Source organism: Chanodichthys erythropterus, chromosome 5 (genome assembly GCF_024489055.1).
Source record: "Chanodichthys erythropterus isolate Z2021 chromosome 5, ASM2448905v1, whole genome shotgun sequence".
Taxonomy (NCBI): domain Eukaryota; kingdom Metazoa; phylum Chordata; class Actinopteri; order Cypriniformes; family Xenocyprididae; genus Chanodichthys; species Chanodichthys erythropterus.
Window position 1 is genome coordinate 17,988,770 of NC_090225.1, and position 129,522 is coordinate 18,118,291.

The following is a 129,522-nucleotide window of genomic DNA, read 5'->3' on the forward strand; positions in this document are numbered from 1 at the left end:
AACATTTTAAGCAAAAAATTGAATTGGTTTATCGGCAGGGCAAACAGTTAAAGGACACTCACTACGGACTTAACGACCAGTTTCCACAAGAAATCATCCATAGATAGACGTAAACAGCTAATTTACAGCTAGCAAAAGAGCAATACTTACAGTGGACAAATTGTACATTGATGGACAGTTATTCAAAGACAAGGACATCACACATTCTCAGCCACTTATAATTCAAAACAAAGAGGAGCATCTTGATAAGCAAAAAGACCCAGAAGGACAATATCATAAACATAACAATTAACACTAACCCAGTAACAATTGCCAACATTACGGCCCAAATTCAGATAACCCTGCCTTTTTCCACACTTTTTTTCCCTTCTATTTCAAACCTTTGTAACGGCCTGGTAATTATAGGAGGCGATTTTAACACCGTAATTGACTCATCACTTGACAGATCCGCAAATAATAAAAGGCACTGGCAATCCACCGACACAATAAAAGGCTTCAGTCCATGAGAGATTTTAGCCTTGGCGATGGTTGGAATTCAATCATACCTACTATCTCTGAGCACAAAATCCACTCCATCAGCATCAGTGACCATGCTCCAGTAACATTCATATGGAATCCAGCTAATTTAAATAAACACATCAGTAGATGGCGCTTTAACAAATCACTCCTTAAAGACCCAGAGTTTGACAGTTATCTTAAAAGAGAGTGAACATCCTTCCTAGAAATAAACGACTCACCAAAGTTATCAGCTTCATTACTTTGGGAAACAGGCAAATCTGTATTATGTCCAAAACCTACCATCATAGCAACAAATCCAGTAAACATTTGGCTAATCAGATTAAAAGAAACAGAGAAAAAGTAACAATTGCAACTATTAAGGACTCAGCAGGGAAGCCTACCAACTCTCCACAAAAAATAGAAACTTCTATGCTAAACTCTATTCATCTGATAATAACACAATAAAATACGTTTTTATTGTGTTAATAAAAGTTAATACCAATATTAACTAATTTTTCAATAATATTCAACTCCCAAAACATAACACTGAACAAATCAGTGCACTGGATAAAGGAATCATAGAAGAAGAACTCCATTTTGCCTTAAGTCGAACGCCTAGCAATAAAGCACCAGGACCCGATGGCTTCCCTGCTGAGTTCTATAAACATTTCTGGTCCATTTTATCTCCATTATTCATCAGAGCAGTAACGGAAATAAAAGAAAATTCAAGATTACCAATGCACATGAATACAGCCATTTCACTTATCCCTAAGCAAAAAAAAATGTGGGTGGGTCCTCCCTCCAATTTATATATCAGGGGCGTTTCCTCCGAGTAGGCAAGGGAGGCAGTGCCTCCTCAAAAAAATAGGATGAGAAAATAATCCATATTACATATAAAACAACACAAATATTACAAATTATGACATTAAAAAGAGCGCAAGTCACGCGTATTTCTTAAGGAACACTGCCCAACAGCGACACCCGCAGGTGAAGTTACACAGAGGAGTCATGCGTACAGTCTATGGAGTCATGCCTCCCTTTTCCTCTCATAGGAATCCATAGAAAATCATCAGAACCCCGGCGTGCGGTGGGTTTTGTTGGGGGGTAATTGAGAATGAATGGGGGAAAGTCACGTGAGAGGAGGCAATGTCTCCATCGCGCTATGATTGGATGTAATTGGTTATGATTGGATATGATTTGTTTGTGCAATAAATCCCGCCTCTCGTTGCGCGTAGGTTTGACTGAACAAATGATGGATGTAGAAATGCTTAAAACACTTGATGCTTGATGAGATTGACTTGGTTTTGATAAATAGAACATTACATTGTTAATGTAAAATTACAAAATAGAATTGTCTTTGGTTTCTTTTTTGATGTACTGTAAAGTAGCTAATTTTAACAAGGAAGATGTGTCAATTTTAAGAGTAATGCACATGAATTTACAATGATTCATAAAAAATGTGCCTCCTCATTTCAGAACACCACTGCACGCCACTGAGATATATATATATATATAGGCCTATATATATAGATGGGTTTCATGTGACGTCACTGTATTCTATCGCCGCCATATTTGGGACCGGTCACAGCTGCGCGCCCTGTTAAAGTCTATGGTGACAACAGCTACAACTACCAGAGGAAGGCCAACGAAACGCTCTCAGAAGGTTCACAACAAGTTTATAATATATCTGGGATATGTGGTGCTGTTAGCCGTTTCAACAGTCGTCAGAACTACACATTTATTTGATTCCAAAGTAGTTAGATCGGCAGAATTATTGGCTTCAGTCAGAAGGGACCGCAACACTGGCAGTCAAACAGCAATCCATAACTGCTGGGACTGTCATTTACATAACATTATAACGAGAAAACTATTGTAATAAAATGTTGTGAATTCTCTGTGTTGTTGTTTCAGCGTGTTGTTGTGGTAAGAGCGCGTCGACTGAGTTTGATTACATTACTTGTTCAAACTTCATTTGCGCATTCACGTCATTTTGTAGATAAAACTTTTTTATTAAGTATAAATATCTGATTATTCTCATAAAGTATGCGTTTCGTTGAGGTAAATAACCCACAGAGCTGATGATCATAGCTTCAGCGCGAGCGCTCAAAAAGTAAGACAAAACATTAATATGATTGGGACAGGGGCGGAGTTTCAGAATCAATTTTTTTTGTTGACAAGAATTGCGTTTATTTAAACGCAGAACCGTCTCTTTAAGACCACAAAAAAACGGGAGACTTTTCAGACGCGCACTCCAACTTCGCCTCAGCGCCAGGCTCAAGTCAAACGCGCGCGGAAATTATACAGGTGCCGAATGAGCTTCAGCAGAACAGCAGTGAACGGCGAACATTATATATAGCTTACGTAAATGTTTCTCAACTGGTGGGTTGCAAGGCGCGCAGTTTTCAATCACGCGCAAATACGGCGCGCTGTGGGGGAAAACGCCCCCCTTAAGGAAAATGTGACATTACAGTGAAACAAAACATAAATGTGACTAGAATTGCCATCCTGGTTTTGAGTGAGTATGGCAGGAGTTATTCACCAAATATTAAAATTGCTCAGCCTTCATAATTAATTCGTATTTTGACTGAAAATATTTTTGTACAAAGGGGGCGTTTTGCCCCAGCGGTGGGGTAAAACGCCCCCCAAAGTGGGGTAAAATGCCCCCTTTTCTTTACCAACCAGTTTGCTTCATAGATCAACAGCAAAATGAACAGACTAGTTTTTAATCTCTAAAAGTAAAAGGCAAGTAATGTATCAACATGTATAGGCCTATATATTTAATATTTTTAATATTTATTTGAGGAATATCCAACATATCCAAATTTTTAACATTTGATAATTGATGTATTTGTTCACCACTATCACCAAGACAAACAGAAAACCCTAAATAAATATTAAACTTATAAATTTGTATATTTATGTAGTAAAATATATCCAATAAATGCATTAAAAGCCACCCAATTTCATTGGGTCACCCAACCACCTTCCATCAGTGAGCCAACTGTGCTATCAAGCTAGCCTAATGCTCACTTGAGGTAATTTTTATTTTATTTTATTTAATTTTGTTTAAATATTTTGATTTTACCACCTAGTTATACTGCATTAAAGGAACACTCCACTTTTTTTGAAAATAGGCTAATTTTCCAACTCCCCTAGAGTTAAACAGTTGAGTTTTACCCGTTTTCGAATCCATTCAGCCGATCTCCGGTTCTGGCGGTACTACTTTTAGCATAGCTTAGCATAGTTCATTGAATCTGATTAGACCGTTAGCATCGCGCTTAAAAATGACCAAAGAGTTTTGATATTTTTCCTATTTAAAACTTGACTCTTCTGTAGTTAAATCGTGTACTAAGACCGACAGAAAATAAAAAGTTGTGATTTTCTAGGCTGATATGGGTAGGAACTATACTCTCATTCAGGCGTAATAATCAAGGAACTTTGCTGCCGTTCCATGGCTTCAGCAGTGCAATGATATTACGCAGCGCCTGTGAGCCCCTGCTTGCACAGGGAACGTGCCTCGCAACCATGGAGACGTATGTGAGAGACGCTGCGTAATATCATTGCGCCTGCTGCAGCCATGGAACGGCAGCAAAGTTCCTTGATTTTCCTATTTTCAAAAAAAAAGTGGAGTGTTCCTTTAAGTGTAAAACAAAGGATTTGATAGACAGAAATATGTTATTATAGTAATTATGATAGAGAGAAACTATGCCCTCTGGGGGGCGTTTTACCCCTCAGCGTAGGGGGCGTTTTACCCCACAAGCTACGACTTTTTAAAAAAATGTTTAATTTTTAAAATATAATTATATTCCTTATAAATAACATATCCTCTCAAACTACAGACTTCACTATTCATCTATCACACATCACTGTGATATCCTGCAGAACAATATTCTCTTAAACACTTGTTTACTAATATCTGAAAATTATAGCGCTTGCCATGTAATCCTCTTCTCTTCAAATACTTCGCTGGTGTCAGCTTCTCCAAGAAGATTTGTTTATCCCCGTTGTCAAACGTAGTGCATAGCAACAGTGAAAATGAATATTGACTACCTCTAGTGCTTATTTTGAGAAAAACAGGTGGGGGGCGTTTTACCCCAGGGGGGGCGTTTTCCCCCACTCTACCCCTATTAGCCTACTCACAATAAATAAAGCGTAAAAGAAACTACGAGCATGCAAAGTCGTAGTTCTGTCGTCAGTTAAGTTATGAAATTACAAAAAAAAAAGCGATTAAAGCTGCATCAAAACTGTACATGCATGTATGTAGGCCTATTTGAGATTTATGCGTCATGTCTCTGGACTAAAATGTTCTGCTATATCAGATGACAATATAGGCCTAAGGCACAAACTGATATGTAATTTTTTTTAATGCATAAATAAATGTAAGAACTGTGCATTTGTATTAGAAGATGCTAATTTTGCAATAATTTATAAAGTACAAACAAAAGTTATAACATTTAAATGCTTAAAATAATTAATTTTACATTCTGGCATTTATGTGCTGTTGACTTCTGCATCAGCAAATGGGAATTCAAAAGAGAACACTTTTTTTTTCTTTGTATGAGATTAATTTTGGTATGATAGAACTGTTGCAATTATTTATTTTGACTATATAGAAAGTTTAAAATTTAGTGTTTTCTTTTTTGGTTAATTTTTGAAACAGAATAATCTTTGAACTACAGTATGTAGTTATCTGCATGTCTCATCCATAGATATGCAACAATGGAGAACAAGTTATTGGGGGTTTTGAGAACTAGAACAAGCTGACTGGACAAGTTGAAATTTAGCTATAGTGTGAGCCACTTTACTAATATGCCTGCAAGTGAGGAACGCAAAATAAATAAATAAAATAAAAAGGTCACATTCACTCATCTCAATTAATTAAGTACAAATGAACTGTATTAGTTGTGTTGTAGGCACAGTTCAGTACTTTATTGTCAGACTCGTTTTTATGTTGAAATAATGAAGATTTCTGTGCCACCCCAGACTGGTTGCTGGCCCCTGCCTGGCCACACCTGTGAAAAAAATCCTGGCTCCGCCACTGTATGCACGCGAAAAACCACGTACCATAAGCATGCCAAAACTCATTTTGGCGTATATATTCTACGAGATTGCAAACTCGTACTATTGATACGCATTCTCATGTGATCGTGTTGGCGCGATTTACATTCATAATTGGCCTTACAATCATAAGAAAAAGTGTGTGCGCGGCTTTAGGATTCTTAATTCTACGATCATATTAATTTTAACATTTTTTTTTTCAGTGACAGACAGACCTAATGCATATCGTAACATTTTTGCATCGCGAAATATCGTACTGCGATATATCGTTACACCCCTAATCCAGATATGCTGTCTAGACATCTGGCAAGAATTTGTATAAATGCAATTGATAAAATAAAATATATAGGCCATTCTGCATTCTGAAGATGTAAGTGATATAAACGCATAATTATTTTTTATTAATAATAGTCGTAAGCCTGTTTCATCTTTAATAAAGCAGGTTTAACTTCTCAAATTATCTTAATTGTTACAGAGTCTACGGAAACTGTCTATAATAACAACCCACTTACAATATCAGTAAGTATGCCTAGTGTATTTATCCTTAACATCTTGTACACTACCACTCATATGTTTGGACACACTCACTCTTGTTTCTCGTGATTTTAAACACCTTTAGATCCTAAGGCTGTAAATGCATAAAATAATTGAATTAGTTGTATAAAAGGAGTAAGAAAATGCCTCTGTATAAATTTTGTTACAAAACAAAAAAAAATCTTTTTTGGTCTTTTTGTAAGTCCCAAAATGAATTCCTAAATAAAAGAGATAGTCTGTCTAATATATTTCTTTACCTTTTAAATCCAGGCCATTCAAAAGAAATAAGTCATAATATTTACATTATTAAAATGTATACAAGATGCTTTCAATAACTCTTTATCTTTAATGTCTTTCACAGTGTAGAGCACTCCAAAAACCTGCAGGACCAGCTGAGACACTTGATGAAATAATGAAGCTCTTCTGACGTCACACTGTGGATATAGCTTACTCTAGTTTTTCATTGATTTTTTTTAACAGTAGATCACATCATTATTTGTGACTGCAGCTGCAGATGCAGAAAAATGAAAATGCAAAGGTCATCCTCCTCCTCTTCTCTATGGGCTGCTTCTGGATGCTCGTGCAAATCATGAATAAGACCTTTAAGTGAAGGCTTTTCTATGAGTCCAGTATTGATATTTGTCTTTTTGAAATGATAGTGCAATGTCAAAACAAAATGAACTGTTTTTGTCTCATCTTTTTAAGCATAAATTTGTGTAAGAACATTTGCTTTTAGTCTTTTAGATCTTGCATTCATTGTACACCAGCAGTACAAATTGTATTTTCTTTATTTATGTCTTGGTTTATGGTGTTATTATGTTGTTTGTGCTAAACTTGAATTTGTATAAAATGGCACAAATAATTGTTTCTGCACATTTTGCTAATTATTTTGTGTGTGTTTGTAAGCTTGGAGCAACTTTGTTAAATGTATGTATAAAACTATGGCAAATGGATAAAATGTGTCCTTTGTTGAAAGTCCAACACAGGGGAAATGATAAGATTTATCCCAGATATCAGCAGCTCCTCTGCAAGGGCAAGCAGATGGATGTCCTAGACCTAGAGCGAGGCCTTGAGCATAACTATCTACTTCAACAAAGTTTTGACTTTTGCAATTCTTGTGTCAAGAATTCTGCATATATTTTTTACATTTCACTCAAAATGTAACAGGGTCAAAGACTATATTTCAAAATTGTAACCAGGGTTAGGGAGTAACGTAACGACGTTACGTAGGCCTATTTAAAATACAAAATTTGAGTAACTGTATTTCGTTACAGTTACATTTTAAATAGATGGTAATCAAATTACAGTTACATTCAAAAAGTTTTTAGATAACCAAAGGGATTACTTTGAATTTTTGTCATTTATTTCATTTCATTGGCTATTAACGTAAGCTGTTTGAGGATTTTTAGCCAACCAGTTGATGATTCTCCGATGCTGCGTCCCAATTCGCCTACTTATACTACGTCCTAAAAGTATGTACTGTTTTTGTAAAGAAAAAGTACATACTTTTAAGTGTGTAGCAGAAAAGTATGCAAGCTTTGGGACATACTTCCTCGTCATAATTGCGTCATTAACGGACGTTCTGTCGCTTAGTTACGCAACCTGTAACTGTTTAAACTGTCCTGTCAATCATCTTGTCACAGATAAAATCCTCAACATTCAATTAAATTTAATTTCCTACCGTTTCGGAGAGAAATGTAGTCGCACGTTTATCTGCCAGTCATGGGTCTTTCATGCAGAGAACTCTCCTCATCTTAGCATAATAATGCAATTAAAATGACCAAACGCATCGTTATAAAAGTTCACAATGCTGTTGCAGATTAAATATAATGTGGATAACATTTCATAAATATCTTTTCGTCAGGTTATACTGATTATTAAACATTCAAGCCCCTTTATCTTAACCGCTCTGCTTAACCCATAGACAGTAAAAGAAACCGTCGGTCTCGCATATCCGTCATGTTTGTAGTTTTTTGACACTTTTTATTCGTATTTGTAGTTCTAATCGAATCCTCGTCCACAGCGCAATGTGTTATGGGCAATATTAGCCGTTAAAAGTGTGCACGGATCTGCACTTCGAATTCTAACCGGAAAAAGTAGACCATCCGGGTATCTTTGGAATACACATTTCAACATACTACGATTTGGGACATACTAATTCTTTTTTCGAATACTATTTAGGACGGATAGTATGCGAATTGGGACGCAGCACGACTGTCTGTTTAAAAAAATGCGCGCGCAGCCTGTTCAGATATCAGCAACCTGCAGAGTGCAGACATGAGATCGCACGCAAAAATGGACGGGGAAACAGATGGAGCAATAATATATGATACTTTTAGTGACATTTGTGAATTGTCTTTCTAAATGTTTCGTTAGCATGTTGTCAATGTACTGTTAAATGTGGTTAAAGTTACCATCGTGTATTACTGTATTCACGGAGACAAGAGCCGTCGCTATTTTCATTTTTAAACACTTGCAGTCTGTATAATTCATAAACACAACTTCATTCTTTATAAATCTCTCCAACAGTGTGTAATGTTAGCTTTAGCCACGGAGCATAGCCTCAAACTCATAGAGAATCGAATGTAAACATCAAAATAAATTCTTTACTCACATGATTTGATGTATGCACACAGCATGCATGAAGAACATCTTGTAAAGATCCATTTGAGGGTTATATTAGCTGTGTGAACTTTGTAAATGCGCTGTAATATAGTCGAGAGCTTCTGAGGCAGGGGGCACGCGATTTAAAGGGGCGGCGACTGAAAAAATCAGTGTATAGTTAATGATGCCCCAAAATAGGCAGTTAAAAAAATTTGAGCTGAAACTTCACAGACACATTCAGGAGACACCTTAGACTTATATTACATCTTGTGAAAAAACATTCTGTAAATGAAATAAATTTGCTTAGTATTGTTGTGCATCATCACCTTGAACATTTCATTGCTGACACTAAGCTATCACTAGCTAGCTAGTTACTTTGCTAGTTTGCTACATATTACTAGCAAACGTAACTTCACTGATAACCTGGATTATGTCAAAAGACCAGTATTTTGGATAACGTATGCATGCTGCTAGTTATGAAAAGTACAGTTGTAATCTACTGTACATTCCTTATAACTTGCTGGATCATACACACACAGTAACCATTATGCTGATAGTGGAGGTGTTGACGTGGTGTTCACCCTTCTGTACAGTTCCCCTCTAGGAATATACTAAAATATGTTTGTTTTTTTAATTGGCCATGGCCAGATGCACTCAGGCAATATTTGCAGAGGCCGGCACCTGCTGGAGAAAACTTGGGTAACGTTAAAGTTGGTTTTATATTCGCACATTCAGACTTCTGATAAATTCAGACTTTCCAATAAACGTGCAATAAAATAATGTTTGCGAATTTTAAGCAGCTACATGATATTGACAACCAACGATTGTCAACTTACAACATTTTTAACAGTCGATCAAAATAGGCAAGTATTGTTTTAATGGCATATTTACTTGTGAATGTCCACTGAATGTCCAATGTATTGTGATTAACAAGGCTATTGAATACGGATGTCCGAATGTGCGAATATAAAACCAACGGAGACAAGGAATACTCAGCCTGAAGCAAGTAAGACCCTTGAATACCGTTTATTCAACCACAATTTAAAACTTCAGTGACTTGTTTCCAAGTAAACATTGACATTCCTCATTAATTAATCTCAAACATTACTGGTCTATTATACTCTATATGCTGGTCTAGTATATCTTCCTTCTTCCTTAAGTTTATTACTTAATTTGGTAAATATCCTCGAACATTCTTTGTAGCATTCATGTATGGGGGGCCGCAAAACTCAATCTCGCCTAGGGCAACCAAAGGGCTAGAGCCGGCCCTGAGCCTACGTATAATATTTATAAGAATTTATTAGGTCTTTTTCCCAACCCTGATTGTAACGTATTGTATTGTAACAATTGCATGTATAATATGTTGACAGTTATATAACTTTTTAATAAATAATTCAGAGAAAAAATGTAGTTATGCAATATCAACAGCTTAATTAATAAATACAAATTAATTTTAAGTGTTTGCTAAACGGTCTTGCAATTTGCACATCTGCCCATTCATACTCCGAATCGTGGAAGACCTTGAACTGGAAAGAATGTTTTGTACCTCCCATAGTTCAACTTATCAGTAACCAAGGTCTATAGTTATGTAGCCTTGCAACCTGCCAAGAGCTTGTGTAAAAGCACGTCTGGATTTAATCGTTACTAAGATGTGTTTTTCAAAAGGATAGTCTTATAACCTAATATATACAAAATAGTCTTTACATTGATTTATGTGGAACGTCAATAGAAATCGCTCAAAGCAACATTGAGTGCTTTCTCACACAATGATAATCCCTCATTTAAGAACATGCCATTTTATTTTTATTTTGTCTATGCAAAAACACCAGTTTTCATTCAAAATATGACATTCATGTACTGTATAATAAAGCTAACTGAGAATTTACAATTTATTGTTGTAGTGGTGTTGTGCCCTTCAAATCTGCAACATCCTCTTGCACATTTTACATTGCCCAGTTTGACTCATTTATATTCAAGTGATGCTGATTTTGAAAAAGTCAGGAAGGAGTTTGCAGAAATAGCATTTGATTGCCAGCAATTACTTCTGCATTATTTAATACTGTGGATTTGATAAATGCCACTTTCTACAATACAAAATTGGACTTAAACATCTTTTTTTAATTGACCTTTTCAATATATGGCCAGAGGAAGAGGTGCTTAGCCTTAAAAAATGATGATCACTAACATAGATCAAACTAAACTTTAAATGAACTTGTCTTGAAGATGTCTTTTTTTCTGTTAATTGCGTAACTGTTTTCAATTTTTATACATATTACACTTGTTTTGTGTGGTTTTTGTTATTTTCTAGAAATAATTACATAAAAACATTAGCCAATAACTTTAAATAAACATTAAAATCACATAGACATAATGAATAACTATTTTAGTTAAAAAACATTTAGTTTAAAAACTAAAACAAAAATAGATCAAATATATAATTGTTGGTTTATAAATCATTCAATTATGAATGAATAATTTGTATTTTCCTTACAATAACTCCGGTAAAATTAAATAGGCCTTATTGTTTATATTTTATGGGTTTCAGAACACAAAATTAAATGTGCCAAATAAACTGTGACTTAGCTTGACTTTAGTTGACTGAATCTGAAGAGCTTTCTTTTTAGATATATTTTTCACAGTAGCCTAACTTGAACCTTCCTTATCCTCTCATCATTCGCGTTCACATTTTAAATTGTCCCTCTGCTGGTGCCGTAGTAAACAGTGATGGCTTCCTCTGAGACACAGTCGCGTTTCGGCCAATCTGTTAAAGGTTTATTGTCTGATAAAGTGACTTCTTGCAGTGGAGATGTGATCGCTCTGACCCGGCAAGTGTTGAAAGGATCCCGGAGCCAAGAAGTAAATATACGAAACGTTTTCTAACGCGATGTTGTTTGTGTAACTGTTTCCTTCTTATAGCAATAAACACCAGAGAGGAGCCTCAAAACTTATTACGCTGCCTAGACTGCATTTTTGAATAGCATAGGCCCAAATATTGGGTGTCATATGATGTCCAGATATGCTGTCTAGACATCTGGCAAGACTCCGTATAAATGCAATTGATAAAATAAAATATATGCATTGGTCTACTTTACAGCTCCTCAGTCAGGCAGCGAGAAATATGGTAATTCAAGAAGATGCCATTCTGCATTCTGAAGATGTAAGTGATAAAACGCATAATTATTTTTTATTAACAATAGTCGTAAGCCTGTTTCATCTTTAATAAAGCAGGTTTAACTTCTCCAATTATCTTTATTCTTACAGAGTCTACGGAAAATGTCTATTATAACGACCCACTTACAATATCAGTAAGTATGAGTAGCCTACTGTATTTATCCTTAACATCTTGTACACTACCAGTCATATTTGGACACACTCACTCTTGTTTCTCGTGATTTTAAACACCTTTAGATCCTAAGGCTGTAAATGCATAAAATAATTGAATTAGTTGTAATAAAAGGAGTAAGCAAATGCCTCTGTATAAATTTTGTTACAAAACAAAAAATAGGATTTGATTTTTAAAAAAAATCTTTTTGGTCTTTTTGTAAGTCCCAAAATGAATTCCTAAATAAAAGGGATAGTCTGTCTAATATATTTCTTTACCTTTTAAATCCAGGCAAGAGGCCATTCAAAAGAAGTAAGTCATAATATTTACATTATTAAAATGTATACAAAATGTTTTCAATAACTCTTTATCTTTAATGTCTTTCACAGTGTAGAGCACTCCAAAAACCTGCAGGACCAGCTGAGACACTTGATGAAATAATGGAGCTCTTCTGACGTCACACTGTGGATATAGCTTACTCTAGTTTTTCATTTATTTTTTTTTTAACAGTAGATCACATCATTATTTGTGACTGCAGCTGCATATGCAGAAAAATTTAAATGCAAAGGTCATCCTCCTCCTCTTCTCTATGGGCTGCTTCTGGATGCTCGTGCAAATCATGCATAAGTGAAGGCTTTTCTATGAGTTCAGAATTGATTTTGGTCTTTTTGAAATGATGGTGCAATGTCAAAACAATATGAACTGTTTTTGTCTCATCTTTTTAAGCATAAATTTGTGTAAGAACATTTGCTTTTAGACTTTTAGATCTTGCATTCATTGTACACCACCTGTACAAATTGTATTTTCTTTTATTTATGTCTTGGTTTATGTTGCTATGTTGTTTGTGCTAAACTTGAATATATTTGTATAAAATGGCACAAATAATTGTTTCTGCACATTTTGCTAATTATTTTTTGTATGTGTAAGCTTGGAGCAACTTTATTAAATGTATGTGGAAAACTATGGCAAATGGATAAAATGTGTCCTTTGTTGACATTCATGTACTGTATAATAAAGCTATCTAGAAGAATTTACAGAGCTAAGCATTGTTGTAGTGGTGTTGTGCCCTTCAAATCTGCAACATCCTCTTGCACATTTTACATTGCCCAGTTTGACTAATTTATATTCAAATGATACTGATTTTGAAAAAGCATCACGTCGATTAGTCGTCAGTAAGTGTTTTTGTTAGGGTTTTGGCTCCCTCTATAGGTAAAGCAGCAGCCAAACACATTACCATAGAGCAAATAAATAGGAAGATTACAGGTTTGCAGGCTTTAGTGACTATATTGATGCAATGACCCTATTATAAATGAAGGCAATAGGTTATGATGTCGTTTTTTAATATTGTATTGTCTATATAAAGCCAAAAAAAAAAAAAAAAGTTTGACTGGATCATTATTATTGAAGTGATTATTATTTTCCTAGCATGTTATATCTTTGGTAACAGTAACAGGAGTGTGTAGTTTTTAATTTCTTAACCAATCATGTAGGAAGACACATCATGGCCACATTCCAGAATGACAATGTCAAGATTCATCAGGCTCAAATTGTGAAAGAACGGTTTGGGAGAGAGCATGAAGAATCATTTTCAAACATGAATTGGCACCTCTGAGACACTAAAGATCTTTGGGATGTGCTGGAGGAGACTTTACAGAGTGCTTGACTCTTGCATTGTCAATACAAGATCTTGACCAAAAACTGATGCACCTCTTGATGGAAAATCATAACATTTTGGTGCACCAATTTTTGGTTAAGAGCTCAAACGTAATGAGTAGGCCTATACATATAGCAGTTTTACATTACTGTTTTAGTTCAGTTTACTGGTTCAGTTTTGTCATATTTGAAAGGGCTTCCATATACATCTTGAGATTGCAAAGATTTTTGTGCTATTTTCATTTTGTGAATAAACTTATTAAAATACTTAAAATGTTTAAATGTTTAAAATAAGGGATTTAATTTGTTTTTCACTTATTAAAATACTTAAAATGTTTAAATGTTTAAAATAAGGGATTTAATTTGTTTTTCACATATATATTATATGAATATCATGTAGTTCTAAATATAGCTATTATGTAAAATATATTGTTTGGTCATAAGTCTTTAAAAATGTGACAGAATAAAGGCAATTAAAAAATTATTATCAAAAACAGACTTTCCTGACGTCTTGTGGGATGGGCTGTAAGACATGAAGAAGGCGTTGCGAGTTTGTTTATCTGTCAGAGACGCACACGCGCTTACAAGCTAACAGAAAGCATTTTTTTTTATTCCGTTCCGTTATTTTATTGTACATTTCCTCATGTGGGCTATGATTTACCCTACTGAAACAGTCATACTGTTTTTGTTTGTTGCTGTTGTTGTCTTTTTTCAGAATTAACCTCGAAATTTCAATGGGATAGTGCAATGTAGTGGCCAGTAGTTTCAATGGTAAGATACCGTTGGCCGCCGGCGACCACTCCCACCTTTTAGGTACTGCTCATTTTACCCGCTGATTGGCCTTTGGAAACACCCACTGCCGGGTTTAAGGCCGATAGTAACGCCTCTCCGCCGACATCTCGCGCGATATCATTGGATGCGCACGAGCTCAATTTGCATACGCTACCGGATTGGCCAAAACGAACGTCCGTCATTAGGTATCTGTACTCACAGCAGTTCACATAGAGCGTGCTGGTGTGTCATCGTGGTGCAGAGAGGCAGCGATACGCGGTGAGTAATGCCGGCCTTGTTGCTTGATGTCAGGACGGCTATAGAGAGGATGAAGGCGGACGCGGATTCCCTTTGACCGTGGCATCCTACATTCATTGACTAAAGTCTGCCCATTGTCAACATGGCAGAGCAATGGACCGCAGTGCCCACTTCTAATATGGCGGCGCTGAACCGGGCTAGATCATTGACTGTTATATTCTTAATTGTCAGCAGTTGTCTGATCAGTAGCGTTGATGGCAAAGACGCGCCAGAAGAGACTGTCATCATTGGCCTCCGGCTCGAGGACACCGACGAGGTGTCGTTTATGGACGGAGGCATTTTGCGCGTCAGCGAGAGATCTCGTGTCAGGTTAAGGGTCTATGGGCAAAACATAAACAACGAGACGTGGTCCAAACTCGCCTTCACGGAACACAGCAGCAGCAGCGCACCTGCGGAGAGCCAGAGCCCCGGAGACGCACCTGCCTCGCATCCCTGCGGCATCCGATCCTCCGATATCATCATCCTTCCTAACGTTGAGGTAAACAGAAAGACGTCTGGCATTATTGAATTAGAGGTGAAGCCTCTGCGAAAAACAGAGAAGAGTAAATTGTATTACCTGTGCATCGCCACCACAACACCTGGCGCGCAGGACTCATGGTCCGAGAACACCTGGATCTATCACGACGGGCATGACACGAAAGTGCTCGTGGTGGAGGAGAAAAAGTTCCTGCTGCCTTTCTGGCTGCAGGTTATTTTTATTGCCATGTTGTTGTGTTTGTCCGGCATGTTCAGCGGGCTGAATCTAGGACTGATGGCGCTGGATCCCATGGAGCTCCGAATTGTCCAAAACTGCGGGACTGAGAAGGAGAAGAATTACGCGAAGAAAATCGAGCCAGTCCGAAGCCAAGGAAACTACCTTCTGTGCTCTTTGCTCTTAGGAAATGTTCTGGTCAATACCACTTTGACCATTCTGCTCGATGACATCGCAGGATCGGGGCTGATCGCTGTGGTGGTGTCCACTATAGGTATCGTTATATTCGGAGAAATAGTGCCACAAGCCATCTGCTCCAGGCATGGGCTCGCCGTGGGCGCAAACACAATATTCCTGACTAAATTTTTCATGATCCTCACTTTCCCTGCTTCCTATCCCGTCAGTAAACTCCTGGACCACGTGCTGGGGCAGGAGATAGGCACTGTGTACAACAGGGAAAAGCTGCTGGAGATGCTCAGGGTGACAGATCCGTATAACGACCTGGTGAAAGAGGAGCTCAACATCATCCAGGGTGCTTTGGAGCTCAGGACTAAAACTGTGGAGGATGTCATGACGCCTTTGCGAGACTGCTTCATGATTGCGGGTGATGCCATCCTGGACTTCAACACCATGTCTGAGATCATGGAGAGTGGCTACACGCGCATACCTGTATATGAGGGCGAGAGGTGTCATATCGTGGACCTGCTGTTTGTCAAGGACCTGGCCTTTGTGGATCCAGATGACTGCACGCCTTTGAAAACCATCACCAAGTTCTACAGCCACCCTCTGCATTTTGTCTTCAACGATACAAAGCTGGATGCCATGCTCGAGGAGTTTAAAAAAGGTAAAGTTGTTTAAAAAATAAATAAATAATGCAGCTATATAATAACACAATTATGCTATAGGAGTTAAAAAAGTAAAGTTGTATACAATTGCATTGTTTTTTTGTTTGTTTGTTTTTTTTTAAAAAGCTACACCCTTAATTTAACTGTTAAAGAATTCAGCTATATAATAAATTATGTTCAAGGAGTTTATGAAAGGTAAGGCTGTGTATATAATTGCATTGTTTTATTTTTAAGCTACATCTTTAAATACATGTTGAATTAAACTATATTATAATAAAAGCATATATTCTTTTTTTATGAGTAAATTTACATTTGAAAAGCATTTTCAAACTTTCAGTTACCACTGAAGTTAGATTACACGTTAGAGTCTCTAGGAAATAGAAGTCACAACAGTGCGAGATGGTTGACAAAACCATTGAAAAAAGAATCCTACCATTAATATTTATTGCTTTCTTACCACTGATCAGTGTATATGTTTCCACCAATGAAAATCTGGCATTGTATAGAATGCCTTAAGTTTGTAGACAAAATATGAAATGGGTTATATTTCACTCATTTCCTATAGGCATTCTATACAATGCCAAAGGGCCAGCTGGCTTGTCATTCCGTATAATACCTAGGTAATAGTATAGAATGCCTAGGAAAGGTATGCAACATAATCAGAAAAAACAGACATTTCATACTTTGCCTACAAACTTCATGCATTCTATACAATACCTGCTTTTCACACATTGCCGGTAACATATATATATTTTACATATCGTCACATAAAGTCTCTAAGATATTTGGCCAGCTGTGCTAGGGTGACTGATATGAACCTCTTTTCACTTAAAAAAAATACATTTATATTGATTAAAACATTTCAAAATCATGTTCATAGTATTCCTAACTAACTAATTTGGTCACACTTTAGTTTAGGGTCCAATTCTTTCTGTTAACTGACTATAAACTATGACTTTTTCCTCAATAAACTCTATAAATAGTTAGTAAGATAGTTAAGTTTAGGTATTGGGTAGGATAAAGGGATGTAGAATAATAAAGGGATGTAGACTAATAAACAGGCAGTATCCTAGTAATATGCATGTTAATAAGCAACCCTAAACTAAAGTGTTACCCTAATTTCTAACTCCCTAACCAAATCTTTGTTAAGCATTTTATAATGTGGTAATGCTAGTTAATTTCTTAATGACCGTTATTATGAAGCCTGGCTTTGAGGGTCCCTGGGTTTGTAAAGGTTTTAACCATTGCTCTAAAGAGAGCTATTGGAAGTGTTAGATTTCATTGCTCTATTTGAAGATGGGACCTGTTGATGAGATGATCTGTGGGATTTAATGAAGATGGTTCAAGAGGAGTTAATTAAACTTCCAAAGCTGTCTCTGACTCCGATATAACATTGATCTTTGGAGTTCATGAAAAGACTGTAGTCTGATCAGGCCTAAGCTTTCATTTTACAACACAGTCATCTCATAAAGCTGTTTTACGATTGCTGTTCAGGGAATCATTCCTTCAGCATGCACTGAGTAATCACTCTAGCTTGTGATTGTGACTCATTACCCCAAGCAATCAGAACATGACGTCTAAAGCAGCTAATTATTTTATGACAGAAAAAGTCTTAATAGGTTTGATCAGTTGTCTCAATGTAAGTTCAAATTTCAATGCAAGTGCCGTTCGCTGGTGTAATATTTAAACATGCTGTCACCCAGTTGTGGACACAGACCATAGTAGGACCGTGGCCTGACATTCCACAAATTGTGGCTGAACAGGAAATGGACTTAAACAGATTTGGGCAACAATTGAGGTATGTGTAGTACAGTGTCGAGCTTGAGTCCATCAACAAAGCCTGTCTTAGAAGCCCCCACATCTCCTATGTAAAGGACTCCGTATCACCCACGTTTGCCTTTCTCTCCATTTCTTTGTTGTGACTCGACATAGCTTTCAAACCATGTTTACTCAACACAAAAGTAATGATATGCTGTTATGGCGAAAGCATGTTGTCACCTGATGTGTCAAAGGGCAAGTGACCATGAAGCTGCTGGATTCTGATGCTCTATATCCATATGTATTATTTATATCCGTATTCTAGGTTCCTCTTGGATCTTACGCATCTGTACTGTAGCTGTTTGTTAATTATTTTAATTTCCAGGCTATTTATATCTGGCTGTTGTAGCATTTTGTACACTGATGCGCTCTATTGCTTGATTTCAGGTTGTTGTTTGTTATGTAAACAGCTTTGATTGTGGCTTTTTTTGCTCTAAGTCTTATAAAATGACTCTTCTCAGGAATGAGAGGTATTTGCGTTCAAAATGTTGTGGTGTTGGAATGTGTAATCCTGTAAGCAGGGTCAGGAATTCACAGGGTTAATTGATGTTTATGTTGACAATACAACACACATTTGACAGATTAAAACATAAATCGTGTTGTAAACAAGATGAAGCCACTAGTTTCCAGTAAAGGCTCTTTTAAGATTTATGCATTGTTGTTACAGTTATAACTGAGCAGTAAACTGATGCAGGAAAAGTTCCATGGAAGGAAAAATGACTGGACCACCAACTAGTCTATATATTTAAACATGTATTATATATTATATTATGAATATTATTTGATAAAATATCTTACTGGCTTTTGAATGGTAGTTTATATTATTCAACATGTAAGATATTTTTATTATTATTAAAAGAAATTAAGAATTTTCAGCAAGGACACATTAAGATCAAATAAATGTTGTTCTTTTGAACTTTCTATTCATCAAAGAATCCTGAAAAAATGTTTCATGGTTTCCACAAAAATATTAAGCAACACAGCTGTTTTCAACATTGAATATTTGAAAGGTTCATAATAATCAGCATATATTAGAATGATTTCTGGAGGATCATGTTACACTGAAGACTAGTGTAAGAAAAATTAATTATTAAAAAAATAATAGATTAAGCAAAATGAAATTTCATTTTTAATTTATATTCATTTTTTTCATCTTTTGCCATTTTTCAAATGCATTCTTCTACAAATCTCCTATTCTGTAGGACACATTTTATTAATGTTATTTTAGGTTGTAATGATTGCTTAAATCTACCCTCAGTATTGTTCCCTGACCAATTTCAGTCTGATTCTCAGGTAATTATCTCAGTTAAATGAGCATTTTTGGCTTCAGAAGTCTCTCTGGTATAGATTAAGATATATATATATCTATATATCTATATAACAGTTTAAATAAAGTGTTTATTTAAGAGTTCAGTCTTGTCAGATAGCTTAAATATCTTGACATTAGACTTCTAAGGAGGTCTGAGGAGATTCTTCATTATTGAGTAAGCAAATGTTGATCAGATTTTATGTTTGAAATAACCTTGCACGTACTGTTATACAAATTATGTTGCTGTGAGTCATAGGCCTGCCATTAAGGAGAAGCACTGGGGGTGAATTTACTGCGCTGAAATGTCCATTTCCGGGGTGAAATATTATTAAGACTGACGTAAGTCTTTTCCTTGGGAACCTACATTCACAGTCATTGTACTGTTTAAAAAAGGACTATATAAAAAGTAACATTGCCTTGATAAGTGCCTGTGATATTTGTAAGATGTTCCAGTGAAGCATCACAGACGTGCCACCCACAGTCCCACCAACTATTTATAGGGAAATTCCATTATGGAAAATATCTAAAGAGAAACCTCATTCCATAAATAAGGTGGGAATGTACAACATTTGTCTGTATGTGTTGTCAAGAAACCTTGTGTTCATTTGGAGCCATCAAGTTGTTTACTTGATCCAAAATGTTTAAACACTCCATCAATTCATCTTAGAGGTTTTTCTTTATTTATTTTTGGGAAAGAATGTTTTATGTTCGACAGCCATGTCTCAAGCTTAGAAAGGAAGTGTCTTATTATTCTCACATGTAAGAGGTCATTTTCTTATGCCTTGGGACTGGGAACTATGGTAGAATTGTATCAACATCTCAGAAGGATCATGTGACACTGAAGACTGGAGTAATGACTGCTGAAAATTCAGCTTTGCCATCACAGGAATCAATTAAAATTATATTCAAATAGAAAACAGATATATATTTCACAATATTACTGTTTTTACTGTATTTTTGATCAAATAAATGCAGCCTTGGTGAGCATAAGAGATGTTTATGTTCAAAAACATCATAAAATCTTATCAACGCCAAACTTTTGTCAGCATAATTCAGAACACAAGTGCACCAGTCAGAGCTTATTAAAAACTAGAAAGGTGAAAGAACATTATGCCATTTGAGTGAATACACTCTCAAAATGGTCAAAAATTAAATAGTTAGACCTATTATTTGCTGTTAAAGCCTGTGACACTGTGTGGGCATTTCTTGGAAACTCTAAACAATGGCTCTTCTTCTCTAGATTCTTTGGATATAGGACCTACTTGTGTTCTCAGTTGGCTGTAACTGTACTGAAATGATGAAAGATCATTTATTGTGTCTTATTTGCTTCATGTGTTGAGGAGTGACTGTCTCCTAAAACTCTCTTAAGATCAGATAGATCAGGGGTGAGAGATGTGGGCGTCCTCTGAAAACCAACTCAGTTTAAACAAAGAGGGGCTGTTAAACAGTTTTTTATTTACAAAATAATCTTATTTTGTTTCATGCTGGTTTGAAATGGAAATAAGCCTGCATTTCCTCAGGCAAGTGTTGGTGCTTACTGATTCCAACAGGCCTGAACAAGATCGGACCGAGATCGGTCAGTCATTAACTCGGGTCTTTCTGCAAGCCAGTACTTTTTAAAGAAACCTTTTTCTTTCCTTTTTTTTTTCTTTTGCTGGTATACACTGGTATTTATAGAAAAGTTTTATACAGACACCCTACATAATGGATTGCTACACTGTCACGCCGGTGAGAGCATCGCCCAAGTGGAATGGAAACTTCATTTCAGATCTAATATTAGCTCTGGCTCCGGAAAATTCCTTTTAAATGATCACTAGCTGAGAAACAGGAAAAGAATTTTCTTTAACATTTCGGTTGACAGTGCTGGGCAGGAATTTTTTAAGCAGCTTATCGAGGAGGTCCTGGGAAAACAGATGTGGAACCATGAGAGATTTGCTAAGAAAACGCGACAGATCCTTGTCTGACTCCAAGAACCTCTTGTTTGAATAGTCACAATTGTCAAATAATAGCTCTCTCATAGGTTTTGGTAAACATGTGTGGCATTTTTTAATCATAAACCAACAGAACTGAGATTCTATGGGTTTTAGTGCATTTATGGTTGTAGAGGGTTCAGGGGGACCACCATGTTTGATATGGTCTGAAGAGAGATACCTCATAACCTCATAGTGTAACTGTATTTTGTTTTTGCTCTGGCAGGTAAATCCCATCTGGCCATTGTCCAAAGAGTGAATAATGAAGGAGAGGGTGACCCATTCTATGAAGTTCTGGGCATCGTCACGCTAGAGGACGTCATTGAGGAAATTATCAAATCTGAGATTCTTGATGAGACAGACTTATACAGTGAGTAACGTTTTTTTACAAACCAAGCAGACACTTTTTTTTTTTCAATAACGCTCATTAAATTAAAAATTTAAAATGCTTTGAGCATGCTTTTTTAAAATTAATAAAGTATAAAATGGGCATAAAGTAAAAAATGTCAGGGTCAAATATCAAAAAAGTCTCTTAAAATATAAGATAATTTGACTTTTTTTTTTAATCACAAAGGAAGTTGTGACTCCCTAAAACCTAATATTTGTTAATAATTTATGATTATTGTAAAAAAAAATACTTTCAAGGTAAATGACTTTTTACTTGATGGTTGCACCACATGACATTGAACCTTTACTTGAAAATGGAATAAAATGTATTCAAAACCAGATGAATCAACATCAATATAAACACTGTTTCTGTTTTAAACTAGATATTTTAAAAGATTGTTCCTTTCTTTAATGTCATTGACTCCTATACATATTATCATTACATCCGCTTCCTGGGAATTAAAACCCATAACCTTGGTGTTACTGGTGCTGTGCTGTACCTTTCTCATTTATTTACATATTACAATGCAGGTAAACCATCTAACCATGTCCTTCTGTTATTCCCAATGACAGCTGACAACAAGACGAAAAAGAAGATAGCTCACAGGGATAAGAAACAGGATTTCTCTGCTTTCAAACCCACAGATAACGAGTTGAGGGTGAAAATATCTCCGCAGCTTCTTTTGGCCACACTGCGTTTCCTGGCAACTGGTACTGATGTCCAGCATGTAACTACATGTGTCTCTGCATTCATAATCATAAAAATAATAATAAAAAAAATCCTGCAAACTCATAAAGCATTGTTAAACCTTGTTTTTTTTTCTCCCCCAGAGGTGGAGTCCTTTAGTGCAGCTCAAATGTCAGAGAAAATCCTCCTGCGCTTGCTGAAACATCCTAACGTCATCCAGGAGCTCAAATATGATGACAAGAACAAGAAAATGTCAGAGCACTACCTCTTTCACCGCAACAAGCCTGTGGACTACTTCATCCTCATCTTGCAGGTCAGAACATTCTCAGCTGTATCTCAATGTTATGAGTTCCGATTGAGCGAAAGGTCACAACCTTTGCAGACCTTGAACTATGAACAATGTCATGGCCTTTACAGGATTGAAATCTTGAATCTTGAACCTATAGTGAGCTGCCTACCAAAGGCTTGCAAAGGGTTGATGGTCTTCTAAAGGTCCTGATATACTCACAGCAATGTTCTTTTTCGTTCTTCGAGTTCGAAATATGTGACCAGCGGTATACTGTTAGTGAACATCCTGACACTGCCCACACTGCTGAGAGCGGCGTTTAGATGAATATTAAATATGTGCTGTGTGCTTTGCTTTCTAAAACAAAAACAACAAAAATCACAGCGGTGAGAAAATAGTAGTTAAGAATGCATCTGATAGCAACGTGAATGTGTTCGCATGAGCTCTGCAATTCGGCACTCCAGTAAAGTCACGTTACGTCTATTTATATAGCAATTTATACAATAGATTGTTTAAAAGCAAGCAGCTTTACAATACTAAACATGAAAAAAACAGTGTCATTGTCTCTTTCACTTAGAATTACAACTTAATTTTCTACTATAAGGTCATGTGTCCACCAAAGCATTTTTAGCCAGATGAAAACACTAGTCACTCTGCTGAAAACGCATAGAGACAGCGTTTTATTTTTTTTTCAGTTGAGACTCTTTGCTTACTATGATATGGAATACATGCGGAAGTGTTACTAGTATCTCATTTCACAGACAGTTTGTTTCTGTACTGTTTCTATATAAAAATGTTGATATAGTGTAAAGTATTTGCTCTGGCTCTTGTTTTAAATTGCTTTGCTTTGTTATAATGCTTCTTGTTGTCATCTGTTGACATTGTACAAGCAGAATGTGGCGGTTGGTCGGTGTTATATTTGTCCCGCCCCTCCTCCACTGTGATTGGATAGCTGGGTAAAAAGTGACACTGATGAGTACTGCATTTTACGCAAAGTTGAACATTCTTCAACAGCTACTGGTAAAAAACAGCCTGAAATAGATGCTCAACGCCTCTTTACGGCACTCCCATTGAAAACAATTGGAAAAATATGCTAGCCTCAGAAAAAGCACTTTGGGGCTCTCTGGTGTATCCATGTTTTTGCTCATTGTAGTCTGACCTTGACAGACTGAACAGAAGAAATAAACCAGAGAAGATTTCGACATCGAAGAAGATGCTAATACCCCTACCTGTTACATAATCACAAAAAAGACTATAGAATAACACAAGACATGTCACTCGTATTGTTTTGAATGGGAGAAAGTGTAACGCGCAATAAGTCCCACCTTCTAAATAAGAACCAATCGCCAACCGGTAAAGTCATCGCGTCACTGCAGCGGCCGTTAGAAGCACTGGTTTCTATAGAAACAGTCAGACTCGCGCCTCCGAAATGAAGCACAAGAGACGCGCATTTAGGTTTGCGCATGCGCATTAGCTTGATCCAGCCTGAAAAATACATTTTTGCCATGATTCAAGAGTTTGGAAAAAAATATTTATGAGACAGTTGTTGTCAGATTTCATTGGTTATTTCAAATATGAAATTTAATCGTAAGGTTGGCGAACAGTTTTGGAGAATTTGATGTTTCCCCATTCAAAGAGATAGGAGCTGCATGATGCCCAGGATGCCCGAGAGGCGTTTCAAAGATGGCCACCGAGTGAAATGACTTGTCTTAAAGGGACTTTGATAATTACTACAGATTAATGATAGTTCGAAGGTGTTTACCAGCAAGACTGAACTTCTCTGGAAAGTTTGAAAATGAACTAAAATGAACTATTTATATTCAACCACTATTCAAAAACATGTATTTCTGTTGCCACAGGGAAAGGTGGAGGTTGAGGCTGGAAAGGAGGGGATGAAGTTTGAAGCTGGTGCCTTCTCGTATTATGGAGTGCTGGCTCTAACCTCCTCACCAGGTCTGAACAATGGATAGTCTCAGTTATTGCACATACCTCTCTAGATGTCATGAAAGAAACAGAAGTTTTTACACACTTTTGTATGGCTGATATCTTTATTTCATATAACTCTTTCTACCAAATCATGCATGAAGTTCTTTTCTGTCGGATTTATTATTGGATTTCTTTGGGCATGAGGAATACATGCTCCTGGCTCTCTTTAATCAATCAAATTATGCAAATGCACACTATGCAAATGATTACTCACTTGATTCTTGATGGAATTCTGTGTAAATCATGTTTTCCTCCCCATGATTTCCTTCTGTCTTTCCCTCGCTCTCTTTTCATTCTCCTGCTCTCCAGTTCCTCTCTCCTTGTCTCGAACCTTCGTGGTGAGCAGGGCAGAATCGCTGGCAGGATCTCCAGGTACCACATTAGTTTCTTCTCCGTTTTACTCCTTCCTCTGAATCATCTTTTTCCCATCAGAATATTTGTATGGTGCATCATGAGTTTTCACTGTTCAAGGTCCTCATTATCTTTTACAGAGAAAGTGAATGTTAATGGTCTGATAATGATAATGTAGGCCAATGAGCAAATGGCTCATAAAAACACATTTTTTATGTGTATTTATACAAGCATTCACCTTCTGATGGTGTCTGTTCTGTTGTTTGCTCCTTAGTTTTCAGATTTCTGTTGTTTCCTTTATTTTATTTGTCCAAAAGATCATTTGAGACAAATTTCTTTGCAAAATTGCAAATATCAAAACTGTTTTACAAATAGCTTTCATCAACTTTATCCATATAACCTAACATTTAAAGGTTTAGGGTCAGTAAGATTTTTAAACTTGTATTTAGCAAAAATGCATTAAATTAATCAAAAGTGACAGTAAAGACATTTTGAATGTTACAAAAGATTTCTGTTTTTTAAAAAAATGCTGTTCTTTTGAATTTTCTATTAATCAAAGAATCCTGAAAAAAAGGTATCACGGTTTCCACAGAAATTTTAAGCAGCTCAACTGTTTTCAACATTGATAATAATAATAATAATAATACATTTTTCTTGAGCACCAAATCAGCCTATTAGAAGTATTTCTGAAGGATCATGTGACACTGAAGACTGGAGTAATGGCTGCTCAAAATTCAGCTTTACCATCAGGAATAATTTACATTTTAAAATATATTAAAATAAAAAACAGTTATTTTAAATTGTAATAATATTTCACAATATTACTATTTTACTGCATTTTTAATTAAATAAATGCAGCCTTTGTGAGCAAAGTCTTTCCAACCCCAAACTTTTGTTCATGCATCTATTTATGTAATTTCTTCACTCATTTTCATATTTAATATATTTTTTTTTAATTTGAAAAAATCCACACTGTTAGACATCTGACCCTGGGATTATATACATTCCATTGTAATGACTGTTGTACTGCTTCCCCACAGACACCCTTTGAACTTTTTCTTTAAGAAGTGGAGAACCTAATCTTATTTTGATTAAAAACTCTTCATTACGTGTGAGTTAAGCAGATGTTCTAATCTTAATTATGTCACTTTCTGACAAAGTTTAAAAATGTGCAAACATGCAATGTATTATATCCATTGTTTTATCAGCAGAACAAAAGTTAGTGACAAAAGACTGCTAGAAGCCATGGACTTATGTTTGTTGTGCCTTATTTAAGTGGATTTATTAGGCTATTTAAGCAAATCCTCACTGGGTTTCTAGCAGAGGACGATCAAATGGCTGCTACATTGCAAATATGGATTGTAAATAAATAAAGCTCAGCTTTTGTGTGTAAACATACAAAAACATTCCACAGCACGGTTCATGAGAAGATACAGGGCATCCAAAATGAATGGAACATCAGACAAGCATCTTTTGTTTGGTTTGTTTACATCACAGCAGCTGACCACTGACCTGCATGTCACCCTTTATTTGCTATACAGAAAATAAGTCACCTCCACGACCGTTCGGACTCAACCACTCAGACTCCCTGAACAGGAGTGACCGGATGGAGGCGGTCACTCCCACACTGGGCAGCAGCAACAACCAGCTCAACTCCTTCCTGCAGGTCTATGTGCCGGACTATTCTGTGAGAGCTGCCTCTGACCTGCTTTACATCAAGGTTTGAATGCTGCTATGGCTCTTCTGAACTCAAACTAGTTAATCTGGAATGCATAGAATTGCTTAAAATTCCTCAAGCCTTCTAGAACCTCAACTGAAGTTTGGGACACTTTGTGCCTTGTAAATTGTCTGACCACAGTTGTGTATTATTATGCCTAAAACTGATAGTCGAATTATATTTTTAAATTTAGCGGAAGCTTGTATCCAAAGTACGGAGAGGATTATGGCCAAGCAATAATAAAAAAATATCACCATCTCGAAATTAAAGTCATTATAATGCAAGATTAAACTCGTTAAATTTCGAGAAACAAAGTCGAAATACGTTGAGAATAAAATCATTAAATTTTGATAATAAAGCCGTGTTTCGAGGAAAAAAATCATAAAATTTTGAGGAAAAAAAAGCCGAAATAAAATGTCGACAATGAACTCACTAATTTTGGAGAATAAAGTCGTTGTGTTTAGTGAAAAAACTTGTTAAATTTCAAGAAAAAAGTCTAAATAAAATGTCAAAAATAAACTCGCATTTGATCAGTCATATTTATTGCATACTGATTGTAGAGGACATGACAGAGTTGGATCACTTGGTCAAGCTAGGCCTATATTTTAGGCTTTCTTTCAATAACAAAGAAATACTGCTTTAGCTAATTATAACTGAATAATAAGTAGCATACAAACTTTTAAAAGAATTTTCAAGCGGCTGGGTGTTTTTAGAAGAAAAAAACAGTACAATTTGCATGATGTAGGCCTACTCAAGAAAAGTGGACATTCTAAAACGCTTAACGTGAAAAACACTTATTATTAAAAGATCATATTCTATACACACCTTATAATAACCATATTATGTGCAGATAAGCATAATAATTTCACCCTAGGCTGGGCGAGCGTGTATAGACATTTATTTTTCTGTGTAGGCTATTTAATAAAGTCTGCTTATGTAGAGAAAGTTTGTGTTATGTAGGTGTCTGGGGTGTATTTTCTTTTGTGTAATACAAAAGAAACATTTTGTATTTCACCAGTGTGTACTTTCTGGTGATTGTATTTCGACATTTTTTCTAGAAATTTGAGTTTAATATTGCATTATATTGACCTTAATCTCTAGATGATTTTATTTTTTATTATTATCCTCTTCTATACCAAAGCCAGGGCCGTCATGTAGCTTGAACGTCAGTCCAGTGGTACTTTTGTGGTTAATGAAGAGGATCAAACTTTTTGAATCCTAGGACCCCCAAATATGATCCCACTTCCTGAAATATAAAGACGACTATATTTGTTTATTTTTAAAGACTCATTTATACTGTGTCAAAAATATCAAGTGTGATGTTACAAATTTCCAAAATTAAACAATTTTCATTTATTTTGTCATTACACTAGAGTAGGGTTCCCCAAATTGGAGATCTCAAACCCCATCAAAAAACAACAAAAATATTAAATATTGCATTTGTTTACCTGCATGCCAAGAACCCATGAACATGCAAATTTGTTGTTAAATTCTTAAAATATTGATGTAAAAACTCACCGCGTGTATTTCAAGTAAGGTTTGGTAACCCATGTACTAGAGCAAAGCAAATTATTCATATACTTTATGGAAATGATTTACTTGGTATTAAGTTGACAGTTTACTATTTTTTTCTAAGAGGTATTAGTGTCTATAATGTTAGATTAATGTTACATCTAACAATGGTACAATCTGAAAGGGTTAGTTCACCCAAAAGTGAAAATTCTGTCATTTATTACTCATCCTCATGTCGTTTCACACCCGTAAGACCTTCGTTAATCTTCAGAACACAAATTAAGATATTTTAGTTGAAATCTAATGGCTCAGTGAGGTCTCCATAGGGAGCAATGACACTTCCTCTCTCAAGATCCATAAAGGTACTAGAAACGTATTTAAATCAGTTCATGTGAGTACAGTGGTTCAATATTAATATTATAAAGCGACAAGAATATTTTTGGTGCGCCAAAAAAAACGTATTTAGTGATGGCCGATTTCAAAACACTGCTTCAGGAAGATTCGGAGCACAAATGAATCAGTGTATCGAATCTGCTGTTCGGAGCGCCAAAGTCACGTGATTTCAGCCGTTGGCAGTTTGACACGTGATCTGAATCATGATTAAATAAATATGTTTTTAGTACCTTTATGGATCTTGAGAGAGGAAGTGCCATTGCTCCCTATGGAGGCCTCACTGAGCCATCGGATTTCAACTAAAATATCTTAATTTGTGTTCCGAAGATTAACGAAGGTCTTACGGGTGTGAAACGACATGAGGGTGAGTAATAAATGACATTATTTTCATTTTTGGGTGAACTAACCCTTGAAGACATACATATTTTACAATAAATATCCATCCAAAGCAGTTTTATAGTTTGAGCAAGCTAAACGCAATGAGGAAAAAGTCACCACTGAAAGATTTCTGAACATATTTCACAAAGAATGAGAGAACATGAGAGAATAAGCATGTTTAGTTTTTATTTTTCACTGTTAAAACCTAGAACTGTCAATAGAATCAAATAATTTCATTAAAATAAAACAATTAAAAATAAAAAGATGAATCTGATGATTGCCATCTTTAAAAAGCTGAATGAAACAATAAAATTAAATTTGGCAGATTTGTTAAATACATACCCGTTTTATTTTTTTTTAATAAACATATTAACTTACTCAGATCTAAAAAAAAAAAAAAAAAAAAAAAAAAAAAAAAATAAGAAATAAATACATTTTACAAAAAAAAAAAAAAAAACTGGACCAACTTCTGACTTCCATGGTTTAGTGCATTTGAAATTCATTTGGCTCTAAAAATATGAATCTGAAGATCTCCATTTGAATTTCCATGACGCTTCTATTCAAAGCAAACTATGAAAAAACAAACAAACAACCAAATGTTAATAATTACAGATATTAGCAGTGCTGCATCACAAAATGTCCAGAATAGACCAGAATAATTATAGCTCATTAATTCATATTCCCCCTCTGTCAGGTGACCCGCCAGCAATATCAGAACGCCCTGATGGCGTCTCGCATGGACAAGACGCCTCAGTCCACAGACAGCGAGTTCACCAAGATCGAGTTGACCTTCACCGAGCATCAGGATGGACCACTGGACGAGTCGGCCACTCTTTTGACCACCAACGCACATAAACCCAACCACACTGCCCACAACGACGGGGCTATTTAACCACCCTCAGCGGAGAGAGATGGCGTGAGAGCGCTCGGCTCCATTAGCCTTTCCCGAGAGGCCTTCTCCTACACTGGGCAGCTTCAATTTGACATAACGAGTCCTCTCATCACGGTCGATTTCAAAGGGGAACATACGCAAAGACTACAATGTGAAGGGCCGCATATCCCACACAATGCATGCACTAATGACCTTAACACCTTTTGTAGGCAGCGGATCAGTCAGGGACCACAAAATCATTCTCGCTTGAGGACAAACACACTTGAAATACACACTTCACTTAGAAGGAGCAAGGTGACGACCCACACCACACCTCGACCAGACACGATACTAGAAGGACAAAGAAATAATGGTGCCTTTAGACAGCGCTCGGTTACTGTCAACAAAGGAGATCTAGAGGCCCCCGAGGGCCAGGGCAACACGGAGCTCTCCCAAATCTTCCATTCGACCGAGGAAGCCTGAGCAGATGCAGCCACAGATGAGATATCAGCGACCAGGAGGCTTGGAAACACTCAACGGAGATCAATAACACTAAGCCTTTCGAGAAAAAAACAAAACAGGATGCATCTCGGTCTGTCAGCAGAACTGAGACGTCTCATGACCAAAGACATTTGGCAAGGACAGCAAATAACAGGCAGAATAACTGTGGGTCCTTCAAGAGAATTTGTTACAAAATGGCAGCCTCGGATACGACACGCATTAGCAGGCAAAACAGCATTTGCCTGGACTGTGCCAAATGACACCAACGATTTCAGTGATTTCTTCTGCCCAGGTTAATCCACGTCATGTGCATATGTGCTACGTACAGCATTTGCAGTACAAAGAAATCAGATGTGTTTACATATGAGGGCCTTTTTCATCTATATATACAGTATATATATATATATATATATATATATATATATAGAGCGAGAGAGAGATTTTTTTACGTCAATCCTGATTGCGCTGAGGTACAGCGTCACCTATTTTAAGGTGAATAGAGTATACGTCTCATGACTGGTTCCATTTTTATGTACGTCGGACCACTCTTTATTAACGATACGTTTTTGATTTTCAGTGCTTTTGTTGTAATCATGTAACTCTTCATTTTTAAAAGAAACATTTTGTACGTCACAACTACCTTTCTTCAGATAGTTTCAAGCTGCATTTAGGACCTCAAAAAACACGTAAAGGACTATTTCAGGAACTTACACTGTAACTTATATCTCATCTTCAGATTCCATATTTGATCTTTTATCTTACTTTTATTATTTTTAGAAAAAAAAAAGCTATTCATGTAGGACTCTGCCATGGGATTGTAAAAGAGGTACTTGTAATGATTTATCGATTTTAAAACAGATGAAAAAGGAAAATAATTCAGCATTAATGTATTTATTTTGGTTTTATTATGACAAGATTACACTAACGCTATTGACACAAAGGGGAACGATTCTCTGGCTGATGTTTTTATCCGCTGATTTTTTTTTTTTTTATCAGAACCTCCCGAGATGCTTCTGTCAGAAGTGTAAAGCCGCTGGATATCAGGACATTTACGTCTTAAGTGTTTTATGTAGCAACCTCTCAGTGCAATAGTGCAACAGCTATGCAGGGACAATCATGACCAATTAATGAGCTTACTGGTAGGACAAAATAACTGAAAGTAAACTAGCAGAATTTAATAAGAGGCTGAGAGGCAGAATAAGTTTGTTAGATTAACACCGTAACTACAGTTAAGGGGCTTGAGATGTGAAATAGTGATTGTTGAACACTAGCAAAGGCTTCATTCCTGTTCTTCTGTTACATTGACTGCTTATTCCAGTTTGTTCACAACGTGTTAATGAGGAACGCCCTTTCATTTCACTTAAAGCATTTGGTGATGTCCTACAGGTCAGATCGGTGTTTTCACATTTGATCGCCTGCCTTAGAAAAGAGGAAATGTCTTCAAAAAAATGTGGTGCTCTAACATGCGGTTTGAGTCTGTCATACACTGCTGCTATTTTCAATCTTGAATGTGTATAGAGATACTGTACAGTCATAAATCAGAGAGTACTATTGTATGCTTACATAATATAAACCAGACAATGCTATATCAGATTTAAATATACATATTATATATATATATAATGCAGATGGAAATTGCTATAATAAAACTGTTTGACAACTTTATGACTGCCTGCATTTGTATTTGGTTATTTATTTTAATGTTTTTAAGATTGGTCAGATGGTGGCAGATGTAACTCTGATTAATGTGTATAACATAATGCAATTTAATAATAGCAAATAAAACAGCCACAAAATTGCTGCAATTTTTTTTTTTACGTAATACGTACTCTGAATAATGTTGTCCAAAATATTTTAAAATCGAAAATTGGTATTTATTTGGCATGAATGTTAATCAGCCAAACAAAAGTCGGCCCTTATATTATAATGCGCGTCAAGTTGACCCTTTTTGATTTCCGAGGTGTCTTGTTTAACCTGTTTTTCTTGAAATGTTGTGCTTTTTCTAATTTAGCGTCATGAAAACAAAAATCGACATTTATGTGCGTACAAAATTTACATTACTATTATGGGGTCTCATTTTTTAAATGTTGGTTGAAGAATCTTACAATCATTTCTTAAAATGTGCGTACGTGTGATTCAGAGAACGAACGTAAGCTACGCACAATAAACCTGCGTACGCCTCTCTTTCCAGAAATGATCTAAACTACGCAGATGAATGGTTTCAGATCTCCGCCTTGTAAACGCAGCATAAGTAATATCATTAACATATAAAAGAGCACTAGTCAACTTCGAAATCGTTTGAGAATGGCGAGCGGCAAGAATTAGATTAAAAAAAAAAATTATATATATATATATATATATATATATATATATATATATATATATATATATATATATATATATATAATATAGATTTCAAAATACCTGCAGTACACCGACTCTCTGACATAATCCTTGCGGAAATTAACCATGGTTAAAATTGGTATTGACTACCATTTGTACAACCACAACAAAACCAAATGGTTTTTGTAGCAAAACCATTAGTTCGTGGTTACCATGGAATAACCACAAGAACCATGTTTTTCAGGAAAAATGCGTATATCTGCTTAGACCCTTAAGTTTTTATAAATCTAAACTTTGGCGTGGATTTTAGTGTGCGCACACATAAACGAGGCCCATGATGTTTGTGGGTCAGTTTGAAATTAATTATTGATGGTTAAAGGCAGTTCCACAAGTTTTAAATAAAAAAAAATTGATTTATTTTGATATATCAGTTTCTCAAATACCCTGACTCGAGGCCGAGGGTATTTATAAAAATGCATTTGGCACATACTTTTTTGAAGAAACCTACACCGCATTGCTGGAGGACATTTTTATTACCATAAAATTGTTTTTTTTTTACGACCATAAAACACCCAGTAGTACCCAGCTTTTGAACATAATATAGGGGTTAGTGAGGACAAATTTTGTATTTCGTTTTTTGAAGGTACAGACATTGCTGAATGACCACCAGGGGGTGCTGCACGACAGGAACTTTATTTTCTTCATATACAACAAGCCACAGCACCGAGAACCAATTGTGTGTAGCAAACAATGCAAAACATAAAATTAAAATATTAATGACATCTGAGTTGAAAGCCATCTGATTTATTACTACATTTAAACAACAGTAAGATCTAATTCTCCCAAACCGTCTGTCATAACAGTTCGCTTTACAGTAAAGAATGACAAACTAAAACAAACAAAAAAGAAATCCTGTAAAAACATGACACAATAGTAAAAGAAAACTATTTTTAAAATAGGGATTCACCAGCCTTGGGCACAAGCAAAATCAAACAAATCAAGAAATTTGAAACAACAAAAGGTACAGATGAATCAAAAATACCATCCCCACGATACAGCAGATTTAACCTGAATAAAAATAAACATAGAGGGGTGTTTGATTAGGTCAAAGCAAACTCAAATATATCACTATTACACAATACAGTCACCAAACCAATAGCATCTGTGAATTTAAATGAAGGACACTTCGTTGGTAAGGAAATAAAATATACACTGGCAAGATGGCCCAAAATGCAGCACAAATTCAACAATACTGTTCAAAATAAACCAATACAGTTGTAAATACAGGAGTGCACATGGTATGGTATCCCAAACCAACACGGACCCATCATAAATTCCCTTTTTGATTTAAAACAATAACAAAAGACATGATATGATAGTGAAAAACAAAGTTTCCGGATCTGGACTGTTACTGTATGGGTTAGAAATGTTCATAATGTGAGAGCGTGATTCATGAATGATTTTCCTTTTGGTCCAATGTCACCCATGAGGCTTTGTGCCATGCATTCAGACCAGCTCGCAATCTAAATTCATTGCCAATTGCCAAAAGCTAACCGTTACACTAATATCAAACAAAATGATTTGTTTAATATATCTAGTTGAATTAACTGTAGATCAGTGGATATAAAAATAGCAACGAATCTAAGCTCTAGATTCAAGGTTAAATGTTAACACAGTGATCATGGCGAGTGCATTAGTCATTTCAGTGTTGTCTTCCAAACGGTTATTACACTTCAGTTCCTAGTAACCTGAAACCCTGTATCTCACTCTGCATAAAATGGCAACAGTTGCATGTGTTCCATTTTTCACACAATAATATGACAGCAATTTGCATACTACCACTTTTGAAACGAAGATGGCGATGTTACAGGCAGTCAGAGAGGTACTGAGCAAGCTGCATCGTTGGTGTGACATTTCCCAGCATGCTATATGGCTCATATCCAAATTTTGAAGGCAGTCTACAATACATCATGGAGCCAAAAATGAGTATTCATGCTATTTTCTCAAGCTTAAGTCAGTGATGTACCTTGTAACTGTTATATGTTCCCTCAATATCATGCAAAAATATAATTGTAACGGATTCTGTAATTCAGTTTAAACAGGGATCCGTTCTCCCCGTTATCATTTTCATTTTTTTCAATGCATTTTAAAGTGAGGCCCTCTGTAATCCTCATTCAAAAATAAGAAGCTAGAACTATCAAAACCCAGTTTTAGCTTCAGACTCTCATCAGACCTTAAACTCTTAATGTAATACACGTCGCAAGAAATAATCATCCTCTCTTATATCTATACAAAATATATGGCTGAGTGTGAATGCAATGATCATACTCATTTAAACCGTAGACGCATCTCCAAGCAATGCCACAGGCTTATTCTTCCTCCTCCTCCTCTTCTTCCTCCTCCTCCTCATCATCATCCTCATCGTGACAGTGTGTGATCTCCTGCGGCGTCTGAGGGAAGAGGTGTGGAGGATTGATCTCGCTTATGGAACGGGTCAGCTGGTGTCTCTTGCACTCGCGGTCTCTGAAGTCGATGGAGTGGCGGTTGCGCGTGGCCATGGGCGACTCCGTGTCGTTAATGTCCACATGAGCGTGCTCCACGGTGGACTCGTGAGGCATCTGAATGTAAACCGCAGACAAAAAAAAAAAAAAAAAAAAGTTTACCAAAGGTTTCCTGATTTTTATGAGCAATGTATCAACTGTAGACATTGTGTTTGTTGAGCTTACCAGGACGTGGGCGGCTCTGAACAGGTAGCTGAAGGGGTAGTACAGGAGATTGATGAAGGACGCAGCGTACAGGTCAGCGTAACGCATCACTTGAGATGCAAACAGAGTCTGACGAGAGCCACTGCGGAACAGACTTCCCATCATCCCATAGCACATGTCCATGTCATGGGTCACTTTCTGAGAAATTCAGGAATACAGAAACGGTATAATAAGGTATAATAAAACGGTATAATAAAAAAGTTTAATTTAAGTGATGGGAATTATTCTTCTCTGAAACTTACAAAATAAAAAAAGTTTTGTATCAGTAAGACTTTTTATTTTTTATGAAAGATTAAGGATGTATTTATTCAAGGATGTATTAAATTGATAATTTTTTAATCAGATAAAAAAAAAAAAAAAACATTTTATTACACTTTCTGCTTAATTTTAAAATATGATTAGTGTTGTTGGAACTTCAATAAAAACCTAAATCTGGCATCCAAAAAAAAATATTCCATGAAAATAAATGTTTTTGTGAAAAATATTATTTTATTCTTTGATGTGCTCCATTTGTTTGCTGCTCATATAAAGCTCTATAAAGCATTTTAAGCTTAATGTGTCTCTTTTTAAAAATAGATGCTTTGGGTGAACTTTCATGTAATTTGTCATCATATTTTAAACGTGGAAAGACCTTAAAGTTTTTTTTTTTTTCATGGAAATGGATTTTTCACAACAGTAACATGACGTCACTGATAGGATTTACAGCATCCTGCTTCCATTTGTATGAAGAAATATACCTTAATCCTCCTCTGAAGAGAGCTGATATCAGGTCTCTCATTGCTGCTGCTGTCCAAATGCCTGTAAACAAAAGAAAGAAAGGATGGAGAAAAATGCCAGGGGAAACAGAAATGCAGGGTGAGAACGGTGTCAAAGGAGTTAAATGTAATAGAAGCCATGAACTGTCAGTCTTTAAATAGCAAGGAATGCGCACCCCTTTATCTGCATGTCAAATGGCTGCAGACAGCATGGAGGGAGCGTCGTGTCCTTCTCTGGGTACACGAGTGCATGAATGCCCACACGCACGAGCACTGGATGGTGGCAGTTAGAACATCTGAGCAAGAGTTCATGGATGATACTTACTTGTAGAGCTCTGCCAGGAAAATGTCCAGACTCTGTAGTTCCTCAAACAGTGCTGCAAAAAGAAAAAAGAACTCAGTGAACTATGTACATCTGCTCCATGGACGTCAAGTTCTGTGTCTGCAGGCTATATATACTAAATACCAATATATACACTTTGAATTTGTTTTTGTATTTTCCGTTATCAAATTAAGATTATTTTAAGCAGGCAGCAAAAGACAAAAACCTGAGCACCCACCCAGTTAATATTATTTTATTTTATTTTATTTTACAGAACAACCATAAAATTACGATACTGACATTTATGGTTGTCTTAATTTCTTTGCTTTTAAAACGTTAAACCACTGAGCTTTTATTTAGGTGGAAAACCGCAAGGTGACCTTAACGCTTCTCTTTGCTGACAACAACAGATTTACGAGCAATTGTTATTACAAATTTGGGAAGATGGTTGCCGCATGTTGTGTTCCCAAATACACAACTCAAATACACAGCACTTGCAGAGAAGCATTTACTGTGAACTGAAACTGAACACAGTGCTGTGCGTTGGCTTTACTCGGAAACATGCAGCGCATCAGACTAAAAAATTACATCACAACTGTAGCGATTTGATGATCGCACGTCAAAGTCATTTCACATTCTCACGCGTTGCCATCACAATGCATTCTCAACACGCTTAAAAAGGTTACCGGGCAATTTTACTCGTATTTGGTGAATCGAAACATGCTTGGAGTGTTCCGTAGATGCCGCCACTGTTAGAAGCAGACCATGCATGAAATAAATGTATTGGAAAAAGTACATTTTTCAGTTTATTTAGTAATAAATTAGTAATTTAGTAATTATTTAGTAAATTAAGGCCATTTCGAGATTTCAATCACATTACAGTAACCAACCCTTCTGGAAATATGTAAATTTTTTTATATGTATAAAAATGTATAAATACGGAAAAATCACATACCGGTTTAAGTTTATTTTTAGTTAAAATTTTAGTCATTTTTTTTTAGTCATTTTTATTTGTCTTTGTTGTTGTTGTTTTTTTTAAAAATATATCTATATAGTTTTTATAATTTTTTTCCCCCAGTTTTAGTTATTTTTGTCAAGTTAAACAAAATTAAAATGTTGCTTTTGCAAATAGCTACAATTTTTATAACATTTTATTTCAAATTTTTTTTTTTTTTTTCCCCAATTAGTAACAATTTTTAAAATGATTTTAGTTTTAGTTAACTATAATAACCATGGCGCAGACTCACTGCTCTTGTCGGTCCACACGTGCAGCTCCTGAGCCAGCTCAGGAATGACCAGGAACGTTCTCCAGCCCTGGCGCTTCTTAGACTTCAGGATGTCTCCGAAGATGTGGTCACCGATGTACAGGATTTCCTTTCCTTTTGCTCCCAATAAATCACAAACTATATCTGAGGAACCTGAGGAGTAAAAAAAACCAAAGCCAAATTCAGTCAGGTAGTTCAGACAAGAAATATTAAATAAATATGAAAAATGACATGAATTTTTATCTTACCACCAGAATACACTATGCCATGTTGCAAGGGACCAGTGTATGTCCCGATCTTCAGTCTCCCAGTGGTCTACAGAACAGAAACATGGCTGAATCAATCACACGAAGCAGTCTATCACAGGAAGCTACTCAAAGTGAGTCTAGCGGAGCTTACCGTGTCCACCTGTCTGAGCACTGTACCCTCCCCAAAAAACACTGGCTTTCTGGCATCCACCAGAATAAGGTCAAAGTAGGACTGCCAGGGCTGATGGGGTGTACCTGCCTGTAATAAAAAAAAAAATAATAGATTCAATCTGTCACTGTCTTTGTGTATGCAATAAAAATGCAATAAAATTAGTTCTTATGGTACCTGATACTCCCTGTCTTTCTGTTCTTATTCCCTTTCCCAATACTTGTTAATAGCATATTTTTAATGAAAAACCTGATGTTGTTACAGACACATCATAACCGGCGAATTCATCCTCCGGGGGTTCCTCCACACAATAAAGCTTGCTACACAAATTATATGTGAAATGTGTACTGTTCTTTATCACTGGACATTTTTAATGGGGACCTGAGACTAATAAAAACAACAAAGTACCAATGATATGCTAGTGTACCTATATGAGAAATAAAAACAACACTTACTTTTGGACCATGTGGAAAATCAAACAAGTATGTCATGATTTTCTGAAAGATAAAAGGAGAGGAAATTACAGCTTACATATGATTTCTAATGAAAATCCAACAGACTTTGTCAGATTCTTAATTATAAATGTCAGATGTTTGTTTAGGGACTCTGGGTCTGTGGCGTCACATCTAGAATAACTCACATCTGTGTACTTGTAGTCACTGTTGGTAACAAGGAACACTTTGGAAACTTCATTCATTCGGCTTAGAAGCAAAGGCAATTTGGCCTAGAAGACACAAAATATATGAAAACAAAAATTATTACATCTGTAAACTATAAACTATAATTAATTTTGAATAAACATACAAACTGACATAAGGTAACAAAAATTGCTGGTCTGCAAGAGGACTTACATCTTTTACCACATATTTCTCCAGGTTTTCAACCGTTTTCTCCTTTAGGGAGCCCTAAAATATCACACAGAAGTGGTTATACAAAGTATGAAATTTATATTGAGTCCAGAAGGGGGTTTCTTTCAAATAAATGAATACTTTGAATAGCCTTTACCTTGAAATGGACCCAATCCACAGCATCTCTGACATCCTGAAACATGCTCTTGAAGGACATGAAAAGATCTCCATCTTTAAAGCCCATCTCACAACTGTGGAGGCAAAAATTATAAGTAGGACATATAAAATGGCAATTCAAATAATCTACTGCATGCTTATGCCAGAGTAGCAACAAAAGCATTAAAATGAGGGAACAAAAACAAACCTTGTATATCTGGAGCAACTAGTGAAGAAGTCAACCAGGCAGGCAAAGAGGTATGTCTCTAATAACATAGAAAAACAAATGATGTTAGCTTAGACATAGATTATAGATTCGATATATTCTTTTTGATATTAGTTGATACAAGATTTTGACCTGGGAGGTTGAAAAGTGTGTTGAGGATGTAGAATCGCTCGGTATCTCCACGTTGAATAAACTTGTTTGGGTATAGCTCCCGTATCTCTGGACTTAAACAAAAAATTATAAATACACAAATTATTACACACACACACAAAATAAAAAAAATACACAAAATACACACAAGAAAAGTCTACATGAAATCTCAAGTGACAAATTAACTTTCTTAATGTTATTAATGTGTGCTTTCTCCACATTTCTTGTCTTATTGAGAACGATGCACTAGTGCATGTTCTTACAAATAAAAAAATTCATCCTAAGAATGAAGCTTTTACTGATCTGTAGATGAATAGACACAAACAAAGAAAGTCCCACGCTTCACTAACCAGGGTATCAGTAGCTCTTTAATTCTGAGTGCTGACTCACCCACGCAGGAAGTTAAAACCATGAGCACACACAAGGATGTTTCCATATGCATCTACTTTCAGCAGGTTTCCATATGTTGTATCAAACACCAAGCCTCTGAAAGATGTAGAGAATGTGTGTGAATCAAAACATGCAGTGAAAATACAGATATTGTAGCATGTTGGAAAAGAAACTTTCAAATCACCTTGTGGGAAATGCAGGGTCATAGACAAAGTTTAGCAGCTCTTGTGGGTAACCAATGGAAACCAGTCGCTCCACAGTCAGATCAAAGCCAAGAGATTCATACTCCGGAGACTTATACACTATTAACAGAGGAGAGAACAGAGACAAGGTTATCTGATAAAGCCCAATATAACACATGAATGAGGTGAAAACGGTGATGACTAATGTTATCATATACACTACTGTTCAAAAGTGTGTGGTCGGTAAGACTTTTAATGTTTTTGAAACAAGTCTCTTGTGCTAACATAGGCTGCATTAATTGATCAAAAATACAGAACAAACAGTGATATTGTGAAAAAGTATTACAATTTATTATATAATATTTTATTTTTTAACAATTTATAATATTTTAATGACAGTTATGTGATTTATTATGTGATGACAAAGCTGAATTTTCAACATCATTACTCCAGCCTTCAGTGTCACACAACCCTTCAAAAATCATTCTAATATTCTGATTTGGTGCATAAGAAACATTTATTATTATTATCAATGTTGAAAACAGTTGTGCAGCTTAATATTTTTGTGGAAACAGTGATATATTTTTCAGGATTATTTCAGGAATAGAACATTCAATAGAACAGCATTTATTTTATAATATAATAATTAAATTTTTTTGTATTATAAATGTCTTTACTATCACTTTAATGCATCCTTGCTGAACAAAATTATTATTTTTTTTCCAAAAATTAAATCACACTGACCACAAATGTTTGAACGGTAGTTTATATATCAAAAATAACAGACAAATGGTTTAAGTGTTGCCAAATGCTCCATTTTCTTCCTTTGCTAGTAAAAGTATGAGACACTGCTAGAAGCCATTTATAATTTCCATGTCAAAATGAACTTAAAGGTGCAATATATAATATTTTTGCAGTAAAATATCCAAAAACCACTAGACCAGTGTTATATATTTTGTTCACTTGAGTACTTACAATATCCCAAAGGTTTCCAACTATTTGTAAATCGTGAGAAAATTGCAATTTTAACTAAGGCTCCGGGACGTGTGAGGAGTCGCCTGTCAATTGCGTCATACCCGTGTTACCCTCGGTCTGCCTCGGTTTCCGGTTTTATTTTGTAGAAACCATGGAAACACCAAAGATGCTTTAATATATTACATGTTTTAATAGACAAGGGAACATCTGTTTTGATGTATTTATAGACAGAAAACAAATTGTTGTTATATAGCTCAACACATTTAGTCTTATTGTTTAAATCTAATTTTCTTGATTTTTTGCGAGTACCGTGCTTTACCATGCCGCAGAGAAAAACACTATTTTGTCAAATAGCTAACATAACATAATAAAAATAAAGCTGTATCTGATTAACAGTAATACATAATTTTCACCATCATACAATACGTTTTAAAATTAATTGCATGCCATTTATCAACACAAGCCGGCGCCGGCGACTGTGTCATAATAAAAGTTCTGCTGCTCGTGAGGTGTGTATTGCGCAATCGCTCCAGCAGCCTCGTTCAGCTCCCACAACACTCGGTCCTGCTCTGCTTCATACTACAGTAACGTTAATAATCGCATCCATGAACATGATTTCTTCCCGACTCCAATCCCTATCAGGGGCGTCGGACTGGGGGGGTAAAGGGTACCGAGTACCCAGGGCCCGAGGCAGGAGGGGGCCCTTAGAAGTCAGTTTTCTATACATACATATACATGCACTAACATTTGTATAGCATTTATTTACAAATAAAAAAGTTGCTGTGCAAAACTAAACTTGTAGTTAGGCACTGGTTTGGTATAAAAAAAGTCATTTTCATGCTGTGCAGGGCCCCACCACCCCTCTCGAATCAATGTAAATGGTACGACCCGCAGGTCAGGTGCTTCTGCGGACCTGCGGTGATTCGTGAATCAGTTAATGAGACAGGAGCTGGAGTTAGCCGTGATATGAACTAGGAAGACAGGGGAAGAGTCATGTCTTTCCTTAAGAAAGGAAAATCAGGGGCTCAAAAACGAAAAGAAAAGAAGATTAAAGAGAGAAAGGCAAATGAGGGCAAGCAGTTGCTCACTCAGGTTTTTGAAAAGAAAGGTGAGCTACAAATGCATCATCGAGCATTGACATTGTTTTAACATAAATATCTACTCCAGGTAGAATAGCATACATTTATGTTCGTACTCTATTTGAATAATATACCAATACTATAAAGTATCACACCCTGCATAGCGAGCAAACAATATTTCTGAGTAAATAACGGAGTGAGAAGCAGACGGAGGCGGAGCCTGCGCAGCTTGTCTCCTTTTCTGCTGCAGTTCTCCCCAGAGTCAGAACTTTACATGAAAACACTGTATATTTCCCTCCATTATCAAAATCTAACACCCGCGAAAACACAGATCGTTAGCGCCTATTTTACCGCATTGTTATGCAAATTAGCTCGCGCACGCTCTTACATTAAGTACAGGATTGTTCTCAGTTTAATGCACATCTTAATGATTGAAAATGACTTATTTTAAAACGTAATTCAAAGACTGAATGTCTAGTTTGGCGGTTAGTGTACCCTGTGATTCTATAGTCTGCATTTATTTTAAACAGACAAATAATCAGCAATTAACTTGTACTTAGCCTACACTTTAAAAAGGGTATTGTGACAATAAAGGATATTTTAGCAAGTTAGTAGTACTTTTGACAATGAAACAAAAATATATTAATCAGAGTTTGGCTTATTTTGTTTACATTTTAAGTGTTTTTATGATAAAAATGCAATACCCCACCCATTGGTATCACTATGGTATTTGGTACAGGGGCCCAGCAAGATGGTTTGTACCCAGGGCCCAAAATTTGGTGCTACGCCCCTGATCCCTATTCCTTTGCACCGTCCGTTGAGGTGGAGACAACATGTCCCAAGATTCCGCTCTAAAACTTGGCATCAAGCTATGCCTTTGTTTTGAATAGGCTTCTAGCGACCTCTAGTGGACAAAATTATTACATATTGTACCTTTAATTAGGCCTTTGTGAAAAATATTACAAAAAAACTGATCATTGGTATTTATGTCAATCTCATTATTTCTTAAAAAAAATCTAATTTTTTTTTAAAATAAACTTTTGGTTGGGAAACCTTGTTTTAGTTCATAGTGCCTCTCATTTCCTATATTAAACCAAGCCGCTTTTCACAGCATACAATGCTGTAAAATCTCATCTTCAATTAAGATTAATCTATACATGGATTTGCAAAGACTGTCATGTAAATTACTTCAAGTTGACAAGAGGGAGCCCACTTAAGGATCCTAATAATCCAGAGCCTAATGGCTTCATTTTCTGTAGAAACAAATTTATTTTAATTGAACTTTTTTCAGGACCAGTATAGGCACCAGACAACTACAAAACATTTATATTAATAGCCTATTGGGCCGTCGTGGCCTAACAAGGGCAGTCATGGCCTAATGGATAGAGAGTCGGACTTGTAACACAAAGGTCATGGGTTCGAGTCTCAGGTCCGGCAGGGATTGTTGGTGAGGGGAGTGAATATCCAGCGCTCTCCCCACCCTCAATACCACGGTGAGACCCTTGAGCAAGGCACCGTACCCCCAACCGCTCTCCCCACCCTCAATACCACGGTGAGACCCTTGAGCAAGGCACCGTACCCCCAACTGCTCCCCGGGCGCCGCAGCAATGGCTGCCCACTGCTCCGGGTGTGTGTTCACGGTGTGTGTGTTCACTGCTGTGTGTGTGCACTTGGATGGGTTAAATGCAGAGCACAAATTCTGAGTATGGGTCACCATAATTGGCCACATGTCACTTCACTTTTTTCACTTTCACTATGTGCAATTTTTCAAGAAACCCCTTTGGCAAGAAACCCAACATTAGCCAGATTAAAGGATTAGTTCACTTTCAAATGAAAATTACCCCAAGCTTTGCTCACCCTCAAGCCATCCTAGGTGCATATGACTTTCTTCTTTCTGATGAACACAATTGGAGTTATATTAATAAATATCCTGATATCCACAACTGGCGCAACGTCAGTTACACTTTTCTCCTAAGTTGAATACAGAAGGTGGTCTGGCGGAAGCTAGACATTTTACTTCATAACTTGTTAAATATGGATATTTTTCTTACACAAACACATCGCTTCGCTTCAGAAGGCCTTTATTAACCCCCCCGGAGCTGTGTGAAGTACATTTATGATGGATGGATGTGGATGGAGGCACTTTCTTGAGCTTCAAACTTGTTGGTCCTGTTCATTATAAAGCTTGGATGCATCAGGATATTTATTAATATATCTCCAATTGTGTTCATCAGAAAGAAGAAAGTCATATATACCTAGGATGGCTTTAGGGTGAGTAAAGATTGGGATAATTTTCATTTGAAAGTGAACTAATCCTTTAACATTTCCCCAAAGAGATGACGGACATCTTCTTGAAAGAGAGGAAGGAAATGTCAACAAACAAGTCTGGTCAGACTTTACAAACATCTCAAGCTGTCTGTCCTCTCATACTGCCTTCAATGTTCAACTAAATAACAGAGAACACTTTTAACTTAAGATTTAGACTTGGATACTAACCAACATAGAGTCAAAACAGTTGTGCAATAAAACCTAATTGGTGGCTCTCAAATAGATACTTGGATCAAAGTCTGGCTACAAGCACTTCTTTTCACTTTTTGTCTGCTGAAACATTTGCCGCTCTAAACAAATTCACTGCATTGCAATTAGAAGGAAGTTACAAAGCAAACACGTGTTGATCTTTAAGACTAAGCAGCTCACATTTGATGTTAATATTAGACTGTGCACTGGGAAAAAAAACTTTTCCTGTGAACATTATCACTTGTTTTTCATTCTAAACCCATAAAGAGGAAGTTGACCAATCAAAAGGACAACATCTCATATCATGGATGTCAGTGCACCCACCCATCCAGAGCTTTAAGAGCAAAAAAAATCATGCATGTGTCCTCAGACATGAGCTAACTGAAGACAGGTGCTATTTACAGAGCCATGACACCACCAAATATATGAGATCAAGGATTATCTTACAGTACCAGCCTATGGTACTGCCATAGTTGCAATGCTTTACAATTCTTTTGAGCTGACTTCATAAATTACACTGCAAAACAAGGCATAATGCAGAGAGACTAGTACTTCTTACCTGCTAGAGTGTAGTCCATATCAAAGCCAAAGCATTTTATCTTCTCCATTGCCAAACTTCTATTGACAAAAACTCTGTGGAGGTAGAAATAGAATCAAATTTAAGACTAATGCCATGCATGTTCAATATACTCTTAGTTGCAAACAGTGTTAAATTCAACAGACTGTATTATTCCATTGGCTTGAGCACAACCTGTGAGCTGTTCAGCTCTAAGGGAGTTTAGGTTAGTGTAGATAATGAGTTACACTGACATAGTGTGACCTGTAAAAGCAATAAATCATTTATGCATTTCTTTAAATTATATACATTCCTAGTTCAGCCAACAGCAGCAAAATATGAGGTGGAGCAAATGATAAGGTAATATTCCTTGATTTCCAGTTAAATCAAGTATTACAGGTGGAAATTAGCAGATGACTAGTCACTGTTTTAACAAGACACACCAAAAACAAATGACAAATAAAATAAAATAAGGGGGAAATAAAACACCCTCATAGTCTGCTTTTTAATCTTAAAAAAACAAACAAAAACAAAAAACACTGAACATGTTTTCCTGACTATTTTTCTTTCTTTTTTTTCTGATGACAGTGACACCACTCATCTGGTTACTCATCTCTAACTTTAAAAAAAAAAAAAAATGCTTTTGAAAGAAGTCTCTTAATATGATTTTGATCAAAAATAATGAAAAAAACAAAAACAAAACCAAAACATAATATTGTGGAAAAAAAATCAATTTAAAATAACTGTTCTATTTTAATATAATAATTTATTTCTTTGATGGCAAAGCTGAATTTTCAGCATCATTACTCCAGTCTTCAGTGTCACATGATACTTCAAATCTAACATGCTGATTTGGTGTTCAAGAAACATTTCTGATGATTATCAATGTTGAAAACAGTTGTGTCACTTAATATGTTTCTGAAAACCATCATATATTTTTTTGAGTATTTTTGATTAATAGAAAGTTCAAAATAACAGTATTTGAAAATATTTTGTAGCAATGTAAGTCTTTACTCTCACTTTTGATTCATTTAATGCATCCTTGCTGAATAAAAGTATTATTTCTTTAAAAAAAAAAAAAAAACTCAGAAGTGTAGCTTTACACTGATATATGAATCATAATATATCAATGTATGAAAGGTTATGATTTATCACAATTAGTGGCAATCAACCAAAATATGCACTTACAATTAAAACAAATGTTTGCATTTGAGAAGCTTTTGGATATTTCATTACCAGTTAAGAGATAAAAGGAAAAGCTTGCTAAATAAGACTTAGTATTTTAAGTAAAAATTTATTTGTTATTGCCTTTCACATTTTAAAATTGTACTATTGTCAGTTGTTTTCTAAATTACGTTAAAAGCACTGCAACAACAATTCCTTTTCTTTTAGTTCACCTGATGCTAGTACATCTTTAACCAACTATATATCTGAAGTGAAACATTAAAAATTAAGCTGCATTTACACTAGGAACAAATCAGCTGTTACATCACAGTGAAATTATGTGTTAAGAAAGAGCATGAAGGAGGACGATACAGCTAGAGGAAGAGAGAATGAAGGAATGATCTCAGAGATTCAAATCCCATCACAGGTCTTCCTATGGACAACTACATACAGTCACAGCACAGTGCAAAAGCATTTATGGTTTTGTTCATCTTAGATTTTTAGTGCTGTGCTGTGATGAGTACATTGGAGAAAAAAACATCAATTACAAAAGAGATGATAAGTCAGCACTGCAGGTCAACAACAAAACTTTGGCGTACCTCATAGAAGGATGACAGTGGGCCAGTTCCTGTGGTAAGCTTTGTAATAAAGGAATACATGGACTATATATTATATCAGTACAAACCGGCTAATACCACTACATGAAGAACTGTGTCCAGTATGCTTATAATAGACAACTCAGGTGTTCTTACCATTAGATTCACTGTGATTTTTTTTTAATATTGCACTTTGTGACTGCCATGATGGGGTTTTTTTCTTCAGAAAACTGCATATAACAATATAAGTCTGCATATAAATAAGAACAGACTGTTTGCCCTGACACAGCATTTTAGGAACTTGCAAGTATTATGCTGACAGGCCAAATGAAACTGCCAAATGGTATAATTAAATTTAACTTTTACTAAAATATGGGATATGAGTATCAGAATGTGCATATACACTATTAAAATTATATTTAAAAGGCAGTTCTTTTATTTAATACTTGGAAATATTCAATAAGTGAGCACAGTCAGAAAACATTTCATTCTTTTAATTCAGAAAAAAGCTTGCAATACACAATCTTTTCTTACAACACAAGCAAGCTGACATCATTTCAAAAAATTAAGTGGATGGAATTTTGTTAGACATACAAACATGTACATGAAGCAACATGTCATGGCAAGACTAAATATGCTTCTAGTCATCTCTTTTTTTTTTTAAAATAAAAATATTTACAAGTCACCAATTATATTGGACACCTATTTTTCTTGTGTACTTAAAATAACTGCGAGCATAGAATATCTCAATGAGAAGGTCATTCATTATAGACCATAATCTTAAGATTTCCATTTCATTTCACCAGCTGTTGCTGCAAGAAAAATATATAATATATAACAAGCCTGAATTTAGTTGTATTATCTTGAAACAAGTGAATTTAGGTATGACAATGGGTTTGTTTTCAAGTCACCAAGAGACTACACAATCCAATTTAACCAATATAATGGCAATGACCTGCAAAGCTGAAAGCATAAGTGAAATGTATTAATACCTGTGATGCACCTCTCTTCTGTACTTCTTCATGGATAAACCATCCATGTTGGCTGGTTGATCTGCATAATTCTGGAGCCGATCACTCCAAGAGGTCGTCATCTTTAACCGTTATAAATCTGAGAAAGATACCAACACTTTCTAAAATGCAAATCATTGTTATATGTCTATTAATGAATGAAACAAACTATAATGCAATGCAAGCAGACTGGAAGATATAATGAATGTGAATATATACACGACTGGTTAAGTATCTCAGAAGTTAAATTTTCACTACATTTAAGTTGTTGCACAATAGCTCAGTCTGCCCCTGCAGATGAAAAGATATATGATATGAAGCATTTTAAACAGAATCTAAAAATGTTCATCAAATCTATTCTAATGCTCCATGTATAATAATCATATTAAGATGGTGTAACAGTATTTCCTGTCTAAAAAAATAAAGTCATGAACAGGAAGAACAAACATAACCACAGAAAGCTGCATGAAACAATGTTTAAATCCATTGCAAAGTACCAGCTTCATTATGTTTCTTTAGATCAAAATAAATATTAATAGAGCTTCTAACTTGAACACTGAAGGACTGCTTCACAGAAGCCACACAATATTTTACAATATGTCTTTTTTCATCAAATACCAAAATAAATGTAGTTATCTTTCATTCTCTATATAAAGGTTTGGCTGTAACTAAAAATAGTGAAGACCACCAATTAAATGTATAAAATAACCCGCAAATAGTAAAATATGACATAAAAAAGTATAAACATAAACATTACTGGCATCTTTGTCTGATATAAGAGACAATGAGAGGTGCTCATGCATTTATATAAGACTCATGGGACCTTTGAATTCAAAGCACCTGACAATTCATTTAAATAAAGACTATATTGTATCTTAAGACTATACCGTAGAGTCAGTGAAAAGATTTATTAAGGATATAAACCATAAATGTGAGCATATCTTTCCGCTTGTTCATGCAGTTCCGTGATGGTAAAGTTAGCACACCAGCTAACTAACATTCCTTTAGTTTTGATCAACCGGACACTAATGTATTAAAAGGGGGGGAACTGCCTTACGAATGAGGCTATAACACTTATATACACAGCTGTTCTGCAACGATTTAATGACAGAACTACTGATTATTGAAACGCGTTATATCTCCGCGCAGTGTCAGTGGGTTACTTACCTCACCTCCTTCTCTGACCAACAACTGCAGCTCTGCGCTATCTGCCCGCTGCGCATGCGCAGAACCTGCGTTTCAAACTCAAAGCAACATTAAAAGCTTTAATTTATATGAACGCTTCATTGTTGATAGTATGTGGAAGTGGTCATTCAAATAATAGATTACATAATCTAATGTAAAATGAATCATGAATCTAAAAGTCACAGAACATCTACAGTAAACATATTTATTTCATTTTCTATTTATTATATTTCATGTCTGTTCATAGATATTTCTGGCTTTTATTGAAATGTTAATGCTTATGTAGTGTAACTATATAAAGTATATACAGACGTGTTAAAAAATAAGTAGAAATCTGTGGAAAACAAGCACCTTCCCATGCACGTGCACACTCATCACAGAAAACATCTGATTAGAAGAGAAAGATCGCCATCTACTGGTACTTTACACCGTGTTGCCAGATTTTTAATACAAGGCAAGTTTTGATCATTTATAACAGGGATGGGCAACTGTACAGCAGAATTTAGCTTCAACCCTTACCAAACACACCTTAAGCTTTTTTGTATTTTTTTCCAGGGTTGGAGCTAAACTCAGTGGCCCTCCATGAACAAAGTTGCCCAACCCTGCATGATTTATATGATTTGGACAGTTCATATCAGGACTTGCAAAGTAACTGAAAAAATAAAATAAAATAAATAAAAATTGTAGGCTACATTTTTTTTCTTAAATCCTGTACAAATATGTGAACGAGGTCAAATGAAATGACAAATTCAATGGGGAAAAAGAATTCAGGTCGAGAACAGAGGAGATAAATATTTATATATATATATATATATATATATATATATATATATATATATATATATATATATATATATATATATATATATATATATATATTATAGGACTAACTATAACCCTGCTTGGAAAAAAATAAAAAATCTTAAACTTAAACCATCTAAAGCTAGCAAATAATACTTGACTGGTTTAAGCTGCTTATCAACAGAGTTAAGAGTAAAGGCAATGACCATTATTTATTTATTCTGTAAATAATTTTTAGATTTTTGGGCTCTTTTTGGTCAGACTAGGAGTACACAGCTTTAAAAAAACAAAACCAAAAAAAAAGACAACATTTTAAATAATGTAATGGAGGTAAATTTTGTGTCTTAAAAGTAGCCTAAGTCTGGTGTTTTATTTGTAATGCACAGACTGAAATGGCACTGGCATCCAAAATATTTTAAGCCAAAAAACAATCCAGACAAGATCTTAAATCAAGGGTAAATGGATTTAACTGTTGAATTTCTGGTCCATTCAGCACTGCGCAAACATGGACAGTTCCATCGACACTTACAGCTGTTTAAATGGCCAGAAAATCTGTGTTTTATGTGCAAACGTCAAACCTGTTGAACACATAACTAAATGAACGTTTTGATGCTCTTGAAAAAGGTTTCTTTTCATCTTAACTGTCACCACCAGAGGGAACATGATATGGGAATGGGACAGTCCGCCGGGTATATAACGACATGCACACCCATTTTAGACTCCTTTAGTTGTGACGAAGATGAGTTACGGATCAGATCACAACATGTCCTCGTCCTACAGAAAGATGTTCGGGGAAACCCCTCGTTTCACCGGTTCCACCCCTAGAATGAGCTCCATGTCTTCCAGCGGCTTCAGGTCTCACTCTTTATCCCGCAGCAGCGCCTCTCCCGCGGGCTACTACAAGAGATCTGGCCGGTCATCTTCCTTCTCACCGGTCCATTTCGACAGCGTGGATTTCTCTCAAACATCCGTGTTAAACAACGAGTTTAAAATAGTCCGAACCAATGAAAAGGAGCAACTGCAGGGTCTCAATGACCGCTTCGCGATGTTTATCGAGAAAGTGCGCAATCTGGAGCAGCACAATAAAGTGCTGGAGACTGAACTCGTGAGTCTGCGCCAGAGGCAGAACGAGCCGTCCAGACTAGCTGACCTCTATCAGCAAGAGATCCGGGACCTGCGAGCCCAGGTGGACGAGATAAACAATGAAAAATCTCATATTCTCATCGAACGAGATAGTATCGAGGAAGAATTGCAGAAACTTCGAGGCAAGTTTGAGGATGAGATCCGAGCGCGCGAGGAGGCAGAGCAGACGCTCAGGTCCTACAAGAAAGATGTGGATGATGCCACCATGGTGCGCGTGGACCTGGAGAGAAAGGTCGAGTCGCTCTTGGACGAGATCAATTTTCTGAGGAAGGTGCATGATGAAGAGGTGACGGAGTTGACTAATATGATCCAGGCAGCCCAGATATCTGTGGAAGTGGAGTTATCCAAGCCTGATCTGACCTCGGCCCTCAAAGAGATCCGTGGGCAGTATGAAACCCTGGCCTCGAAGAACCTTCAGTCTGCTGAGGAATGGTACAAATCAAAGTTTGTCAGTCTCAATGAACAGGCCACTAAAACCAACGAGGCCATGAGAGCCACTAGAGAGGAGATCAACGACTACCGGCGACAACTACAGTCCAAAACCATTGAAATTGAAACCTTGCGCGGCACAAACGAATCTCTTGAACGGCAGATTCGCGAGATGGAAGACGCACACAATGTCGAGGTCGCAAATTATCAGGTAGACATATAAAAATTACATATATTGAAGTTGAACATGTATGAATTAACATAGAAATGTAATTAAAATTTAATACTACTACTAATATTTAATTAAAAAAAGTAAGAGGAATAGTTCTAGATCTGTCAGTCTGTCCATCTGTATATCTAGGACACATCATTTATTCAAATCACAACAATTTATTATTCTTGAGGAGTCCCATTTAAGTTATTTTTTATTTTTTTTACATTTAAATGTATTTCATCATATATGAATAAGTGAGACGTGTAGACAAGCTCACTGGTTTCTGGAGGTGTGTTGACATAAAACATGTTCATTGTTCAAACACAATATTGAGATTTTACATTGATTTTATATAAATGTATAAGGGAAAGTGTATGTTTTAGGTGCTGTTTTTTTTTTTAACCATTTTTAAAAACCCTTTTGCCTTCATTAGTTCATATAAATGGTCCTGCTGTGGGACACAGAAAGGTTTAAAAATATAAATATGTAATCACCAAGTTAATAGGAGCACATGAAAAATATAAGCTGAACTGTAAAAATGTTGTTTAAAATAGTTTGCAATGAATTATACCACAGGACACGGCTGAAACTGCTTGAAATGCCATGTCAACTACCCGAGTTCTCTGTCCATGGTGCTGAACTAATCGCACACAAGAGGTGGCCGAGGTTAATTCCTCTAAGAAGAGCCTCTTGATAAAGAGGATTTTGCAAGGGAGGTTTCTGCAAGGTCATGTTCACTTGCTGACAAAAAACTGAAGATATCTTCAGTTTATGTCAATACTGATGTGATTGAAATACTTTGATGTGAACATTAAATACGCTGCCATATAAAGTATCCAATTCATTTTGACGTGAAGCTTTTCCCAGACATGATCTATGACCTTTCATCTCTTGAGAGTGAAACTGTAAATCAGATTAGAGTCTCGGCACAGTCAATGCCAAGAGATAAAGGTTCACATCAGCTTTTACAAGCAGGACAGTCTAATTTAGGTGCTGAGCTAAATAAATTACTCAACAGTGAGGTGGTCACGGTCAAGATGGTTTATGTAATGCATTTCTTTATTTTTATTTTTAATTTTATCAGAATATATTTGCGCCAATGCTAATACCGCTGTATTTTTTCCCCCAATTCCATTAACCAGGAAACAATTGGGCAGCTGGACTTGGACCTTAGAAATACTAAGAGTGAAATGGCCCGTCACCTCAGAGAGTATCAGGACCTTCTGAATGTCAAGATGGCGTTAGACATTGAAATTGCTGCGTACAGGTAAAGCACCAATGATTCAGTGTTATTGCATATGGAAAGAACTGATGTATGAGAATGAAAATGCATAATAACTGACCACTCTTTGTCGATGTCCTCACAGAAAATTACTGGAGGGTGAAGAAACCCACTTTAGTTCTGGGGTGACTTTCTCCAGCACACCCAGCATCTCTTATGGGTACCAGAGCCGCTCCGCTTTCACCTCAACCCGCAATCCCAAAAAAGAGAAAGAGGAGGAGGGACACGCCAAATCCAAGGCAGCAGCCAAGCGGGAGGAAAACACAGAGGAATCCGCTGTGATTAAGAAGGCAGAAAAGAGTGATGCTGTTGATGTTAACTCTAACTAGAATATTTATAACGGTTGTTAAATCTAGCTTCCATAGCAATTTTCCCAGCAGTCTTTTGAGTGTTTGGCACAGTAATCACTGCTATTAGCTGAAAACTGCCACTTGTTGTTTATGGTAATTAGTAACTCGTTTAAGAAATTGTTATGGTGATATAATATTTCAAAAATCATATCTACAGTATGTTGGTTTAATACTCCAGAACTTAGGCCTCAAATATTTACTGTGTTTCTTAATACCAGTTTCAGAGAGTATTTTAGTCCTGTTGATGTTAGGACCATAAGTATGAACCTCAGTCCAAAATATAGCCAGCATGAACACTGATCTAATGATTATGGATAAATTCACAAAAATGTATGAAAGGTTTGTTGGAAAGCACAATGGCATATAACAAATAAGGGACCAAACCACTGAATTAACTGTAACACATGTATGCCTTAACTATAATAAAGTCAGTAATTAAAATGTTTGTTCACTTGTCTTTTTCATTAATAAATCACTCTCAACGTCACTATTCTTATCTGTGCCATATTAATAAATATGTATCAGATGCTTTGAATGTTACTTTACTGCTTTAAATGGATATTCATTCTTAAAACGCTCTAAATACTCAAGATTTAGCACAGTTACCTGCAACTCATTTACTTTAGCCATAGTGGTCTTGATTATTCTCAAGACTTTATGGTTTGAACCTTTATAAACAATGTAATGTTAGAGCCATGCTACCATTCAAAAGTTTGTGGTCAGTAAGATTAATATTTTTCAAATTAGTCTCTCATGTTCGTCAAGGCTGCATTTATGCCTGACCCATCGAGGCATGGACTCCACTAGACCCCTGAAGGTGTGCTGTGGTATCTGGCACCAAGATGTTAGCAGCAGATCCTTTAAGTCCTGTAAGTTGCGAGGTGGGACCTCCATGGATCGGACTTGTTTGTTCAGCACATCCCACAGATGCTCGACTGGATTGAGATCTGCGGAATTCGGAGGCCAAGTCAACACCTCAAACTTGTGCTCCTTAAACCATTCCTGACCATTTTTTGCTTTGTGGCAGGGTGCATTATCCTGCTGAAAGAGGCCACAGCCATCTGGGAATACCGTTTCCATGAAAGGGTGTACATGGTCTGCAACAATGCTTAGGTAGGTGGTACGTGTCAAAGTAACATTCACATGGATGGCAGGACACAAGGTTTCCCAGCAGAACATTGCCAAATCATCCTCACACTGCCTCTACCAGCTGGCCTTCTTCCCATAGTGCATCCTGGTGCCATGTGTTCCCCAGGTAAGCGTCGCACATGTACCAGGCCATCCACGTGATGTAAAAGAAAATGTGATTCATCAGACCAGGAGACCTTCTTCTATTACTCCGTGGTCCAGTTCTGATGCTCACGTGCCCACTGTTGGCACTTTCAGCGGTGGACAGGGGTCAGCATGGGCACCCTGACTGGCCTGCGGCTATGTAGCTCCATACGCAACAAACTGTGTATTCTGACACTTTTCTATCAGAACCAACATTATCTTCTTGAGCAATTTGAGCTACAGTAGCTCGTCTGTTGGATCGGACCACACGGGCCAGCCTTCGCTCCCCACGTGCATCAATGAGCCTTGGCCGCCCATAACCCTGTCACCGGTTCACTACTGTTCCTTCCTTAGACCACTTTTCATAGATACTGACCACTGCAGACCAGGAACACCCCACAAGAGCTGCAGCTTTGGAGATGCTCTGACCCAGTCGTCTAGCAACGCAATTCTGCCCTTGTCAAACTCACTCAAATCCTTACGCTTGCCCATTTTTCCTGCTTCTAACACATCAACTTTGAGGACAAAATGTTCACTTTCTGCCTAATATATCCCACCCACTAACAGATGCCATGATGAAGAAATAATCACTGTTAGTCACTTCACCTGTCAGAGGTCATTCTAATAAGCTGATTTAGTGCTAAAGTAACATTTCTTATCAATGTTTCTTTGATGAATACAAAGTTAAACAATTTATGTGTAATCAAAATCTTTTTTTTAGCATTGCAAACATCTTAATGTCACTTTTGATCAATGATAGCTGATCAATAGCTGACGTCCTATTTAAAGGCTAATGGATTCTGTCTCTCTCCACACACAACAGTGAAAGAATTTAAAGATATGACTGATTATATCTTCCCCCTCCACACAGCTACTGCTTTGTGTCGTTCTGAAATACTGTCAATCACTGAAAAATATGGCAAATACCCTGTCAAGAATCATTGTCCTGTTAAAAAAGGTCAGTAAATCCACATTATAATCACCAAAATTTGTATTGGTAAGGTAAAAAAAAAAAAAAGCTATATCCATGGTTAATGTTATATTCCCACTTGTAAAACATTAAAAAGCAGTATTAGATGAACTAAAGCTAGCTGGGCATTGATTTGAACAGTTTTGTACCTGCAATCCTACACTGTGATAAACGATGTCTGAACCTTAATGTGTTGTAGCATGCAGACAGGTGAAATCATGCATGGTGTTTGAGGCGGTTCCCTTGGAAACCATTTCCGACAATCCCTGTGGGTTAGCGAGCAGCATCTCTCACTCTTACACCGAGCCTCTGACTCTCCAGAGTGTTTTGTGATAATGGTTTTTAACAAAGAATCAGGTGAAAGACGCTTCATAACATGTAAACTAGTGTTCTATTTTAAGTGTGAATAATAATAACAGAACATGAAATCAGCAGCACACAAACAGCAAATTAGAACTGGTCATAAAATATTTCACAAAACTAAAAATATGACTGAATGGAAATGAGTGCATAATAGTTGCATAGTATTTATGCAATGAGGTCCGTTTGGTCATGCACAGATTTACATTTAGTTGTGAAGCTGTTTTAAAAAATGCTTCAATTATAATATTGCAAAAGATGAAAAAACATATTTGAAAGGTCATTTTTCCAAGGCCATGTAATTATACAATATGGCTCAAAAAGTACAAAAGGATTTCCATCTGAGATGAACAAAGAAAACAACAACAACAACAACAACAACAACAACAACAACCAGAAACACTTAAACACCCCTAGAAGAGCTGAGAAGAGAAAGACAAACCAAATGAACATCTTCATTCTTGCAAAGAAAAATACTTAGAAATCTAACAATTTAGGTACTGATCAGATACTTTAGTGTTTAGTGCCAATTTACTTTAATGCATAACGCATTTAATCCCAAACTGACATGCAAAAACCAAGTAATTCAATTCATATCAATACATTCTCTGAGACAAGGTATAAAAAATTACTTACTGTTTTCCCCTAGTAAACATATAAAAGAGCATCTACAAAAACCTTACAGCTGTGGAAATTGTAACAACAACAAAAAAAAAAGAAAAAAAAAAAAAATATTTGCTGGAAATAACTCATCAGTGCTAATATTTCTTAATGCATTTGCAGAGAGAATGCTGGCATATTCTTAATCTTTTTCAGCAAAAGGCATCCAGGAAGACAAAGAATCATTGCATAGGATAACTGTTGTATGATAAAATTCAGTTTAGCCCTTGAAATAAAACCACTGTGCATTGTAGTTTTCACAGTAGATGGTTTTTCTGTATCTTCCCTATTTAATCAGCAGGTAGAACAAGTCCGAAATGTAGAACCAGCATGCCATCCTAAAAGGGGAGAATAAGAAATGTGTGCATTAAGGAATACAACGCATGCAGCAAGGTTTTGGGTCAGTAAGAAATTAATTTTTTTATCTAGCAAGTACACAGTAAAAGGGTTAGTTCACCCAAAAATGAAATTTATGTCATTAATTACTCACCATCATGTCGTTCCACACCCATAAGACCTTTGTTTGTCTTCGAAACACAAATTAAGATATTTTTTATGAAATCAGTCGGTTTCTGATCCACTCATAGGCAGCAACGACATTACACCTTTTGAGGTCCAGAAAGGTACTTAAGACATTGTTAAAACCGGCTACGTGACTACATTCGTTCAACCTTAATATTATGAAGCGACGAGAATACTTTTTGTGCGAAAAAACAAAAATAATGACTTTTTTCAACAAATTCATCTGTCCTGTCATACTGCTATGCTATTTCCATTGCAGAGCTTCAGTGTTTACTTCTAAGCGTGGGCTAAGTTTTGGCTGGCTCCTGCATCAGCATCACACGCATGCGTCAGCCGATGCTGAGCCGCCGTATAGACAAACACTGAAGCTCTGCAACGGAAATAGTGTAGCAGTAAGACAGGACAGACGAATTTGTTAAAAAAAGTCCTTATTTTTATTTTGTTTTTTCACGCAAAAAAGTATTCTCGTCTCTTCATAATTTTAAGGTTGAACCACTACCGTCAAGTCACTGGTTTTAACAATATCTTTAGTACCTTTCTGGACCTCAAAAGATGCAATGTCTTTGTTGCCTATGTGTGGATCAGAAACCCACTGATTTCATTAAAAATATCTTAATTTGTGTTCAGAAGACAAATGAAGGTCTTACGGGTGTGGAACGACATGAGGGTGAGTAATTAATGACAGAAATTTCATTTTTGGGTGAACTAACCCATTAAATTGATCAAAATAAAAATTAAATATAAGAATTAATAATAAGAAATGTTTCTTGTGCAGCAAATCAGCACATTAGAATGATTTCTGAAGGATCATGTGACACTGAAGACTGAAATAATTATACTGAAAGTGCAGCTTTGCCATCACAGGAATAATTTACATTTTAAAATACAGTAGGTATTTTAAATTTCAATAATATATGTTAAAATATTTAAATTTACTGTAAAAAATACTGTATTTGATCAAATACATGCAGCTTATGTGTGAAAAAGGGACTTAATGGTCCCCAACTTTTGAATGCTATTGTAAATTATGAAATTACATTATGATGCCTGATTAACTACAATGAATGATCACAGATGAAATTTGAAAATTGATGTGTAAAGTCTTTGTGACTGTTATTGACTCATCTACAACAAATACAGAGCTAAGCAAGAGATAACCAAAAATTGCCAATTTACTGTCTCAAAAACTTGTTCTGATTCTGGCTTCTCTCTTTTAACAACAGCAAAAATATATATATACAACTGAAACTGCAAAAAGACCTCTTTAAAAAACTGCTATTCTGAGAGGCAGCATCACTTGAAGCTGCAGGTGAGGCTCTAATGTAATTCTGTGTGAAGGGCGAGACAGGAACTGTGTAAGGCGCCTGTAGTTCACACTTATTAACAGCTTACTTCAGGCTCAATCTCTCTAAAAACATCTCAGCAACACTGACTTGAACGATCCTTGAGCAATTCCCAGTAGCCTTTGTTCCTATTGTATGTCTAGACTATATTTCTCTAGCTGTATTTAAATGTAGGCATTGATAAGGATATAAAAAAGGTATGTTATATCAGACACCCACCTGCAATGCATTTTGTCCCATGGTGTTACAAACTTCTCTCAAAGACTGGTATTGCTTAAGAAGATGATCTCCACATACAACATCAACCTGCCATATAAAGCACAATGTAAATGTTCATGTAAGTGAATCAAGTATTTTTTTTTTTTTACTGTTTTATCATTCGTCATGCAAATTATTTTAATCTGATCAATTTGGAAAAGTAATAACACACCTCTCCTCAAAACATTGCATAATTTGAAGTATTGTTTCTGATTATATAGCACAATGCCAAAGTTTAATCTGGAGAGTACACAAAAATCACACACAAAAAAAAAAAAAAAAGTAAAATGAGCAATAGCAATAAAAACTAATAAAGGTTTGAAGTTGGATTCCAGTGGATTCAAACTATTTAGAGGACTGCTTTTCACAGTGACCCTAAAATGCCAGATGGAAATGTACTTCAAGCCTCCATATGTATATACAATACAGCTTCAGTCTATTCCCATAATGATTACAATTTTTAGAGTCTAGTATGTGGAGCAGGGCACAGCGGGCTGTCCGGGAGCAAAGCACACAAACGCTTGTGTCTCCTTTTTCACCTCTATCCCTGTAGATGTCCCTGGCACTATGAGGTGCTCCACGCAGGGCCAGATCAGACTTAGCCAGGAAAAAACCTTAAGCCAGTAATCCAGATACAACTGTTAGCCCCACAACATGTAAGCAGCCTTCACTAACAACTGCTGCATGTGGCCACACACAGGAATACTGCAATTAATGCTGTTAACAAAAAAACAAAACAAATCCCATTTTCAGGACCGATTTTCTGTGGATTTAAAAGCAGAAATGGGAAGCTTACTTTATAACAGCACAAATTCGTCTATTAAAACCTGTGTATTACTCGAGCTGTAAATGGTTTAAATCAACAGTTTTACAATCATTTTAGGGTATTAGGGTTTACGGCATTGATTGTCATGGCAACTAATTTGTGAAATTGGATATAATTATACACAGAAAAGGTTAGTAACTGTACATTAAAATCAGGTTAACATGCATATTATATAGTATTGAAATTATGAGTATTTAAAAAGTTAGTATTTTACAGATTAGCCTAATTTACTTCCATTGTATGTGCCTCACCGTAACAGATTTTTTTTTTTTTAAGAATAGAGTCATTCATTTTTGTGGTCAACTTCAAACTTTTTGCCACAAATGCAGTCAGTTGAGCTTAACTTGAGCTGAACACAAAATATACCTTTAAAATGACCTAAATCAAATGTATACATACTATTAACAATTAACAATGAAAATAGTGTGAATACAGAAGTATATTCCTGACTGTGAATCTAACATATGCGGGATACATTGTAAGTTATATAATTAAGTACTGAGTATAAAATAATTAACATGTATTTTCTATAGGGTAAGGGTTAGGGTTAGCTGCCACAATTTATTGTTATTACCATAGTAAGTACAAGTAACGTATAACAAAGACACCGTAAAATAGTGTTAACTGTTAAATATATGGCTCTCAAACTGGACATTTCTCCGTCAGTCTGCAGAAGTGACAGCTGAATAATGAAAACAAGGCTCTAGATTTTCTTTTCAAACAGAAACAGTTATTCACAACCACAGACACTCATTTTTATGCTTGACTGAGCTGTGGTTCTTTTCATGGACTCAAATCCTTATCCAGAATTGGGATTAGAAAGAAAGTAATTAAACAGCAACGTGTCAGGATTGTGAAGTGTGAAAGAGAGTCACTGAAGTGTTGAGAGACCAATTGAACATCCTAATAACATCATTTCTTTAATCACACTTTCATAAGATGACCTCATGGTAGAAACCCTAAAGGCAGTAAGCAATAATTTTGCTGAATTTAGTCAGATAAGGAGGCAGAAAAGAACATTTTTCTATTAAATGACTCAGCATATTTTTGCTCTGTGTGAAGGGTGGTGGCTATCCTGTCAGTATGAATTATTGAGCGACGGACACAGCTGGGGGGTGTTCATCCCACATTTCTTTCAGACCTCTGACATTGCTGACTGTCTGAGGCAGGATTTATGCGTCTGGTTTAGTGAAAACAAGCTGTTCAAGACCAAGACTTTACCCTGATACAGAGTGTGGCTTATAATTCAAAATATGCTTTCCGTTCAAAATCTGTGGGTGAGATTAAAGATAAAGATAAAGAGAGAAAAAAAAAAAAAGCTGTTCCACCTTGCAGTTTTGACTCAGCTCCATCTTCCTCCTGATAAAAAGCTCCACATGACGGACAGTGGCTTCTCCGGACACACGCACATACTTCCTCTCAAGGGGCTTGAGGATGAAAATATAATCATGACAAATTCAGCAAGACCTTCACCATAATTTCAGTTCAATTCTATACAATGATTCAGCTGTTTAAATTTCATAAAAACAAATAACTTTGCAATGTGTTGCCTGAATGTAAGGTGCATTGCCTCATGTGAATACAGAAAACAACACAAAAATCCCAGTAATGTGCCAAAAGCAAAAAATAAATATAAATAAATAAAAATCATGAATACTTCAATATTGAAAAAATGTGAACATTACCTTATAGTTTTCAACACCCTCTTCAGCTCTGTAAATCAAAGATATGTAAAAATATGTTACATGAAACATTAACAAATCGCATTTGTGTTTGTGTAATTGCATAAATAATAATTTAAACTGTAAATAATAGATCATAAAGCATTTGCAATTGTGCAAAATCGAAAAAAGCACATGGCTTCTCAACCAGGAGGTTGAGAATAACTATTGTTTTTATCACAGATCATACAGAATATTCTGGAATCACAAAATGAATCACTGTTAATTAATTTAATAAATAAATATTCCCAGTTTCTGTTAATAAAATAAAATTGAAAACAAGTAACATTGGCATAATCATAGCAGAAATACTAGTGGAAATATCTAAGCCAATATACTTTGAATATTGTGTTGGACAATAGGGGGCCTAGTCAAAAAGTTTGAGACCTGCTGCTTTAAGAGAGTCTTTTGATTTTTGACAGTTTAGCTCCATCTAGTGAACATAACCTACATGGCATTCAAAAATCAAAATTTACTCCATTTACTTTCTTAATGCATGTTGCTGGCTTTATTGCATGATTCATCAGTGCATGTTATTTCAAAAACATATACCTTGTCTTTGTTATCTTTTATAAAAAAAAATACAACTTCTTGCTCTGCCTCTAAAATTATTGCATTTAGAACTGACTGAAAGCACTAGAACAGAATAACATCACTTATATATGCATAATCACAATCAACATTACTGACCCCACAAACTCCAACATCAGAGACACATCTAGCTCTGAGGGAATAGTAAAAACAGACTGAGGCAGCATGTCTCTCTTCTGCCTCTGAGGAAGCTTCACTGGGTATGCAGATGGAGCTGCCACTAGAGGGAAAAATAAAAGAAAAATGATTGCATCACCACATTCAAATCTTAAAATTTCTCAGAACAGCATCTCTTAAACACTAAAATTCATATATATTCAAAGAATAAACTTTAGTAGAGTGATCGCTTTGAACAAACCTGGCTTAGGAACGTCAAGCCCTCTCCGTTTATAGAATTCGCATATACGTGACCTTTCATCTTGAGAGGAAAAACACAAACAACTTATTTTCTGTAAAATGTTTCTCAACAAATGTGTAGCAGAAGAGAGTTTAACACTTACCTCCTTCCAAATATGGAACCATCTTGAAAACAATGTCTTGTAATTGTCGGTCAGGTCTAAGAGAAAAAAGGGGTGAAATCTGACTCTGAGCTTGACAACCATGTTCAAACATGACCAGTAATTAAACACTAAAGCACATATGAATCCCTAAAGACCAGGGGACATATTTGAGGCTATTATTGCTAGCAGTAATTAGACACAAGGGACTGTCCGGAACATAACAGCTAGACTAAATCTCTAGCGATAGACCAAAACTGGTAAACAACACTACGCCCTATACACATAGATTGAAACTGACAAGAAAAATACTAAAGAAAGACATCAATAAAACTAAAGTTACCTGATACTGTACAGTGGCTGTGTCTGGTGTACAACAATAGAGCAGTTAGGACACCTGTTGCTGTAGAAAAAGTGCCTGACAATACAGCTCTTACAAACTGAAGGAGGAAAAAAGGGCAATAGTTAAATAAACAAGCGTGTTGCAAAACGTTGCATATCAAAGATTATATGACAATATAATAATAATAACATGGATGGGAAATGTGGACTTACAAGTGTGAAGGCACTCTGTGATGGTGGTGGCATCAATGAAAAATCCATTGCAGAGGGCACAGCGAATATAGGGATAAAATTCCCTAAGAGGCAGGGTACGCTATAAATAAAATAAGCAAATAAATATATATACACACAAAAATATATTTGGGTATAATGTACTGTACATTCTTAAAGTGTGTGCAACATAAATATATATATGTACTTATAATATGTGTGTAAACTATTGTTATATACACGTTTAAAAGAATGTACATAATAAATAAATAAATAAATAAATAAGCGATTTTAACGCTTATAAGTACAAGTATTATTTATATACGTATAATTTATATGCATATAAACAAACATATTTATTAGTTGAGTAGGTCATATATGCAATAACAACTTATACACAAGTTAAAGTACTTTTGAAATAAAAACTCGACTAATTTGCTGATTTAGTCCTGTACCTCGTCGTGAGGATGTTGTTCATTAGCTCTCTGGCTCTCGTCCTCTTCGTCTGACTGAAAGGACCCACGCGTCGATCCCTCCTCCACAACTCTGCCCACAGTTCCGTCCATAGTGCACGCAAAGTGTGAAACGCTTAAAACAACTTCTGGATAACAGCTACGAATGCCAACCTTGTCTGTCTGGGGAGGCTGGGTGACTTCATTCGAGATGAAGCGCAAATAGTTAATTTCAGTTGCAAGTTTAGAAACACTTCAATCTACTTGTGCACCTTCACGGTGTGCGCGCAATACTCCAGTGACGCAGTTTAATGAGGCTAGAATAAAAGTCCCCAAAGGAAAGGATAAATAAATTGATCAATTAATACATATAAAAATATATAAATAAAGAAACAAATATATTATAAATTATTACTGCAAAAGATTATTATATTTCCCTTCATAGTTCGCTTATCTACTGATCTACTTCCCCCATCCAGACTAGAACAATGTTTTATGAGATTGAGGGTCATCTGACAAAGACTTTACAAAAGATTTATTGAAGTTTACGGTTATGTAAAAAGAAAAAAAACTGATTTAATGAGAAAAGCTTTAACTAAATTTGCGCTGCTATGTTTTAATTAACTGAATCAACACAATTTTATGAACTATAATAAATATTAGGCTATATTTTTCGTCGTATTCAAATACACACCACCAAGTGGTCAAAAGTAAAACTTTAGGTAGAGTTTGAATTCTCATATGTAGACACCTTGTAGGATTTTGAGCAATTTAAATTAAAAAGTCAGTCTGCATCAGTCTGTTGAAATATTGAAGGTTTAAAGAACGCCAAAGTAAACCTTCCTTTAAACCTATATATTATTTGCCTATTTTTTTATTTGTTTGGTTCCCCTTATATTTTCTCAGTTTATTGTTTTGTTAAATTAAGCATTTATAAAATGACAAAGGTGAAACTTCTTTTTGAATGGAGTGTTTGGATGGAAGTTTTCTGCCCTCTATCGACTCAAGAGAGGGATGACAGCAAAGATGGCGGCGCCTATGAGCAACGTGGATGAAATTCGTGATAGAGTAATATTGGGTGAATTTGGCGTAAAAAATGTAAGTTATGCACTCTATAAGATTTATTTTCATTTGTATAGTGTTCGTGGTGTGTTAATGTTGATATAGGCTGTTTAACTGTCAATTAAAGTATCCATCATTTAATAATATAACGTTGCACATGGCATGTTGGTTTCTTAGTACATAAACTGCAGTTTTTGTTTGCTTATTTTTATTTATATGATCATGCTTAATAGCGTGTATTTCGGTAAGCTACATATGTAACTATTATTTACTGTATTTACAGGTCCATACTACAGATTATCCAGGAAATTACCCTGGTTACGATGACACATGGGACTTTGAAATATTCAAAAAGGTATGTGAATTGTACAGGATTTCCTTTATAATAATGAATATCGTAGGTGCTTAAACGGGCATTTTATAGTGACCGATGCAAAATGTGTATATTACTCTTCCAGAACTTCAGGATCGATATAATTAATTTAGATGAAAACACGTTGGAGTTTGATATGATTGGAATTGACGCTGCCATCGCCAATGCTTTTCGCCGTATATTACTGGCTGAGGTTTGTTTTACGAGGCTATGTCCTTGGTCTCTACTTATATACATGTTGCATTACCATCATAATAAGCTGTTCTTAAAATAGCAGGTGGCAGTCATAATGTTCTTTGAACTGTAGTGTTTATGTTCCTCATCTCGTTTAACAATTTAGGTCCCAACAATGGCCATTGAGAAAGCCTTCATTTACAACAACACATCAATAATTCAGGATGAGATTCTAGCTCATAGGCTTGGTCTTGTGCCCATTAAAGCAGACCCTCGTCTTTTTGAGTACAGGAATTCTGGTAAGTTTCAAAGTCGTTTTTGTAATGGTGCCACAAATGCCAAAACTGACAAAAGTTGTTTAAAACTGTTGATTATTCTATGTTTTCACATAATCTAATTGAATATAATTTGACAGTTGAGTGTGTTGTGTTTATCAGAGGATGAGGAAGGCACAGAAATTGACACAATTCAACTTCAGCTGAAGGTAAAATGCACCAGGAATCCTAGAGCCCCTAAAGACTCTTCAGATCCCAAGGAGTTATATCTCAATCACATGGGTGAGTAAAATGAGGTTTAGTTTTTTAATTAAGCTATTTTTGGGATAACAAAAACAGACATTTTATTTTTCCCCCTGAGGTTTACTTTATAATATTAATTTTTGTTTTCCCATGATCAATTATCCACCCTCACTCTGGACCTTAGAAGATTATTTATTTATTTATTTATTTTTTTTAACCATCTCTATGTATGTTAAATGTGTTATTCCAAACCCATATTATTTTATTCTTCTGTGCAACCAGGGCTGCACAATTTTTTTTTTTTTTTTATTGTGGGTTTAAAAAAAAATTGGAATTAAAAAAAGACTCCACATTTGCTGTGCTGGTTTGGAAGGCTGCACCGTTTGGAGAAATAAGAAATATTATCAATATATTTTACTGTAAACAATATTTTATAAAATGTATTTTTTCTGTAAAACTGTACAATTCTGATATTAATGGTTGTCTTAGTTTCATCATTTTCAAAACTTAAACTATCAAGATTTTATTTCACTGGAAAACTGCAGCGAGCCCTTAAAGCTTCTCTTTTGTTGGCAACAGCTGGTTTTTAAGCATTTTTGGCAAGTTCGGGAAGATGGTTGTTGTCTTCCTGAATGCATGTTATAAGTGAACCAAACTCAGAGCAGATGCTGAGATGAGTTTGTGCAGAGCAGCTCTGGGATGCTTAAAATGCTGGATCATGACATGAGCTGCTTGCATGTGAATGAACACACGTGCTACACACTGAAACATGCAGCTCATATATTTATTTAAATGAATTGCAGCCTTTACAATTTGATAATTGCAGTAAACCATATTGCATTTTAATCTGTTTTATTTACATCATTTGTACAGCTCTACATGCAACACAAAAGATGATAGGCAGAATGACAGTTTCAGTCACTGTCACCTTTCCTTGTATAAAAAAAAAAAAAAAAAAAAAAGAGAGATGTAAATGAAAGTAAAAGGGGACTTATACTGTCAAACACAAACATTCTGCCATACAATTCATTTTGTGTTCCACAAAAGAAAGTCTTACAGTTTTGGAACAACAGTTTGTGTAAATAACTCACACAGATATTAATTCCCAACCATGACAGAACATTCTAGTTATCACTGCACTGTTTACTGAACTATTGTGTTTGGTTTCAGTCTACTCAGGTGACATAAAATGGCTCCCAGTTGGAAACCAGGCCGATGTATTTGCAGATGCCAAGATTGGTCCTGTGCATGGGGACATTCTCCTTGCACAACTCCGACCAGGGCAGGAACTTGATATAGTCATGCACTGTGTCAAAGGAATAGGTTAGTAATATAAGAGACTCCTGACCAAGAAGATGTTTGATTTCCAGGGAGGCATATATATTTTTCTTTAATAAAGTTTTAGTTATTATAGAACTCCAACTTCCAATCCCCAATTTCCTGGATATTATTTATGAATTGTGTGATTAACTGGAGATCTTCGTTGCACCTCACAGGCAAAGATCATGCCAAGTTTTCTCCTGTGGCCACCGCAAGCTACAGGCTCCTTCCTGAAATCACATTATTACAGACCATTGAGGGAGAACAAGCGGAGAGGTTAAAGCGCTGCTTCTCACCTGGAGTTATTGAGCTAGAGAATGTGAACGGTAGGACTATTCCACTTTATTTACATGTAGTCTTGATATTTGGTGCTTTTGTTGTTGAATTATAATCCAATAATTTTACATTTCAGGAAGGAAGGTAGCTAAGGTTGTCAACAGCCGTTTGGACACATGCAGCAGAGAAGTTCTCCGACATGATGACTTAAAGAACTTGGTGAAACTCGGCAGAGTGCGGGATCATTTCATATGTATGTCCGCAACCAGAAGTGTTGCATTAGGTTTGTTTTGTGGTTATTTACCAAAGGCATTGTCACATTTTCTTCTGTTTTCTTTTCAGTCTCGGTTGAGTCCACAGGGATCCTCCCTCCTGATGTCCTGGTTACAGAGGCCATTAATGTCCTCATCTCTAAGTGCCAGAAGTTTCTCACAGAGCTTGATACAACAGAAATGGACTAGATGGAAGAAAAAAGGCTGGTCACAATCATCCTATAGCTTTGAATGAAATCATGTGATTTTGTTTGCTGACATTTTACATAACTTTTAAAGCTTTAGCTAAAAAGACTCCCTTACTAAGTGTGAATTCATACAGATTCTAGGAAGTTGTTTTTCAACTGCTTTCAAGGCTTTAAAAAAAAAGTATCCAAGCAGTTTCTGTTTAGTGAAGTTAATCTGTTTTGTTTGAGATGTGCGGCTATTACAAAACATAATTCTCTAAATCACATATTTGACAACACATTTTTGTGACATATTTATGTTTTTCCAATGTATATTAAACTTTTGTTTTTGACAAAATGACAAATTGTCTATAAATTCTTGTCTTTTCTCTCAAGCTTTGGAGTCGAGTTTGTTGTAGGAATTCTGGTAAACCTGGGAGGTTTTTCTTGTGACTTTCTCATTTAGGTTCATGAACATGCTTTTAAAATGTCGACACTAATGCATTTTACAACGTGCTTCTATTACAATTATGGTGTTTGTGGGACAATATTTTTTATTTTTTTTTAATTTATTTTGTATTAGTTTCTCCACTACTGAAATGAACATTTTATGTATTTGGCAGATGCTTTTATCTGAAGAAACTTAAACTGTATTATATATATTTTTAAATTAAAATTGAAACAAGTGTATATTTTATATACCCAGTGGATAATTTCTTTCCCCCACGTCATGCTCTATAGAATGTTTTTTCTCATGTTTTTTGTTTTGGTTTTTGCAATGTGAGAGGTATTAATGTTAAAAGTTTCCTGTTTTTCCCTTTTTGTTGTTGTTTTGTGGTGAATTGTATTGAATCCAATTAGTGTCAGTTTAACCCACCATAACACTTGTACCCAGATTTTAAACCTAGTAAAATTATTTGAAACTTTTTAATATTTGTAAAACCGCAAAATTGTTAAGCTAGCAATGAAATGTGACTAATCAGGCCAACACTCTTTGCATGCATTTTTGTTTCCATTTCTTTTGGATCATCTACCATCATAGTTTCCAAAAAAGAGCTAAGCATTGTCCAGTTTTATTTTGTCTGCCAGCCAGCTCTATATCAATGAAATCAAATGCTGCATCTTGGTGAATGATTATGGAGGCAATCAATTCAGTCTTCTGAAATGTACTTAGATTAATTACAGGCATACCTCTTGACACTGTTTAAACATCCTGTGCCAGTAGGACTAAATAATGCAGTACAACCGAGGCATTTTCCTTTCATTGTGAGGGTGACCTGAAAATTTGCCTTTGTATTCTGTTCAGTGAACTTTAGTGAGAGGTATTTTAGTAGTGTTTGCTTGGAAAATTTTCATCTTGAAAATACCTATATTTTATACACTAGCTCACCGAAGTGAGTACACCCCTCACATTTTTGTAAATATTTTATCTTTTCATGTGACAAAATTGAAGAAATGACACTTTGCTACAATGTAAAATAGTGAGTGTACAGCTTGTATAACAGTGTAAATTTGCTGTCCCCTCAAAATAACTCAACACACAGCCATTAATGTCTAAACCGCTGGCCATAAAAGTGAGTACACCCCTATGTGAAAATGTCCAAATTGGGCCCAAAGTGTCAATATTTTGTGTGGCCACCATTATTTTCCAGCACTGCCTTAACCCTCTTGGGCATGGAGTTCACCAGAGCTTCACAGGTTGCCTCTTTCACACCTCAATGACGACATTACAGAGCTGGTGGATGTTAGAGACCTTGCGTTTGAGGATGCCCCACAGATGCTCAATAGAGTTTAGGTACCCTCAGCTTCTTTAGCAAGGCAGTGGTCATCTTGGAGGTGTGTTTGGGGTCGTTGTCATATTGGAATACTGCCCTGCGGCCCAGTCTCCAAAGGGAGGGGATCATGCTCTGCTTCGGTGTGTCACAGTACATGTTGGCATGCATGGTTCCCTCAATGAACTGTAACTCCCCATTGCCGGCAGCACTCATGCAGCCCCAGGCCTGTTCTGAGTGGAACCCGTCCTGTTAAACCGCTGTATGGTCTTGGCCACCATGCTGCAGCTCAGTTTCAGGGTCTTGGCAATATTCTTATAGCCTACGTCATCTTTATGTTGAGCAACAATTGTTTTTTTTTTTTTTTTCAGATCCTCAGAGAGTTCTTTGCCATGAGGTGCCATGTTGAACTTCCAGTGACCAGTATGAGAGAGTGAGAGCGATAACACCAAATTTAACACACCTGCTCCCCATTCACACCTGAGACCTTGTAACACTAACGAGTCACATGACACCGGGGAGAGAAAAAGGCTAATTGGGCCCAATTTTCACTTAGGGGTGTACTCACTTTTCTGGCCAGCGGTTTAGACGTTAATGGCTGTATGTTGAGTTATTTTGAGGGGACAGCAAATTTACACTGTTATGCAAGCTGTACACTCACTACTTTACATTGCAGCAAAGTGTCATTTCTTTAGTGTTGTCACATCAAAAGATATAATAAAATATTTAAAAAATGTGAGGGGTGTACTTACTCACTTTTGTGAGATACTGTATACAGATCATCACCAATAGATATGCAATGATAATTTGCCATCAGTGCTTCTAAAGTGCACATGCTGAGGTTTCTGTCTGCTTTGAGTTACAAACAAACATGCTGACTGAATTACTAGAGCTAATGTCCAGCATATGCTGCTGTTGCCAGAGGCAGATGCGTCTAAAGTAGCTTTGCATTTGCACTGTAGGGCATTGTTTGGCACAATGAGAGCTGGAGTCAGCACAATGAAAGCATTATGCGTGAAATCCTGTTTTTTCTTTGCCAGATGATACAAACATCAGAGCACCTGATGAAGTTCATTCAGATTTATGCACGATCCCGATACTTCACTTTGCATCTAATTACTTTTGTTGAGCTCAACAGGATAAGTTCTTTGCTATTTCTGCACATTAATTCTGCCTTTTCCAGGTGGCCTTAGTCACATTTTGGCTTATTATTATGGGTGGGCACAACATCTGCAGTAGATCATTTTGAGCTCTATTCTACCAAACACCCGCCCACCCATAATGCACAAGCAAATAGCTACATAATCGCATACAACGTGTACAGGACTGTTGAAATTGGGCCGGGGTGTCTTCGGAGACGGCGAGTCACAGAGGGACGTGGCACAATAAGTGGGTCACCTTCCATTGTGCGGCTCGTATCATTAGAATGGTTCTGCTGAGACTGGTTGAGACTGGAGTCATTTGGCACTCTCCATTCCTCTCCATCTTGTCTCATTACTCAGCTTTGCTCTTGGCAAGCAGCGGACACCACTCAAAGCATAAAAAGACAGAAGAAAAATCTCATATCCTTGTTGGCCATAGCTGTTGTTTATAAAACATAATGTATTTTTCTAAGCAAGGAAATTATGGTGAAGGGATCACCCAGTTTTTTGGCCTACTTGGTGGAATTTTCTTTAACACAGCTTGACAGCTCATTAAGATAAAGCTTATTATATTTTTTGACTGTCTGGATATTAAAATTTTTCCTAACTACTTCAGTTTTCCATTGCTAATAAAACAAATTGCTTTTGATTTCAATTTGGGTCAAATAATTTGACACATCTCAGTTTTGACATTAATGGCAGTGGAAGTTTAATGCAAGAATATGGGCTGATTTTTGCCTTATCAAAGATGTACTTTGCTTAAACCAACCTAACCTTGTATGCTCATCTTTCACATTGGTCAGGCAGATCTGTTAGCTGATATCAGAAGGCACTTAGTTTTCTCACAGCCTGACCAGCAAAAAAGTGTACAAAACCTTTTTGAAACCAGTCAACAGACCAGGCTGGGAGACCAGCAAACCAGATTAGGCTGATTTAAGAAGTTTTTATTGGCTGGTTTTCAGTTGGTCAGGTGAGTAGACCAGCTAGTCACTTAGCTAAATGAGCTAAAGTTTTGGGGACCAGTTTAAACCAGCTAAGACCAACAAACCAGCTTAGATTTTTTTTCTTTTCAGGAGACTAATGAATCTCTCATTTGGCAATCCTGCTGAAAAACACCCCTACTCAAACTAAGGGTACATTTACATGAGAACAATGTTCTAAAAACAGAAAAGTTTTTCCTTTCCGTTTTTCGCGTACAGATGACGTTGTCAAAACTATACCCATTCACGCGGATCTGTGAAAACATCTAAAAATGCTGTATTATGCATTCCAGGCCAGTAGTTGGTAATGTCACTTTGTAAAGAAACTCTACACGCCTTTAGACTGAACATGTAATACACATGCACATGACGTTACCGTTTTCACAAATTCACATTTTTGTAGTTTACAGGGAGACAATAACGGCATCATTTTCAAAGACTTGCCTTTTGAATCTTGTTTTCAAAAGTTTGCATTTTAATGCCCCCAAAATCATGTAAATCATCTGCCAAAACGTATAAACAGTTTTCCGTTTTTAGTTGAAAACGGTGTTGTGTAAAAAGCCCCTGGGCTGGTTTGCTGGTCTTAGCTGGTTTAGGCTGGTCTCCCAGTCTGGTCAACCTGTTCTTCAGCAAGTCTCCCAGCCTGACCAGTGGAAAAGTGACCAAATCCCCTAGAAACAAGTCCAACAAACCAGGGCTGCATTTCTAAAAAGCAAAGTTGATTGTAGAACCATTGCCACCAATGAGGCTGTGATCAACTTAGGTTTATGATGCTTTTGGGAAACGCTGCCCAGGCTGGGAGTCCAGCAAACCGAATTAGACTGATTTAAGATGTTTTTAAGATGTTTTAAGCTGGTCAAACCAAGAGACCAGCTGGCCATCCAGATAAAAAGAGCTTAGGCTTGGGACCAGTTTAAACCGGCTAAAACTTACCCTACAACTTACACTAAAACTTTACTACAAAACGTTTTGTATTAAACTAATGAATATATCTGAAAAACAAAAACAAAATAACACTTAAACTATCCATAGCTGGTTTAAGCTAGTCTCCCAGCCTCGTCAAGCTGCTCTTCAGCCAGTCCAGAAGACTAGATTAAGCTGATTTAAAATTTTTAGTATTATTATTTTGGCTTGTTTTACATGGTTTTCAGGCATTTTTCACCCGATCAGTCAATCAGCTTAACCATTCTGGAAGTCCAGTTCAAACCAGCAAAGACCAACAAACCAAGTTTTTTTTCAGCAAGCTAATAAACATTTCTCTTTGACAATGCCATATAAACTCTTCCCATTCAACATAATTAGGCAAGCTCTTTGCCTCGTTTAATATACAGTCTGTAAGGATCCGTCTCCGAATGCTGATTTATGACCCATTTGCCGTGTTCTCAGATAATCTTTGCATTAAGAAACGTCCTTCCTCGTCGCAGGTCACAGGTGGCTGGGCTCCCGGGGCCCAGAACGAGTAGAGTTAATTGAACACGAGGCGCCCGTCCGCCTGCCTACGTGCTCGCCGCCTGAGTGAAACTGTATTTCCAGTGAGTGAGAGACAGAATAATGCCGTGCCTTGTGTGCCCCGGCGAGCTATCACTGCTCTGCCGTTGCCATGGTGACAGTGCCCTCGCTGGGTACAGCGGGCTGGAGAAGTTGCTCTGGCTCTGCGTCATATTTATTCCAGTGGATCCGTGCGCTCTCTCCCGCCTCCTCCTTTTGCTCTCCTCTACGTTCTCTCTCTCTCTCTCTCTCTCTTTCTCTGTCCATGCTTTTTAGGGCTAATTGACCCAGCTCCAGATCATCAATACACCGAGCTTCGACTACCACAAACAGCACAGACCCCGAAGAGGTAAATTGTGGTGAGACAAACAATGTGGAACATTTCTTAACTTGATTAGATTCATTTGTTTTGTTTTTAAAAATTCAAGTGGTGATTAGCTGACTTGTTTTTCTTTTTTGTTGTCTTTTCACGCACTTAAATGGATCAGGAGTTGATTATAGATCTTTCCTCTCTGTTTGTTTCTCGACAGCACGACAGCACCAGGAACGGCGCCGTAACTGCGAGGGAAGGTGAGTGAGTGTCAGCGCACGCAGGTAAACATCTAGGCTTCAACAATGGTGGTGTCAGAGGAAAGACAGAGGAGGGATCATCTTTGTTTTCAGCAGAGCCGTGAGTTGGAGTGTGAGAGTGTGTGACTGAGGACGAAGGAGAGGGAGGGAGGGAGACCTGATTGTGCAGTCTGTGGTGAAGAGCATCTCCCGAGGCTCAGCGCTTCAAAGCCAATCTGTGGCTCTGAAAACAAAAAGCCATTTCCTATAGCGGCGCAAGGAAACCCCTCAATGTGAAATTATTCTCCATGGAGTGGCTCTCTTTGTTCTTCGCTCACTGCGTTTTGGACCGCAGCTCATCTCGGCTGAGGAAAGTAAATCAAATGAGTTCATCAGAGGCATTTTAAGAGTAAATAATTGTGGGGAATACATCCGATTTCATATCTGATTGGCCGGTCGTTCGTGCCTGTGTGGGATTGAGAGTGTTGTCTCAGTGTCAGCATATTGATTTTGAGTGACAGGTGACATGTAATAACAGCAGTGCGATGAAAGCAGTGCACTGTTCCCTAGATACGCTGGATGGGAGTCTGTGAAATCAAGAGGTTGCTGAGTGCTCGCTCCCACCCCCCTCTCTGGAGTTGTCAGGCGGCTTTGACAGGGGACGTAAAGGACCAGTGGTGTGTGAGATTCGGTAGTTAGAAGCACAGCCCACTGGAGGGACAGGCTTTGAGAAGGGAGAAGCAGGGCAGAGCGGGGGAGGCGTCGGGTCGATCGCGGGGCTGACACAGAGTGGGTGCCATGTGGACAGGGACCTCTGTCTGTCCTTTGGGACTACGAGATGAGCCAATGAGTCTCTGAAACAGGGAGGGTTGAAGATGTGAGCCTGCACTTAGAGACAAAGACAAATGCTGAGCTTTTTTTAATTACATAGTGAATAACTTCTAAATTGTAGTGTTTTCTGTGAGTGCTCGGTCAGTTTTAAACACTGGCTCCTTGTAGAAATCAGACACCTAAGCTCACTCCTTGGGCTGTCTCTCCGATGTCCCAGTACCACAGGTACGTTTTGAATTTTTAATCTAAACTGTCTGTAGCCATTAACTGAACCATTTTCTTGTCTGTATGAATAAATGACAGTTGCTACATGTATAAAACAAGGCATTTCTATGCTTTTTTGACATGTACCATGGAAAGACTGTGCCACTTTGATGTACCATGTAGATAATATGCTATATGAATATGGTAACCATTAAGAAAATAAGTTAAATAAGTTATTATACTTAGAAGAAAGGTTACCATGTTTTTGGACATGTGCAATGGAAATGGCATGCTATTCCTAAAAGTAACTTGATTGTAGATATCATGCATTATGAATATAGAAACCAATAACAAAATCAATCTGTTATAATTAAGAGTAAATCAGAGCTATAATTACAGAAAAAGGTATTACTGTGTTTCTAGACATTGAATAACCATGGTATTCTTAGAAGTATCATGTAAATACCATGCTATCTATCTATCTACTCTAAATAAATAAAAAACACTAAAACTACAAATGTTTTAAATGCTTATGCATATGAAATTATTAGTTTTATTTTATAATTTACCATAACACATATATTTACTAATAACTTTTATATTTACATATATTGCATTACAATATATGCATAACAATATTATACAAATATTAACATTTGTTAGATGACGATGAAAGTAATTTAAATGAAAAAATGAGGGAAATGAGCATGAACCACTAAATATCCCATACTGACTGATACAGATAATTATTTTATTTTATTTTTTAAATCTAGTATATTTATTGGCTGATAACTGATATGATACCAATATATTGTGCATCTCTACACCACACTACTTTTTGTGAATGTATCAAAGAAAGGACAATGCACAGCAATGCATAGGTTAGTGACATTCACAGAAGGACAGCTGTATGAGGAGAAGGGAGATCAGTCATGCAGCATATAGAGTGTGTGTGTTTCACTCTGGCAGGGGTGAGCTGTGCAGCAGACCCCAGGGAGCATCAGGAGGGCAGGCTGTACGTGTGCATGTGTGTGTTTATGCTGTGTGTCGTAGCTCCACTAGGCGGTAATGACTCCGTGCCTCTGGGCTCCGGCTGCCTCTGTTTATCTCCGTTAGCAGCACAAGGCAAAAATAGGCAATACATGGAGAGAAAAAAAGAACAGCATCACATGGCCAGTGTGCTCTAAAATGTGCCTCACAGGTCACTTTGACAATGTTGGCTCTCGCTTCCCTTCTCCCTCCCTCTCTGATCCTCTCCTGTGTCACACACACACACTCTCTGTCTCTCTCACTCTCATATTTTCTCCCTCCCACAAGTATTGCAATTTGCATATTAATGAACCTGGGCGCAGTGTCGAGCAGGAGTGTAATTCCTACTTCCTGTTTCTCGCTGAGCTCTTGTTTCTACATTTTGATTTTTGTGCCCTCCTCCTACTGACTCCCCACCCCTTTCTGCCTGTTTCTCTTTCTCAGAAGAAGCCCATGCTAACAGTGCGTGGACTGAACAACACCATTTCATTAAGAGCAGTGCCAAACATGTGAGAAGATGTCTGTTGGAGGTTGTGCTTGCCCAGGTAAGAGCTCTAATTCCATCTCTTCTGCATGGATGGCTTCAGGCAGGAGTTGCGAAACAACATGGGGTTTTTGGGAATGAAAGGGAGAAGACTATACCTGGAAGATTTCACATCTCTCATGCACCAATAACGTGGAGCCACTTGGGTCATATGTTGCATTCTGCACTGTACTGTATCTATGGCCTGTTTATTTGAATGGGAAAGGAGCATTAAATAAATAAGCATTCCTGTACGGCGACATTTGTTTTAGAAGTTCATTTGTGTATTTTATTTGTGCATGCAATGGCATGCTTTAGTTTGTGCAAGAAATTTGTGTGAACTCAGAGCAGAGACTTCCTGGACATTGCTGTGACTTGAATAGCCTCCCTGACTGGTGTGTATAGTTGCACGGAGTGCTTTCCTTTCTCATATGACGTCAGCTTTCACTCGCAACTTAAAGTGCTTTGCATAGAGAAACAAGTAAAGGCTTCTGATTGAGCAGGACACTGTGGCAGTTTAACCTTCTGACGGTTATGAAAAACATATTCTCTTTGTTTTTCCTTCATGAATCATGTTCTTTTTCCATTTGTGCTGATGGCAGGGAATAATATATGGATTGTTTCTGTAACGGAAAAAACTTCCAACACAAATTCATTTATCTGCATTGCAAACATTTTTCACATATTGAAGGAGTTTGAAATCAAAGGCATTTACTTTTTTGGCAGCTGTTCTTACTTTGAGACTGTTGAATAGAGACATCTGTCTTAACAAATTTATAAAAGAGGAATTGCACAATTAGTCACAGGCATAAATCAGTGGGGTTTTTTTTGTTTGTTTTTTTAAATATACAAATCATTCTTATTTTATATTTATATATTTGTATAAATAGCTATATTTATTTTTTAGCATTATTACTTTTATAATGCATACCAATAGGTTTTATATTCATATTTATACATATTATATTTCTATGTATTATGCATAACAATAAACTGATAATTTATGTAGGAATTCATTTAATTTTTTATAAAAAGTTTTAAATATTTAAAGTACATTTATGCATATACATGTATCATTTGTATTTATAAATTTCTGTTATAATTATGCATACATATAAAATATCATACAAAGTGTGTGTATATATGTGTATATATATATATATATATATATATATATATATATATATATATATATATATATATATATATATATATATATATATATATACTATTTGCATTTAAAAAATCTTATATTTTTTTGTTTTAAAAATATTAATATTTACATAAATATATCCGAAGCAACTTACTTGCATTTAAAGTATGCATTTGATGAGTTCAAATCGAACCCATGACCTTTGTGTTGCTAGTGCCACACTCTACTATGGGACAGAATCTTCATAAAAATGTTAGCACCACTGGCCTTGGCTGAGATTCAAGTGATGCTCTTGGAGACATGGCTCCATGCTGGTGATCTAACAGCAAGTATCCTCACTGGGAATCTCTAAACCAGATTTAACAGAACGGTGTGGTCCAATCAATGGCAACATGAAACTTTGACCATACACGTTGTGTAAAATCGTTAAGAGTGACACAATGATGATATAAAGCTGCTTTCCTCATTCTTTTGCCATCTTTAACCTTTTGGAATCTTAGTCTCTTAAGTCCAAAGGTTACCTGTGAATGAATGTGCGTAGCTTGTTGGAGTGTGGTCAAGCATGCTGGAAGCAGTGATGTAGCATATGTTGACTTTGCTGTGGAGCCCAGTGTGCGCCGTCACCTAAATAGAGAGGACAAATTTACACCATTAGACACAAGGCAGCCTTGTTTCTGACCCAGTCTTTCTCTCTCACAAGTTATAGTCTCTGAATCACTTAAATACGTTTTTAATAGAGTCCATATGTTCAGTCTATAGGAGTTTCCAAGTACCAAACTTCATGTTCTTGAGATCTGTGGCATCGTGGAAAGATAATCACAATTACAAGGAACAAAATGCTTGTCCTCTCCCTCACTGTGATAAAGATTAAAAACAGGGTGAATGGCATCAAGGCAAGTTTGGACCGGTGTGGGGATTGTTTCTGTGCCATAAACACAAGGCAAGCAGTTTCTTCAGACTCTCTCAAGTCAGATTTTTATCTCAGCGCAAGAGCCAACCACAAAAGCCTCTCTGGCAACCCCATTGATAAACAAGCCAAAATTTGGCACATAACATTTGTTTAAAATCAAGTCACAAGGGTACATTTTTACGAGCGTAGTCATGGAAATTTCCACAGACATGTGTCCTGTCTGATTGCTTTCCTTTTTTGTGAAGAGGGAGGCGGGAAAGAGGGCGAAGAGAAGAAAGAGCGAGACTGAAACGGAGGCTTGGAGTGCGAGAGACGGCTCTTTCTTGCTTTTGTGTAAGGTCCCACTGCGCCATTTCATAAAAGGCAGAGGAGCACCGTGAAAATCTGCTTGTGATGTTCACCTCTGTCAGAAACACGATGCAATCTGTGCTTACAGCGCACGTCCCTCCCCTCAACACAGGTTTCGTTTGAAGTCTGGTTTGTTTACATTCCTATGCTCGTGTGGGCTGCACGTACAGTGGGCTGCCGTGATCTTCCTGTCTGGATTTGCGGATATATCGCTGAGCACGGATTGCACGCTTTTAATGGCCTCTTTTATAGCTTTGTTTGAGCTAGATAACAACCCATACCAACGCTTTTAAATGTGAGCTATTTACATGATACTAAGCTCCATCCAGCTGCTCTCAGCCACTCGACTCTCTACCTCTTACCCACAAGTACTTGATAACAGCATGTGTCCTGTTACCTCACGCAGAAAGTCACATGGCCCCTTGATTCGAAGGCAATGACTTTAAGCAAAGCTAAAATAGTCACAAAGCGAGCCTGTTTCAAGTTGCACAACAGCGAAAGGGTTAGGGTGTGCCTGTCAAGTTAAGAGAAGCTGCGCTGATTTACCATCTCTCTGCTGGACTGGCAATGCCTGTGCACGGTGCGTTTAGTGTGCATTTGTGTGCGCGTGTGCAACATCTCCCCCCTCTCCAGCCCGTGGCTCACAGATCTGTCTCATTACAGAGCTAGAACAAAATGGCTTCCTGTGCAGAAAATCAGCTCCCCTCAACTTGTCAGCATTAGACGGGGATGTTAGAACTCGTTATGTCACGTGTCAATGATGGTGAGGAAATATTAGATGAGAGCTGGCATTTGCCAGCTGCACAACTCCACCACTGTAAGAATCAATACGCTGTCTGAACAAAAAGGACGCTTGATTTTATGGACTAAATGAAGATTTATTAATGGTGCATCGTAGGATAAGCATTACTTTTGCTATTGCTTATATTTGTACCTTTATTAGTATTAAACTTTGGCATGTGACCGTTTATGCGATGGAAATTAATGATACCTTAAAATGTGCGGCTTTATGATGAGAGCTGTGCTTTTCCCCATAAGTTTTCAAACTGGGGTCCTTCTGGGAACCACAGGATGCAAATGGATGCTTGGGATTCTGCAGAACATTTGAAAGGAAATGAATTGATTTATTTTAAATATGCAATATATATATATATATATATATATATTTATTAATCACATTTGCTGAATATTTAGGTAATTTAGGGTATTATGTGATTTAGGGCAGTCAAAAAAGCATGTTAACATTTTTAACCTTTTTTTAACCACATTTACAGATTCTGACAATTAATTGTTTAGTTTTAGAACTTAAGGTGTAAATTAAACATTTTTACGCAGTCATTTTAAACCACATTTATAGAATTTGACATCATTAATGTTTCATTCTGCTTTCTATAGAATTAAAAATAATTTTATTCTATTGGCAGCTTTATTTCTAAAATACATAAGTGCCACTTTAAAGAATAGTTTGTACGCTACTTGTTTTGTTTCTCCTAAAAACAAAAAATCTGTTATGAAATTAATATCTTGTTCTCTATAATTGGGGCACAGTATTTAAATTGGGCTGCAGCTAGGTAACCACAACTGTACTGAAATGGGATCTTGCTGTTATGTAGGCTACTAGTTCAAAAAACAATAAATAAATAAACAGTTAATATTGAGTAACTTACATGTTAGGCATGATATTAACAGTTGGTTTGTCTGTTTTTGCTCCGCCATCGAAAATAGTTCCAAACGAAGCCAGCAATACAGCAATGGCGTATCCGTTCTTGAATGAATCAATGTTTTTTGCGCGAATCAGTTGAGTGAATGAATCAATGACTCACTCATAAATACAATTGGGCTGAATTCGGAATAGCGTACAACCATACTTCTCTTAATATATCTTCCAAATATATTACAGAAAACTAAGAACAGAAGGATTATTATGCGATTAGGCTTCCGAATTCACCGTAACTTTGTCCTTGACTGAATCATGACTCCTTAGGCTATAGAGAATCACTTGTCGCCACCTATCGGTGTAATTTAGGTGCAGTAAGAGTAGTAAAAGTAATTCGCACGAGTCATTAAAATATATAAATGACTATGGGACAAGTGTAAAAATGTAGTTTTGTAATCACAAAAAGGGCAGTGCTTCAGTTGAGCCCAAATAATTACATAGATAAGTGATTGTAAATGTAAGAAAGATATTTAAAAAATCAGAACTGCAGCAGTAAAAGGAAAAGTAAGCAAAGGCATCTGTATATTGTAGAGTGACGAGGATCAGCTGTTTGCTTCTCTATGATTTCCAACTCAGTGGTTCCTGAGACCTCAATAAACTCCCATGACCCGTCCCTGCGGCTGCTGTTGCCAAGGGAAACACACCGAGTCTGATCACAACAGACCCCTCACACTCTCTCTATACCTGAAGTGCGTGTTTTATGTAGGGAACACCTAAAGTGCCAGAACTGGTTTATTCCGAATGACAGCAAATGTGTTTTCCTCAGTGTGTTTTACCGCTCATTGATTTTTCTCTGCATTCTCATCCAGTATTTCTTCTGCTGCTTTCTGAGGTCTGACAGCATAGAGGTGTTTGATAGCATGGAGTGTTTGCCAACAAAGTCAACAAACACCACAGTTACTTACTAGTCATTTATCAGACACTTTCATATCCAAAGTGACTTACAGTATATTTATTACATGTTCAGTCCCCATGGAGCAACCTAAGGTTAAGTGATTTGCCCACATCTTTAACCAGCAACCACTGCAGTGCAGCAGCAGTTAGAGTATTCACTGTATATTTGTTAAGCGTGGGCATTTCAGAGCCTTCTTATTTTCTCTCACAGCAGTGCAACGCATGTTTCCAAGTGATTTAACGGCTTAAAGAGATGCTTGCAACAAAAAAAAGCCAGTCAATTTAATCCACGAGTGGGTTCACTTAGCTTTGCATATGTCTCTGGCAATCAAATGCCTGTAAGACTTTTAGGTGGTAATGAGTGGTTTGTGATGAAAAGAAAGGAATCACCTGTAGAGCAGGAGCTATATAAGGCCTGAAGAGGCAGTTTGATCCCTGCTGGGTCATCAGAACATCATCATCTGTTGAAACAGAGGCAGGCTTTTAAAGTGTGCACATTGCTTTAGTAAAGGTGAGTCATATTTAGCATCAGAAAGATTTTACTGTTTTGTTTTGAAAGAAAGTAATACTTTTATTCAGCAAGGATGCATTAAATTAATCAAAAGCAACAGTAAAGACATTTATAATGTTAAAAAAGATTAATATTTCAAATAAATACTGTTCTTTTGAACTTTCCATTCATCAAATAATCCTTAAAAAATATATCAAGGTTTCCACAAAAATAGGAAACTGTTTTCAGCATTGATAATAATAAGAAATGTTTCCAAAACATCAAATCAGCATATAAGAATGATTACTGAATGTGACACTGAAGACTGGAGCAAATGATACTGAAATTTCAGCTTTGCCATCACAGGAATAAATTACATTTTAAAATAGAAAAAAAAAAGTTATTTTAAATTGTAATAATATTTCACAATATTACAGTTTTAATAGATCAAATAAAGCCTTGTAGGCATTATAGACAAAAAAAATCTTAGCAAAACCGTTTTGTTCAAAAATTTTGGATTTTTGAAAGAAGTCTCCTGAAAGAACATTTTAAGAATAGCCTAGCTTTATGATTAAATACATCATAAATTTAAATAATAAAACTTATAATAACATAAAACTTGATAAAACATTTAAATATACTTGAATTTCATGTTTTCCTACTGTAATTTTGTACTGAAATATTTTTGATTAAAAAAAAAAAACTTTTCCATGATTTTTCCAGTTTGTGATGACTGGATAATAATTCAGATCTGTAAGATCTCACAAAGAAGTGCAGTTCACTTCAGAATATAAAATATTTAAATTAACTTTTGAAACACTAGAAATGTTCATGGCTTTTAAAGGTGCTAAAGAGGATCTTTTCGTCGACTGAGAAACCAAAGACTGTTACTGAGTTTTTGAAATGAGCGCATGCGTAAGAACAACCCCCCTCCTTCACAGCTCATTTCGAGGGAACACCTCCCAAAACTCATAAACACTCGTATTGGAACACGAGTGTTTACCACCGGCATTCGCTGTGTCGTGTTAGTGGATTCATTAGGTCGGACTCACCGCAGATAACTCATAATCTGCAGTTGTTACTCCTGTCTCCTGACAAAAACATTGCATGCAGCGCCTGTGGAGTGTGGAAAGTTACTGGAGCGCGCAGCCGCACACGTCTCTCACAAGGAATGTCACAGCAGTGATTGACAAGCCAGAGGGCCAATCGTTTACACGATGAACGCGTAAACGATTGGCTGATGTTTTTAAGGCCCTACCTCGTGCACAGATGATGTATATTAATATTATTCCTTTCAGTGCACCTAATAAATAGTCTTTTATCAGTTAGTAAAAACAGTTTCAAGTAATATTGCAAAAATGTATAAAACAAAACATCTTCTTTAGCACCTTTAAAGACTTTATTAATTTCAAATTGAAATTCCCAAAACTTTTCAGGTTTTCCAGGACCATGGGAACACCAAACAAAATATTCACACATTCAGTAATATAAATCCTAATCAGGATTTTGGGATGGATTGATTACACAGATTTCATTAAAAATTCAAATGTGTAGACTACCTTTTGTGAACAGCCCATCATGAGATTCCTTTCCTGCACATTCCTCTGAGTGGAGGACAGACTAGATATGATTTGTACTGCAGTCAGTCCCCCACAGTAGTTAGTATGGCCCTCACATATGTCGTCTGTCGCCAGAGCATTATCGCGCTCTGCCAGCCGTGTAGCTGTGAGCAGCCTGGGTGAGCGCGAGGCACATGGCTCCTCCTGTGCTTGTGTTTGGGAGAGATGAGGCAGTGGCATAACAAAGAGCCCCTGGAGCACTGCGAGGGAAGCAGAGGCCTCATCAGGGAGAGAGATTTTGTCAGCCATGGCGGTGAAGGATGTAGTTTTCTCCACTGAGGCAATCCTTCATTCAAACCAGAGGAGTTAAAATGAGAACAGCTTCACTGCTGCACACGAAGGACGTTCATAAAGCTTCATAAAGTTAATAAATGAATTCAGCAACAGCCCCCAGTGTAAGTTGAGCTATTATCTTTTAGTGTCTGAATGTGCCATATAACCGAGCAGCTTATTAGATCCTCAAGTCTTCAGACTTTTAAAATAACATACCCATGCTGAGGTATCTGTCATCCTGATTACACACGCTCACTTAAATAAGCATCACTCGTGTCTTAGGGTGAAGTTAGCTCAGCTTTCTCGCTAAATTTGTGCTGCAGTCCTGTGAATTCAGATTTAGGGTTTTGCGCGTTCGTTACACTAGAGGGCGATATTGATCTATCTGAGACAGTGGATGGGTCTGAACCATCACACGTGCCTACATGTGACCCACACCAATTCATTATGAATGCATTATGCTGATTTGACCCACAGCCAAAGAGAAAGAATTTTAAGTCATCATATATTCACTCTCATGTCAATTGTATGACTTTCTTTTATTTGTGGAGCAAAAAAAAAAGTTTATATATATATATATATATATATATATATATATATATATATATATATATATATATATATATATATATATATATATATATATATATAAAGTACATATAAGTGTTTATTTCATTTAATTTCATTTAAAGAAACTGGCATTTTGATCCTAGTGACATACTTGTGATATAAATAACAGGACAAAAAAAAAACAACTATGTGATTGATTTAGTGTGATGCAAAGACATTTTAAAACATTATTATTATTATTGTCATTATTATTAACATTGTTATTATTGATTTTTGCAAGTGTCTCTTATAGTCTTTTATCAGTATTTCATTAGGTTTACTCTCCTCTTTACAAAAAAACATGCTGACCTTTCTCTGTGAAAACATTATTAAAGCACTGATATCACAAGGCAAGAGTTCAGCATTATAGAATTTGCATATCAGTTTATTGCCTTTGAACATTTGACAGCATTTGTTTTTGTGACATTGCCAGAGAAAAGTGCCAAATTACAGAGACAGTTCCTTTGCAGCAGAGGCGTTAATGCTGTTCCTGTAGATCCCTTTATTTCCATAACTGCTCAAACTCCTGCCTGTCATTTTGAATTATGATTGATCAGAATTGGAACTTGATGATTGATTAGAGGACTGAGCCAGCAGCCTTTCAGCCAGTTACCTGCCCAGATGTTACAGGGATAGTTCACCCAAACATTAAAATTTTGTCATCATTTACGTACCCTCAAGTTCTTCCAAACCCGTATGAATTTCTTTCCTCTGCAGAACACAAAAGATATTTTTAAGAATGTCGGTAACCAAACAGTTGATGGACCCCACTGGAAGTCAGTGTGCTCTGTCAACCGATTGTTACCGACATTCTTAAAAATATCTTCTTTTGTGTTCAGCAGAAGAAAGAAATTCATGCAGGTTTAGAACAACATGGTGAGTAAATGATGACAGAATTTTTGGGTGAACTATCCCTGTAACACCTTTTACAAGGCAACACCACTATCACCCTGTTTCTGTAAGTCATGATCAAAAATAACAGTCAGTCATAATCTTTTGCTTATTTTCCATGTAACTCCTAAAATATTTTAATTAATTTAAAATAGTCCCAAGGTCTTAAGTCTTACTAATCACCATGATGCCTTTAAAGAAAACACAACAGGTTACAAAAAACATCTTAAACCTCTTATATTTCTAAATAAGTTTTCTACACCTCTAAGTTTATTGTCCAATAAGCTTATATTATTTAAGGACAATGGCTTATGTGTATTTCACCATGACCTATTATTGTAATAAATCAGTTAAACCTTAAAAATTCAGACAATTCAGGTTTTTATAGACAGGTTCACAACTTGTTCACATGTTGAAACATCCGAATGACTTCAATTGTGACGTTATTCATGAAATGGCCAATTCAGAAACATAAATGAAGACTTCAGATGCAAAAGCCTCGAAGTGCCATCTGAAATTTTCTTACAAAATGAGCATTTTTATCAAGCTTGTATGTTTAGGTTCAGTAATTTCACTTTAAAGGTGCTAAATAGGATGTTTTGTTTTATAAATTTTTGCAATATTACTTGCAATATAAACTGTCTTTACTAACTGATAAAAGACTATTTATTAGGCGCACTGAAAGTAATAATATTAATATACATCATCTGTGCACGAGGTAGGGCCTTAAAAACATCAGCCAATCGTTTACGCGTTCATCATGTAAACGATTGGCCCTCTGGCTTGTCAATCGCTGCCATGATGTTCCTTGTGAGAGACGAGCGCGGCTGCGCGCTCCAGTAACTTTCCACACTCCACAGGCGCTGCATGCAATGTTTTTGTCAGGAGACAGGAGTAACAACTGCAGATTATGAGTTATCTGCGGTGAGTCCGACATAATGAATCCACTAACACAACACAGCGAATGCCGGTGGTAGACACTCGTGTTCCAATACTCGTGCACGAGTTTTGGGAGGCATTCCCTCGAAATGAGCTGTGAAGGAGGGGGTTGTTCTTACGCATGCGCTCATTTCAAAAACTCACTAACAAGTCTTTGGATTCTCAGTCAACAAAAAAATCCTCTCTATCACCTTTAATGGCAATTAATAGGTCATTTTTATTGCCATTAAAGTGAAATAACTGAACATAAACATACAAGCTTGATAAAAATGCTCATTTTATATATATATATATATATATATATATATATATATATATATATATATATATATATATTTATCAAAGTTTTCAATTAATTTAAATGATACAAACTAACTTAAAAAATAAATAATTTTAGAGAATGTTTAAACATAGGCAGGGTCTTCAGAAGATGTGTAAACACAGCATCCTCTCTGCACTCATTTAACTCAAGTTACATGTTTAACAAGTTTAGTCAACTAGTTTTTTAGTCTATGGTCTTGTTTGTCTTTTGACAACATTTACAGTAGTGTTTCTACGCGTACTGTACTATAAAGCAGTGAGTAGTAGCGTGTGTCTGGGGGAGGGGTGGGTTTGATTGGATGGGAATGCGAGGGGTTGATGCTCCACCAGAGCAGGGAGTGTTGAGGGGGGTTGCACGGAGAGAAAGAAGGGCCTCTACCATTGTTCATGATCAAGAACAAAGGGTTGCACGGGCACTTTTCCTCGTTGCCCCTTGAGTCCGGTTCTTGTTTAACACAGTCTACTACTACCAGCGCTGCAACCGCATTTTGTACCTGTTTTTTTGCACACCACGATGGTTTGAAGGAGCTGATGTTTCAGCTCACCTCGCTTTAAAAACAGCGACCGACAGACCGGGATTATAATCAGGGAGCACCGGGGAGAGAGAGCGTCGGATTCCTGCTTGGATTCCTGCAGGTGTGCTTGAGCTTCAATGCAACGTAAAGTCATAGAAACGCTTAGTTTTAACACGAGAAAGCGCGGAAATAAATGCTCTGAATGTCGTCGCCATGGTGATGCTGTTTACGCTGTTCGGATAATCGGCTAACCTGTGCAGGGCCTCGCCTGTGCTCGGATTCAGCCAGGCCTGGCTAAGCTAGGCTATCAAGTTTGTCGTTGTAGTAGACAAATAGAGACGTGCTAGGAACAAGTTGCTACAGATACATATTCGATAAATGTTTGAATTAAGAGCAGAATCTTTTAATAGTAGTTCAATGCACTTTGTTATGAAATGTATCTAGTATGGCTACACCTTAATAGTAGCTTAGCACAAATGTGTTCAACAACAGAGAGGAGAATTAAGTGCTTACTATTAATCTGTATGAATATACAATAAATGCAGTATTTAATCATGTGCAATATCAGGAGTTCTTAATTGCTTTAAATTATAATTTTTAGGATTTAAATGGACTCAATTATTTTGTTTGTAGATAGCATTATAAAACGTTGTTATTCTGGTAAATGCAGTGTTAGGGTAGTTAAACTGTGTTTGTGTGTAACGTTAATGAGATTTATACTGATTACATTTCTAAAATGCATTATAAATAGCACCTCTAATGTTTCCAAAAGGTGGGATAGAATATATGTCTTAATTCAAAGTTTTATTCAAATTATGCTGATTACTAAAACCAAAGACTATAAAACTCACAGAGCCAAAACATTGACAGGATGGTACATGTACATCAGACTAGAAGAATGGCAGATCTGTATGTGACCATGCCTCCTTTTCTCAGTTAACTCATGCAAAACCTGGAAATATCAGGAATATGTTAAATTGTAACTTCCAGGCCTGAGAAAGTCATGGATAGTTTACTTTATTTTACATAGTGTTAACATGCATGTACTTAGTGTACTTACCTAAGAAAATACTGAGTAATATAAGATAACTTCAGGGGGGTTAGGTTTAGGTGTAGCTTCAGGGTTAGTACCTAGTTATTATCCAATTATAATTATTGTAATAAGTACATAGTATGTACATGGGGAACAGGACTGTAAAATAAAGTGCTACCGATATTTCAATAGTGAATATTATTGTTTCTTGTTGCGCTAAGTTCTAAATATTTCATTGGCTACTGAATTATCCATAAATTGTTTTAAAGTAAATACATATTCAGAAATAATGAGCAACTGAAAAATCATAATCATGGAAATGTATTAGTCAAAAGGTGTGTGATGAACTAGTCCTGAACTAGTAATTGCATTCCAGTTTAATTTCATTGTGTGGTCATTATATATTGTAACTAAAATATGCAAGAAACATAAAGCACTGCACGAATGTTGCATTTAATAAATTGCGAATTGAATTGTGCAGCGTATTAGATTAGTCCTTGTTTGGCTTATTTTGGGGTTTCTGCCTTTAACTGGCTGTCATGATGAATTACATAGCAGGACTAACAGAACTGAATCCTTCAGTTGAGATGGGGGATGGGCTGTGCATAAGCTACAGGGAAATAATCACAATGTCATGTGATCACATGGTGTTTGCTTACCAGGGTGTGGGGAAATTATCATGGAAATCTTTAAAAATATATTTATCATATTTATTATTTTGGATGTCACTGTCTTAGATCAACATGCAAATTAACTGCAAGGCTAGTCAGTGAACAAGAATAACTTAGTGTCATCTTGAATTTATATAATATAAAAAGACTGATGTTGTGGAGAAGTCAGGACAAAAATAGACATTTCTTGTTTACCTACAGCTGGACTAAATGCATCATGATGGATGTCTTTGTAGGCATGTCTGCATATTGTGTAAATGGACTCTAAATATAAAATGTGCATTATTTTATGTTTCAATGGACTGTGTTCTCTCTCTCATTTTCTTTCTGTGTTTACTTCTATAGGCTGTTCGTCCAAGTCATTCAAGCTGTACTCCCCAAAGGAGCCTCCCAACGGTAGTGCCTTCCCTCCATTTCACCCAGGAGCAATGCTGGATAGAGATGTGGGGTGAGACTTATATTGTGATCGATGTTTTATGTGATGAAGACTACATGTGTGTGTCTAGTAATTGGCCTTTTTTCTAGTTTTGAAGAAATAGTTTCTTGACATCTAGCTAACACCTATCACACTGATTATACAGTAGACATTTCAAATGAAAGTTGCTTATTATTAAAGTTTTCATAATGCTCCTTATATTTCAGTCCGACACCGATGTATCCCCCCTCTTACATGGAACCTGGAATAGGGTAAGCTCTTATTTGGCAGTTAATATCTTTGTCCATGGCAGTATATTTTCAAGAGACAGAGAACAGGGTGTAAATACATACAAAAGCTTTTGGCTTCACTGCATCTTTCGGTGTATTTTAAAATGTAATTTACTCCTGTGATAGCAAAGCTGACTTTCAGCATCATTACTTCAGTCTTCAGTGTCACATGATCCTTCAGAAATCATTCTAATATGCTGATCTGCTGCTCAAGAAACATTTTTTATTATCAATGTTGAAAACAGTTGTGTTGCTTAATATTTTTGTGGAAATTGTGATTCTTTGATGAACTGAAAGTTCAGCATTTATTTGAAATATATTTTTTCTTGATAATGCATGTCATGTTACAGGAGGCACACACCGTATGGAAATCAAACAGACTACAGAATATTTGAGCTCAACAAAAGACTACAGAATTGGACAGAGGTAAGAGAAACCACTTTATCAACATTCATGGTACAAATGCAAAGCAAACAGATGCAATTTACATGCATATCATATAAAATCGTGCAATATAAATGTTGCTTGTTTTGCCCATTTTAAAGTTTTTTTTTTTTTTTTTTTTTTTTTTTTAATTAAGACTATAGTTGAATTGTGTGGGGGGGGTTGTGCTTTCTCAGCAGGATTGTGACAATTTGTGGTGGGATGCGTTCACTACAGAGTTTTTCGAAGATGATGCAATGCTGACTATCACTTTCTGTCTGGAAGACGGACCCAAACGATACAGTAATATCCTGTTTTATGAAGTCACTTCAGCGATTTGACCTGAGTGATCTAATATAGATATAAGGAAACTCATTTTGTTTTTTTCCCCTGTAACTCAGTCCAAATTTTTTCCTGTTTTCAGCTATTGGTAGGACGTTGATCCCTCGGTACTTCAGGAGTATTTTTGAGGGAGGGGCCACTGAACTTTTCTATGTGCTGAAACATCCCAAGGAGTCGTTCCACAATAACTTTGTGTCCCTGGACTGCGATCAGTGCACCATGGTTACACAGAATGGCAAACCCATGTTCACACAGGTATCATTTTCTTCTGTTTTTATGGCCAAAGTTTTAAAACGTTAACTAAGCGTATCCTTTGGTATGACCACCATTACACAACGCACATCTTGTAAAGTTTATTGTCAGAAATAAATCCTAAAAATAGCCTTTATGTGTTGCCCGTTCATTTCTTTTCAAAATGAATGCGGTGTCAAAAAAGGCTTACATTAACTCTTGTTGTGATCTTAAATGGAAATAAAAGTACTTCCATTAAATAAGTTCTGCAATAAGAACATAACCATTGAATCATTGTAGGCCGTCTCTACCATTGCAAAGTACATAAGTCCTTTCATCTCCTCAGGTGTGTGTGGAGGGAAGACTGTACCTGGAGTTTATGTTTGATGACATGATGCGTATAAAGACGTGGCACTTCAGCATCAGACAGCACAGAGAGGTTGTGCCGAGAAGCATCCTGGCAATGCATGTGAGTTTGGGATATTTGTTTGTGCTGTTTTCAGTTCACATCATTACAGTACTTGCAAGTCTGCACTATATTGAGATTATTAGAACAATACTTTTGTCCTAAAACCCTCTATCAATAAGTATTTACACTACCATTCAAAAGTTTTGGGTTAGATAGAAATAAACACTTTTATACAGCAAGGATGCATTAAATTGATCAAAAGTGACCGTAAAGACATTTTTAATATTACAGAAGATTCCTTTTTCAAAACAAACTTTTAAACTTTCTATTCATCAAAGAATACTGCAACAAATGTATTGTATTTTCTAAAAAAACATTAAGCAGCACAACTGTTTTCTACGGAAGAGGATTAGGGCCAAGCAATAATAAAAAAATAAAACCATCTCGAGATTAAAGTTGTTAAATTTCGAGAAAAAAGTCGAGATAAAATGTTGAGAATAAACTCTTTAAATTTCAAGAAAAAACGCGTTAAATTTCGAGAAAAAAGTTGAGATAAAATGTTGAGAATAAAGTCGGTAAATTACGAGAAAAAACTTTTTAAATTTCGAGAAAAAAGTCGATAAAATGTTGAGAATAAACTCATTAAATCATGAGGAAAAAAATTGTTAAATTTCGAGAAAAAAGTCGAGATAAAATGTTGAGAATAAACTTGTTATATTAGTCATTAAATTAGGAGAAAAATGTTGTTTAATTACGAGAACAAATTCGTTAAATTACGAATTTGTTCTCATAATTTAACAACTTTTTTTCTCATAATTTAATGACTTTATTCACATAATTTAATGAGTTTTTCAAAATTTAACATTTTTCTCATAATTTAACAAATTTGTTCTCGTAATTTAACGACTTTTTTTTTTCATAATTTAATGACTTTATTCTCAACATTTTATCTTGACTTTTTTTCTTGAAATTTAATGAATTTAATCTTGAGATGGTTTTATTTTTTTATTAATCCTCTTTCGTAGTTTTCAGTATTGATAATAATAATAATAAGAGGAAGAAATGTTTCTTGAGCACCAAATCAGCATATCAGACTGATTGCTGAAGAATCATGTGACACTGAAGTCTGTAGTAATGGCTGCTGAAAATTCAGCTTTGTCATCACAGAAATAAATTACATTTTTAAATATATTAAAACAGTAATTTTAAATTCTAATAATATTTCACAGTGTTTCTGTAGTGTAATATCTACCATTAATTCAGACCAATTTGTAGATAATTTCAGCTGTAGATGTAATATTTATTTATTTTTTTTACTTCATAATTAAGACATTGTAATGTCTCCCATATTATGCAGTATTTCAGCTCTAGATTTTTTCTTCTTTTTTCTTAATGTCATGTTTTTTTTTTTTTAAAAAAAAAGCTTCTATAGATTCTTTTTTACAATGATTTGTGCTTATCTTTGGTAAACCATGGGCAAAAAACTATACTACTCTACTATTTATGTTAATTTACTAAACATCTTCCACAACAGGCACAAGACCCTCAAATGCTTGACCAGCTATCAAAAAACATCACAAGATGTGGCTTATCTAACTCTACCCTGAACTACCTCCGAGTAAGTTCATTTCCATCAGTCTACAGAACGATAGATGTGAATTAAAATCCATCTCCAGCTGCAGTGGCTTTACGTATCCATTGTCATCTAACAGATTTTTCCTCTCCCACAGCTTTGTGTAATCCTGGAGCCCATGCAGGAGCTGATGTCCAGACACAAGACGTACAGTCTCAGCCCACGAGACTGCCTCAAAACCTGTCTGTTTCAGAAATGGCAGAGGATGGTGGCCCCACCAGGTCAGAATCAAGCCACTTTCATCGGAAAGTCAAACAAACAGCCAGGGTTTTTATAGTAAACTAAAACCATAAAAGGACTTTTGTTACTTGAAATGAATTAAATATTAACTGAAATCAAATATAAAAATTAAGTATAAAAAAATATATTTTTCAGCTAGTTGCCAAAGCAACATTTCTCAACACTGATTAAAAAAACTATATAAACATATATAAAAACAACCAAAACTTTAAAATGTAAATAAAAACTTATTCAGTATATAGACTATAATACTGTATATGTACTATATTATTATAAACTATAATAGTAATAACTCTGCATCCAGTGGGATCCTATGCGAGTTTCAAATATTGCCCTCTGTTCTTTCTTCAGCCGAGCCTGCGAGACAAGCCCCCAACAAGCGAAGGAAACGAAAAATGTCCGGCGGCAGCACGATGAGTTCCGGAGGGGGCAACAACAACAACAGCAACAGTAAAAAGAAAAGTCCAGCCAGCAGTTTTGCGCTCTCCAGCCAGGTACCTGTAAGCATCTCATTTTGATGTCCATTTTGAGCTGTGGGAGAGATGGGTAGCGGGAGGAGGGTGGACCAATGCTTATATTCAAGTTACGTATAATACTAGGAAGACAGACCCAACATAGAGACAAGTGGACATGATCCAATGCTGGGCAGTCCCTGGTCCTTTAGGGCCGCAGGTCTGTGGGTTTTTTGTGCTTTTTGTCAGTCTGTTGGGTGTTTTGAGCTCCAGAGACGCAGCCAACACTAGAGACCCGAGGTGGAATGAAACCCGTGCAGCACTCAAGGATCCGGGATGCCCACCATGGCAGAGCTATTTAGTGTTCAGCATGGTGAACGTAGCCTTTTTCACATACAGCATGCTGCTGGTTTAAGTTCCTGTGGCTGGTGCACCGTGCTGATTTGGGCTTGTAGTGGGCAGGATAGTGGAGGTCTAGTTCCTCAGTGCCTTCTGCAGTTGCTATGTGGTGTAGAAAGCCACCGCGTCCCCCTACGGAGCACCCCCGGGTTGCGGGGATAATGTTTGCGCCCCTTCCTGTCCCCTGCAGGATGTGATGGTGGTGGGAGAGCCCACTCTGATGGGAGGGGAGTTCGGGGACGAGGATGAGCGGCTCATCACGCGGCTGGAGAACACACAGTTTGATGCGGCCAATGGCATCGACGACGAGGACAGTTTCAACAGTTCCCCCGCCCTGGGCACCAACAGCCCCTGGAACAGCAAAGCTCCCTCCAGCCAGGAGAGCAAAAATGACAACCCCACCTCACAGTCATCACAGTAGAAGTATTAGGGGCTAGCGAAAGGCTCGAGGACACGACCCGGTCCAAGTTTTCTGCGTTGAAGAGTCCTCAATTGGTCACACGTGAAATTGGCCCTCCGCATCCTCCGTCGCCATGAGACATGCCGTTTTGTTGGTTGTTTTGTTTCTTTGAGAGTCGTTTCCAACACCATCCGTTTCTGTGTGTCGATCAGGCTTAGCGATCAGGCTGTGGGTTATTGTTCCAACCTCGGGTCTCTCTGTGCGTGCTGTGCTTTGACACGCAAGGCCGTTTCTGTTGTGCTCACTTGACAGGAAAGGATCACTTTTTATCTAACCGTTTAGTGATATGACCATTGTGTGCACCTCAGATTCAAACCCAACACTCCATTTTTAAAAACTCAATTATTTGTTTTGTAGGACCTGGTTGGAACAAAAACCTGTACAGTTCCGGAGCTTGAGGACCGGAGTTGAGAACCACTACGTAAAGTCCTTAAAGTAAAACTAAATAAAGTGTAAAGCATCGAGGTTCTTGAGTTTGGTCATACCCGAAATGGTCACTGAGAGCTTGCCTGACCATTATGCCAGACTCAAAGAAGTGTTTGATTTTATTTTTTTTTTTTTTTTTTTTTTAATTGTTTGCATTCTGTTTGGTTTCTTGTTCTTTTTTATTTTTTATAACGATTTCTAAAGATAAAAAATAAATAAGCAAGCAAACAAAAACTCTAAATATCCTTTGCACTCTTGTCACTGTATTTTGGATCTATTTTTCTTAAAAAAAATGATTATGATGAATTTTGTTCTTATTAAAACAAAAAAAATTGATAATCTTTAACTGGAAAACGCTGTCAAATCTCAATGTAAAATAACAAATTTTGTATTGTTACTGTTGTCAATATTATTGTAAGTAGATGCTACTTTGCTCTAAGCTTTACACCTCTCTGTCTTTCTGTTTCTTTTTCAATCGTCATTGAAAATGAGATTACATGATCATAGCATGTATGTCTGGGAACTGCATGTGTCAGACATTTGCTATTGCAGCTGTAACAGTCTCATTGTTCGCAGGATCTAAATCCTACACAACATCCTGTTAGTACAACGGCTGGAGGGACATTTAGTCCTGAGACCGTAGCTATGAAGATTTTGTTTCTTGGAGATTTTTAGCCTATTGAAAAGAACAGACCAAGCTCAATGCCTTTGTGTAAACCCAGTCATTCACACAAATTGCTAAAATGTAATTTTAATATACCAGCCATTGTTTTGTTTTTTTTCGTCCCTGATGCTACAGACCAAGGAGCAAGATCCTTTAATCTACACATTTATATTACGATTTAATTTTTTCATCATTTTGTTTGTGTAATTGTGATTGTATATTTAAGATTGTAGCCAAGTTCTGTATAAGTGTAATTCTATTTACTCTTCTTTAGGACCCCTGTGCCCTTCACCCATTCATATGTCAAACGTAAAGCTGAACCTCTCATTTCAAATCATTTCTAGATGCATTAAAGGTACAACTACCTTTCACCTATAAAGGTAGATTATAGTTTTTAAGTCAATGTACAATGTATTTATTTTTTTAAAGTGTTTGCCATTGCATTATATATCGAGGCGATACATGTTGCTGTGTATTTGATGTTGCCTTTGTACATTATTTCATTTTTATGTTATTTCATTAACCTAAGATGATATATAAGTTCTTGAATGAATCCATAAGAGTTCTTATTAAACCTTGGATAATGTAAAAATAATCCTAGAAGCCCCTTTGAAGTTACAGTGTATTGGGTTTTAAAAACAACAGAGGGCACTCCATTGTAAGGCTTCCATTGACCAGTAAAAATGGTCAGAGACTATATAGCTACATGTAACCATTCTACAGCATACAGATTCATTTTTCATTTATTTGGTCAGTGTTGTTTTGGGTTCATTTCTCATGTCAGCTATAAAGCAGGTGTGCTCTTTTCCTGTGTTTTCAGAGCCCATTTGTTTGTGGTTGTTTTACAAATATATTTTTTGCCTTGTGTCTCCCATTGACAATTGATGTATGGTACCAATAAAAAACATTTTCACAGCTATCATGCTTGGAGCGTGGTTAACGCACATCAACGATACAATAAAAATATGTGAGGTTTCCTTATCACCATTTCTGATAAGAAAAAAACTGAATAGCTGTAATAGTCAATACTAGAGTGTTATTGACACTGTATTCCCAGGAAGATCCTCTGCAAACATCTCCGGATGTAAAAGTTTTTTTTTGTACTTTATAGTTAGAGCTGTGTTTGCCAACCTGGTTGTTCATAGTAGTGATCGAAGGCCACCAGGAAATATATACTACTTTTGACAGAACTCTGTAAACTGTTAGGGCAGTTAACAGGAACAATAAGATGTAAATGCGTAGACATGTTATTAGTTATACTTTAACTTAAGTTATACTACCTTATAATTTGTTGGAGTTTCATTGACTAACTCTCGTGTTGTTCCAAACCTATGTGGGACATGAAGATTTTCTATTTATTTTATTTATTTATTCTATACATAATGGAACTCAATGGTCACCAAAACTGTATGGTTACCAACATTCTTCAAAATATATTTTGTGTTCCACAGAAGAAAATAAGTAATAAAGGTTTGAATCAACATGAGGGTGAGAATATGATGTTAGAATTTTCATTTTTGGGTGAACGGTGTCTTTAAATAAAAAATGTCTAGATTGTAAAAAAGAAAAAAAAATAATGAAAAGGCTGAAATTCACCTGTATTCAGGGTGCAAAGAAAATTCACTTATATAGTGTAATTAAGTATAGTGTTATTTAGTGTAATTTTTAAACTTTTCTTTTTTTTTGTCTTGTTTTTTGTCATCTTGGACATTTAAAATTTTGTCTTTGATCACCCACTTTTTTAATCCAAATTGGGAAAAATATCTACAACAAGAAGTTTAAAAAATAATTATTCATTTAAATATATTTAAAAAACAAACTATAAATAAATGCAGTCACCCTTTTTAATTTGATCACTTCCTTCTGACCAGTCTTTCTGTACTCAAAGCCTACTTCCCTCTCTCTATCTCTCTCTTTCTCTCTCTCCCTCTCCCTCCCTCCCATTTCAGTCTTTCATTCTTTTACTGATTCACTCAGTACAGCTAAACTTCAGTGTTGACATCAGGTTTCTCTCAGAGGGATAAAGACATTGGATCTACAATACAGGCTCATTTGAACCGAACTAAGAGGAACAAGCTCAACAAAAGCTGGACTTTAAAGGTAAAACAGGTACTAGAGGTTTTTGTGTGTGTGGCCTGAGCAATATAAGTGCTTTCTATCTCTCTAGCTTCCCCTCATTTTACTTCTCAGTTTACTGTTTTTAGGTAAACAGTACAGTTTCAGTTAGGTTACACTGATCCGTTTAACCTGTTTATTTAAATTTTTCTGGCTGCACTTTATTTTATAGTACGTGTACTTACATGTATCTTACAGTGTACTTGCATAATAAAATACTGAGTAATACAAGGTAAATACATGGGATAATGCTAGGTTTAGGTGTAGATTCAGGGTTATTGCCTAGTTATTACCCAGATATTATAATTTCTGTAGTATGTACATAGGGAACAGGACTGTAAAATAAAATGCTACCATTGGTTTAAAGACAGAGATGTTTGTATTAATAAGTAAGAAATTGTACAACAAACAAGTTTTTAAGGTGATTTTATTTATCTAAAAATAATTCTGTGCTGCCTTCAGAGCATTTTCATTCCTGACAATGTTTTTGTTTTTATACTTTAGCAAGGAGGATGTGTTTTAGGATGTAAGTACACCTGCTGTTCATCTTTCTCTGATTATTACAATAATTGCTGTAATTATAAGACAATGGACATGCTTATGATGACTTTTTATGTTCTAAAGAAGCTTTTAGTGAATAGACTAATTATTGACTGACCTTTATCATCTCACAGGTGACGTCCGATGCTCATAAGAATCAAGACATGACCTAAAAACCCACTGAATCTTGACTAGTAGAGATCAAAACATGAGGTCCAGAATGAAAGGAGTTTTTTGGAGTGCCGTTTTGCTGTTTCTCTGCACTTTTGTAAGCGGACATCCATCCTGTCCTATAGAGGCGATAAGAACAGAGCTACAAAATCCTAATGAAATACCTTCCCAGCTGACCTACAACAGTGCTTTTATGTCTCCAATTGTACATTCATTCCTGGATTCTGTCCAGCCCAATCCATTCCCTAAAGGTGAGTTTATGTAAATGTAGTTTTGATCTACGTGTTTGACAAAGGTGTATTCGGTACAAACAGCAAATGCTGTTTTAGGGTTGAGCAATCTGTCAGCAACAGTTTGGTTACCAATGTGTTTATCTGTACGCAAACAAGATGCTATGTGTGGCACAGATGAATCAGACTTGATCTTCTGAGAGTGTAATGGTTGTATTAGACTCATTAGAGGAGGTTAATAGGCTGGGTTGAGGCACATGGTTAGATGGTTCTCATTCAGGTGAAATAAATGCACTCAGTTAATTGTCAGAAGCAAAAACCACTGTGCAAATAACCATGCTAATGTCCATGAGATTTGAATCATCACCCCTCCCCTTTCCAAATGCTTTGTTTACCTCAAAAACATGTTATTGCTGTGCACCTTTCAAGTAGAATGTATACTTACAGTCTAAGTTAATTATTAAACTCATTGTATGCGGAAAGAAAATTACTTTTCATATTACATGTTCAAAACTATTCATAAAATGTTAACAATGTATCTTTGATCTATAATTATAGGATCAAATATGCACTGCTACATTAATACATCCCTTCCACAGAAAATCATTTTTATAATAGAATGAAACATATTACTTCAAAGAAATGCTGTTGAATGAAACCTTAGAAACCTTATTGAAAGTTCATGTTACAATGACAAATGTCTATTCATCATCACCCATCAATAGAGTTTTATTTTGCCTAGACTACGTTTCTACTTTGACTCTTAAGTATTTTATTATAATACCTACTAGCTGACATCAATAGCTATTTAGAAAAAAACAACAACAGGAAATTAAGAATGTAAAATTGTGTTAATGTTATACAGTAGAGAGTTGCTAGAGCGAGTTGCTAGAGCTTTGACCTTGGCCACTTAAACACTTTTGGCCTCTGAGACTCTCAAAGCACAATTAAAATGCTAGAACACTGATTATGTGTTGTGTAAATGAATATTAAAAAGAAATTTACAATGTTTTGAATTTTTGTAGATCTGCTGGTTAAAATGATAAAAAGCGGCGGAACCACACAAATGCAGGACACGATTAAAGAGGTATGTAATAGGTCACACCTGCATGTAAATAAACAGTTTGATCATACCTAACACCTCAGATTTAGGCAATAGATATTTTAATTTCCTGTGTAGAGGAATATGTATTTATGGGCTTTCTTTTTATTAAAGGTGGTCAGAACACATAACTAATAACTATTTTAGGAGGTCTATTCTCATCCACTAGAGAGAAGCCCTTAAGGGGCATTGTAATGTGATAGCTACAAAATAATTTTTTATATCTCTTATATCATATATTCTGTTTGTTTTAGTGAAGAACAAAACTTGTTAGTCTTTGGCTTATCATTATAAATGCTCAGAAAAACACTACGTCATGATGGTAATACAATATAAATATTCACTGGGACAGGTTTCTCAGGATTTCAGCATAAGTAAATGATGCCAACAGCTATATTTTGTTGTGTAAACACTCACTATATGCCAGTTTCGATGGCTGATTTGATCACACCATCATGCATGTTTTGGGTGCACACTTGAGCAGAGCACATGAGCACACATTTGATGTCATCAAGAGTTTTTTTTTAATCAATCTCATCTTTACTGCTCAATATAGCTTATTAAGTAGCTTAGAGTCATATACCCACAGTAACCAACCTGTCTAACCTCTTTCTCTTATGGCAAGGTTTTGCGCTATGAGATAGGTTTCCTGGTCTGTGTGGCCATTGGGATCCTCTACATTGTCCTGATGCCTCTAATTGGCCTATTCTTCGCCTGCTGTCGTTGCTGTGGTAACTGTGGGGGACGCATGCACCAGAAGCAGACAACGAACATCCACTGCAAGCGAAGAAGCTTTTATGGCTTCACATTACTCATCACTGTACTTATTCTGTGAGCACCAGTTTGAGTTTAACATTTAGTGGTCTTAAGACAAACACTTAATTGTTTTATGTAACTGGTATATATTATTGTGTATATTATGTAATATACACTCATCGGCGACTTATTAGGTACACCCGTTCAACTGCTTGTTAACACAAATATCACATGGCAGCAGCTCAACGCATTTAGGCATGTAGACATGGTCAAGATGATCTGCTGACGTTCAAACTGAGCATCAGACTGGGAAAGAAAGGTGATTTAAAGGGTTAGTTCACCCAAAAATGAAAATTCTGTCATTAATTACTCACCCTCATGTTGTTCCATAAGTCCTTCGTTCATCTTTGGAACACAAATTAAGATATTTTTGATAAAATCCAATGGCTCAGTGAGGCCTCTATTGACACTGAGTAAATTTACATTTTCAAACGCCCATAAATTTAATAAAGACATATTTAAAACAGTTCATGTGACTACAGTGGTTCAACCCTAATGTTATGAAGCGACGAGAATACTTTTTGTGCACCAAAGAAACAAAATAACGACTTTATTCAACAATATCTAGTGATGGGTGATTTCAAAACACTGCTTCATGAAGCTTCGAAGCTCTTTTGTTTCAAATCAGTGGTTCGGAGCGTGTATCAAACTGCCAAAGTCATGTGATTTCAGTAAACGAGGCTTCGAAACTTCATTAGTTCACGTGACTTTGGCGCTCTGAACCACTGATTCGAAACAAAGGATTCGTAAAGCTTTGAAGCTTCATGAAGCAGTGTTTCGAAATCGCCCATCTCTATATATATATATTGTTGAATAAAGTCGTTATTTTGTTTTTTTGGCACACAAAAAGTATTCTCGTCGCTTCATAACAGTAAGGTTGAACCACTGTAGTCACATGAACTGTTTTAAATACGTCTTTATTACCTTTCTGGGTGTTTGAAAATGTAAACTAACTTGCTGTCAATAGAGGCCTCACTGAGCCATTGGATTTTATCAAAAACATCTTAATTTGTGTTCCGAAGATGAACAAAGGTTTTAAGGGTGTGGAACAACAGGAGGGTGAGTAATTAATGACAGAATTTTCATTTTTGGGTGAACTAACCCTTCAAGTGACTTTGAATGTGGCATGGTTGTTGGTGCGAGACAGGCTGGTCTGCGTATTTCAGAAACTGCTGACCTACTGAGATTGTCATGCACAACCATTCACTAGGGTTTACAGAGAATGTCCAAAAAAGACAAAAATATCCATTGAGCTGCAGTTCTGTGGGCAAAAAATGTCTTGTTGATGCCAGAGGAGAATAGGTAGACTTGTTTGAGCTGATAGAAAGGTAACAGTAACTCAAATAACCACTCGTTAACTGAGGTATGTGGAAAAGCATCTCTGAACACACAACACGTCGAAACTTGAAGCAGACGGGCTACAGCAGCAGAAGACCACACTGTGTGCCATTCCTCTCAGTTAAGAACAGGAAACTGAGGCTACACTTCACACAGGCTCACCAACACTGGAATGTAGAAGATTGGAATACTGTTGTCTGGTCTGATGAGTCTCAATTTCAGCTGCAACATTCAGATGGTAGAGTCAGAATTTGGGGTAAACAACATCCTGCCTTGTGTCAACGGTTCAGACTGCTGGTGGTGCCATGTTACAAAACTCATATCATCTCAAACTGGTTTCTTGAGCATGAAAATGAGTTCACTATACTCGAATGGCCTCCACAGTCACCAGAACTCAATCAAGCACCTTTGGGATGTGCTGGAACAGGAGTTTCGCATCATGGATGTGCAGCTGACAAATCTGCAGTAACTGCGTCATGTCAATATGGACCAAAATCGCTAAAGGAATTTTTTTAGCACCTTGGTAAATCTATTTCACAAAGAATTAGGGCGGTTCAAGCCAGTACTAGCAAGGTGTACGTAATAAAGTGGCCGGTGAGTGTATATCACTATGCTAAATTAATACGAATTCCTGTGCAGGGCAGGGAATGTTTGCATGTTCCTGAGCAGTACTTACACTTCAGAGACTGTGAGACGCGGCTCCACAGAAATCACATACATCTTGGAGAATTTCAAAAGCTATATTACTACTGTTCCTAAGGTATACCATTCAGAAGGGAGAAGTAAAATGTTGTATGGAAACCTCATGTTATATATCACATGTTAATGTTTTTGAAAGAAGTCTCTTATGCTCACCAAGACTATATTTATGTGATTAAAAATACAGTAAAAACAGTAATATTGTGAAATATTATTACAATTTAACATAACTATTTTCTCTCTGAATGCAACTGATAGATATTTTGTTTTATTCAACAGCAAATCAAACAAGTGACGAATGAGAGCTCTGTAACTGTGAATAAGGTCAAACACAACTTAAATGGTATGTCTCGCATCTCTCAAAACCAGAGTCATGTAATGTAAAAATTGAGGCTGTATTGCCAATTATTAAAGTTTCTTTGGGTATCTCACATTGAACATTTTTTAATCTTAGAAACAGGGCCTTTGCTTGGCAAACTGATCCAGGATGGTCTTAAAGATCCCCTCAACCCAGCATTCAACTCAATTACTGAAATTGCTGAAGGTATGAACAGTATGCATGTAGACATCAAATGATACAGCAGTCTACCCACCACAGTCCCTTTCTTTTGGGAAACTCGCTCCATGAGCAGGCCTGAGTGCTTCTTGACTCAACTTTGCAGCATTAAAGGTGATAGAGAGGATTTTTTCGTCGACTGAGAATCCAAAGACTGTTACTGAGTTTTTGAAATGAGCACATGCGTAAGAACAACCCCCCCTCCTTTCGAGGGAACGCCTCCCAAAACTCGTGCACGAGTATTGGAACACGAGTGTTTACCACCGGCATTCGCTGTGTCGTGTTAGTGGATTCATTATGTCGGACTCACCGCAGGTAACTCATAATCTGCAGTTGTTACTCCTGTCTCCTGGCAAAACATGCAGCGCCTGTGGAGTGTGGAAAGTTACTGGAGCGCGCAGCCGCACACGTCTCTCACAAGGAATGTCACGGCAGTGATTGACAAGCCAGTGGGCCAATCGTTTACACGATGATCGCGTAAACGATTGGCTGATGTTTTTAAGGCCCTACCTCGTGCACAGATGATGTATATTAATATTATTCCTTTCAGTGCACCTAATAAATAGTCTTTTATCAGTTAGAAAAGACAGTTTCAAGTAATACTGCAGAAATATATAAAACAAAACATCCTATTTAGCACCTTTAATATAATATTTTAAAATATATTTTGTTTTTGTTTTTTGTGTTACAGTGATAAACAGCACCAGCACTGGCCTGCTGCAGCTTAATAAAACCTTGAATCTGTTGAAACCAAAGGTGGATGCAATGCAAGCTAATTTATCCGCAGTGAGGCAGCGGATTAACAACACTCTACATATGTCAGACTGTGTAAACTGCACTTCCTTTCAGCCAGAACTGGACAAACTATCAGTGGATGGAAGTCTTGAAGTAAGCTAAACCAGAATTGTCATGCCATGGGGACAAACCAGTGAAAAGTTCGGTGGGGAATTCTGTTATGTCTGTTCAGCGACGCACATGGCATCCTGGTTATATCCTTATTCCGCATCAGACTTTGTGGTGGTTTCAGGTTGAGCTTTAAGAGCAAATAAATGCTCAAACGTTGCTGGATCATTACACAATCATTCTCACTTTCTTTGAAGCTTTAGACTAGGGCTATTCAATCCGGCCCGCCAATCATCTTCATCCGGCCCAAGGGCACCCCAACCTCCCTCCCTGACTTTTCCTGGCGGTGCGGCTAAATTTGATTAGATATGTGGCCGCAGTGGCGCCTGCAGCTGTACGGCTATATACCTTTTTACAGTCTATGCTATATACGCACTTTTCATACCATGCATGCTCCACGCGACTGACCTGAGGAGTATGAGGTGTCTGTGGAACAGAAGTGGCCGTTTCTGTATTTGTGGGTGTTTATATCTCATATATCATGCAATGAAAATGATCCCCTTCACCCGACCCCACCCCTAAAACCTACCCACACTATGACATGGGCAAACCAGGTAACGCTCTCAAAAACGCCCCTCTGTTTATGGCCTCGCCCATTAATCATTAATGTCCTGCAGAGACCAGTACTTGGACCTGAGAAACGAATATTTCAGCAGTTATTATGTGGGTCCCGTATTTCTGTCGACTGAACCAGCGACACCAATCATTCGTGAATTAATCATTCTTTTGGCTCAATTCTTTCTTTTCCAAGAATTGGCCAAATGGAATCAATTTGTGGAGATGTGGAATATTTATATTGAATACTAAGTTATAGCCATTTATATTGCAATATATTTATTTATTCTTTGTGAAAGTGTGTATAGTTTTACATGTGTTTAGACGTTGTTTATAGGCCTATATATCATAATATAATATCATTTGACAGTGGTAGTGAATAGCTATGTAAGGTTTTACCTGTTCCCCCAACCCGGCCCACCTCAACTTTTGATTTGATAATATGGCCCTCGAATGAAACTACTTGAATAGCCAGTTGTGGTCTCAGGTCAGTGATTGGAGCAGAGTGAGTTCTTTGTCAATCTTCTGGGGAAAATATAAGCACTACTAGAAACCCCACACAATATTTTGTTTTGGATTACATGACTACTAAATAGCATTTTTCTAGAAGTACAGAAAGGAACAAATTGTATTACCAGTAATCTGTGCGCACAAAGGCTCAAACGCTCTTGTTGAGGGGAAGCAGGGATACAGGAACAAAGGAACAGACAATAAGGAGTAACACAAGAAGTCATTGTTAACACGTCAATGTTTACAAGCTCTTTCTCTTGGAAACCTAACTCTTATCTGGTCGAAAGACATTTACATAAATACAGGCTTTCTGTTGTAGAGAAAAATAAGAGTGTGTCACTGTGACTGGATATCAGCATAGTAATGCATTTAAGTGCACAGCTTTTACTGCCCTCTAGTGTTTAATGTGGTGCTTTGCATGCTTGATACTTTTTTTTTTGCTATGCTTGACAGAGACAAATATATATTAAATGTTTTATTTTTATTATTTTATATTATAAATCCTGTACATTCAGAATACAGTCATATCAGTAGTTTAATAATAGCTGATTTATTTTACATGGAGCGAGGTGCCTCATAGAGGCCGACAAGTCGAGATCACATGACTGTATGAAAACTACTCATATCTCATTGACTTCAGTGTGTGGAGTTTATGCTTGAGTGCTGCTGTCAAAGCAAAAGGGGATATCCTTACATGTATTTTTTCACTCCAATTGTTATGCTGATAATGCAGTTTATAATGAGAAAATCTCATGACCTTTGAATGTGTTTTGTCCCACGTAGTTTCCTGATCAAAATGACTTGACTTCTGCTGTAGACAAAGCAATAAATGCTAATGTCACTGGACAGGCAGCAAAGGTTAGTACCTTTTTTCACAGACATAAATTTTCACTTCAGTGCATTTTTACACACAAACACAGACACACACACACACACACCCGTTTAGAAGTTTGTGGTCGGTATATGTTATTGAAAGTCTCTTATGCTCACGAAGGCTATATTTTTATAATTGTGTTTAAAAATACAGTACAAACTGTTATATTGTAAAATATTAAAAGTTTAAAAATGAAGAAAATCATTCTAATATGCCGAACTGCTTCTCAAAAAACATCTTATCACAGTTAAAAACAGCTGTGCTGCTTAATATTTTTTGTAGAAATGGTGACAGATTTTTTTCAGGATTCTTTGATGAATATAAAGTTCAAAAGAGCAGCAATTACTTGAAATAGAAATATTTTGTAATATTATGTATGCCTTTACTGTGACTTGTTCAGATGAATGTGTCTTTGCTTAATGAAAGTATTATTTTCTAACTGACTTGAATGTACTGTAATTAACAGTTATGATGATTTCGACCTGCTATTGTTCAATGTCCTTTACACATGTTTGTTTCCCAGGGGAAAGAGTTTTTTGAAAGTATTCCTGAAAAGGTGAAAAATGAGACAACACATAGTGTGATGGGTAAGTGTTGACGAGTTTGTTGCTCCTTTCTGGAAATTAATTTAATCTACCCACTCCCACAAATGTTTTTTTTCATTGAAAGGGTTAGTTCACCCAAAAATGAAAATTCTCTTAAAATTCTCTCACCCTCATGTCATTGCAAACCTGAAAGACTTTCGTTCATCTTCAGTACACAAATGAAGATCTTTTAAATGATTTCTGTCCCTCTATTGACAGCTACGCAACTACCACTTTGACACTTCAAAAAGTTCATAAAGAAATAGTATAACTAATCCATATAGATTGAGCAGTGTAATCTAAATTTTCTGAAGAGAAACAATCAATTTATATGATGAACAGACTGAATTTAGGCTTTTATCTTTTATTCACATAGACATTCATAAACTCACACATCACTTATGGTAAACAGAAGCTCAAATATGCTTACTTGACATGCGAGAACCAATGAGGTTCATTCTCGTGTTACACAACACATTTGAGCTTCCGCAAGAACCAATGAGGTTTGTTCTCACATATCAAGCAGGTGCGACTGAGCTTGTGTTTATGTTCGCTAACTAATGTTTATATGTGAATAAAATCCTAAATTCAATCATATAAATTGATCATTTAAATTTGGACTAAACCACTCAATTCTTTCAATCTCTTTGTAAACTTTTTGAAACGTCAAAGTTGTAGTTTTGTAGCTGTCAATGGAGGGACAGAAATCCCTCAGATTTCATTAAAATATCTTCATTTGTGTTCCGAAGGTGAATGAAAGTCTCATGGGTTTGGATTGGAACAATATGAGGGTGAGTAAATGATGGCAGAATTAAATGTTTTGATGAACTATCCCTTTAAGTAGTATAATGTACTTGAAATTCCTAATCATTCTAGTTGTTAAAGGGATCTTGTGTCTTGTGTCCTTTAAAGTGGCTCTGATCGAGCTTGACAGATTAGAACAACAGATCTTAGGTGTGACTAAAGACCTTCCTCTTGATGTATTGGATAATATTTTAAGACCACTAACTGATGTGCAGAATTCGATCTCAAAGTCTTCTCCTGAGATAGAGAAATCAACTAATATCAGGTACTTTCACAAATCTTGTATTAATATTTCCCATGATTCACTTTGTTTTCAAATACATTTTATTCAAATATATTATTAATGATAAACTTTGTGTGTGTGTGTAGCCGGGCTGTTGGGTTGATCCTGAGTTGTCTGATTTTGCTGGTGGTGATCTGTAATGTTCTGGGTCTGCTGCTGGGTGCATTTGGACTAAATGCTAAAAGCAATCCCACTGAACGCTCCGGTACATCCAACTGTGGAGGGATATTCTTCATGGCGTGAGTACAAAGTCCCCTCGGTTTTGTGTTTGTGAAACAGATAACTGTTGTCAGTGTGCATTTGTTCCATTGTCATATATAGTACAATAAAATAACACTTTACACACAATTACTTCCTCTTGTGTCATTTTAGAGGAGTAGGTTTTAGCTTCCTGTTCTCCTGGATCTTCATGTTAGTGGTGTTGATACTTTTCATAGTGGGGGGTAATACCTACACACTGGTCTGTGAACCGTGGCAGAACAAGGAAATCATCCAGGTATTTTCAGAAAAACTGACTCATTTGTGTTTAAAAGTATGACTTTGACTAGTTGCTAGGAGTTAACCATCTCTGGTCATTTCCAGCAAATGTAAATTTTGCCATAACCTTGCCAGTAAATTTGGTAATCATATTGTGTTTCATAGGTTATTGACACTCCAGGGCTGATTGAAGGGTTCGACCTGTCCAAGATTATGAATTTGACAACAAACCTTACCATTGCTAATGTGTACAGGTACATCTCACGAGGCAGCATGACTGATGGCTGTCATATTTGCATAATTTGTTTAATATAAATCAATAAATCTGTTTTTTATTTCTAGCGATTGTCAAAATAATAAACCCTTGTGGACCACACTTCATCTGAATGAGGTCTTCGACCTAAATAATATATTAAATGTTTCAAAGGTGAGAATTTATTACCTCTACTTTTCAAAATGCTGGTGTATCACTTATTGGACACTAATAGTTCAACTCTTTAATTTTCTTAACAGTATGAAAGGGACATTTATCAGATCTTTGAGAAGACACAAATCAACATAGCAAGCATCACTGTCCTCAGTCCGGAGGTAAAGTCCCAGCTACGCAACTTCTCTAGCAGTGCCAGCACTATGAACTTCAGCAACATTATACAGCAGGTAAACTATACAGTTCATTACGGAAGAGGATTAGGGCCAAGCAATAATAAAAAAATAAAACCATCTCAAGATTAAAGTTGTTAAATTTCAAGAAAAAACTCGTTAAATTTAGAGAAAAAAGTGAAAATAAAATGTTGAGAATAAACTCGTTAAATTTAAAGAAAAAACTTGTTAAATTTCGAGAAAAATGTCGAGATAAAATGTTGAGAATAAAGTCATTAAATTACGAGAAAAAAGTCATTAAATTACGAGAACAAATTCGTTAAATTACGAGAAAAATTCGTTAAATTATGAGAAAAATGTCGTTAAATTTAGAGAAAAAGTCGAGATAAAATGTTGAGAATACACTCATTAAATTATGAGAATAAAGTTATTAAATTACGAGAAAAAATTTGTTAAATTATGAGAAAAATGTCGTTAAATTTCGAGAAAAAAGTCGAGATAAAATGTTGAGAATAAAGTCATTAAATTACGAGAACAAATTCGTTAAATTACGACTTTTTTCTCTTAATTTAATGACTTTATTCTCATAATTTAATGACTTTATTCTCATAATTTAATGAGTTTATTCTCAACATTTTATCTTGACTTTTTTCTCGTAATTTAATGACTTTATTCTCATAATTTAATGAGTTTATTCTCAACATTTTATTTCGACTTTTTTTTCTTGAAATTTAACAACTTTAATCTCGAGATGGTTTTATTTTTTATGGCCCTAATACTCTTCCGTAGTTCATTCTCAAATGGACTATATATATATATATATATATATATATTTATATATATATATAGATATGTATATATATATATATATTTGGAACACTATAAATATATTTATAATATATATTTAAAAATGTATATTATTGATATATTTTTGGCCATTTTATTGTGTATTTTGAAATATATTTAAAATATGTAAAAATATATACATGTAAGGTAAGGCTGGTAATTATTTTATTCTTTCATATTTCAGATTAATGATGTGTCAGGGACAAATCTGAGCTCAGCAGCAGAAAGTCTGGATGACTTGGCTGGTAAACAGGTGAATTTTACAGTCTTATTAACAACCTGCTGCTCCAGAGTATGACCGATGTGAATCAAGCACATTTATTTGTGTCTTTCAGACAAACACAAGTATCACTGAGCAACTGCGAGGGGAAGCTAAAGATCTGCGCGACATCCAGGCTGATATCACGTCCAACATCATGCCTTTGCTGGTGTGTTAACATAAAGCAAAAGACTCAGAATTGAAATTCCAATTAAATGTGACATTATCATTAGGAAAAAATGAATATTAATATCAAAGTGTTTTTCACTAGTTTGCATTAGTTTGGTTTACTGTGAGGTTCATCCTTTTCTTCTTTGCAGCTGGAGCTGAACGCTACCATTAAGAATCTCAGCACAGTAGCGTCACAAATCAATGTAAGTAAACACTAGAGTCATTATATGTGCCAGAGTGTATCTGACTCACCGCCTAGAATATAGAATAATGGTATTTAAAACAATTTCATTAAAGACTCCACGAAATACAATGATTTGCAACTTACTGTTATTGCAGGTGGCATTAGGGAGCACTGGTAATTTGGTCACAGTTCACTAGCATATACAGTACCGTTTGAAAATAAATTTAATTAAATCAATACTTTTATTCAGCAAGAATGCATTAAATTGATCAAAAGTGACAGTAAAGATTTTTACATTGAAATTTCTATTTCAAATACATGCTTTACTTTTGGATTTTCTATTCATCAAAGCATCCTGAAAAAAAAAGTATCATGGTTTCCACAAAAATAAATATTGATAATAACAAGAAATGTCATAAATTACATTTTAGAATATTGAAATGGAAAAAAAGTTACTTTAATTTGTAATAATATCACAATTTTAGAGTTTTTACTGTATTTTTGATCAAATAAATGCAGCCTTGGTGACTTAAATGAAGAGACTTCATTTAAAACAATAAAAAATCTTACAGACCACAATCCTTTTATCTGTAGTGTATAACAACGAGCACTAAACAACACTCAAATCCCACAAATATCTTTGTTCTGACTTTTAACAATATAATTTTTTCTCTCTTTATAGCTCTAATTTAAAAATGCACTTACATTATCTTCAGATTTCTTCTCTTCATTCATTTCATAGGCAACTGTGGAGAATGTTCTTCAAAAAGTTGGTTTTGCTCAGGACGTCCTGAACTACAACATTTCACAAATAGTGAAAACTGTGAGTGCAAAATCAATGCTATATTTAGTTAAATAATCTCTCAACATGTTATTAATGATGAAGCAATCGATGATGTGTCATAAAATAATAGTCGTCGCTTCTTTTCTGCAGGAGAGCATATCATTCATTGACTGTCAACTGAAAATCTTTGTGGCATATGTTCAATGGGCAAATCAAACGGTATATATTTGTCTTTATTAATATTCAAGGTGCCAACTATTTTTAATGATTATTAATATTAATAGTTATTAATATTATTGTGATGTATTCTGTGTCAGATCACAGAGAGGGTGGGTCGTTGTGGGCCTGCAGCTGCGGCAATAGACAGATCAGTGGATCTCCTTTGTAAACACCTGGTGGGATCTTTGGTAAGAATCCATCAGCAGATCTAGCTGCCACTTTTTCTTTTTAAAGTGCTGATCAATTTGTAAGTGCACATCTACTAAACCCTTAACAAATGATGTTCCATCTGTTCCCCAGAATGCCTTTTGGTTCAGTTTGGGCTGGTGTATGATATTCCTCATCCCCAGCATCATTTTCTCAGTTAAACTGGCCAAGTACTACCGCAGGATGAAGTATTCAGATGTTTATGAGTAAGGTATTTTTCTTGTTTCCTAAATGTAGAGGCAGATTATGTCTGGGCATTTTTTAAAAACCTATTTATATACCCACTGTCATGGATTAATTCAAAATGCCTCCTTATTTCTTTCTTTAAAGGAACAATAACTTCAGGATGAATCCTTTCCCAAAGGCCCACATCAAACCTGAATTATTGGAAAATGAGAAGCCACCACCTTTTACATACGCACAGAATTAAGTATGACAGTAAAGTTTGATTTACACACAATGGGTCTCATTCATGAAACATTCGTAAATATATGAGTAAATATGTAAGTGATTTGCGCGTAAAGAGACCTTCTCGAAAACTCTTCTCCTGATTCATAAATACTTCTTAAACGTCAGATGTGATAGTGAAATGTGTGTGTGTTAATGAATTCCAATCAGTCTTAAATTGGATGCGTGTGCACGCTCATTCTCAATTTCCATAAATCCCGCCCATTAAATCCGACTGACAACTATATATGGACATCATATTATGACACCAGATGAAGGATTTCAACATGTCTTCTAAAAAGCGAATGAAAAAGAAAAAAATTCTCAGATGCAGAAATTGAAGTTTTATTATCAGAAGTTTGACAGCATATGGCAGCATATTACAGATGCTGTTAATGGAGTTTCATCTGTTAATCGAACAGTCCCAGAAGTGAAAATAAAATGGTTCGACATGAAGCTTGACTGCAAAAAGAATTAGTTCACTTCGAAAAAAATCATATTCAAACTGGAGGAGGACCACCATCATCGAGCATATCTACATTATAAATTACAATTATTATATATAATATTTTTTCAAAATGCTGTGTAAATATGTACCCGATTAAGGTTAATTAAAATGCAGCCTTATTAATGAGCAAAACATTCGGATGTTAAACGCACTATTTACGCATAACTGGGAGCAGGTGTAGATTTCTTTCGTACCAACTAACATTCTGAAAATACGAACATTTTAATGAATCCGAAAATCTACGCCAGAACCACTTTACACACGATTTACACAAAAATTCGTTCTGCTCGTGTTTCATGAATGAGACCCAATGTCCCACACATCAATAAATTCAAAATGGTGGACAAATAACAGAGCCCCTAAAGGGACATGGTGACGGGGAAAAAATATGAGATGGGAGGAATAATTATATGTGAGTGCTTTAGCATTCTCTCGCAAACGTTATGCGTTCCCCCAGAGAAACTTTGCGTTCACTCGCAAAGAACTGAAAAGTTTTGCGAGCAATTGCAAAGTTTCTTGGGGGAACACAGAAGCAATGAAATATAATTTTTCTTCCCATCTCATATTTTTTCCATTACCATCTTCCTTTAGGGGCTCTGTAATAAAGAATGTAGAAAAAATCATGCAAAGTAGCATTTGAGTACTGTTAGTGGTGTAGACTCTACCAGATATAATTTCTTGTGTCAAATGATTTCAACACTTACTATTTAAATGAAAAGAACAACTTTACTGTTACAACTGTAATATGTTTTTTGTATTATAAGGGATTAATGGGAGATTAAGCATTAGAAAGCACTTTATGAGGTCCTGTAGGCATTGAGATTTATTTATGCCATTTTTCAAAAATAATACATGGGTATGCTGTTAGATGCAGTATGCTGCTGACATTGTACATTTTATTAAGACCACAACATTTCTATTAGATTGTTCTAATGAGGAATTAGCAGACAATGACTGCTGGCTTCTTTTGGAAGAGGTGCTGTCTAAACATTTCTATTGTGTCATGTATTAATCACAATAATAATAAAAGGTGCTCATACTTCCATGTGGAACCTCTTTGTTTGGTGTAAAGCATCACTTGCCACTTTCTGTCTAACCAACCTATCTAGAAACCCTTCCCCCAGTCCAGTCCACCCTATATCCTGTGACCCGAGGCCTTACGGTGCAACTGCCATTACAATAGTGTGCCAATCAGGGGGAAGCACTAAAACATGCATTCCACGCATATCTGTGCTGCTTAGGAGGGAGGAGGGGGACACACAAGTTACAAACAAAAGGATTCAATGGAGTGATAGTATAGTACCTTTCAAAAAAAAAAAAAAAGCCATATAATAGCTTTAAAAGCATACCATTGCTCGATATTATGGCTAATACTTAGCATTTGGATTAGCAAGTGCTAGAGAGTCTATGCACTACCAGAGGCCATGAAACTGGTCTGGAAATATTTTAAATCTAATCCACATGCACTCTCATGCTGTGTATATAGGGCATGAGAAAAATGATTAAACATAACACAAGGCCATTAGATGAATACAGTGATTCTTGAGGCATGTTAAAGGTTACTGAACAACCTTTTCTTTTGGACAATGGCCTTTGAACTATGGCTCAGAAAACTAATATTTAGTAAACAAAAGAGAAAAATAGAAGTGTTTCAGCTCTCCAAATACAATTAGCTATGCTGCGTCAGTTCAGGGCAGCACAAGCCTGTCCAATGTGACTGAGTTCGAAGCTGGACACTGTATAATAGAATTTAGTTCAATTGAATTTAAAGCAGTGCTGTGAATGCTGCTGCTGAGCGCAGAAGGAATGCAGAGAGGGTGGGGCTGTACAGAACTAGTGAGTTTATAAAGCTTTGCATTGGAAACACATCAGAATTCCCCTCTCTGACCACACAACTATAAATCACTATGGGCAGCAGAAGTCCTGAGTGATAGCAATACATGAGAGTCATATTTAATTGCTTTTAGTGGTAGCACTAGAGCAATCCTGAAAACATGTATCCCAGGTGAAAAAAAGTACATTTCAATAATGTACTTAAAGTGCTGTTTTCGTGCACTAATTTTGTACTTAATATTCTAAAAATTATTTTTTAGTACTTCTTAAGATAATCTTAAGAACATCTATGTGTACTCAACTGTGCTATTTTGAGGCACCATGAAATAAGAACTAAAATGTGCTTTTAATATACTATCTCTGTATTTAAAAATATATATTTAGTTACCACTTATAGTACATTTGAACCCATAGTGTACTACAAGTGGTAACTAAATATATTTTTTTAAATACAGAGATAGTACAATAGTACAAAATTAGTGGACGAAAATAGAGCACTTTAAGTACATTATTGAAATGTACTTTTTTTCCCACCTGGGATGGAATTTATCACGAAGGTAATAGATGCATCAGCATGCACATTATATTTTATATTACTGTACATTTTTATTAATGACTACAACAATTCTTAGCTTACGTCATATACATGTGATTTTCTTAAAATAATAATTACACCAGCATATGATGACCAACTGTAGTGTCAATAAAAAAAAGAAGATATTGTTATGCTAAGGGTTCAAATAAATGATCTTAAGCATGAAATGTGAATAATGCTTAGTCATCTCTGACCTTCCAAAAAGATCAGGGTGACAGCATGGCTTCATGCGATGACTTGTAAAAAAGACATCTGAAGGTTAGGAGAAAAAAAAATACTGTTTAAAACATACCAAAGATATGTAAGATGAAATGCAGCAAACCAAGTAAACATAAAAACAACATATATTACATTCTACATCAGGAATAATTCAAACATCTGTGAATTGCAGTAATTACTGTACAATTCTAATATTTAATGAAATATTATCTGATCCGAAGGAGCTCCATAATTCTATTCAGACCATGCAAGGAACATAATACTTCTTAAAAAAGGTACAGTTCACTCATATATAATTTTGTAATCATTTACTCACCCTCATGTCTATCCAGACCTGTTTTACTTTCTGTCTTCTGTAAAATACAATAGAAGATATTTTTTGCCAATACAGTGAAAGTGAAGAGGGTCCAATTGTATGGACAAAAAGTTCTTCAAAATATATTCTTTTGTAATATACAGAAGAAAGAAAGTCATACATATTTAGAAACAACATGAGGGTGAGTGAATGATGACACATTTTTGGGTGAACTATCCCTTTGAGACTCCTTTAATAACGGTCTACGGAAAGGTTTTAGATATGATTTGTGAGTGGCAAAAGTCAGACCAGGCTGGCTCTAGATGTTACTTTAGATCAAGAGGAAGTCCTCGGCTTGGTTTCCTGGTGCTCAGCATCTCTGAACAGTCCCTTTGGCTGGCGTGGAGGCGTGAGCGGAGGAATTGTGGGTGACTGAAGAATATCTGCGTACCTGTGGCTGGGTTTGGTCTCCCTTTGGAGAACTTTTCTGAGGAGCGGTTTCAAAAGCCCAATGGTGACCTGGCTGCCGTGAGCTTCAAACGGTCCCGAGTTCTGCGTCGAATCCGGCAGATTTTTCAGTACAATATTAAGTATGCTCGTCACAGTCATGTCCTCTGGACAAAGAGTCCACAGCAGGTCCAAATAAGGGTCCAGGTCTCGATGCTGGGACACCTCGCACAGCAGAGCATCGAAAATCTCTTTGTTCAGAATAGGGCTCTTCCGGCAAAACCTCTCAGCTACTTGTGTCACACGTTCCCACTGGCTTTGCTCGATGAGAATCCGCAACGCTTGCATTATCGCTTTAGGCCTCTCGCTGCACAAAAGCAGCTCTACTTCCAGGTGTTGGTAGGTTTCTTTGCAAGGGAGCACAGTCAAGGCCCGTTTATAGAGCGGCAAGCTCTCAGAGCTCTCCTTCACACCATAACTCCTGGTCGTGCCCATCTGCTGTTGCGCCAATTCGAGAAACCTGGGGAGCCAGCTAGGCTGGTATTTGAAGATGGAATGGCACAACAGCTCAAAAACAGGCAGGTTCACCGTAGTGTGTTTCTGCTGACCGTTGCAGTGAGCAAAGTTCGCTGTGGGTTGCACGGGGCTGAGGATGATCTTCCACAACTCAGCAGGAGCTTTGGACGACAATGATCCCTCGCCGTTACACCTCAGATGGAGAACCGCTTGCATGGCGCTCCAGGAATAAGTGGGAAAGAGTTGGAAGATGCTATTCAGGTATTGAAGATTCTCCCTCTCTAGCTCACCACCAAGTAGCCGGCAGATCTCCTGCTGCACCAATGTTTCACAATAGTTCTCTAGATCTTTCTCAGAAGCCTTCACCATTGACGTTTTGATGTCCTCCAGCAAAACGAGACTCCTAAGTTCTGATTCGAGTGAGCTCATGAGCCTTTCTTGACCCGAGGAATGTTTCTCACCAGTTTTGGTCTTCTGGTTGCTGAGATAATCCCTTAGGATGGCAGCCAGCGATATGGGAGCTTGAAACATCCCACCTTTTTTGAGCTTCTCCACCGTGAGCTGTGTGCTACTTAGACTTCTTTGTTGATAGTATTTGCACGCTTCCTCGAAAACAGCTTCAACCAAGAGTGCACTCGAGTCTTCTGGATGTGTCGGAGAAGGCTTCTGTCTTTGCGTGACCACAAACATCCCGGTTTCTAACAGCATTTGCGGAGAGTGACTGTCCAAAGAGTTTACAAAGAGAAGACCTTCCGTTTTCAGACTTATTCGCTCTAATTCCAGGCCACATTTGGTGTCAATTAAGAAGAGGGTCCTGCCTATTGTTAGTGCCAGGATTTCATTATATATATTCAGGCTATTTTGGGTCCCACTAGCACTTAGGCAGTTATCAGGAAGTTTGTAAATGCTGCGGAGACAGCCATCCCTCTTCATGATGCATACCCAACCAGTGCTGAGGAGAAGGAGGAGGTCTCCACATCCAGTGGGAGAGAATCCACAGATATCAGGAGGATTTAGTGTGGATAGAAGGCCAATCAAGTCTGTAACAAGCCTCTTGAAGTCTGATTCTTTGCTTGAGCTTTTCATAAGCGTGCAACTACAGGCACTATGCACTTTAAAGGCGTCACGTTCAGGTGACCATACAATAAACACCTTAGAAAAACCTAGTGAGGAGTTTTCCCGCATGTCTGGGAGCAGATAGACCAAATCCCCAGAACTGATGGTCTTATATCGAGGATTATTATGCAATGCAATTTTCACATTTCCCAAACTGACACCCCCCTCATTAACTTCTACAGTCTTTTTGCAGATACAGAACCTGAAGTTGCTACACACACTATTGGAGTTCTCAGATGGTGGTCGCTCCTCACACCATATGATGAAATTCTGACACACAGACACAGAAACTACTTTGGCACGAGGGCTGTTACACAGATCCACAGTCTGGAGTAGATGCCAGCCTGATCCGCACTCCAGGAATTTCCAGAATTCCGCTTTTCCATTCTCAAAAATCACTCCCAGCACAGAGGCTGCATCATCTGGTTTGCTTTGAGGGATATAAATGACATCTACTATAGGCACATTTCGAGTTAGCACTAAATCAATGTGCTTCTGGCTTTGCATCGGATGGGCTCGCTGATATTTGTCATATGTCATAAGACCACTCTTGGGCTGACGCACAATGACATGAATGTGACGTCCATCTGGACTCAGACGCACATCGGACAGGCAGTTTTGAGAAGAAATGTTGGAGTATGCTCGTTTAAAAAACTCCTTTAGATCCTTTCCTTTCGTGAAATCGCCGAAATCAGTCACTTGCTCCAATGCGAGTCGCGTCATGTTTGCTGAAGCGTCGATCTGGAATAGGAAGCAAACGATGCGCGTGAAAAGAAAACACTTTCAGTTTGGACCGGCGATCATCCACAGTCTCCCTGAAACATGTCCAGTGCTTCGTTCACGCGTTAACTCCATCATATGACGATGTCATATTTATACAGTCCATAAATCCAGTGAAATACACTTAGATTTGTCTTGTGCTGTCTGCTTCTGTCCCACTCCTCCTGACATCACGAGTTTGTTAATTTCCGGAATCTAACGGCTGCGTTTCAAAACCTAGTGAGCCCCGGATCCAGACAGCATTATTGAGCAACAACGGTCGCGACTAGGACAGCCAGAAATCCTGTCTAGGTAGGCAGCTTACTACGTTTTTAAACACGCCCTATGCGTTGTTTTTATTTTTTTTTTTGCTCTGTTGAAGGGAGGAGTTTCATTCATCATCCTGCTCATATATAACGTTTGGAAAATGTACTAGGCCTATTATAGTTTATCTACCTAACGTTACTGTGTCTGTTGTGTGTGTTAAATCATAATCTCAGTTAATCAAAGTTTTATTCAAGCATAGTATTTAAATCGTTTTATAATATTCAATTGGCTTAAAAACTCGCAACTTGGTGTCAATTAAAGTTTCATTCTGTAAAAATGTGTATCCTAAAAGTCTTTTGTGTGTGTGTGTGTATCCTAAAAATGTAGTGATTTAATAATTTTTTGTTACCTAACAAGATGAAAGAACTTTACTATAAAATTCTTCATAATTACTAGCCATTTAAATCTTTTCTTTCTAAATTTAAGTTGGACATTTCTTCACAATGCACATTCTGTAATTCTAATCTTGAAACAATACCACATTTATTTTCTGAATGTCATTATATAAATATTTTTGGAAAGAAGTAGCCTGGCTTATTTTCTCTGCTTATAGCAAACTTTTTATTTTTGAAATAATTAATGTTCTGTTTTTGATGTGGGAAAAAAGGAGATGGACAATGTGTTAAAATTGCTAACTATATGTGGCCTATTTCATCTGCATAAATGTAAAGTTACTGACTGTAAGCCCAACATTACGCTTTTTTGTATTGATTTAAAACTATTTTATGACTCCCTTTGTTCATCGCTCAACAAGAAATCTGCAAAACTGCACAACTGCTAAAAAAATTATAATACCTCCTGTGTATTTCCTGAAAATTAAAGTTTTTTTTTATTATTATCATTATATATATATATATATATATATATATATATATATATATATATATATATATATATATATATATATATATATATATATATATTGTCTTAGACATTTGTTATATATTTTTTTCTTGCTTGTTTATACATCCTTTTTTGTATTTTGTTTCAAAATCTATTTCATGTATCCCCTGTATGTTTAATAATAATAATAAAAATGGGGGGCGTAAATGACGTAAATTTGTAGGCTAACAAGGGAGGCTAATACGCCATAGAATATTCCTATCTGGGTTTTAGATTGGTTTTAGATGTATGAGTAAATTAATGTCTTTAGCGAACAATTTTCGAATCGACTTTTAGGTTTTGTTCAACAACATAGATTGAAAATTAAAATACGATGGTCACAAGCAGAGCGATTGGCCCATAGACATGTACACCTAGATTCCACATTCGACAGCTCCAGACACGTCGGCGCGCCCGCCATCTTGGAACGGTCAACGACAGCGTGTCGTCATTCACAGTATCACACAGAGTCAATGATGGCACAACATTGCGGAGCTTCTGATTGTGAAACACCGAGATTTAAATTCTCGAAGAAATGGGATAACTTTTCACAAGTGAGAATGTGCTGGTTTGTGTTTTTATATGTATTAACTCAGTATTTCAGGTTTACTATGGTAACTTTCTAATGTCACGTTAGCTGACTGACACCTTCGTCTTGTTGTAATGTGTTAGTTTAGCAAAATCATCTGCTAAAGTCTATTGCAGATATAGATGATCATATATGCGTCTAAATACGGTTACAGACGCACAAGTCAACCTGCTCTCTAGTGTTCACGGACCGGCGTTTTGACTGTTCCAATATGGCGGACGGTCCATAGAAACATCCACTAATGAGGCATCTATGTTTATAAATGTATTTATTTCCCGGTCACAAGTGTCGGAAATGACGCGAGGGGTGGTAAACACACTTCCTTCTACTCGCGCGAAGTTTTCATCGTAGATGTAAATGACGGACATGAATCCTGCAGTTTTTAAAGTTTGTACGTTCTCAAAATATATGCTAATTTGTGTACATCAGTGTTTATTGTTTCTTCTCTGGCTTTATTTTCCGATGTCTGGTCGCATGCTTAGGTCAGCTGCAAAGAATCGCAAATACGATCACTGTCAGGAAATATTTATGTAAATAATGTCTATATTTTGATGGATTGCACGCACACATGCTCTAATTATTTTGTAAACAAACTTTTTAAAAAGCCTCACTAAAATCTGTGTATCAGTAAAACACTGTCTTTACTTACCATGTGATTAGCTGCATATTATATTAGTACACTGTAGTATGCTATGCTTTACTAAATTATGCTGCATACTATTCATTTGTTATATTATATATGTTATGCTTGCATACTTGAGTGAACCTACTTAATTTTGAAAAACGTCAATGTACAACTGTCATTTTGGATTTTCAAATCTGTCTATTTATTTTTATTGTAATATAATCTTTTATAAACTTTAGGAATTTTAAGTTTCTGTTTTATAAGCAGTCTGACAAATGTGTCTCTCTGACCAGAAAATCAAGCAGAAACACTGAAGATGTCTGACTCGAGAAGAAGGTCGAGAGGGAGTCAAGAGGAGCCAGCAGGACCGTCCAATGGAGTAGGTGGGCGGAACAGGTCAGAGAGAGCTGCTGAAATGGGTGAAGAAGATGATATTGTTGGTGGACCATCAGGTATTAGTGAGGAAGATGATGATCCAACACGCAGGAGAGAGATCAGGAGCAAGTACAGGGATCTGATCAATCAAGTCCAGCGTGAGTATTATTACTGTTAAAATTTGTTTCATTGATACAGTTTAATATTTATTTTATGAAGTGTATCCATTGAGAACATGTGACATGCATTTTTTGTTGTTGACAGAAAACCGTGAGGACATGTTGAACCCGGCTAACAATAAACTCACTGATGTTTTAGAAGAGGCCAACAAACTTTTTGCCAATGGTATTATTTCTATACACTCTAATGTTTATGATTATATATTTATATTTTGTATTTTTAAATTTTGAGTAATTTTTTTTAGTAATTAAAAAGTCTGTTAATTTATAGTTTATATTATTATATTATAATTATATATTATTATTAGTTTATAATTTTTCTTAACTTTTATTTCAGTTTTAGTTATTTTAGTGCATCAAGGTAAATTCAAAGAAAATGAGAAATTTTGCCTTAGCAGTAGCTGAAATAAAGATTAATAAACAAACAACTTTATTTTTATTTAATTTGAGTAAATGTTTATTTTAATTTAAAAAAAAAAATTGTGATGTTTTTAGTTCTAGTTTTAGTTAACTATATCTATAATAGCCCTGTTTCTATACACTTCATATCCTGATACCTACTAACACATTTAAGTGCTGTAGTTGGATATATGGTTTAGCAGAGCTCTGCATACACATCTTCCAGTTTCTTTGCATTATGTCTTCACAATGTTTCTCCTGCTGGTTTGTTATGTTCTGTTTCTGTTTTCAGTGAGACAGGCTCGTGAAGCAGCGCTGGATGCTCAACTCCTGGTACTAGCCACTGATCTAGGGAAGGAGAAGGCCAGCCAGCTACATGCTGAAGGCTCTGCGTTTGACCCGTCTGCATTTGCAGAACATTTGGTTAGTAACTTTGAGGGGAAAGCCAGATCTTACATTTTGCCATGTGCAAATTCACTCTGAAAGGATTTTTCTCCTTGGTTGATTTTTCATATTGATCATTCTAGTTGTCCTACATGGGTCTGAATCGTTTGGAGGATGAAAGTGGTCAAGATGGAAACTTGGAGGGATATTTACCACAAGGAGCCTGGCAGAAGCTTGCAAATAGATCTGAGCACTGCTTCAAAACAGCCCCTTCATTCCACTACATGTAAGTATAGCTGTAGTAAGGGAAGTTAAATGAGATCGAAGGCGATCAGGTAATTGTATCGAAGTATGTAAGACTAGGGGATATATTAAATTTACATTTAATTTTATATTATTTTGCTTTTTTTTTTCAATGGTTTTCATGAGTTTTTTGCTATTATTTTTGCTATTAAGTTTTCCGATTCCCATTTTGCCCCAGCAAAAATGGTGTTATAATTGGTAAGTTCAAATTCTGTAAAGCGGTTCAAACGGTCAGTATAAGTAAACCAGTTCACTTACATCTAAATTTGTTTGCATCATCCCTTACAAATGTTCACTGATGTCCCCATGTGGTATTTCATATATTGAAAAGGTTTAGTAAACAAGCATACACTACTATTCAAATGTTTGTGGTTAGTAAATTACTAATTTTTATGTAATTAATACTTTAGTTTTATTAGGAAAGGATACATTAATTTGTCAACAGTAACAGTGAAGATATTTAAAATTACTGAATGCAAAAGATTTCTATTTCAAATAAATGCTCAGTTGTTCAATTGAACTTTATATTCATCAAGAAATCTTGAAAAATGTATTATGGTTTACACAGAAAAATTCTCAAACACTAATAATTGTTGTATTGGTGCAAATAAATAAAATTAATAAATATTTTTCCATAATTATTTAGTGAGCTTTTTATTACATATTGGATTCTTTTTGATTAGAATGGCCATACAGTTTTACAAAAACAAAACCTCTGCTGACACTGAAGTGTGCACTAACCTTTATTTAATTATTCTATTCAATTCAAGGTTGGGCTCATTTTTGGCAGAGCCTCCTCCACCACGGCAGAGAGTTGAAAGGCAAAGGAAAGTACCAGGCAAAGAGGCGAAGCGAATTATGCCCACCCAGGTGTGCTTATTATAATGCAAACGCTGACTGTCTTTTCAAATATCCTTCAGAATCTGTCCGATTTTAAGAAATATCTTGTCGTCACAGCTGAAAAAAATGGAAGAATCACACCAGGAGGCAACAGAGAAGGAGGTTGAAAGGATTCTTGGATGTCTCCAAGGTTACTTTGCTGATGACTGTAAGCATAATAAAATAACTTTGCGTCAGAACTTTGCTACAGACTATTTTAAAATAAAAAAATTGTCTTTTTCGGAACAGCTGACGAACCCATTTCATACTATGAGTTCGTTATCGACCCCAACTCCTTCTCCCGGACTGTGGAGAACATCTTCCACACATCTTTTCTCATAAGGGTAAGTCGAGATGTTACAATAGCTGTGGAAATTTGACATAGGTCCCACAATAAAAAATGAAATCCGTTTTTTATTACTCTCAGGATGGTCTGGCGAGGATGTACTTGGATAAGGATAACCTTCCTTGTATTGGTAAGGTCCATAAGATCCATAAGTCATAGTTGTGGTTGTGTTTGGTTGCATGTGCTCACAGATGATATTATTATGTGTGTGTTGTAGCTCCAGTAGAGGAAGGTGAGGTAGAGCCTGGTGGTGCTTCCATCCGACATCAGTGTGTCATCTCTATCAACCATGAATCCTGGAGGGTGAGCACATTATGACTGCGCTTGGTGCATATTTGCAATAGTGATGCACCAGGTTTTATTATTTTTTTTTTTTTACCAATCCGGGAATTAAAGTTTTCATTTAGCCACAAGCAGAAACCGAAAATAAAGTTTATTTAATATTGTAATGTTCCCTATTGTAATGTACATTATATCATAATGAAACTTCTTCTCAAGCAAGAAAAAATGTAGGGTGGTAATTTCGTCCATCGGAAATTGATTGGATTGTTGGATCACTGCCGTTTGCTATTGCTGTCATCTCATGTGATTGACAGTTTTTCCCGCCCTCATGCCAGTAAACATGTCATCAGAGAAGAGGGAGGGGAAGATATTTGATTAAAGATTAGGAGGGCACATGAATAAAAAAAAAGATATGTGCACAAATAAATTGTTTATAATAAATGCTGCAATATTCCATAAAAAATATAGGATTGAAATATATTGTTAATCTCCCTCTATCATCTATGCATGTATCTAGAAAAATATTTCTCTCTAGATTTTTTTTTTTTTTTAGCTGACTAACAAACTATGAACATTGAATGGCTAATGCTGGGTAAAAACTAAAAGATTTTTTGAAAACGTATAAGATTTTCAAAATGTGGGAGACCACAAACATAAGGAAAAAAATCCTAGATTTAACCGTTTTGCTCTTACAGTGTGTGGTGTGCCGTGATATGACAAAGACAGCACACCACACACAAACAGATTTTCAACCAGAGCCCCGACTATGAATAAGGGAAATCTCACAAAATCTCTCGAGACTTCAGAGTAAACATGACGACTGATAGGCAGGAAGAAATTGCGTTGATAGTGTTTGGAATGATTTTGGTATGTTTTACTGGACACGTTGTATAAACACTCTTGCTGTTGCCACAAATCAACAAGCTGATCCTCCATCTCTGCTGTCCAAATCCATTTAAAGTTGTGCTGTGCCATAACTGTGTTTATGCTTCTGTCTTCTGTCAGCTCGCTTTCTGATTGGATATCGTTTCGTTTCACGTGATAATCTCTCTAGAGCGTGCACGCGTTTGTCCTCGGGGTTCCCCCTACATATCAGGATTTCTGATGTTGAATATTTACAATTCGCGATTGGGGGGCCTCTGATGTCCTTCCGAGCAGATTCAGTCAATCTTAACACATCTTGCACCACAGGAAAAATCTGATAAGATAATCTGTAGACCCATTAAGATAATTGGGACATTACCTAGGATTGTCGGAAGGTGAGAAATCAGCCCAAAATCAGCCCGATTATCTTGTGGTGTGCACCCAGTAGGGCTGCACAATGATTAATCATGATTAATTGTTTGCAAAATAAAAGTCTGTGTTTACGTAATATGTGTGTTTTGTGTATAATAATTATGTATATATAAATATACATACATAAGTATATTTAAGAAAAATGTTATATTTATATATAAAATATTTATATTTATATATAATATAAAATGTATTTAAATATGTATATTTATTTATACATGCATATATTTCTTAAATTTATACGTGTGTGTGTATATATATATATATATATATATATATATATATATATATATATATACACACACATAATTATTATACACAGAACACACACATACATGATTACATGAGCTATGATACATTTCAGTAAGTTGTACTGCTTCTTTCAGCATACCTTCTGATGTTCATTTATGTTCATTTTGTGCTATAACTAGTAGTAAACTGGAAGAGATGATTGGTTCACATGCGCTCTGCTCTGCTCCGTGCTAATATGCTTTAAGAGCATCAAACGATCATTATTGCTTGAGTTTTGTTCTAAAATTGAAAGAATTTGAAAGCTCAAACTTGGTTTCTATCAATAGTCACAAAGCTTATTGCAATTATTGGATGGTATAGGCAAACTGAAAACCACGTATACTAAGGGTGCGTTCACACTTGTAGTTCGGTTCGTTTGGTTCATTTGGTCCGGACCAAAGAAAAAAAAAAAACATTTAGTCCTGGTCTGATTAGCGTTCAGATTGGCAATTTTATCACCGAACCAAAAGATACCGAACCTAAAGGCACAGAGATACATCCACAACGTGATTAGTCGGATTTTATGACGTATTGCCTATTTTGAGACGGAACTTACCGAACATCCAAAACAGTGCTGTTTTCTGAGGTAAATGCGCTCGTTGTGTGTGTGTAGCTGTCCGTAGCCTGCATGTGATGGAAGCTCGTGAAGAGTTTATAAAATGTGTAAAGTAGTCAAAACAGCGGGGAGAATCCCTCCGTCACACACAAACCATCTGCTGCGTGGAGACGCGCGTCTGATGCCTGTGATGGGCAAACTCGCGTCTATGACGAGAAAAACCGACATGCGTGAGGATTCTGTCCATTTTAGAATCTCATCTTCCTGTTTTTGGTTCGGTTACATGTCTTTGGTCCGTGTTGCGTTCATATATAATTCGAACCGCACCAGAGTTCGTTTGGAAGCGGACCGAGACCCATCTTTTCAGCGGTCTCGGTCCGCTTGTTTGGTGCGCACCAGAGTTCGGATGGCAGCGTTCACACATGTTCAAATGAACCGCACTAACCGAGCAATCACACCAGGGTTCGTCTTAATCGAACCAAACATGACAAGTGTGAACGCACCCTAAAAGATCTTGGTTCATTAAAATGAAGTTTGATTTAGAATCGAGAAGTATAAATTCAGCCCTCCAAAACCTTCTGCTGAATATTTTCAGTTGCCGAAATGTTGGTGCATCACTAAATTCAAGCAGATATTTATTCAGTATAGGTTTTTTTTTTTTTTTTTTTTTTTTAATGTTAAATAATTTACATCTCTGTTTTACAGGAAATCATTGATGCCTTTGATATTAAGGACGCTCTGATTCCAGCTCCTGAAGTTTTGTCTCAAGAAAGCTAAGTTGGAGGATAGCTAACAACAGCTACTGAAACATTTGTAAAATAAAAACAACTACATTTTTATATTTTTAATGTTTGGAATCTCAATTTTAAGAGTCATGTCTTTTGGATTTTGTATAAAGTGCAATAATTTTGACTAATACAATAAATGTAAAGTGAACTTATATTAGGTGTTGGATTCCAAGTAAAACCAAAGAAATATTTTAATTTGATGGAAACATACAAGGTTCATAACTCTCCACGGTCTATAGGTTTACATCTCTCTTTCTCTGAATCTCAAATATTCAGAGCAGCACAGTGCACAGAGGTGGTGACCATCACATGGGATCATTATTTAATAAAACATGTTTGCTTTGTAAACCATTATTCAAAGACATAATCCCATTTGCAAGTCAAAACTCCATTCACAACCCCCCACATCACAGAGTCTGAGTTTATATCTACAGGACATTTCCTTGTATATCCTTTTACAAACATGCTCCATTAAACCTGCCCCATTTTTTTTTTTATAGATAAGAGACTGTATCCATGCAGATGAACTAAAGATGCTTGTAGTGTAGATAACACTTGTATTGGGGAATCCAGATATAAACCTGTGTCAAAAGTATGTTGTAAGATAAACCTATTCAAAATGGGCCGTAATCCCATATCCGTTTAGATTACAGTTGAACACTACCATCTAGTGGTGGAGGAATGCACTGGTTAGGGCTGAATATATTTGTATGTGAATTAAAAAATTGTTATTGAAACATTATCTCGACTGCTGTCTCGGATATTTGCAGGATCATATGGGAATATCTGTATTCTCTTGCACTGTGTTGTCTATTACAGATTCATATCATATAAAATGCTTATGCAGGGCGGCGATAGAGAGCCGTCCATGTGTGCACTAGTGCGGCCCTATATATGCACACAGATTGGTCCAAGCTTGGATTAACTGCCCTGTAGTTTAAACCCACTGACATCTGAAACCTTTTGGAGGGATCTGCCTGCTGTCTGAGTAACACTCATGCTCACAAGACGCATCTCTCAGCTGCAGGGACTTTTTGGATGGTGTAGTGGTGTAAATCTGTGTTCAGGTCAGTGGCTGAAGTTATGATTTTGAGTATAGCATTGGGCAGCAATTTTTTGTTGACCGTGTTTGTTTTTGTGGTGGTGTTTTTTTCCCCGACAACATTTGTTTTTATTTTCACTTCAGATTTGTCTAGGCTTATTGTTTGTTGGTGTGCTCCATTTAAACAGGGCAGGTGTTGTTTTATGCCTTTTATATGCTTTTATGCTTCATTTAATGTTGATAAGTGTTTTTTTGTTTGTTTGTTTGTTTGTTTTTTCAGTGGGTCAGTGTGTTGGCTCACTGGTTAAAGTTCTGCATCCTTGTATTTCACAGTGGCAGAGATCCGATCTCATTTTTAAGAAAGTGGCAGCATATAAAAATAATGGAAAATTATTTATATAGCTTTGCTATACAAGTTATTATCAGATTCCCTTAAATGTTCTTACTTTTTCCTCATCTTTTATGAGCTATCGTTTAGTTTGTCTGTATTAAACATTTTGTAATTTAAATGTTTTAGTGAACTGCAGTATCTTTGCCTGGTGTCTTTTTTTATTTTATATAATGTAGAATAAGATATGCATTTAAACACATTCTTCATGTGTTTATTTGAACTCTTGAGAATTTTGCCTTCCATTTCAGAAGTAAAGGTTGCTTTTTTTGCTGAAATCTCATCTTTCATATGCACAGATAATAAAATTCTGGCCTGTACTGATGATTATTTTCATGTTATGAATGATATTAAAATAATAAAATTAAATGGTTTTGATATCATTAATATTATTTTAGTCTTAAAAAATATGCTAAAACTAAAATCAGTATCAATTCAGTGTTGTCATGCTTAATTTAGGCATCAACCAAAATTGCTATATTTTAAAAAAATCGTTAAGATTGATAACTGATATAATTCTGATAATCTGTACTTCGAATGATGGTCCAGACCAGGTGTGATTTTAAATGTATTTTATTTAGGGCTGCAACAACTAGTCGATAAAATCGATAATGAAAATAGTCGAATGTCGTTATCGATTAGTCGCGTCTGCCCACCGTGCACCGAAAACTTCCGCCAGTCCATCAAATTACAGCACTGAATAACGCATTTTTATGAACAAAATGCATCTAAAAAGTAGTTGAGGAAACTGAGTGAGCCGCTGCGGGAAAGGTATGTGATCCAAACTCCCGATAACACGTGAATTCTTTATTTTAAGCTTAAGACTATGCATTTGCTTGTCTTGTCAGGCGTTTTGACAGATGTGAGATCGAGCTGTTTAATTTGTGATATGTTTCCTCAGCGCAAAATGTAATTTTATTATTATTTCCTTATCCGTAAGTGTTGCAAATTCACGCGAATAATTCCATTTTACATGAAGGCTCGTCCTTTTACAGTCTGAGTAAAACTTCAAACTTTACTGAATGAGCGACGGCGCATTAGACAGGGATACTATTAAATTCAGCGCAAATATATATATTTTTCTGAAATATCTGTTGTTGACTTTTAAATCTAAATTTAACGTCCAACATGTAATTTTATGAGAGTGTTAATTGTAAAGGTATAACTGCATGTAATCAATAGCTACTGTAACTGTAAGACGTTTACAGGATAAAGAACAGGTTACTGTGTTGAGAGTGAATGTGTTCCTGCAGAACATTCCTCTTGACTGTTAACACTGAGTTTTTATTTATTATCTTTATTATCATCTTCATTTTTAATGTGATTTAGACTGCCCTTTTTTAGATATATTCACTGTATATGTTTTCATAGCATTCAGTTGGCACATTTGTTTGAAAGACAGCATTGGGGAGAATGTGGAAAAGTGTCTTTTGTCAATAAAATAAAATTAAAAAGAAAGTTGATCTTTTTACCAGATTTATCAAATCGGCCAAATAATCGATTATCAAAATAATCCTTAGTTGCAGCCCTAATTAATTTGGCTTGAAAAAGCCAACTTACTGTTATGCTGTTTTATCTATCTATCTATCTATCTATCTATCTATCTATCTATCTATCTATCTATCTATCTATCTATCTATCTATCTATCTATCTATCTATCTATCTATCTATCTATCTATCTATCTATCTATCTATCTATCTGTCTGTCTGTCTGTCTGTCTGTCTGTCTGAACTCATTTCATAAACTCATCTGTCTGTCTGTCTGTCTATCTATCATCTATCTAAACTCATTTAAACTCATCTGTCTGTCTGTCTATCTATTTATCTATCTATCAAACTAAATCAATCAATCTATCATAGCAACCACCCAGAACACCATGGCAACCGCCTAGCAACCGCACAAATCACCCTTGCAATATCCTATCAACCACCCTGGGTACCCTAGCAACCGCATAGCAACGCCGTAGCAACCACCC

At 36.3% G+C, this 129,522-nt stretch overlaps 10 protein-coding genes and 1 non-coding gene across 26 annotated transcripts; 8 read left to right on the forward strand and 3 right to left on the reverse strand.

Annotated features, from left to right (window-relative positions):
• The first annotated feature begins 11,413 nt into the window (after positions 1 to 11,413).
• borcs7 (BLOC-1 related complex subunit 7) lies at positions 11,414 to 13,321 on the forward strand. Of its 2 annotated transcripts, XM_067385283.1 has the most exons (5): positions 11,414 to 11,550; positions 11,789 to 11,851; positions 11,956 to 11,999; positions 12,308 to 12,328; positions 12,406 to 13,321. In XM_067385283.1, the coding sequence occupies exons 1-5, from the start codon at positions 11,419 to 11,421 to the stop codon at positions 12,455 to 12,457; spliced, it is 312 nt and encodes a 103-aa protein (XP_067241384.1). In that variant the 5' UTR covers positions 11,414 to 11,418; the 3' UTR covers positions 12,458 to 13,321. The 2 variants fall into 2 exon arrangements, with proteins under 2 accessions (XP_067241384.1, XP_067241386.1); XM_067385285.1 differs by lacking the exon at positions 12,308 to 12,328.
• A 1,348-nt stretch (positions 13,322 to 14,669) lies between these two features.
• cnnm2a (cyclin and CBS domain divalent metal cation transport mediator 2a) lies at positions 14,670 to 32,532 on the forward strand. 2 transcript variants are annotated; one of them, XM_067386363.1, is made up of 8 exons: positions 14,670 to 16,293; positions 21,618 to 21,761; positions 22,352 to 22,489; positions 22,610 to 22,779; positions 24,612 to 24,705; positions 25,048 to 25,110; positions 26,631 to 26,809; positions 29,784 to 32,532. In XM_067386363.1, exons 1-8 carry the CDS (start codon positions 14,841 to 14,843, stop codon positions 29,979 to 29,981), a joined length of 2,439 nt encoding a protein of 812 aa, XP_067242464.1. In that variant the 5' UTR covers positions 14,670 to 14,840; the 3' UTR covers positions 29,982 to 32,532. The 2 variants fall into 2 exon arrangements, with proteins under 2 accessions (XP_067242464.1, XP_067242465.1); XM_067386364.1 differs by lacking the exon at positions 25,048 to 25,110 and having other exon boundaries at positions 29,784 to 32,531.
• An 834-nt stretch (positions 32,533 to 33,366) lies between these two features.
• On the reverse strand, positions 33,367 to 49,379 carry nt5c2a (5'-nucleotidase, cytosolic IIa). 2 transcript variants are annotated; one of them, XM_067386367.1, is made up of 18 exons: positions 49,345 to 49,379; positions 48,160 to 48,277; positions 45,411 to 45,484; positions 40,283 to 40,400; positions 40,099 to 40,194; positions 39,691 to 39,782; positions 39,541 to 39,598; positions 39,334 to 39,427; positions 39,180 to 39,233; positions 38,969 to 39,052; positions 38,784 to 38,825; positions 38,311 to 38,418; positions 38,160 to 38,226; positions 37,894 to 38,064; positions 36,650 to 36,701; positions 36,307 to 36,367; positions 35,531 to 35,707; positions 33,367 to 35,422 (listed from the first exon to the last, which is right to left on the reverse strand). In XM_067386367.1, the coding sequence occupies exons 2-18, from the start codon at positions 48,258 to 48,260 to the stop codon at positions 35,174 to 35,176; spliced, it is 1,698 nt and encodes a 565-aa protein (XP_067242468.1). In that variant the 5' UTR covers positions 48,261 to 48,277; positions 49,345 to 49,379; the 3' UTR covers positions 33,367 to 35,173. The 2 variants fall into 2 exon arrangements, with proteins under 2 accessions (XP_067242468.1, XP_067242469.1); XM_067386368.1 differs by having other exon boundaries at positions 49,350 to 49,362.
• A 1,523-nt stretch (positions 49,380 to 50,902) lies between these two features.
• On the forward strand, positions 50,903 to 53,560 carry inaa (internexin neuronal intermediate filament protein, alpha a). Its single transcript, XM_067385286.1, has 3 exons — positions 50,903 to 51,946; positions 53,092 to 53,216; positions 53,317 to 53,560. Exons 1-3 carry the CDS (start codon positions 50,903 to 50,905, stop codon positions 53,558 to 53,560), a joined length of 1,413 nt encoding a protein of 470 aa, XP_067241387.1.
• Positions 53,561 to 56,239: 2,679 nt separating this feature from the next.
• pcgf6 (polycomb group ring finger 6) lies at positions 56,240 to 63,887 on the reverse strand. Its single transcript, XM_067385287.1, has 10 exons — positions 63,609 to 63,887; positions 63,157 to 63,256; positions 62,945 to 63,041; positions 62,605 to 62,660; positions 62,463 to 62,522; positions 62,204 to 62,324; positions 61,478 to 61,505; positions 61,121 to 61,219; positions 58,928 to 59,014; positions 56,240 to 57,181 (listed from the first exon to the last, which is right to left on the reverse strand). Exons 1-10 carry the CDS (start codon positions 63,717 to 63,719, stop codon positions 57,134 to 57,136), a joined length of 807 nt encoding a protein of 268 aa, XP_067241388.1. The 5' UTR covers positions 63,720 to 63,887; the 3' UTR covers positions 56,240 to 57,133.
• Positions 63,888 to 64,623: 736 nt separating this feature from the next.
• Positions 64,624 to 68,381, forward strand: polr1c (RNA polymerase I and III subunit C). Its single transcript, XM_067385288.1, has 9 exons — positions 64,624 to 64,703; positions 64,951 to 65,022; positions 65,126 to 65,233; positions 65,381 to 65,513; positions 65,652 to 65,771; positions 66,903 to 67,055; positions 67,229 to 67,378; positions 67,465 to 67,581; positions 67,671 to 68,381. The coding sequence occupies exons 1-9, from the start codon at positions 64,632 to 64,634 to the stop codon at positions 67,787 to 67,789; spliced, it is 1,044 nt and encodes a 347-aa protein (XP_067241389.1). The 5' UTR covers positions 64,624 to 64,631; the 3' UTR covers positions 67,790 to 68,381.
• A 4,747-nt stretch (positions 68,382 to 73,128) lies between these two features.
• ldb1a (LIM domain binding 1a) lies at positions 73,129 to 95,965 on the forward strand. Of its 8 annotated transcripts, none has more exons than XM_067386371.1 (13): positions 73,129 to 73,498; positions 73,680 to 73,719; positions 76,207 to 76,307; positions 89,014 to 89,116; positions 89,311 to 89,355; positions 89,724 to 89,799; positions 89,994 to 90,099; positions 90,221 to 90,393; positions 90,716 to 90,838; positions 92,313 to 92,396; positions 92,509 to 92,632; positions 93,003 to 93,151; positions 93,693 to 95,965. In XM_067386371.1, the coding sequence occupies exons 3-13, from the start codon at positions 76,280 to 76,282 to the stop codon at positions 93,921 to 93,923; spliced, it is 1,242 nt and encodes a 413-aa protein (XP_067242472.1). In that variant the 5' UTR covers positions 73,129 to 73,498; positions 73,680 to 73,719; positions 76,207 to 76,279; the 3' UTR covers positions 93,924 to 95,965. The 8 variants fall into 8 exon arrangements, with proteins under 8 accessions (XP_067242472.1, XP_067242473.1, XP_067242470.1 ...); XM_067386370.1 differs by lacking the exons at positions 73,129 to 73,498; positions 73,680 to 73,719 and adding exons at positions 74,460 to 74,575; positions 74,675 to 74,754; XM_067386372.1 differs by lacking the exons at positions 73,129 to 73,498; positions 73,680 to 73,719 and adding an exon at positions 74,448 to 74,754 and having other exon boundaries at positions 93,003 to 93,145.
• Positions 90,519 to 90,652, forward strand: LOC137020889 (small nucleolar RNA SNORA13). Its single transcript, XR_010895260.1, has one exon. It is a non-coding gene; the product is annotated as a small nucleolar RNA SNORA13 (small nucleolar RNA).
• A 1,069-nt stretch (positions 95,966 to 97,034) lies between the features above and the next one.
• prom2 (prominin 2) lies at positions 97,035 to 114,072 on the forward strand. Of its 2 annotated transcripts, none has more exons than XM_067386377.1 (25): positions 97,035 to 97,152; positions 97,672 to 97,693; positions 97,842 to 98,129; positions 99,134 to 99,195; positions 99,836 to 100,041; positions 102,004 to 102,124; positions 102,343 to 102,406; positions 102,518 to 102,607; positions 103,311 to 103,507; positions 105,371 to 105,445; positions 105,985 to 106,048; positions 106,958 to 107,114; positions 107,219 to 107,371; positions 107,505 to 107,628; positions 107,775 to 107,863; positions 107,952 to 108,036; positions 108,123 to 108,266; positions 109,240 to 109,308; positions 109,391 to 109,483; positions 109,635 to 109,688; positions 110,412 to 110,492; positions 110,604 to 110,672; positions 110,771 to 110,860; positions 110,973 to 111,085; positions 111,210 to 114,072. In XM_067386377.1, exons 3-25 carry the CDS (start codon positions 97,916 to 97,918, stop codon positions 111,307 to 111,309), a joined length of 2,514 nt encoding a protein of 837 aa, XP_067242478.1. In that variant the 5' UTR covers positions 97,035 to 97,152; positions 97,672 to 97,693; positions 97,842 to 97,915; the 3' UTR covers positions 111,310 to 114,072. The 2 variants fall into 2 exon arrangements, with proteins under 2 accessions (XP_067242478.1, XP_067242479.1); XM_067386378.1 differs by having other exon boundaries at positions 110,973 to 111,090; positions 111,210 to 111,338.
• A 132-nt stretch (positions 114,073 to 114,204) lies between these two features.
• On the reverse strand, positions 114,205 to 117,823 carry LOC137020604 (BLOC-2 complex member HPS6). 3 transcript variants are annotated; one of them, XM_067386380.1, is made up of 3 exons: positions 114,958 to 117,822; positions 114,798 to 114,834; positions 114,209 to 114,514 (listed from the first exon to the last, which is right to left on the reverse strand). In XM_067386380.1, exon 1 carries the CDS (start codon positions 117,576 to 117,578, stop codon positions 115,113 to 115,115), a length of 2,466 nt encoding a protein of 821 aa, XP_067242481.1. In that variant the 5' UTR covers positions 117,579 to 117,822; the 3' UTR covers positions 114,209 to 114,514; positions 114,798 to 114,834; positions 114,958 to 115,112. The 3 variants fall into 3 exon arrangements, with proteins under 3 accessions (XP_067242483.1, XP_067242481.1, XP_067242480.1); XM_067386382.1 differs by lacking the exon at positions 114,798 to 114,834 and having other exon boundaries at positions 114,205 to 114,514; positions 115,228 to 117,823; XM_067386379.1 differs by having other exon boundaries at positions 114,798 to 117,822.
• A 3-nt stretch (positions 117,824 to 117,826) lies between these two features.
• nsmce4a (NSE4 homolog A, SMC5-SMC6 complex component) lies at positions 117,827 to 126,239 on the forward strand. 3 transcript variants are annotated; one of them, XM_067386384.1, is made up of 11 exons: positions 117,827 to 117,926; positions 120,331 to 120,570; positions 120,677 to 120,757; positions 121,283 to 121,413; positions 121,518 to 121,660; positions 122,448 to 122,547; positions 122,635 to 122,725; positions 122,806 to 122,900; positions 122,984 to 123,032; positions 123,120 to 123,205; positions 126,033 to 126,239. In XM_067386384.1, exons 2-11 carry the CDS (start codon positions 120,354 to 120,356, stop codon positions 126,102 to 126,104), a joined length of 1,065 nt encoding a protein of 354 aa, XP_067242485.1. In that variant the 5' UTR covers positions 117,827 to 117,926; positions 120,331 to 120,353; the 3' UTR covers positions 126,105 to 126,239. The 3 variants fall into 3 exon arrangements, with proteins under 3 accessions (XP_067242485.1, XP_067242484.1, XP_067242486.1); XM_067386383.1 differs by lacking the exon at positions 117,827 to 117,926 and adding an exon at positions 119,711 to 119,803; XM_067386385.1 differs by lacking the exon at positions 117,827 to 117,926 and adding an exon at positions 119,711 to 119,803 and having other exon boundaries at positions 122,635 to 122,707.
• Positions 126,240 to 129,522: the final 3,283 nt, after the last annotated feature.

What these genes read in the sequence shown, in the direction of transcription:
- prom2 (XM_067386377.1), top strand. Translation starts at nt 97,916, where the DNA reads ATGAGGTCCAGAATGAAAGGAGTTTTTTGGAGTGCCGTTTTGCTGTTT. An exon ending in GCCCAATCCATTCCCTAAAG is followed by an intron (nt 98,130 to 99,133) that starts GTGAGTTTATGT and finishes GAATTTTTGTAG; the next exon opens with ATCTGCTGGTTAAAATGATA. An exon ending in TTTCACAAATAGTGAAAACT is followed by an intron (nt 110,493 to 110,603) that starts GTGAGTGCAAAA and finishes TCTTTTCTGCAG; the next exon opens with GAGAGCATATCATTCATTGA.
- LOC137020604 (XM_067386380.1), bottom strand. Translation starts at nt 117,578, where the DNA reads ATGACGCGACTCGCATTGGAGCAAGTGACTGATTTCGGCGATTTCACG.
- polr1c (XM_067385288.1), top strand. Translation starts at nt 64,632, where the DNA reads ATGGCGGCGCCTATGAGCAACGTGGATGAAATTCGTGATAGAGTAATA. An exon ending in GTGAATTTGGCGTAAAAAAT is followed by an intron (nt 64,704 to 64,950) that starts GTAAGTTATGCA and finishes CTGTATTTACAG; the next exon opens with GTCCATACTACAGATTATCC. An exon ending in GCACTGTGTCAAAGGAATAG is followed by an intron (nt 67,056 to 67,228) that starts GTTAGTAATATA and finishes TGCACCTCACAG; the next exon opens with GCAAAGATCATGCCAAGTTT.
- pcgf6 (XM_067385287.1), bottom strand. Translation starts at nt 63,719, where the DNA reads ATGGACGGAACTGTGGGCAGAGTTGTGGAGGAGGGATCGACGCGTGGG. An exon ending in CTGATGTTGGAGTTTGTGGG is followed by an intron (nt 61,506 to 62,203) that starts GTCAGTAATGTT and finishes TTTGATTTACAG; the next exon opens with AGCTGAAGAGGGTGTTGAAA. An exon ending in TGGGACAAAATGCATTGCAG is followed by an intron (nt 57,182 to 58,927) that starts GTGGGTGTCTGA and finishes CTCCCCTTTTAG; the next exon opens with GATGGCATGCTGGTTCTACA.
- borcs7 (XM_067385283.1), top strand. Translation starts at nt 11,419, where the DNA reads ATGGCTTCCTCTGAGACACAGTCGCGTTTCGGCCAATCTGTTAAAGGT. An exon ending in CCATTCTGCATTCTGAAGAT is followed by an intron (nt 11,852 to 11,955) that starts GTAAGTGATAAA and finishes TTATTCTTACAG; the next exon opens with AGTCTACGGAAAATGTCTAT. An exon ending in CAAGAGGCCATTCAAAAGAA is followed by an intron (nt 12,329 to 12,405) that starts GTAAGTCATAAT and finishes TGTCTTTCACAG; the next exon opens with TGTAGAGCACTCCAAAAACC.
- nt5c2a (XM_067386367.1), bottom strand. Translation starts at nt 48,260, where the DNA reads ATGACGACCTCTTGGAGTGATCGGCTCCAGAATTATGCAGATCAACCA. An exon ending in GTGACTACAAGTACACAGAT is followed by an intron (nt 38,826 to 38,968) that starts GTGAGTTATTCT and finishes TTTATCTTTCAG; the next exon opens with AAAATCATGACATACTTGTT. An exon ending in TTCCTGGCAGAGCTCTACAA is followed by an intron (nt 36,368 to 36,649) that starts GTAAGTATCATC and finishes TTTTGTTTACAG; the next exon opens with GCATTTGGACAGCAGCAGCA.
- inaa (XM_067385286.1), top strand. Translation starts at nt 50,903, where the DNA reads ATGAGTTACGGATCAGATCACAACATGTCCTCGTCCTACAGAAAGATG. An exon ending in TCGAGGTCGCAAATTATCAG is followed by an intron (nt 51,947 to 53,091) that starts GTAGACATATAA and finishes TCCATTAACCAG; the next exon opens with GAAACAATTGGGCAGCTGGA. An exon ending in ATTGAAATTGCTGCGTACAG is followed by an intron (nt 53,217 to 53,316) that starts GTAAAGCACCAA and finishes ATGTCCTCACAG; the next exon opens with AAAATTACTGGAGGGTGAAG.
- cnnm2a (XM_067386363.1), top strand. Translation starts at nt 14,841, where the DNA reads ATGGCAGAGCAATGGACCGCAGTGCCCACTTCTAATATGGCGGCGCTG. An exon ending in ACTTCATCCTCATCTTGCAG is followed by an intron (nt 22,780 to 24,611) that starts GTCAGAACATTC and finishes CTGTTGCCACAG; the next exon opens with GGAAAGGTGGAGGTTGAGGC. An exon ending in CTGACCTGCTTTACATCAAG is followed by an intron (nt 26,810 to 29,783) that starts GTTTGAATGCTG and finishes CCCCTCTGTCAG; the next exon opens with GTGACCCGCCAGCAATATCA.
- ldb1a (XM_067386371.1), top strand. Translation starts at nt 76,280, where the DNA reads ATGTCTGTTGGAGGTTGTGCTTGCCCAG. An exon ending in TGGAGGTTGTGCTTGCCCAG is followed by an intron (nt 76,308 to 89,013) that starts GTAAGAGCTCTA and finishes TTACTTCTATAG; the next exon opens with GCTGTTCGTCCAAGTCATTC. An exon ending in CTACCCTGAACTACCTCCGA is followed by an intron (nt 92,397 to 92,508) that starts GTAAGTTCATTT and finishes CCTCTCCCACAG; the next exon opens with CTTTGTGTAATCCTGGAGCC.
- nsmce4a (XM_067386384.1), top strand. Translation starts at nt 120,354, where the DNA reads ATGTCTGACTCGAGAAGAAGGTCGAGAGGGAGTCAAGAGGAGCCAGCA. An exon ending in ACACATCTTTTCTCATAAGG is followed by an intron (nt 122,901 to 122,983) that starts GTAAGTCGAGAT and finishes TATTACTCTCAG; the next exon opens with GATGGTCTGGCGAGGATGTA. An exon ending in TCAACCATGAATCCTGGAGG is followed by an intron (nt 123,206 to 126,032) that starts GTGAGCACATTA and finishes TCTGTTTTACAG; the next exon opens with GAAATCATTGATGCCTTTGA.